General features: G+C 38.2%; 9 protein-coding genes and 1 long non-coding RNA gene across 11 annotated transcripts; 6 read left to right on the top strand and 4 right to left on the bottom strand.

The window, feature by feature from the left end:
• Positions 1–7958: 7958 nt before the first annotated feature.
• LOC131298659 (uncharacterized) lies at positions 7959–8558 on the bottom strand. The gene has a single exon (XM_058324135.1). The coding sequence runs from the start codon at positions 8556–8558 to the stop codon at positions 7959–7961; it is 600 nt and encodes a 199-aa protein (XP_058180118.1).
• Positions 8559–17445: 8887 nt separating this feature from the next.
• Positions 17446–17880, top strand: LOC131298658 (uncharacterized). The gene has a single exon (XM_058324134.1). The coding sequence runs from the start codon at positions 17446–17448 to the stop codon at positions 17878–17880; it is 435 nt and encodes a 144-aa protein (XP_058180117.1).
• A 4271-nt stretch (positions 17881–22151) lies between these two features.
• LOC131299148 (uncharacterized) lies at positions 22152–37322 on the top strand. The gene is made up of 3 exons (XM_058324744.1): positions 22152–22294; positions 36657–36716; positions 36798–37322. The coding sequence occupies exon 3, from the start codon at positions 36813–36815 to the stop codon at positions 37164–37166; it is 354 nt and encodes a 117-aa protein (XP_058180727.1). The 5' UTR covers positions 22152–22294; positions 36657–36716; positions 36798–36812; the 3' UTR covers positions 37167–37322.
• Positions 23715–25727, bottom strand: LOC131299147 (RNA pseudouridine synthase 2, chloroplastic-like). The gene is made up of 3 exons (XM_058324743.1): positions 24850–25727; positions 24146–24409; positions 23715–24039 (listed from the first exon to the last, which is right to left on the bottom strand). The coding sequence occupies exons 1-3, from the start codon at positions 24982–24984 to the stop codon at positions 24010–24012; spliced, it is 429 nt and encodes a 142-aa protein (XP_058180726.1). The 5' UTR covers positions 24985–25727; the 3' UTR covers positions 23715–24009.
• Positions 25891–32612, top strand: LOC131299149 (uncharacterized). Its single transcript, XR_009190638.1, has 3 exons — positions 25891–26400; positions 31052–31180; positions 31607–32612. It is a non-coding gene; the product is annotated as an uncharacterized LOC131299149 (long non-coding RNA).
• A 373-nt stretch (positions 37323–37695) lies between the features above and the next one.
• Positions 37696–39075, bottom strand: LOC131299146 (DNA (cytosine-5)-methyltransferase 1A-like). The gene is made up of 2 exons (XM_058324742.1): positions 38916–39075; positions 37696–38050 (listed from the first exon to the last, which is right to left on the bottom strand). The coding sequence occupies exons 1-2, from the start codon at positions 38999–39001 to the stop codon at positions 37837–37839; spliced, it is 300 nt and encodes a 99-aa protein (XP_058180725.1). The 5' UTR covers positions 39002–39075; the 3' UTR covers positions 37696–37836.
• A 26708-nt stretch (positions 39076–65783) lies between these two features.
• LOC131299145 (cytochrome P450 78A5-like) lies at positions 65784–68579 on the top strand. The gene is made up of 2 exons (XM_058324741.1): positions 65784–66855; positions 67654–68579. The coding sequence occupies exons 1-2, from the start codon at positions 65884–65886 to the stop codon at positions 68254–68256; spliced, it is 1575 nt and encodes a 524-aa protein (XP_058180724.1). The 5' UTR covers positions 65784–65883; the 3' UTR covers positions 68257–68579.
• Positions 68580–76068: 7489 nt separating this feature from the next.
• On the bottom strand, positions 76069–101633 carry LOC131299143 (cleavage stimulation factor subunit 50). The gene is made up of 14 exons (XM_058324737.1): positions 101288–101633; positions 100010–100093; positions 99787–99914; positions 98499–98571; positions 98312–98395; positions 98141–98227; positions 97254–97324; positions 97007–97058; positions 96850–96907; positions 93369–93469; positions 93120–93274; positions 78071–78179; positions 76639–76695; positions 76069–76546 (listed from the first exon to the last, which is right to left on the bottom strand). The coding sequence occupies exons 1-14, from the start codon at positions 101399–101401 to the stop codon at positions 76391–76393; spliced, it is 1329 nt and encodes a 442-aa protein (XP_058180720.1). The 5' UTR covers positions 101402–101633; the 3' UTR covers positions 76069–76390.
• Positions 101634–105249: 3616 nt separating this feature from the next.
• On the top strand, positions 105250–113875 carry LOC131298657 (uncharacterized). Its single transcript, XM_058324132.1, has 6 exons — positions 105250–105263; positions 105955–106040; positions 106634–106725; positions 109991–110069; positions 111573–112661; positions 112812–113875. Exons 1-6 carry the CDS (start codon positions 105250–105252, stop codon positions 113873–113875), a joined length of 2424 nt encoding a protein of 807 aa, XP_058180115.1.
• A 10850-nt stretch (positions 113876–124725) lies between these two features.
• On the top strand, positions 124726–126586 carry LOC131299144 (replication protein A 70 kDa DNA-binding subunit D-like). 2 transcript variants are annotated; one of them, XM_058324740.1, is made up of 6 exons: positions 124726–124942; positions 125048–125114; positions 125444–125742; positions 125825–125900; positions 126011–126140; positions 126218–126586. In XM_058324740.1, exons 3-6 carry the CDS (start codon positions 125619–125621, stop codon positions 126374–126376), a joined length of 489 nt encoding a protein of 162 aa, XP_058180723.1. In that variant the 5' UTR covers positions 124726–124942; positions 125048–125114; positions 125444–125618; the 3' UTR covers positions 126377–126586. The 2 variants fall into 2 exon arrangements, with proteins under 2 accessions (XP_058180723.1, XP_058180722.1); XM_058324739.1 differs by having other exon boundaries at positions 125048–125322.
• The last annotated feature ends 17593 nt before the right edge of the window (positions 126587–144179 follow it).

Genomic DNA, 144179 nt, shown 5'->3' with positions numbered 1-144179 from the left:
CCAAAGATTTGGGCCTCTCAACGCAAAATTACCAATCTTGAAAAAATAAAAGGTAAATTATAGGTAACCCCCTCAAGTTTTGCCTCGTGGATACTTTACCCCTCTAACTTTTTTTTGGCACTTAACCCCCTCTAAGTTCTAACTTATGGAAATACTACTTCCGTTTGCCATCTGTTACAAATTGAATGGAAAATGGTCATCCGCCCTGTCATTTGAAAACTAGAGATGTCATTGCCCTTCTTTGGTAGTGGTGGTGTGGCAGCCTTGGGACGGCCGATGTGCATCTTGGAGAAGAATCGAGTGGATCTTCGGCCGAAGAAATCGGAAGGAAGATCCGATTGAGAGGGAAGGGACAAAGAAGTGAAACCAAGTAGGAGATGGGGCGTGGGGGCAGCATCGTCGTTTGGTGGCATTCCGAGGTGCTGGAAGTCTAGATGGTCCTCTAGAAAGAGATAGATTGTGGGAGGAGGAGAGGGAATAGGGTTGGTGATGGGTTTAGCAGCGGTTTTGAAGGTGGTGGTGGTGGGTTTGTTCCCAACGGTCATCTCTCTCTCTCTCTACGAAAACCAATTCGATTCTGATCGATATGCTTGACGGATTCCTAGACCTAAAATAACGAGTTGCCCCAAGCGTAAGGTGGAGATCGACGTAGCACAATATCGGGTAAGACCGGAGTCGAATCCACAGAGACGGTGATGTGTGCTGACTTAAAAACTCGGGTTGTTAAAATTCAAACTGACTCTTAGGTAGCCCACCCATTGTAGTTTGATGCAAAAATTAACTAAAAATAAGAAATTGTTTATTTTTTTCAAATAATTAAAAAGAAGGTACGGTCGTAGGGTTCATAACACTCGCAACCGGCCCAAACCCATCTGCTCCAATCGGTGTTCTTTAAAACATTTGACTTTAGGCTAAAAAAGATACTCCGTAAGATGCGAACACTTATAGTCACCGTTTACTCATGCGCAGCGGAGAATGAGTTTTGGAACCCATTCCCCCGTTCACATGGGCTCCAACAATGCCCCGGTTCGTCTACAGGAAGTATTTTACCAATCTAAAATTATTTTTTTACATTTTTTATTTCAAAATAAGAGCATAATGCATCTGATCCAGCCACGGTATGCTAATCACCCTGCGACCCTACCCATCATTAAGCAATAAACAAAAGAAACCCTAGATTGAAACATGCTTTTATTGCTCGGATTAAAAGAAAAAACGAACGATACCAAGGTAACAAAAACCCACGAACAACTTTAATAAAGAGCAAAAATCCAAAACAGTTACTGTAATATGAGTACTTTAACAATCGTCAAAAACTTGAAGGAAAAAAAGCTCTGGAAAAAGAAACAACGTAAGTAAAAAATTGCTACGAAATTCGAACCCTAAAAACGGAGTTTTTCCGGGTATTTATACATGACCCCTCAAATCTGGAATTAAAAACGACAAAACTATATATTTTTCCTGTTGTGACCCTTGGTATCAATACAGCCCAGGCCTATATCGATACCCGTTTCTCTGTCCTGCCTTTGCTCCACTTTGTATCGATACAGCTGAGGGCTGTATCGATACCGCCTACCTTAGTGGTCAATTCTCGAGCGTTGCCCCAATGACGTCACCCGATGCCTCACGCCTCCGCTTTGACTCCCACGACGACATCCAACCCAACCTCAAGGCCTCGCATTCCAACCTTGGCGCAAAATCCACCTTATTACCTGCGAAAATAACAAAAACACAAAAACAAAGCAAAACATGGCATTAAGTGAAAAATGAAATAAAACGCGCCTCTAACGCACTAATCTGCCCTACTTAGGCGCTCACATCTCCGATATCACGCACCTATCACAATACAATACCCCAAAATTAGTATCCTAGATCTATACTCACGTGATTTCGGCCTTGGTTGTGAAGACGACAATGCCAAAACCCTAGCGAAGGATTTCCATAGCAGAGCCGTAGGGTTTGTTTCAACTTGGTGCTATTGTTGGGGAAGCACTACGTAAGGCATAGGGTTAATTTGTTTCAGCTTGTTATTAAGGGATGGTGATGCATTGCTCAGTTCTTCTTCCATGAGAGAGAAAGAGAGAGAGGTACCATGATGGCTGCTGCTGGAGCCACCAATCATGTATGCAGCTGAAGATTGGGTTTGTGCCTAGAAACTGGGTAAAAGTTTTTACAAAGAGGGCAAAATAGTAACTTCCATTCTCTCCGTTACGGAAGTCAGTGGGTTAAGCATTTTCATTAGTTAAAGGGGATTCAGTGCCAAAAAAATAGTTTGAGGGGATAAAGTGTCCACAAGGCATAGTTTGAGTGGGTTAACTATAATTTATCCAAAAATAAATGCTTTGTTTGATTTTCCTCTTCCTTTTTTTTTTTACAGTTTCGTCATTAGTATTTTTTTGATTTTTGTGATTTTTTACTTATTTTTGACTTATTGGATGTATAATAATACTTCTATTCAAAAAATGAAAGAATTTGTTAAAATGTTATAAAATTAACTAAAGACGAAAAATACGCAAATCTATAGAATTTTTTTATCTAAAAAACAATCAAACAAAGTGAAAATAACCACCGAGGATTAGTTCAAGCGGTGGAAACTCCGAACTTGATTGGATAAAGCCCAAGTTCGAGGAGTTTTTCTATGGTACACCAAAATGTTTTGGTGTATGATAAGTATTTTATATGGAGTGATAGAATACTTAACTAAAAAATTTACCACTTCATATGAATTTTACAACTCTATATGAAAATACTTACCATTGTAACTGAAATAGTTACCACAACTCACCTTTGGGATACCATACACCAAAAAATTGGTGTACCATAGTCTAACTCTCGAGTTCAAGTCTATATAGTTCATAATTGGGACTAAACATACTCTTAATTAAATTCACAAAGTGGGACCTTAATTTTTGCTTGCGACCTAATTGTGTGTCGTAATAAGAATGCCCCAAGCGTAGGGCTAGGTCAGTTGAAAACATAATACCCGGAAATTTGGGGTCGAATCCACAGGGAGAACACCCATAATTTGATTGAAAATTCGCTTTGTGTAGAGTTTTAGCGTTAGGACCGCTAACCAAAGTTCGGCGTTGAGGTGGCCAACTGAGAGATTTAGTTAAATGGCTACTTAACCTAACTACGACTTTTTAACTGGAGATTAAAACTAAAGGCTATGTTTAGGGATAATCAACACCCATAACACAAGGATAAACGTGATTCTTCTCTTTTTGACAAGGATGTTAAGCATGGTTAGGGTTTTGAGATATTTTGACAAACACTTGGAAGGACATAGCTCCAAGTATCATATGTGGCAAGTAGTCTAACCCTTGTCTACATATGATCAAAAAGGTTAACACCTCCGAGTTTTGATACATAAAAATAACTCAAACACAAGCTTAAACTAGAAAATGAAGATTAAAGAGAGAAGAACAAGAAATACCCTTGGTTACGGGATACTAACCATCCTACAACCTAACCTTACTAAACTACTCATACATATCAAAAGAAGACATAAAATGAGCAAGGGTAAAGACAAGATTAAAACTAAACATTGATAATATTCAAAATAAACACAAGATCCTCGAAGAGGAGAGAATTCCTTACAATTTTAATGAAGATGGAAAGCTTCAAAAGTAATTAGATCGTACATAAAATCCATCCTCAAGACATGAATGAGGAGAGAAATGAGAGCTCCTTTAATGGAGGTAGAGAGAAAAAGTGCAAGAGTAAAGATAACCTAACAAAACGAGGCTTAAAGGTATTTATAGCCCCTCAAAGTCGTGTTACAAAAGTCCTAAATGCCCGTGGAAAGTTGTAAAGTCGGGCAGAATTTCGCAGATTTTTTCCAAGATGTACCAGTACCGTAAAATCCCAGTACCAGTACAGGTCTTGTTTGTGGCAATTTTGGACAGGTGTACAGGTACAGCAAATCCTCAGTACTGGTACAGCTCTGGCAGACTGCTTCTGAAATGTTTTCTTCCTTCCAATAGCCCCTTTGACGTCCCGAGCACTCATCGACACTTCTTTACACGCTCCTTGGGACTCCGTGGCGGAATGCCATGTGGCCTTGGACACTTGGATACTTTCGGGAGTCATCCTTGCCGTTCAAAAATGCCTTATTTCCATGTTTTACCTGAAACTCACAAAAACACCTCTGTGCAAAATCATTCAAAATAAGTGAGTTACGCACATGAGTGTGACAAAATAGAAAGAAATAAGCTCCATTATTTACACTATTTAGGGCTTATCAATTTTGGTCCCAGCACAAGTGCGATGAGGTTCTTCGTAAAAGTGTGATAGGCAAAATAAAAATGCCAACCCAAAATGCAATTTTTGATGATTAGACTCTCATTTTAAAAGAATAACATTTGAGTCCTCAACTAAGGAATATTCTACAACCATATCTATTTTAGAGCATTCACATCAGTCTTTTAAAATTTTTGACCCAATTCGACCTTAAATGCCACCCTAGGGAAAATTTTACTATAACCATATCCATTCAGTTGTTTGGGTTGGTTCTGGAGAGACAGGGAAGGGTTTTTGAGCAGATTGACTGAATGGATGAAGTGGTGGTAGAGTGATTTTTGACTAATTCTTAGCCTTGTTTGAGAGACAATAGTCTCTGCATTGCGAGGGATTTCAACAGAATTGAAATGGTTATCTACGATCTTACATAGTCTCTCTCTCCCTAGTAGAAGAGACCATGACGATTACTTGTACATGGAAGATTGGTAGATTTGCTAAGAAATAGGCTCATGAACAGGGGAGTTAGTTTGGATGATCTGGAGGGATTCCAAAAAGGGGAATGTGGTTTTGCTTGTAACCAACTTTTATAAGCCATTCGACGTATCCCGAAATGACGCGTTGTGCTGGATGCACCCTTTTAATTCCCAAGGCCCTATTTGCTTAGGAGCTTAAATTCTAAGAGATTAGAAACATTTGAGCCAAAATTGCTATTGAATGGTATACTTTTTTTTTTACCTACTTTAATCCCACACCAATACTCTCTATTATTATAATGTTAATTTTTTAGACGGTTTATATATTAAAAAATATGATTAAAAAACTAAGTGGTTTAATTTTCAATCATTTTGAACCGGTGCAAAGATTTTATTTTTTTGATCATTTTATAAAGGGTCATAATTAATTTTTGTCTCCCAAGGGCTCTCATAATCAAGTTTCTATTCTTTGGGTCCCAATAAAGAGCAAATACTTAATTATGAGAGCACACAAATTAATTATGACCCTTTAGGATAAAATGATTAAAAAAAAGATTCACACCTATTCAAACCAAACCAAACCGAGCCTTCAGTCCCAATCACTTGGGGTCGGCTACATGAATCCTTTTTCCTCCATTGAGCTCTGTCAAAAGCCATTTGTTCACACAAACCTACTATACTCATATCGTTGTGTACTACAGCATCTAATGTCAATTTAGGTCTACTCCTCCCTGTAGCATTGCTACCCAAAGCTATCATATCTACTCTCTTAACTACTGCATCTCCTGGTCTACGGTAGACATGCCCAAACCATCTTAGCCTATTTTCCCTCAACTTCTCTTCTATGGGTGCTACACCTACTATCTCACGAACCGTTTCATTTCTAATCCTGTCTCTTCTAGTCTTACCATACATCCACCTCAACATTCTCATTTCTGCTATACTCATCTTGTTCACCTGTTGTTTCTTAATAGGCCAGCATTCTGTCCCGGAAAGCATCGCTGGTCTAATGGCAGTTCCATAGAATTTTCCCTTCAATTTTATGGGTACCCTCTTGTCACACAGTACTCCAGTAGCGCTCCTCCACTTGAGCCACCCCACTTGAATCCTATAGATCACATCATCGGCAATCTCTCCATCTCTACTAATGAGTGATCCTAAGTATCTAAAATGATCACTCTTAGGTATCTCCTGGTCTTGGATCATCACTCTTTCTTCGTGCGCACTGCTGGTACCACTAAACTTGCACACCATAGACTCAGTTTTACTCTTACTTATTCGAAAACTCTTTGACTCTAATGCTTCCCTCCAAATTTCTAGTCTTGTATTAACACATCTAGCAGTCTCATCTACGAGAACAATATCATCTGCAAACATCATACACCATGGGATATCCTTCTGAAATTGTCTAGTCAATTCATCCATAACTAAGGCAAAAAGATGCGGGCTCAGGGCTGACCCTTGATGCAATCCTACAGTGATTGGGAATTCACTCGTTTCCCCTACTGATGATCGAATGGTAGTGACGGCACCTTCGTACATGTCTCTAATCACTTCGATATACCATTTGGCCACTCCCTTTCTCTCCAGAACCCACCATATGATGTCTCTAGGCACCTTATCTTAAGCCTTTTCTAAGTCTATAAAAATCATATAGAGATCCTTCTTCTTTGCTCTATGTTTTTCTACCATTCTCCTTAATAAGTAGATAGCTTCCATGGTTGTTCTTCCAGGCATGAACCCAAACTGTTTCTCTGACACCGTAGTCACCATCCTCAAGCGATGCTCAATAACTCTTTCCCACAACTTCATCGTATGACTCATCAATTTAATACCTCTATAATTGTTGCAGCTTTGGATATCCCTTTTATTCTTATAGATAGGTACTATAGTGCTTCTTCTCCATTCGTCGGGCATCTTCCTCGTCATAATAATCTTGTTAAACAACTTCGTCAACCAAGTCACCCCCAAGTCACCTAGACTTTTTCACACTTCAATAGGAATACCATCTGGTCCTAAGGCCTTACCCGGTTTCATCATTTTCAAAGTTTTGGCCACTTCGAACTTTTGTATTCTCCGATAAAATTCATATTCTATATTCTCGCCAGGTACATACTCTTCCTCCCCACCAAAGCTTCCTTCATGTTTCTCATTTAACAACTTTTCGAAATACGACTTCCATCTATCCCTGATCCAACACCACCGAATCAATATCTTTTATACACTTAACTTGAGAAATGTCTTTAGCTCTCCTTTCACAACTTGGCAAATTTATAAATAACTTTTTCTTCATCTTTATTCTCGAGTCTAGCGTAGATATTCTCATAGGCACTTAACTTACCATCTCTAACAGCTTTCTTAGCTTCCTTGCTAGCTTGCTTATAACCCTGAAAATTTTTCTCATTCCGGTCCTTTTGCCACTTTTTAAAGCGCTCCTTCTTGGCTTTTACCTTGGTTTGAATCTCGTCATTCCACCACCATGTCTCCTTAGAAATTGGACATTTTCCCTTCGACTCCCCGAGAACTTCTCTCGATATTCTTCTAATACCGTCAGCTATGGTATTCCACATATTGTCACTATTTCCTTCCACTCCCCACTATACTTCTTGAGACATTCTTTCCTTGAATACCCCTAGTTTCTCCCCTCTTAGGCCCCACCATTTAGTTCGTGAGCATCTAGTTTCCTTCCTCCTTCTAATATTCCCCTTGAGACTAATACTCCCTCCGTCCCTAAATAAGTGTCCGGCGCGCAAAACTAGGCTTTACAAAACATGCATATTTTTCATTAAAAAAATTAATTTTTTTTCACAATATAATAGAACTCATTGCTATCTATTGATTTGTGAAAAAAAATTAATTTTTTTAACGAAACAAATGCTTTTTTTTGAAGGCCTAATTTTGCGCGCCGGACACTTATTTAGGGACGGAGGGAGTATCTAACACCAAAAGTCTATGCTGTGCCACTAGACACTTTCCGGGAATAACCTTACAATCCTTACATGTCAAGCGGTCCGTACCTCTAGCGAGAAAGTAGTCAATTTGGCTTCTATTGGCTCCGCTCTTAAAGGTAATTAAATGCTCTTCTCTCTTCCTATAGAGGGTATTTCCCACTATAAGGTCAAAAGCTACTGCAAAATCTAAAATCCTCCGACCACCTTCGTTAAGGTCACCAAAACCAAAGCCACCATACACCTTCTCATACCCTTGCTTATGCACTCCCCACATGGCCATTGAAATCGCCTCCTATAAATAGCTTCTCCCCAAAAGGTATATTTGAACCACGTCATCCATATGCTCCCAGAATTGCTCTTTAGTGAGATCATCCAAACCTACTTGGGGTGCATAAGCACTAATAATATTAACTATGCTCCCTCCGATCACAAGCTTAACTAAAATAATCCGATCTCCTTTCCTCGTGACTGTTACTACCGAATCTTTTAGGTGTTTATCTACTACGATACCTACTCCATTTCTATGTCTATTCTTACCCGTATAGTAGAGCTTATAACCTGTGTTCTCTATTTCCCTAGCTTTCTCCCCTACCCACTTAGTTTCCTGAAGACAAGCTATTCTAATCTTCCTCCTAAGCATGGTGTCAACTAGCTCCCTAGTCTTACCCGTTAATGTCCCTATATTCCAAGTTGCTAAATGAATCCTATAATCCTGGGCTAGCTTCTTTACCCGTGCTCGTTCAGGTACACACGGGAACCCTTGCTCACTTATCGCCACACCCGGACGCCAGTGTGGCACCCCTTGCACATTTTTCGAAGCACCCGAAGGCAGGCACAACGCTTCACTTAAAGGGAACACCCTAGCATGTTTCGTTATCATATTTGGATTCATGTCATAGAGATCTGACGGGTTTTTTTACATGCTGGCTGTCAGCTACCTAACGCACAACCCTCCTCCTTTATCTGGACTTAGGACTGCTTGGGAATAAAGATAAGGCTCTAAGCACAAACCAGGTGGAGTTTGATTCACACCTATTCAAATGGATTAAAAATTGGAGCACTTAATTTTTTTTAACCATATTTTTTGATATATAAACAGTCTAAAAAAATTAACATTATAACAATAGAGAGTATTGATGTGGGGTTGAAGTAGGTAAAATTGAAAAAATGTATTGTTCAATAAGCAATTTTTCTCAAAATGTTGCTAACCTGTAGTACATGCTCTTAGGATTTAAGCTCCCAAGCAAACAGGATCTTGGGGACTTAAAACTTAAAACTTAAAACTTAAAAGGGTGTATCCACCACAGGTCCACAGCCCAAAAAGGGCATTGTTTTGGGGCACAGCACACAGCCCAACACGGAAGGGCCAGCACGGCCCCCGGTCCCCCATGGGTCATGATTTGCACTAGGTTTTTCATAACTGCCATTAACAGCTAATTCCATTCAATGAATGGTTAGTTGGGTGGCTCAAGGAGGCGCCAAGCACGGACGTGATTTGGGATTCCATTCTTATTATGTGGACGATTTGGTGTACTAGAAATAATACTTTGTTTAGTAATGAGCCTCGTGATATAGCTAAAGCTTTAGCATCTTTTGCAGGACTCAAATGTACTTGCAGGAAAGGAGCGCTGTTGAAAATTCTGATGCTCAATCTCGCCCCGCGTTTGGTTGCGGTTCTGTTGTAGGCAAATGTGTTCCTATCAGGTCACTTTGTTCTCAATATTTCAGGAACGGGCGGTACACCGGAGTATTGGAGGCCTTGTGTTTTTGTTACGGATGGGACCTGGAGAAAGGAGCTGTGTTGTGGTGCGGCAGCGTGGGTACGTAATATTGGAAAGCAGTGCGAGTGCAGTCCCAATTAAGCAAGTAGAGGTGGTGGATGCATCTTCAGCAATCATGGTGGAGATTAAGGCTGGAATTCAAGTGCTCCTTCGGGCTATGCCGGCCAACAACGTCGCTGAAGTGTGTCTTCACATCGATGGTGAAGTTTTTGTGAAAGGCTAGGTCTTAAGGATCCTCATGTGTCTAGTATTTGTTTGCAAATTGCTCTGTTAGACTTTTGTCATTTATGATTAACTTTTAATCAGTCGGATTCAATCCGGGATCCCGGATTTTGTGTAAAATGCGGACTATTCTCGCCAATAGATCTTCCGCGAATCTGAACCATTCAAAACGCAATCTAACGGCTGAGATCATGGTCCACATTTTACACAAAATTGGAGATCCCGGAGATCTGCCGTGATCTTTTAATTATGTTAAGGTTGTAAAAGTAGCAAAAACTGAAGTGAGAGCTGCTCAAAAGTTGCTAGGGCGGCTCTTGCTTTACTGTAATATTGAGTTGCTAGGGCAGCTCTTGCTTTACTGTAATATTTATATTTTAATGAATGGGTTGTTTTGTTGGTAAAAAAACAACTAAGACCCCATTCCACTAATAAGTATTTTACTTTTAGAAAAAGTAGACGTTTTGTTTTTATCCAATTTTTTTCGTGTTTATTAATTTTGCACCAAACTTTTATGAATTATTTGATTCATCGAGACGAATCGGAAAAATAATTTATTTTGTTTTACCCAAATATTTTGGAAAATAACCACTTTCAAGTAAAAAAAAAAAAAGGGCGATTTTTTTTTTTACTTAAAAGTGGTTATATATTTAGGTAAAAGTAAATTTTTTTCACTTTTTCAAATCAATAATTCACAAAAATTTAGCACAAAACTAACAAACACGAAAAAAATTGAATAAGAACAAAACTCTCACTTTATTTAAATTTAAAAAATGTTAGTGGAATAGGGGAGCAGCTTAAGAAGGTGGAAAACAGATTTCAAGCCTTTGGCAATCACCTCTTCCCTATAAATACAAGTTCACAAGACTTAGAAAGGGTTTCAACACCATCAAAGTTCAACGCTTCTTATCATTTAACTTTTCAGCAAAGTTTATCTTATTTTTCCTGGCACATTTATATTTTCAAGTACCCCGTACTTTCCATTTTTCGTCCTTTTTTACATTCCTTGTTTATCTACCCACTTCGTTAAGTCGTTTAATGGTGTGAACTTATTTATTTTTGTTCTCTTCTCTCTCACACGGTTGAAAAATATTGAAATGCAATTAGTTGTGGCAAATCACGAACCACATTGTGATTTTTCCATTTTAGATCACGCACATTCATCCTTGTTAGAAGTTAGATAAATGCATTCAGTCCTACAATCATTAGACGCGACAAGTTCTAGCACGCCAACTCTTTCATTAATGCCTTAGAGATTTTTCACTCACGCCTACGTGGCACAAAGGGAGGAATCTCAGTCCCACTAAATATACCTTTAACACCATCCGTCCGTAGTGGGATCTTTAGTTTCGATCCTAGCTTAGGTGTGGTGGAGCACCCTATAGATAAAGGTGTGAACGAAGAATACTCCTAATGAAGGTGACAGGCAATACCCCAACCTCTGTAAGTAAATTTTGGAACAGATCCTCTCTAGTCCCTTTTAAGGATTGGACGGTCTTCTCTCTTGGTCGATTACGGGCCATTCTTGGGTCCGTTTTGATGATTGAAACCGCTGACATTTTAAAACTCAGCTTTTAAGGATTGGACGGTCCTCTCCAGTCCCTTTTAAGTATTCTAGCTTCGTCATCAGTCTTCGTAACATACTTGCCGAAGCAAATACAACACAACTAGAAAACGTAATGTAAAGTGAAGTGTAAGAAAATAATTTGAAGAAAAATCATTAAAAATTGCGGGGAGTATTCAGGCTTCGTCATCAGTCTTACGATTGTCATGTTAAGAGTCATTTCCCTCACTTCAAAGTATCCATTTCGTTCTTTTAAAAGGAATTGAATTCTTTCCGGTCGATTTGCAGCCTATCAATGACCGCAAGGTCTTGTTCAAGCCAATTTTTGGCCCTTGTTGGGCTCATCTTGATGATCATGACTGTTTATTTTTAAATTTTGTCGAGAACACCAACTATGTCAAAAACTACACAATCATGGTCCTTGTAGTGGAGCCAAGATTTGAGTTCGTGATAGTGAAAATTAAAATAAATTAACTACTTATTATTGCTATTTTTCTTGTAAACTTCATTGTGTTGTTCATTGTTGTCTGGACAAAAAACCTCACAAATTTGATTTAACATGCTCAACCTTTTCCCATTATGGAGTAATTTTACCTGCAAAATTTATTCTAAATGATTTTCAACATCTCTTATAAGTACGAACACAGAATAGTTAGTTCATCGAGTTTTAACAATTTTTTATGATTCTTCAAATTTGGTTACCAAAGCCAATCGAAACAAAAAGTCATTGGACAATTTTTTCAACATTATGAACTTGAAATTAATATTTAGATTCCCATTCAGCAGTGACAAAAAGAGGTTGAACAGTATATGACTATATAAGAAAATTTTAACAAAAAGCCGACTTAGAACATCTTTAATCCAATACTCTAATTTACCTCCATTTCTCAGTATCAAAATAATATAATATAAAAAAAGGTAATCTTGTTGAATATTCTATTCAAGCCAACTCCACCCCCAATAATCTAATTTTTCAAAAACGTACTCCATATTTCAGACATTAAAACTTTTCATGAATAATTCAAATTAAAGTACTTAACTAAATATATTCAATATTGGTCTCATATTAAAGGTATTGTGAATCATTTTTTAATGATACTAATTTTATTTATTATTAATAGGCAAATATTCATTTACTGAACAAAATAGAATTTGAGATGTTGATTATGAGTTGGAGGATATCCTCTATTATTGTTTCATACTCCATATTGAGACTATCGAATCCCTAACTCCAAAATGAAGGCAAAAATGGAGGGGAGTGGAGATTTGTTTTCCTCTAAAATATGGAGAAACAGAGGGGGCAAGCAAAACCAAATTTTTAACCATATTTAAAGAGCCATGTGAGCAAATGACTTTCCATGAGAAAAAAAATAACAAAATCGTTATACTATTTTGGTGTAGCTTTCCACTCTCAACTTTGAAGCGAGGGAAAAGATTCTTCAACGTAACAACTCATCAATAAAAACAAACAGAATATTTTAAATTTGCTAAAAATCTGGTCTCCAAAGTTCAAAAATCGAATTTGGGAGGCCTGTGGTGATGGAGGTCAGGGCTGTATGTAACGCCCCAATATTTTAAACGAATATCGGCAGCATAAATTATTATTTTTCGAAAAAGATTTCTTTAATCAACCAAATAAACACGGAAGTATCAACATAAGGATTTCAACTCAAATTGAAAATACAAAACTTTTATTCAAAGGTAAACATTGGTCTGACAAGCATTCAGCCGACTTATCATGGAAGATACTGACTCAAAAAAAAAAATTTATTTAACCTTAATAAAATCTGGCAATTTATTGAAATAACTTCAGAGCGACTCTAGTCTTGATACAGATCCCTAGCATACTCAGTCTCCGCCCCTAGTATTCTTCCTGTGTCAAACTGCTCCACCATTGAATCCTGCATACTTTGGCAAATTGATCACCGAAGCAACCGATTTACCAGGATACAAACGTATCCATGAGTGATAATTCACTCAGTAGAATAATCCTAACCCTACCAACCCCTTACTTTACAGCTAAGCAGCTTTATCACAATTCATATGAAAATTTCATAATAGAACGACAAGCATTAAATAAATAAATCCATTAGCAAGCCTTTAATTTAATTTCTTTTGAATCTCACATTTTATAATCATACCTGCACCATAGTATCCATCACTTTTTCAAACTCAAAATTCCGTTGAACATATTTCAAACGTTCTGCTACCTTCAATATCACAGGGTATTAGTAGACTATCCACACAATTCTTGGTCCATCAGGCTGCCCTCAAGGTCCTGCTAGGCTACCCTCAATACCTGAGGTCCTGTCAGGCTACCCCTGAGGTCCTGCTTGGCCACCCTCACAATTCTAGGTCCATCAGGCTGCCCTCAAGGTCCTGCTAGGCTACCCTCAATACCTGAGGTCCTGCCAGGCTACCCCTGAGGCCCTGCTTGTCCACCCTCACAATTCTAGGTCCATCAGGCTGCCCTCAAGGTCCTGCTAGGCTACCCTCAATACCTGAGGTCTTGTCAGGCTACCCCTAAGGTCCTGCTTGGCCACCCTAGCTACACCGGGTCTTTCAGGCTACCCTCAAGGTCCTGCCAGGCTACCCGCAATACCTGAGGTCCTGCTAGGCTACGTGTGTGTGTCTGATGGTCTCGAGTATTGTATGATATAAACTCATTTGCTTTTAATGGTGCTTCAATTCCTGGAATATGTGATCTGCTTTTTTTGTTTATGATATTGTGATATGTGGAAGAAAGTGAGGTGAGGTGATTTTAGTATATGCAAGCTATGAATGTAGCCCTTTAAAAAGCTAATAATGAAACTTTCATGATCCAAGCTTCAAACTTGCCCAATGCCCTTTTAGTGTAATTGTTGGTCCATGGTGTCAGTTGTAAGCTTGACTGGGGCTATTGAATTTTGTAGGGTTCGTTGATTGAGGTAATTATGGGGGTTGGGAAAATAGATAAGTTATTGTGTACGGTTGGAATTTGATTGATTCTTGTGTGAGAATGTGTATTTGGTATTTGTATGAAGATGGGCATAAACTTATTCTCCAGCAGTGGTTTAGAATCGATTAGGTTCCCTGAAAAATATGATTATAAGCCTGCCAACGATCGCTGCTTAATGGGTTTTCATTATGAAGAAAGAAGAAATCCCAATGAATTTTTTGTTTTGAACAAAAATAAATGCCAATGAATGATATATGTAGTTATAGCTGGTTTGAAGATGATTATCCCTAGGCCTCACAGTGAAGTCCAAGATGGCAACATGCTTGTCTCCAAGACCTCACTTGTATCTGATCTTGGAAGTGGTGCTTATTTGGCTGCCTTGCAAGTTATGGATGGGTCACAGGATTTACAAGTGGGGCTGCGTTAGGACAGTGACCTAATCTAGTAAGATAACTCTACTAAAGTTCAACATTTCTTCTACCTTCTCAAATTAGTGGAAGTCCCAAATATTAGTATGATAAGCAACTCTTGACGTTGTAGCTTGAGGACAACTAGATTAAAAGTATCTTGAAAGTTTCCCACACGAGTTGAAAGCTTGCACAAAGCACTGGTCTGTATGTTGCATAGAATAGAAAGAATTTTAGTTTAGAACTTCACTTGGTTTATTTGTTTATGTATCTCATGAACATTCATCAATTCCATTAATGTAATTTATATACAGTGTATTGTAGAATGGCCCCATTACCCTCTGATATTGAAATAAGTAGAATGTTATGTCACAATTATTGTTTCTTCTCTATAATTTACTTATTTTTTCTACGCCAATGTCATGAAATTGAGTCCACTACTAGTTCTAACCACAAACTTAATTTACTGGTGACATGGGTAGCTGGGAAGTGCTTGCGAAGTTCAATTGCTGTTCTTTCAGTGTTTTGCATGGTGCAGGACTGCTAATCAATGAAGTTCACCTGGTGATACAACAAGGAGGAGGGCACTTGGTGGTGCAATCTTCCTAGGAACAGATAGCAATCTCTCGATACCGGAAAACAATGTATCCACCAACCTTTGTATGCTCATTTTCTTTCAACATTTGTTAGATAGGGGACACACAATTTCAGAGAGAGAAAACTACGGTAGGAGGCTATGCTCGTATCCCTTGGGCATTCTCATTTTACGTTGAGGAATCCAACTTCCATTGTGAGCCAAAATATTGGCTGGTTTGATGGCTAGTTCAACTATGATCTAGCGTGTTTGGTTGCCAGAGGTTTGGTATCACTTTAGGTTTTTAATTTTTCCATGATAAGATTTCACACTTAATTTTCATTGTTGGAGGTACACAAGAGCTTGAAGTTGGTGTGGACGAACACGTGAACAGTTTTATATGCAGGGGTGTGTTAGAAAATGATGCAAACTTGATTGCATGTGCATACATGGATCAGCAGGAGAGACAAAGGGCAAAGTGGTAATAAGATTTTGGTGGATTTTTCTAGAATTGGAATTTTCTTGAAATCCTCTAAATCTTCATATATTTTCCATGATAAGAAGGAACTGATTTGCTAGTTTCTTTTATTTCCATGATAGGAAGGATTAGATTTGCTAGTATCTTTTAATTAGGAAGTTTCTTCTTTCTGGTAATTATTTTGTTTGGTTAGGAAGTATTACCTTTTAATTTCCTAATATTTTTAGGTTCTAGTAGCCTATAAATAAACACTGTAAGCCTTAGGGCAAATCAGTTGATTAATTCTAGCTTGCTTGAGAAGAGAGAGTATCTCTTGTTCTTTTGGATGTTCTTTATTGCGTGAGTTATTCTTCGCTTTTACGCTGCGTTGGTTGGTATCAAAGCGTAGGCTCACTTCCTAATGCATCACCAATGCTGCCAAAAGGAGGAGGTTGAGGTGCTGATGGTCGACATGGCGCTTTGAACGATGCGTATGAGTGTGATTATGCCGCGCTTGAAGCTCAACTAGAGGCCCGCTTAGCATAACTCTTTGACGACAGGTTCAACACTTTGACTGTTGCTAGAAGAGCACCTCAACAGCAGAATCCCCATTCACGTCGAGTGAATGCGAAGAGCGGTGACGATGTCGAGTATAAAGATGGCGACAACCTGTTTGATGTGCTCAGGCCACAAAGGAAAGAGAGCTTGCTGTGGTTCCGGATACATTCAGGTGTTGGGAGTCGGGCTTCAAACTTGACATACCAGAATTCAAGGGTTGCTCACAACCCGATGAGTTTCTGAATTAGGTTGCGATTGTGGAGGAAATTTTGGAGTTCAAAGAGATACCTTTGGACAAACGAGTTTTTTTGGTCACAACAAAATTTTGAGGGCGTGCCTCTGCATGGTGGCAGCAACTTAAACAAACCCGTGAGCGACAGCAACTTAAACATATACAGGCATCGTTCTTGCCCCATAACTACACAAGGTCACTGTACCAACAGTTGCAGAACTTGCAACAGGGTTCAAAGTCAGTGGATGATTATACCCAGGAGTTTTACCAACTCCTGGCCTATAATGACCTATCAGAATCGCAAGATCAGTTGGTTTCACGGTGTATTGGGAGCATGAGAGAACAGTTTTAGGATGCTTTGAATTTTTACGACCCCGTTTTCATTTCAGAAGCACATCAAAAGGCCTTGACATTGAAGAAGCAAGTTGGCCGAAAGAGCGGATTCCAGTTTGGCAACATTATCGGTAGCCGTCCCATCCCTCTTGTGAACAATCAGACCACTATTGGGAAGCCTCTTGCGGCTGGCCAAGCGAATCGTGCACCAATAAACAGTAACACAACACGTTGTTTTAAGTGTGGTGAACTGGGTCATAGGATGGCAGATTGCAAAAGAAACGAACGGTTCGGAAAGGGAATGTGTATGGATGCCGGAGATAATGAAATTGAGCAACCTAGCGAGGAACAAATAGCACAATACGATGAGGATGGGGTCGAAGAAGAGTTTGTGCAATGAGATTATGGGCTTTTACTGGTAATTCGAAGGGCATGTTTCACCCCTAGAAAGGCTGGTGAGGATGATTGGCTTCGAAATAACATCTTCCAATCAACTTGTACAATTGGCGGTAAGGTATGTCGCCTTGTCATCGATTCTAGAAGTTGTGAGAATGTGGTTTCGGAATAGGCTGTTCGCAAATTGGGGCTAGCAACGAAGAAGCAATAAATTGTCATGGCTTATGAAAGGGAATGAGGTAACTGTTTCTAAGCGTTGTTTAGTTTCCTTTTCAATTGGCTCCAAGTACAAAGATAATGCATGGTGTGATGTTATTGCAATGGATGCTTGTCACCTTTTATTGGGAAGGCCATGGCAATATGATAGGAATGCTTTGCACAAGGGAAAGAAGAACACATACAGCTTCATGTTTGGTAGTACAAAGATAGTCCTTGTTCCATGCAAAGAGGTTGATCCTAAACCTACTAAAAGGGGAGGGTTTCAACCTTTTGGCAGGAAGGTTATGGAAGATGCAGCAGATTCTAGACTTGTCTATGTTCTGATTGGCAAGGAGTTTGCAACAAATAGTCCGATTCCAGAATCAGTTAGACCGTTGGTTGAAAAGTTTCGGGATGTGTTTCCCGATGATTTGCCTGAAGAGTTGCCACCTCTGCGTGACATACAACATCAGATTGACTTGGTTTCGGGTTCAAATTTACCTAATTGGCCACATTATCGAATGAGTCCGAAGAAGCACGAGGAGCTTCCGCGATAAGTCAAAGCATTGTTATTAAAGGGCCATATCCGAAAGAGTCTCAGCCCGTGCGCAGTGCCTGCATTACTCACACCGAAGAAGGATTGTACATGGCGTGTGTGCGTGGACAGCATTGCAATCAACAAGATAATGGTGTGGTGCCGGTTTTCAATACCCCGACTCGATGATCTGTTGGATTGGCTTAGCAGGGTAAAGGTGTTTAGTAAGCTGGACCTCAAAAGCGGGTATCATCATATCCGAATTTGTCCAGGCGACGAGTGGAAGACAGCTTTTAAGACTCATGAGGGCTTATATGAGTGGTTGGTCATGCCATTCGGATTGTCCAACGCCCCCACCACTTTCATGAGGGTTATTAACTAGATTTTCTGGCCTTTGATTGGTCAGTTTGTCGTGGTCTATTTCGATGATATCCTTGTCTACAGCGCTAACATGGAAGAGCACCTACATCACTTGTGAGAGGTCTTTGCCATATTGCACCGAGATAAGTTTTTTGTTGCCATGCCTCAATGCTCTTTCATGATTGATAGTGTCTTATTTTTGGGGTATGTGGTGTCAAAAAGATGGGTTGTCCGTGGATGGGTCCAAAGTAGATGCAGTCAGGAATTGGCCCATCCTAACTAGTGTTCATGAAGTTCGGAGTTTTCATGGGCTTGTATCCTTTTACAACCGTTTTATTCGAAATTTCAGTATGATTATGGCACCGATAACTGACTGCATGAAATTGGAAGGTTCGAATGGACAGATGCAGCAATACTAGCCTTCGAAAGGATTAAGTAGAAATTGATTACAGCTCCAGTGCTTACTTTACCGGATTTCTCCCAACCATTCGAGTTGCATTGTGATGCATCTGAAGTGGGGATAGGAGTTGTTTTGAGCCAACATGGTAAACCGGTAGCTTACTTCAGCGAGCAGTTGGGTGACTCAAAGTTAAATTACAGCACATACGATATCGAGTTCTTCAACATTGTTCGAGCTCTTAAGCATTGGAGTTTATACTTGGCATACAATGAGTTCATCCTATATTCTGACCATTATGCTTTGAAGCATATTAATAGTTAGGAGAAGCTCTCTTCGAGGCATGCTACATGGGCCACATATATTCAGCAATTCACCTTTGTTATAAAACATAAGTCTGGTGCTTTAAACAAGGTAGCCAATGCTCTTAGTCAACAAACACATCTCTTGGTCACCATGCGAGCTAAGGTATTGGGTTTTGATTTGTTTTGTGAATTATTGCCTAGTGATCCTTATTTTAGGCAGATTATGAAAGATGTAGAGGCTGGAAATCAAGCAGATTATTAGATGCATGATGGATTTCCATTCAAAGGCAATCAGTTGTGTGTGCCGGGGAGTAGTTTATGCCTCTAAATCATAAAGAAGCTGCATGATGAGGGACACGTGGGGAGAGACAAGATGGTTCAGCTTGTAGGAGACTCTTACCATTGGCCTATAATGCGCAAAGAGATTATAAGGTTTGTTGAGGGTTGTTGGGTTTGTCAAGTTTCCAAGGGAACGGCGACCAATGCAGGCTTATACATGCCACTACCTATACCGAATTAGCCATGGGCCAACATTAGTATGGATTTTATCTTGGGATTGCCAAGAATGCAAAAATGGAATGATTCTATCTTTGTTGTGGTGGATCAGTTCTCAAAAATGGCACACTTTATTGCCTGCAAGAAGACTACAGATGCTGTTAATGTCGCCCAACTCTATTTCCGTGAGGTTTATCGTTTGCATGGGTTGTCCTAATCTATTGTCTACAATAGGTATACACGATTCCTTAGTCACTTGTGGCGCTGTCTATGGAAGTTGGCCAACACAAAACTTGATTTCAGCACTGCATATCATCCGCAAACTGACAGCCAGACCAAGGTGGTTAATCGCTCTGTGGGTAATCTACTTCGTAGCCTTGTGGGTGATCATCTCAAGTCTTGGGACCAACGGTTGTATCAAGCTATGTTCGCCTACAATCGCTTGGTCAATCGCAGCTCTGGGTTTAGTCCCTTCTTTGTTACATATGGGTTTAATCCTCGAGTGCCCCTTAACTTGGCTCCTGTTTCGGATTTGAATCATCCCAATGGTAAAGCGGAGGATCTGATTTCAGGTTTGCAAGCAGTACACAAGATGACTGTGCAACACTTGGAAGAATCTTTTGCAAAGTATAAGCAAGCTACCAATAAAAAGCGTCGTGCTGTGGAATTTGAAGTGGGTGACTTTATGTGGGCTGTTTTGACAAAGGATCGCTTCCCAGCTGGTGAGTACTACAAGCTTGCAGCTCGGAAGATTGAATCGTTGGAGATCCTTGAGAAAATTAACCCCAATGCATACAAGTTGAAGCTTCTCAGTCACATCCCGCATTTTTGCTACATTCAATGTCAAACATCTCATTCCATATCGAGGTGATAGTTCCGATGAGGAGTCTGCAAATTCGAGGGCAAATTCTCTCCAACCCAGGGAGGATGATGGGGACTTGATTGCATGTGGATCAGCATGAGAGACAAAGGGCAAAGTAGTAATAAGATTTCGGTGGATTTTTCTAGAATTGGAATATTCTTGAAATCCTCTAAATCTTCATATATTTTCCATGATAAAAAGAATCTGATTTGCTAGTATCTTTTAATTCCATGATGGGAAGGATTTAATTTGCCACTCCCTCCGTCCCTTATTTAGAGTCCAGTATTTCATTTTGGGTTGTCCCTTAATAAGTGTCCATTTTATAAAGTTAGCGGGTAGAAGTTGGTGCATTGTCTATTTTATCCCTAAAAGTAGATTCCATTTAAAAAGTTAGTGAGTAAAAGTGTAATGATGATGGATAAGGAGGGAAAGTGGAGGAAAAAGTTGATGTGAAACGTATAATGATGATATCTTTTTAATAAGTTGGAGTTACGTAGTAAGACACTTGAAAAGGAACGGAGGGAGTAGTGTCTTTTAATTAGGAAGTTTCTTGTGGTTTAGGAAGTTTCTTCTTTCTGGTAATTGTTTTGTTTGGTTAGGAAGTATTACCTTTTAATTTCCTAATATGTTTAGGTTCAAGTAGCCTATAAATAAACACCGTAAGCCTTAGGGCAAATCAGTTGATTAATAAAATTCTAGCTTTCTTGAGAAGAGAGAGCATCTCTTATTCTTTTGGTTGTTCTTTATTGCGTGAGTTATTCTTCGCTTTTACGCTGCGTCAAAAAAAGGAATAAACTAACAAAGTGAATCATGAATATGTGTTCTGCTCATTCTTTATTTGTCGGAACCAAACCAGGCTGTAACAAGCTAGTGATGGCGTGCCACACACTTATCGTGAAACATGAATTTTATGTGTTCTGACCAATTTTTGTGGTTGTTGGAGAACTCAAGTAATATGTTCTACTTTACTAGTCTCTGATTGCATTTTTTTTTTTTTGAACGGCAAAAAAATTTCATTAAGCTTGAAATTGGTATCTTGTTGCATTTTAAAGAGACCGAATGATAGTGTAAAGGCCATAGCGACTATTAGCAAGAACATGAAGCCTTCTAGCATGGCGCCTCACGTGTAGACGTGTATATTTCGTGATCCTTACTCAATTAAATAAAAACTCAAGAGAGATTGGATGAATGCTCAGTCATTTTGAGATTTTATACGACCTTTGTGCCACTGTGTTGAAGTATGAATATAGTTTCATCATAGTTTATTCTGTCGCTGTCAAACATCATCAAGTAGTTGGAGAACCGGATGCTTGATTTGAGGTGATGAGAAGAAAGGGACTTTTGGGTTAGTGCTATGCAGTGAGGTGCACAGTACCGTGCTGCACACCTCCGAGTCATCTGATCGGGCATTCGACGGCTTGGATTTCATATCGGCAACCAACAATCGAGAGCCGTTCATTGCCCATATGAGATCTGAGTCGTCGGATGCACGATCCAACGGCTGAGCGGTGCACAGCACCATGTTGCGCACACCACTGCACGGCACCATCCCCAATTCAGAGAAGAAAGAGGGCATAAGATGCATGATAGGGGAGACACATGAAAAGTACTGGCCGCTTCAGCCTAACTTTTTAGAAGCTTCAGTTTTTAGTGTTTTTTATTTATTATTTTTGCTAAATTAGGGTATAATTCTATACACTACCTGTTTTCACTACCTCACCCACTACCTCCCAAAACGACGTCGTTTTGGGAGGTCCCCCTCAAAAAAAAAAAAATATTGAAAATCCAAAATCCAAAATCAAATAAACGCACGCTCTCCCAATTCCCCAAATCAATCGACCTACAAAACGAGAGAAGAAGAAGAAGGGGAGGGGGAGGAGGGGGACACCACAGGCAACCCAACCCACCGCTGACCACCACGAGACCCTCCCTATCCACCTCTGGCAACCACCATTACCGGCAAGGAAAGGACCAGACTAATTCAAAATCTCGGATTTTCACGACCACCACCACCAAGGTCTCTCTCTCTCTCTCTCTCTCTCTCTCTCTCTCTCTCTCTCTCTCTCTCTCTCTCTCTCTCACGATGCTCGCTCTCTATCTTTCTCCCGCTATATTGGAGATTTTTTGAAAAAAAATTAGGGTTCTAAAACAGATTAAGTAAATGATATGCCCAGGCCTCTAAAACCGAATAACTAACGTATAATCAGTTTTTCTTTAAAGTTTGCTACTTGGAATAAGAGAAGCAAGAGGATTGTTCTTAAACAGAAAATGGTGAAAATTCTAGGATAGTCTTATTACTAATTTTTTGAATCGGATCATCTGGGCCTTATTTGTTCTCCATTTGGGTCTTCTTTGTAGCTAAGTTGCATAGAATTTCTCTGCTTTTCATCATTCAGTTTTATTTTTGGGCTGACAATGTGGCATGAAAATAATTAATCTTAATTAAATTTGCCATATAAAAAATTAATCAACCCATACTGTATATAGGAGTCCTATATACAGGCTTTGTATCTGTTTCGCTAATTATGTGGTACTTATTGAATTATTTTGGAGGCTTTTTGGAGATGCATAAATCTGTAAAGGAACTATTTTTTTTTTGTAGTTACCGGGTGTTCGAGTGAGTTTACTCGCTCATTGACTATTTATTTGTTTCCTTTGTTTCTGAACTACTAGATGATGTCATCAGAGTCTGTTCCATTGACACTGCCTCCAAACAAAGAGTGTGGAGAACAAGAGGTGTGGAGTGGAGATAGTGAACACGAAGAAGAGGTATGGTGTGGTCCTTCGAGTAAAGACTGTGATGAGATAAAAACTTTCGAGGATGGAAATGAGGAAATAGAAAATTGTGAAGATAAAGCTGAAGAACCGAAGGAGGAAATGACATTCGACACATTGGAGGCCGCTTATCTGTATTACTTAAAATATGCAAAAGAAAAGGGCTTGCTGTTGCGAAAAGATCATCGAGAAAGGGAAGAAATGGAAATTTGAGGCATGTAGGGTTTGAATGTTGCCTTGCTGGAAAGGCAAAGGTGAGAACAAGTAACCCGGTCACACTACAACAAAATTTACATTTTATAGCATTTGAAAAACGCTATTGAATGTTATAGATAGCGTTTTTAAGAACGCTGTATTAGCCGATGTTATTAAAAAGTCAGGACTTTTAATAGCGTTCATTGCGCGCTATGGTATACGACCTTTTAATAGCGTTTTTTGAACGCTGTCTTAGATAAACTTTCAATAGCGTTTTTTGAACGCTGTCTTAGAAGAACTTTCAATAGCATTTTTAGAATGCTATGTTTAGATTACTTTTATTAGATTTTTTGCATGCTAATTTTGAGATTTTTTTAATAGCGTATTTATTATTGCACCACTCATTTAATATTATTTTTTATTATATTCAACACCAATTGTAATCTAAAACTTCAATGTTGACAATGTAATTAAACAAATTCATTCAATGGGGCAAGTATTCATTACAACTTTGGAAACAACCCGAAAAACACAAATTACATGAAAGGGTTGCAAAAATTACAATGAATTCATATAGTACCAAGATGTCCATGTTTCCAAAGGTAGCCATGGACAAGCTAACCAGCATATTGAGTTCTTTACTTGAAAATTTCCTATACTGTAAGCTTGTTGAAATGTCATTCGAGCAATCCTGATAGTGGGGAGGGCACTCCACATGGTAGGCTGATGTATACTCGGTGGATTGTGTGTTGCTTGAATTGTTCAGCTAAGTGAGAATGAGAATTGCTCATCCTGCCATCAGCTTCCAAAGGGTTTCCAATTAATAAGCCATTTTATATCCCAAAAGTTCATTTTGGTGACCAAGGATAGTGGGCATTTAGCAGGGGGCAAAACTCACCTTTGCAACAAGAAGCAATCCACTGGCGCCTTTATCTAGTCTATGGACAATTCCTAGGCGAACTGATGCCGCAAATATGGCAGAACTTACATCTTCATCACCACTATGACCAGGGGAAAAGCAACTAAACCCATCGTCAGAAATTTCCTCCATCTCGATCGGACAGTACTTCTTGATTAGGAAACGCAAATGTGGAAAGACTGCAATGGTGAAGAATTCCTTAACAAGAGTTCCAGTTGCATTGCCAGGTGCTGTATGAACAACCTGCATAAAAAGATCGCTTAATGTGTTAAAATGAAGGATGAAAGGTCCAACAAGAAGGAAAAACAGTAACCACTTACTGTTGGTTTGTATATCAATATAAATGAACCACAAACACCTAATCAAGTCAAGCCCACAAATTAAAATTTAGCACTTGGTTACTGCATTTTCAGCGATCCTTGGCTAAGCCCAAGTGTTCTTAACCGTTGTGAGTGGTTAACAAGAATGAGGTTGCAGGTTTGAGCTGATGGATTAGTGTCGACCCTCCATATATAATAATCTAACTTACTAAAATCATGGCATTTCATTGCATGACAAACAAAAAACGATCTATGCTTTTAGATGTTATTTTGGTACTAATTTCCTTTCATAATGAAGAAAAATGAGTTGCAACAAATCATTGAACATTAACTATGGATATCAAACAGGATTAGACTCTTTACCATGTGTGCAGGTTTGTTAACAACTAGCACGTGCTCGTCTTCATGGACAATATCCAAAGGTATATCTTCTGGTTCAGCCTTTAGAGGTTGCAACTCTGATATAGTGCACTCAACTTCATCCCCATCTCTGACCATGTGTGAAACCTGCTAAATAAAAAGTCTATCAAGTCACGAGGAACGTGCTAAAACACCCAAAATCATTTCAAAAATAGAACTTTGTCATCAGTAAGTTAATATTGGCTTATTTGCCATCAATCTTCTAAATTCGCATTGACCCTGAATGAACACCTTTTAAACACAGAATTCAGATTTATAAACAATAACTGGTTGAGTCAAACACAGCTAGGAGTCAGTGAACTAGCTAGCTAGTGGAGGGAGCATGTGCCCACCGGGGGCATGTGACAAGGGACAAGGTTCTAATAGACAACACATATCTAAGTAGAGAGAGCATTACCTTGAACTCTACTGATGCAAAGATACGAGTTTTTACTTATGATCTACTTGCTGCAAATTAGAACGAGTGGGAAGAAGAAAAAGGATAAGTGTGGGTTGGGTACTGCAATAGGGGGAAACAACTCCCAAAATCTGCAGAGAGTAAATAGTGCCAAAAGCAAAAAAAAATTACAGTTGAAGTTCCCCAAAATCAACCCAAGTATGACGTCATTATGGTCACATTTGGCCTGTTACACATGCCTAAAGTTTTCAATTCTCTACAAAAGTGCCCTGTTACACAATTTTGGGTGTCTCTTACTTGAATGCAAAGACAGGAGGGCGAAGGGCAACATCCATCGGGAGCAGAAACTCTCCTGGTGGAATACTTCGGTGAAAGAGAAGAACCCACTTGATTCATGTGAGAGAGGACTAGATACTTTTTCCACTAACCCACTTACACAATCACCCCATAATGAAATCAAGAATTCCTTGGATGGAAACTGGTATAAGGTACCTAGCAGACTAGGGAAATACATAGTATCTACAAATAGATAAACCCATGTAATCTCTACGAATGTATCTGAACCCATGAATTATAAACCCCAAAATCTACCACACAAATCACAACTCTAGAACAAGAAATCATTTAAGATATAAACCAACTATGTTTCATACATGGCCCAAGAAAGAATGAACATTAAAAACCAACTGGCTTCTTCTAGCATGGATGCAAGATGAAAAAACTAGAACATTGAACAATCAAGATTAAAACTAATGGGGCACGATATACATACACAACTTAAACTACGAAAAATAGATCTAAAGTATTTTCTGGGGCCATGAATCACAAATCCACATTTCACCAACCAAATTGGAGTAAACCCTAGAACCGAAATCAAGAGTTATTGACCTATTTAACTTGAGACACGGGCACGGGCAAGCCATAGACTTTTAGAATATGAAATACTTTCACTTAAACTATAGTTGCATTTGGGTGGCTTAACCTATCTGATCTTGAGGTACTAAGTGATCATTATTCTGCCTCCTTGCAATGGTAACTCATATTCATCCAGTACTTCATATCTGGCCATGTCAATGCTAGAATTTGAAACTGGCAATGTTTTTGTAACGACTCTAAATTTTGGTCAATAAAAATTTCATTAAATATTTGAATTTTATTTGAATTACTTATTTTCTCTTGAGTGGTTATATGATTTCTTGTTAATTTTCATCGTAGTTAAAATTTTGGTCTCGACTAGAAACCCTACTTGACCAAGTAAGTTAGTTTCTAACCGACTACTTGGGGGAACCGAGCAACCGACTCACCTAGCTACTAGATGAACCTTTTGGACCTTTTGAAACTTTTACCTTTATCCATTGGTCCATAATGGTTAGGGTAATTTTTTGTACATTGGACAATAAAACATTTTATTATTTAAATCAAAGTACATGTATTCTTTCAAAATCCTATTTTAAAATAAAAGGTACTTGTACTCTTTTGCCCATTGGTTATTAACCGCAAGGGGAATTATTATCTATTGGGTAATAACCGCTAGGGAAGTTAGTAACCCTTGGGTAATAAAGTCTTTTGACCAAATAAAGTACCGATGTGACTAGAGAACCTTCCAATAAAGTTGATTTGACTAGTCAACCTTTTCAACCCTAGAAAATTACTTATTTAGTTCCTTTTATTAATTTGATTTTATTCTTTGTCCTTTGGACAATAAAAGTTAGGGGAACTATTAAAAGGGTTTTGAGCAAAAGTATTTGAATAGACTTTTATAATTGCTTTAAAGTACTTTTTGATTATTTTATTATAAAAAGTTCATTAGTTATTATTGTCCATTGGATAATAAAAGTTAGGGTATTTATTATCCATTGGGTAATAGAGTTATTCTTGTAGGGAGGTATTCCCGAGCAGATACATTTAGTTACCGAACACGTGATGTTTAGGAACACGTGGTAAATACGACTGGACTTATCGCCGAGCAGTTCGGTGAACAGCGATATGGACCAGTGATATGAGAAGTCATGGCTATAAATAGACTGTTCGGTTATGATACAGCCGAACAGATGATGTAAAGAACCTAGCACGTGATACGAGTGATCACGGGTTGAAAGCAATGCAATCGATATCCGAATAAATGGTACGTGGGACCATAGTTTGAATATAGACAGGACAGTCATCATGCTAAACAAGTGTTCGGCAATATGGACCAGTGACATGAGAAGTCAATGGTCCAGGAAGGTTGTACGGGCTCAAGGACCAGTTACATGTGAGGTAATTGGTCCAAGCCGTCTGTTCGGCTATGAGACGGCCGAACAAAGATGGAACTCCAATCGAGAGTAGGAGCAGAGAGAATACTCTGGAAGATTCCAGAATAGTCATGTCTCATATAGGGATAAAGATCCCAAGAATATAGGATCTGAGAAAGATACCCAACGAGTATGGGATGTTCGGCTCTTAATGGAAAAGAATCCTAAAAAGACTCTTTTCCATAAACTGTTAAAGGAAACAAGACTCCTTGATATCCTGGGTTTCCTATACGAGTTAGGATTCCTATGGCAACAAGGATGCTTGGACAGCAAGCATCCATAAATCTATTAATATGAGGTAAACCTAGAGGAAAAAGGTACGCAATACGTTGCATTATTATTGCTTTCCTACTGATAATTAGGGCTGAGTTTTCTAGTACGTGATACTAACAAAGGCATCGGAGGGCCTTTGCCACGAGAGGCAAAGGTGCACTCACCCCCTATCTATTTTGCAGATTAGGGTTCAGACGTCGAGCTAGGGTTCCGGTGAAGAGGCACGAATAAGCCGTTGCAATCCAGTTGATCCGAAGCGTCAATTGTTTTCATCCCCCTACAATTCTTTCAACTAGTCATTTTTCCTAAATTGCCCATGTGATAAAGTACACGTTATTTTATTATTAAAGTACTTAGTAGCCTTAGTAGCCTGTAAGGCCTAATATTCTCCTAAGTACTTTGTTATTATTTTATATTGGGGTTTTGTACCCAATTGGTTTAATTTATTGGGGAGTTGATCTTCCTAGAGTACTTTGTACACTAGTTTATTTATTTAAATCAACATGTGCCTAATTGGATTTTTGTTTATTGGTTTTTGGATTTGGAAAGATCTTGTACTTTGTATTTATTCTTTCTTGATTATATGCATATATATATATATATATATGTGTGTGTGTGTGTGTGTGTGTACTAGGGAGAGAGAGAGAGACAGAGAAAGAGAGAGAGAGGAGGAAGGAGAGAAGAAGATGGGATTGTACTTTCCTTGATCTTCCATAACTTCCTACATCTTTCAAGTCCATGGGTGAATCTTTCTCCTAACCAAACATAACTCCCCCATTGTACTTCTAGGATTGTTTAGTTCCCAAATCTTGTACCATTGTCCCCTTTCTTCCAACAAATCTCCCAAAGATCAAATCCAAGGACTAAACCTAGCCTTGCAAGCTACCTTATTAGGCCTAAGTCTATTTTGCCTAATGACAACCTATGATGGACCTTTATGACACAATCCTAGCCTTTATTAGCCTTAGACCTTGACTACAAGCTAAACCTAGATTATAATTACTTAGATTCACCTAAAAAGCCTAAGATCTTAGTTGATTACATAGCCTTGCACCTAAGATTTGGATTGGACAAGGCATGGCTTGACATGTGAAGTGATTTGATGACTTAATGGAGCAAATCCATGGAGGATTTAGAGAGAGAGAGGGCCGGCCATAGAGAGAGGGGGAGAGCCAAGATTTTTGCCTATAAATAGCACCCCATGTTTCTCATTCAACTCACACCTTCACCTAGCAACTTCTCTCTCTAGAAAAATTATGTTCTTTCTTTGTTCTTTCTTTTGTTCTTCATGTTCTTGAGTTCTTCTTGAGTTCTTCAAGAAACTCAACCTAAGCCGCCACTAAACCGCCACTCGACCACCCTTCGATCCATAAAGTAGAGTAGTGTTAGTCAAGTAGAAGTTTCGAGAGAAACCTTTCTCTTTCGAAGCTACCGGAGGCCTACCGTAGGAAGTTACTCCGCCCAACCACCGACGTACCTTCCGTAGCCGACTACCGCCAAGAAGTAAGGTAGAACCCCTTGCCCCTAACTCTACGTATAGAACCGTATGATAGAAAGTAGATTATCCTTAACGGATTCGAAAGATAGAACTTATCGTTTGTTTATAAGTATTTGTATTTTGATCTTTAAGATGATTAATGCATATATGAGTTGCTTGTATTAATTGTGGTGTGATAAAGCATAAGTGATTTCACTCCAAAGACGTCCGTACATGTGGCGTTGTGCTTTGAATAAAGCATAAGTGATACACTCCAAAGGCGTCCGTATATGTGGCGTTATGCTATAAGTAGTAATTGAGCGTGATAAGTAATATAGAATTGGATGATCTTGTTAGTATGTTTCTTGCTTACGTTTGTCCTACCGCGGAGTCTTCGTATGTAAACGAGACACGAGAACCGAGAAAGTAGAAACATGACACCTAGGGTGTGGTTAATAAAAGGAAATGTTTTCCGAGGAAGGAAATATTTTTGAAACTACATAATGACCGGTTTTGGGTGGCATTATGTGAGTTGTGTGCGTGTGTAAAAGACGTGTTTTCAAAATGTTTTCAATTTTCGAAAACCCGGAGCGGCGGAACCATTGTGGGATACTCGGGAACCCGGAGCGGCGGAACCGAGGGTTTTGAAATGTGTGCGTTCCCATGGGAACCCGGAGCGGCGGAACCATGGTGAGGTATAGCTTAGTTATCCGCGGTACAGAGCCAATGCAAATATTCTTGTGCCAATGGGAACCCGGCGCGGCGGAACCATTGTGAGGATACTTGGGAACCCGGCGCGGCGGAACCAAGGTTAGGTGTGTAGCTTGGTTATCCGCGGTACGGAGCCAATGCAAATATTTTTGTGTGCCAATGGGAACCCGGCGTGGCGGAACCATTGTGAGGATACTTGGGAACCCGGCGCGGCGGAACCAAGGTTGGGTGTGTAGCTTGGTTATCTGCGGTACGGAGCCAATGCAAATATTTTTGTGTGCCAATGGGAACCCGGCGCGGCGGAACCATTGTGAGGATACTTGGGAACCCGGCGCGGCGGAACCAAGGTTGGGTGTGTAGCTTGGTTATCCGCGGTACGGAGCCAATGCAAATGATTTTAAAAAGGTTGGGTGTGTAGCTTGGTTATCCGCGGTACGGAGCCAATGCAAATGTTTTTGTGTTAAACAAATGGTTTTTGAAAGGTTGATATTTGTAAATGAAATTGTTGACACAGTCTACGATGAGTCGCGTAGGAGAAACCAGGAAATCTTGGACACCAACGATAGATGATTAATGAATGTGGATGTGTCATTGATTAACTGTGTATATAATTATCATGTGGAAATTGATGTTGTATTATAGCTTTGTTTATAAGTTATGGGTTAGCGGGTATGGGATTACTCTGCTGAGCTTTGTAGCTCACGGTGTTGCCTTTTTGGTGACCCTGACATATTATATCAGTGGTGACGCTGGTATAATGTGTTAGATTTTGTAGATAATCAGGGTAAGCAGATCACCGTGGAGGCTTTTGAAGCTGAGGAGCTGGCAAGAATGGAGAAGAAGGAGGAGCTGTAGTTAGGAACCTTAGAACCCCCCTCCATTTGTGTAAATATTGAACTCTTATGGGAGTATTTGTTGTAATAAGAGCCAGACTCCATTTGATGTTATCAATAAAATGTCTTTTTAACGTACCCAAAATTCGGGGCGTTACAGTTTTTGTGGCAGGTGAAGAACGAAACCCATGCCCTATGGTCATGGTATCGGAATCAGGACATGTACAACATGGCTGGAGATCAGATCTACATTGTAAGGCAACCTGATAGGTGCCCAGTGGAATGAAAGGTAATCAGTAAATGTAAGTAGAAAACGGAAATGAAGCTTATTAGGCAAAAATGAAAGGAAAAATTCTTTCTAACTGTAAAACCCAACCATCAACAATAACATGAATAGTGTTTGATAACTAACAATATGCTGCTCTGAAATATGATATGCTGCTCTGGTTTTTCTTCATCCACACTTACGGTGAGTGTGGGTTGCCTTAACTTGTCTTTTCAATACATAGCTTATTCACGCATTTAGTGAACTTTTGACCAAAACTTCCACACACAAAAAAATATACAGAAAAGAGAACTGTAAAAGCAAGAAATTCACAGCAAAATCTTAAAAAAGTCTAGAAAACACAATAATAAATCATTTGGAATCATTAGGCCAACTTCAGCCTTAGTATGTATGCCTGCAATTGACCTACCCTTTTTGTGGGTTCATCAGGTTAATGAGTTCCAATAAGTTGCAAGCAAAATGCCTTGAAAGACAAACATTAGGGAATATTTTGTAGCACAGATGGTCAAGTATCAGAGGTGCATTTGGTTATTGTGGCCATTACCTTCCACTTTCTTGAATACATGGATTAGTACCATTGAGCAATTTGTAATAGAAATAACCAAAAAAACAAAGAAGTGCTTTAAAAGACTATTAAAGTTGAAAATAAAAATCCTCATTTTCAGCCTTTCCATGCTCATACAAGTCTTTTTTTGCCTTCCGTTTAAGCTGAAAATGGGTGGTTCAAGTAGGGGGAGGAGATGTTGGTGTTTCAGTTTGATAAATCGCAGAAGTAATGCGAATGGAGGGTAATGAATCTGTTGTTAATTCTTTTCAGCGTAAAAAGCATGTCACGCACGAATATGAAAATCAAAACCCTAGCCTTGTATTTGGGCAAAATCTTCCGATGAGGAGAAAATCAAATAAAAACCATAGCCTTGTATTTGGGCAAGAATTAAGGAAAAAATCAAATCAAACTTGGTGAGGACTCTCCAAAATAGTTGTTTTGCTTCAGCCAAAGCAATCTGTCCCAATATGACTCTGATTCTTCTCCGACTACGGAATGAGAAAGAAGAATGATCGATGAAAGACACGAGAAATACAGAACAAGGATCAAAACTGCAACTCAAGATTAACGCCCTGGAATAACTAGAGATCGATCCATGGCGGCCAACTGGTGTTTCGAACAAATACAGAAATCTATACCAGTTTGGACGAAGACATTTAAGAGAAATATGAGAAATCTAGCACCTACAACTTTGGCGGAGCCGATCAGAATTTTCAGCAATGGTTGGCGCCTATAATTTAGGGGTGGAACGCTGTTGAAGACATTAATGAAATGCTATGGTATTCTAGGCGCGAGCATTTCCTCCCTTCTTATCACAAAACATTATTATTGGTTCTCTATCACAGCATTCCTAAAAAAATGCTATTAATTAATGCTATGGAAAGTCATAATTATTCTAGGCGGGAGCGTTTCCTCCCTTTTCCATGACTAGCGACTGATCATTACGATATCCATAGTGTGCTTAAAAAATATTGAAAGTAACAATTCACGATAGTAATCCTTCTTGATCAGAGAATAGACCAGACACAACTTTTACCACTATAGGACACATAACTAGCCTCGGTTACTCAAGCGTATGCAACTACAATCGAGCAATGCTACATGCAGAGAAAGTGCATAGAGATCTGCACACAGATGTGTCCTGAACCGTCCAATGCACAAGTGACCGAGGCCAGTACTACTCATTAAACGTCCACATGTATCGGACGGTTAAGGAAACATACATGTCCATATTTGTGCGTGCGCAAACTAAACACAACATGAATCAAGAAGAAAATGTCATCATGACTGTTCGATCGATAATCAGCAGGCCTAACAGATGCTTCCATACTTTGTGAAACTTGTCAAACTTTTTCATGTCCCTTTCTGTTAAACTTCCATGTGCCTTCAGGTGAGAATACGTGACCTAGATGATGTATGTTGTTAATTAAGATCGTAAACTTCATCTTCTATTCTTGTGTGGATTGTGCTCAATGTAATAGTATTGTAATGGAACAAGGATTTTCCAAGAAAATGCGAAACTCACCAACCCTTTCTGATATGCTAGAATTACTTGACCACCTATGTTTTATCATCATCCAACTCTTATCCATTTCTTATGACCTATAAATAACTTAAAAGGTTGAACAAGTCAATGTTCACGATAGAGTAATGAAACATAGGCTATATACTATTTTTTTAATCTGAAACATGACTAATTCAATGTTATATGCCTTATATGCCTTTTACCTTAATAACTGTAGGGAGAAAGGTGTCAAGACACCCACCCATAAAACCAGTCCAAATTGAACTTTAATTTCATTCCATCCTAGTCCATTCAACCAACTAACGAGTAGGCTAATACATTCTACATTAAGCTGATGTGGAATGCTATGCTATGCTTGCTACAATCACCTTGTAATTTTATTTTTTTTCCCACATGATCTGTTTGGAAAAGCAAGAAACAATCTGATTTTTGAGGGGGTGGATACCAATTTGGGAAGAGCTAGTTAATTGGACAAAGTCCATAATGAGCCATGGCTGGAAACCCTTTGCACCATAAACACCCAAAAAAATCTCCAGAAAATGCAAACATTTGAACAATAAAAAAACTGTGGAATCAACAACACATGCAGCCCTTATGCAGTACCAGTAACTACCCGATTTCAACACCAGCAACTGCTAAAGCAAAATTAGTACTCAAAATTATCATATTCCGCATTCCTAAAATCAGATTAGTGCTCAAGACGGAACACGTATTCCGTGAGGCGCTGCAATGTGTTTGGCTACATCATATCCTCGTGATAAAAATTAGTCCCAGATCCAAACGTGCACAAGCTAGGTCTTAGATCAAATACAGAGAGAGAGAGAGAGAGAGAGAGAGAGAGAGCGAGAGAGGAACAAACCTGGTGTGCCCGATTGAAGCCCTAGGACAAGAGAAATTGATCCATTAAAGAGCAAAACCAGTTCGCAATGCTTGAGATATCAAGCTCCAGTTCGCACGAAGTGATTGGGAGATCTGGCACCTCTGATTTTGGCGGAGGCGATTGGAATTTTTGGTGACCTAGGGCGGCAAGGATTGGCGCCTAAAGATCTCGCGGAACGCTGTTCTCCTTTAATGAAACGCTAATAATTTTACAAGCGCGAGTTTCAGAGGGAGCGTTTCCCTGTTTTTGAATGGGGAACGCTATAATAACTCCTCTTTTATAGCATAGATGAAAAAACGCTATAACTTAATGCAATAAAAGCCCATATTTGTTGTAGTGTCAAACCATGGCCACAAATAAAAATTGAGTGTCCAACTCACGTTAATGTTGTGATACACCCGGATGGAAAGTGAAGGTTAAGTCATGTTGTTTTGGAGCACAATCATGAACAGAGCCTGGCAAAGGCAAGGTATTTCAAGTGAAACAGGGTACTAGATGAACATGTAAAAAGAAAACTTGAATTAAATGATCAAGCCGGGATCAGAGTATACAATACTTATGACTCACTTCAGATAGTGGCTGGAGGTTCTGATAAGCTTCCATATCTAAAGAAAGATTGCCGAAATCATTTGGACAAAGTTCAACGTTTACGACTTGTGGAAGGAGATGCTGAAGCGATGCATCATTATTTCATGAGAATGAAGGTCAACAATTCTGACTTCTTTTTTGCAATGGATTTGAATGAAAAGGGTCGACTAAGGAATGTATTTTGGGCTGATGCAAGGAGTAGGGCAGTTTGTAAGGAGTTTGGTGATGTTGTGACATTTGACACAACGTACTTGGTAAACAATTACCAAGTATAACATGCCTTTTGCTCCATTTGTAGGCGTGAACCATCATGGTCAGTCGATTTTATTGGGATGTGGACTCATTTCTCATGAAGACACAGAGTCATTTTCATGGTTATTTGAGACTTGGAGGATATGCATGTGGGGTTGTGCTCCGAAAGTAATGATTACTGACCAGTATATGGCCATGAAGAATGCTGTAGAAAATGTATTCCCTGACACCCGACATCGATGGTGCATATGGCATATTATGAAAAAGTTGCCCGAAAAGTTGAATGGGTACAATGACTATGAGAAAATTAGTTTGTGTATGTGCATGGCAATATGGAATACATTGACAGTACAACAATTTGAGGATGCTTGGAATAGGTTCATCACAAAGTATGAGCTTCAAACTAACACATTGTTACAGGGGTTGTATCTGGAGAAGAAACGATGGATTCCTGCTTATGTGAATGATTGTTTTTGGGCGGAAATGTCATTTACACAAAGAAGCGAGAGTATGAATTCATATTTTGATGGTTACATAAATTCAAAGAAGATCTTGAAACAATTTGTAGAGCAATATGAAAATGCATTGGCGAACAAAGTGGAGAGTGAAAAACAAGAAGATGTGAAAAGTTGGCAAACTCACATCCCGTTAATAACTCAAAGTGACTTAGAGAAGCAATTTCAAAGTGTTTACACAAATGACAAGGTTAGAGAGTTTCATGACGAATTTTTCGGCAGACTTGAGTGTTCTTGTAGTAAAATACAAGAAAGTGTGTCTGAATATGAGGTAAAAGAGTGGGTTACATATGGAGAAGAAGAAGGGAGAGAGAATTCAAGTGCTATTTATTGTTGATTTCAATGCTGAAACCAATGAAGCACATTGTAATTGTCGATTGTTTGAGTTCAAATGAATGGTTTGTAGGCATCAACTCATGGTGTGGAGTCAAATGAGAGTTGAAAGAGTGCCTAACATGTATGTCTTCAGAAGATGGTGCAAAAATATGAAAAGGGTCCACACTAAAATTCGGATCAGTTATGATAAGTCCTTAATGTCAATTGAAGCGCATCGGCATGACAACATGTGCAATCTCTTTAATGAGGTTGTCACTTTAGTAGAAGATTCTCAAGAGAAGTATAACATGGTGATGACAAGGTATGCAAGCTAAAACGAGAGTTGATGGAAGCTTCGGTCATTTGTGAAAGTAATGTGGTTTCACTTGGTGATGACACGGGTACTCGTATTAATTCCATTTCACTTGGAGATGGGGTTATACCTTCCAAACAGAGCACAAACATACTTGACCCGGAAGGTTTTCAACGAAAAGGGAGGCCACCGTGCAAAAGGAAGTGAAGTGCTGTAGAAAAAGCAGTGAAGAAGAAAAGAGAAACAAAAAAAAGACGTTATCCAATAAAAATGCCAAGATATAAATTCTTTATTATTTGTTACTTACTAGTTTTTTTTTTCCCAACAGCAACTTTCTAGTTAATATTGACATATAGATCTATTCGATGCATGTGTAATTCTAATATTATTGGCTAATTTTAGGAGGTTGAGAAGATTGCGGTTGGCTATAGGTTCGGTACACAAGAGAGTGTAGTAAATGTACATATTAGAAACTTTATTTTTAATTGCACAATCTCATTCTTCATGTAAAAGATATTGATAATCGTTCTTTATTGTAGGGCAGGGTAACCCAAGCCATATAGGGCATTGCCATGGGTTCGGGATACTAGAGAGTGTAATAAATGTACATATAAGGAACTTTATATTTAATTGCACAATCTTTTCATGTTAAAGATATTGATAATCGTTCTTTATTGTTGGGCAGGGTAACCCAAGCTATATGGGGCATTCAAGGTGGCCAAACATGATGCCCCATAATATGCAAGCACATATGACACAAGGCGGAATCATCTTTCCATTTTCGCCAACTTTTTGCCCAACCGGAACAAGCTTGAACCAATTTAGACTTTCTTTTCCAAGTTCACAAAGCTTATTCAATGGTCAAGTTTGGAGAGGTCAATCAACTATTGCGGGCAATCAAGTTTGGGGAGGAGGACAATCAAGTTTTTTGGAAGACCAAAGTCAATATTGGGGGGGACAAGAACCAAGTTTACTGCAAACTCAAGGGCATGGATGTGAAGGACGACAAAGTTTCACAGATATGTTGAATGTAACAAATAATGATGGGGAATAGTTCACTTGTTTGTTTAATGGAAATGATGAATATGTATTGTTATTTTTATTGGTCTTAACATTGATGAATCTGTATTAGTATTAGCATTACGACAACTTTTGTTGAACCTGTGAATGTTGCAAGGTTGCAATTTGTTATATTTGATGAATGCAATTTATGGTAATCAAACATGTCTTGTCGTGTCCATATCGTATCTTGAAAGATATGTCTCAGGGTATTTTCTGAAAAATTCGACAGAGTTTCCTTTGCTTTCGATCTAACCCGACATCACAGTATATCAATTAACTGTAGTCAGCAATAGCAACAGAAAAAAGAGCAAAACACTATGAATGTTGCAAGTTTGCAATGTGCTAGATTGTAATTTATAGTAGTCAAAAGTATCGTGTCGTGTCCATATCGTATCTTGAAAGACCTCAAGGTATTCTCTGAAAAATTTGACAGACTTTCCTTTGTTTCCGGTCTAGCCCGACGTCACAGTGTCTCAGTCAACAGTGGTCAGCAGTAGCAACAGAAAAAAGAGCCAGTTCAATTGTAATTGAAATTGAAGTTTTAAATCTAGCCGACATGAATACATAATGTTTTACAAAAGACGCATGAGCTGAACATCATCATCATCGTCTACCCTAAGTTATATTACAAGCAAAATGAAAAAGAAAAATCCTAAGTGTTGCTAGCATCTCTTCTTGGCTGGACGCTCCATCTCTTCAGGAAGTTCTCCAATTGTATCACATACAGTTTTTGCACAGAAAAGAGCACCATTCGAAGTACTTTGAACAGCTGCATATTGGGTATTTTCATTCAACGTAACTCTAAGCTCTGGACCAGCAAAAACATGCATACTGTCATGATACAATGTTTCATCTTCGCATACTGTCATGATAGCTCTGCATAACAAGCCATGAAAACTATGGTTAGCAACTTAGCATGAATAGAGATTTTACTGTTTAAAACTTTAAACAAATAAGTTTTAGGAACCGAATTCTGTTAAAACACAAACATTAAAAGAAACAACAAATAGATGATCCTATAAGTCTGTTTCTCAATTCTCAGATGATCATATAGTTTGATTAGTGATCCTCTAAGTTTGTGTCTCAATGATTTTTCTCTTAGCCAAAGTGATCATCTAAACAGAATGAGTAAAACATCAACTTTTTGTGTGAAACCCAAATTAGGATGAGTCCAAATTATGATCAAATGCAATGAGACAACAGGTTCAACGATAAGTATCAATTCAAGTCCAATGATAAAGGAAGCAGGAGTAGTGGAAATTATATACCACCTCTACTTTCTTGTAGTATGAGTATATATCATCAATGTACTCAACAACAGCTAGCAGATTCTTCTTATCATTGCTGTCTATGTCAACAACTGGTTCTTCACTTGTGTCTTCCATTTCAACCTCCTACCAAAAACAAAACGACAAGTGATGCCACCATGGAGGAAAAAAATAAATTCTACCATCTTTACCATATGGTTTTAAATATTACTAGTTGAAGGAATTTCAAATACCATCCAATCTATTTCATCTAGCAATGCCTCAATGTGCTGCACAAACATTAGCACAAGGAAGGCACTCGCTACCTTTTAATCATCCACATCTATGATGGCGCAATCTTTTGATTCAGCCAGAACTAGAACTAATTGGACCAATTTCTTTGTTTCCTATTGACAAGTACCATGGTATATGATTAACACAAATCCATTTGTACTCCAATGAAACAACTATTTAAGTTATAAGACTGAAAGTACCTTAGGTATTCGTGGCTTCTGTTTACCAGCCATTTGTGTAGCAAACTTCCTAAAGAAACAGCAAGAACCAAGTAGATCAATGTCATTGTAAAACTAGTGAAATTTAGGAACCAAAGACATCAATCAGGGATAGTTACTGACCTAGTAACTGGTTGATGTGCCGGGATGGGTAGGTCTTGGTGTTTTTGATACCCATTTGTTTATAGATCCCAACCTCATCCTCGTATGCGCAGTTAACATAGAACAATACCAACAACTCAATATGCGCTGTATAAGCAACTGGCCCTATAAGCAAGAGGCCGACGACGACACCTTACCATAGAAGAAGCTGGCTGACAAAGCGGAGGAAACGGAGCCAGAAGGTCTAATTGCGCTATGGATTCTCCTTTGACTCGATACCTTGTCTCGGTCAGTCTGTTCCACTGGACACTCTGCTAAATAGGTCTGCTTAAAAGCCAGCTACCAAATAAACAAGAACAAGATTTGCTACTTTCCCGAAAAGAAAGGAAAACGAGCCTTGACTGCTCACACATAATAAATGTTAAGGTGTTAATCACCATATTTTGGTTTTGGATTCTGTCTTAAGGATTAATAGTTGACCTGAGGGTGATTGTGTTACATGGTGGTGCTTGAGGGTTCGGGCTGTTACAAGTAGTTTAGACTTTTCCACCCAAATATGCTACCTTCATCTTTTCTATATTAGCAAAGCTTAGTTCAATAAATAAGTTAGCCCAGTAGAACGGGAACGAGTCAGCGCATTAAGTAGAACAACATCGTAAAGAACGAATCATTTGACATGCCATAATATCCTGGTAATTATGTCATAAAACAAGATTAAACTATTTTTACCTTCCTTTACAAGTGATAATGCAGCAGAAAGGTAATACGGCAAGAGCCTTGCTAACACTAGAAAGTTGGTTGAGGTATTTTATCAAACACATGACATGCCTACGTTAAATTTCTTAGTTTACTGTACACGTTGGTGAGATTGTTCAAGAGGAAAGTCTCTGGGTGGGAGACGGTTTTGAGTATAAGGCAGTGAAGCTTCTTTGCTTGGGTTTGGTTGTGGGTCAGAGTTTGAGTGACGAACAGTATACCAATATCTATGAACAATAGCAGTAGGTAGTGAATCCTAACTTTTTGTGCAAAAATCCCCAATATGTACAAATTGAAATTGCAACTCTAGTTCGATCGATACCAACGTTCTAGAGAGAGAGAGAGGCCTTTGTCGCCATACGGTGGCGGTGGTCTAGTCCTTCGTCGGCGTTTTAGATCGATACCAGTGATTGTGCTTCGAAGCTCATAAGCACACGACGATCGTGGAGGCGTTTTCTTCGTTGGAGTTGTCTGCACAGGCGGTGGTTAGCGGTGGATTGGGTTGTGTTGGGTTGGGTGTCGGCAGTCGTCGTCTTCTTCTCCTGTAACGAAGCGTAAGGAGGGAAACAAAGGCAGATTGGGTTTTTCTGAGATTTCATGTTTTAGATGGGAACTCCCCAAAACATAGTGGATGAGGTAGTGAAAACAGGTAGTGTACGTAGACTTTCTGAAATGATTATATTAAGAATCTGACGGAGTACCTCTTTAGGTCCCGTTCAGTTGTAAAGAAAGTACAGGAAACGATGAAAACATCAACTTTTTCATAACTTTTGTAGTATTTAGTTGCCATGAAAGTAATAGGAAACATGTTCTTAAGTATTCCTGCAAGATTTACTGTCTTGCAAAAGTGATCCGGCCAAAAGCATAGGATTTTGCGTCACGGGAAAGTTTTCTCCATTGTGGGGCCAAAATAATTGGCGGGTAAGAAAAAAAGCGAATGACGCCAATACTAAAAAAATACGAATTAAGTTCTTAGAAAGGCACTTTGGAATTTACGTGAGCAACAACAATTCGACTACTGTTGTGTTTTCTGAGATAATTGTTGTGGAAAAAATTAGTAATTGATTTTTTTTGAAAGTATTTATTTATCTTGTCATTAGTCTTTAATTTTGTTTTGTACTTACTAATCATCAGTTTATCAATGAGTTTTTGTATCAGCAACTAATCAAGCATAGTTGTTTAACATTTGTTTATTTAGTTGTCATCTACTTATTTTTTAAGCTTCATTTTTTAAGCTTTATGTTAAGGCTTTACATTAGATAAAATACATTTTCTGATATGTGTTAGCTCTCAAAGTTACTTTTAGCCATGAGAAATAAAAAAGTTTCAAAAGTGTATTTTCTCAACAAATGAACCACTAAACTTTAGTTTTCCTGCAAAAAAATTTTATCAAATGAACACTCACAGGAAAATAGATTTCTTTTTCCTTTACTTCACTTAACTTGACTTTTCCTGATAATAACTTTCCTGTACAGTATTTCTGACAACTGGACAAAGCCTTTAGGGATTTGGTTTATCAGCTCTGGAATTGAGAAGGATCTTCTTTGATTTGTTTTACAATCATTTTACTTACACACCCCCACTCACAATAGAGGTGGAGTCCGCATAGTGTGTGTGAACTCTACCCTCTATTGTGAGTGGGGGTCTGTAACCTGACACTGACTATTTTGAAAATTGGTCCTCCGAAAATTCTATTCCCATCTTCAGAGGTCAGTTTATTTCATTTGCTTGAGATAGTATTAGCTAGTATTTTATTTGTATTCATATTTTTGAAGTCGACTTATCTCTTTTTATAATTTTGCTCTTGAAAAGCATTATGATGTGACCCGATATATTTTTAATTTTTTTACAAGTATGTGACCCAATATATTTTTAATTTTTTTGACAAGTGATTCTAAGTTGTGAAGAAAAGTATATATTTTTGTCTCTTTATATATCTCCCGAGAATCCCGTTTTGACTAAGGATGCCTGTTAGATTGGATTCTAACAAATCTTTCGGTAAGTTGTAAAAAACGACTTCTTTATTAAATTAGAAGACAAGAACAAAAGAAGAAAAAAGACGAACGAAGAACAAAGAAAGTAGTGATGACATACATTATGTGAACTTTGAGAGAGAGAGAGAGGAGTTAGGATAAAAAGCAAGACCTCTTTCGTAAGCAAACTCATTAAACTATACTTTAAGATTTGTACTCTTCATGAAATTAACTGATACTGCCTATTTGTTTATAGATTCAAACATATGCTGTTTTTCCACCAAAGATTGTGAAATCTATATATATAACATATAATAGTGTATCCTTTCATTAAGAAATTAAGTGATAGATGATGCTTATCATCTGTACTTGGGGAGAATTTTATGCACAGTTAAGTGTTGTTTAATGACACTGCATATCATTTTATGTGTAATTTATTTAAAGTAACTTTTCAAAAAGCCCTGCAAGTTGCTTGGTAGTCAAGTGACATGAAATTGACTGCTTTGAGTTATATCATGTGTGCCATGTCACAATGAAACTTTTTTTAGAATTCCTCGTCAGACTGTTGGAGTGATTTTCGCACTTCTCTCCCACATTCAATTGCATTTCTTATGGCATTAATATTGTAAAATTAAAAAATTATTACTTCACATGTGCAAAGAAGAATCTTGTTAATAAAAACAAAGAAAATTGATTTTGGCACTCCAATTTTTGCTACTAACACTCCACTGTAGACACTAAAATTTCGGCATGACTTAATCACCGTCCGATCAATTGGGATAAATTGTCTTAATTAATTAAAGTCAAGATTGGTCAAAGCACTCGAATAAGTATTGGACCCAACAAATTTCTACGGCTCAATTCATTTGAGATACAGTGAAGACCAAAGTAAGTTGGGCTAATTTAATTAGCCTAACGGATTAAAGAGTTGGGCTAGCGTGATTGGCCAAATGGGTTAAGGTATACAAGCCCAAAAGTGCAGGCCCGCTTCAAATAAACCATAAAAGAAAAGAGTCAAATAATAAATATATTATTTCTCTTTTAAATTAAAATCATTCCTTAAAAAGAAGAATAAAATCTTCTTACATAGGAAATGAAACGGGATCAAGATCCAATCAAATCAAATCAAGTTAAGCCAATCAATCAAGCCAATCAAATCAAATCAAGCCAATCAAGATATTGCCATACTTAACTCTTCTCTCATGGAGCCTATAAATAGAGGCTCCTATAAGAGAGAGAACACTTTTTTTGCTTGGCATTCTTCAGAGCTCTCAAGCACTCTTCAAGAACTCAAGCATTCTTCAACATCCTGCAGAGAATCATCAAACACCAAAAACCGTGTCGATTTCTTTGCAAGTCCACCACACAAATCATTCAACAAACCAAAACTCTTGGAGATTTTAAAGATCAAACTCCAAAGTTCAAGTCATATTCAAACTTTGTTCTTCAGTTCATTCAACTTGAAGATTCAAAGAAAGTTATTGTTTCTGCGATTCAACAACAAGCATTCAAGCCGTTGGAACGCCACCAATTCCGGAGATCGAATCAGAGGATTTTTGTTCTTGTCTATATTTAAAGAGCATTTATTAGAGAATTGTAACCCTCTCAAAATCAATAAAAAGTATTATTTTGTGCATCTTTTTCGTCTTCTTTATTGCAGGACGCGAATTTGTGTGTTACATCCACTTTGTGTCTTAATCATGTGAGATTATAAAATAAAAAGTGAAGTGCCACTAGATAAAATAGAGTGCCAAAATTGCATCCCAAAAAGAAATAACAAAAATGCATTTATGTGACAAGGGAATGTTAAAAGTCAATTTTAATCAACTGCCTTTCATAATTAATTGATTGCCAAGAACAAAAGGTCTTATTGGGTGAGCGATTATTCAGTGTTCCTATAGCATTGTTCTACAGACGCTCAATATCACTTATATGCGTGTGGGTTCCACAAAGTAAGATCAATTACACTCTTACAAAATTAATCTAAAATTTGTTGAATCATTGTCTTCATCAACTTCATTTTCTTTCAGTTAACTTATTCAAAAAATGCTAGTTAAAATTTATAAAAAAAAAAAAATCAAGAATTAACATGGTTGTGTTTTATGCGCATCCATTTTCATTCATAAGGCAAAAGGTTTCCGTAACAAAACTCAAGTGATATTTTTCCGTACTACTCCGTGTTGTTTTGGATGAGGTGTTGGGAAAATGTCTAAAGAAATGATTCAATATACTATATATTGTCCAATTGAGCCTAGTCAAATACAGTATATGGACATAACAAAGAGGAACATAAAACCATGTACTCATCATGTAGCCTATGGCCGGTATCCTTGAGATTAGTCACTACCGAGAGAGCCTTCAAATTGTATTGAATATGAAGGTTCTCTTATTGCAGATTATAAGTGTATTTTTGCTCTTTTTTCGTGCTAATTTAAACTTCATATAGAGTATAAAAGTGGAAAGTATTCTATCCTTATTCCTATTTTTAAGGATATATATGCATGGCAAATTCCTCTCTTACTTTCAAATTATTCAACAGATTTTTCTTCTCTTGCTAAGACTCAACAAAGTCCATTTGAACCTCAGTTGGTTTTGAGTAGTAAAAACTGGTGTCTAAGTTAATAAAAGGCAACCTCAAAAGTGGAAGAGAAAAAATCGTCTAAGGTTTTGAGAGCTCTTAGGCGATTTTGAGAAGCCACAGCCGCCTAGCTTTTCTGCCGGACGGGGGAGGCGCCCCTCTCCCTCCTCCCCCGGCTCCTCCTCCTCCATTCTCCCTTCTCCGCTCTCCTCTTTCTTCCCCCTCTTCCCTATGATTTTTTTTCTTTTGCGTTTTCTCCTCCCTCAGATCTGACCCTATTTGTTCGGCAGGCTCCGCCGTCACCGGAGTCGTTTGTCCGCATGTAATCCGTCGCTGGAGCCCTTGTGGCAACAGCGGTGGAGGCAGTATGGGTTGCGATCTGTTCGGCAATTTTTGGGCTGTTGGATTTAAAGCAAGATCTAGGGGAGTCTTGTCTCTCCTTGTGAGAGTAATAAAGTTCGCCTTTGGGCAATTTGTTTACTGTTCAGACTCAAGAAGATTAGTATGCATCTATTGGTGATTTGCTAGAAATTCATTAGTGTGATCATTTTTGGCCAAAGTTCATCTTATCGTTTGGGTTCTTGTTGTCTTTTTTTTCTTGGCTAGCAATTAAAGGTGGCAAATTGAACCCAAACCCATTAAAAAATCCAAACCCACCTATTAAAAAATGAGTGGTGCTAGGGACACACCCACTCACACACCCAAACACACACCCACCACTCACATGAGTGGTGGGTCCCACACACACTACACACTTTAATGTGTGTATGGGGCCCACCACTCATGTGAGTGTGGGTGTGTGTTTGGGTGTGTGAGTGAGTGTGTCCCTAGAATTATTGTTAAAAAATAGACCCAACCCAACCCATTTATTGCTTGGGTTAGAATGGGTTCAAACCCATCAAACCGATTTATTATTGGGTCTTAATTGGGTCAACTTAAATTCCCAATGGGTCATAAACATTACCCATCAAAAAATGCATCAAACTAGAGCAAACTTCTGATCCCTGACAAAAAGTCCGTCCGTCGCGTCCAACAACAGCACAGTTGGCAACCCCTGAGCTATTCCGAATTTCCTATAAAATGGGTAGGCATCAGGTAGGACAAATACTCACACTCTCTCTCATCACTTTTTCCCCGCGAGGAATTCTTTTAGTTTTTTTTTCTTTATTCAACAAAAAATCCTACTCCGAATTTGTTAATTTTGCATCAAACTTTTATAACATATTGATTTGTCTCGGTGAGAGGAATTAAAAAAGTAAAAAAATTTGAACGAAACTAATAAATTTTTAAAAAAAGACAGATGAGTAAAAAAAGTTGTCATATTGACTTATTTTTATCTTTATTCAAAAAATTATGAGTTTCGATAAAAATCTGTACTTTTCTAATTTCTCTCGTTGAGACGAATTAATAAGTCACAAAAGTTTGATGTAAAACAAACAAATGCAAAAAAAAATTTGAATAAAAAAAAAATTAGTCACTCAATTTTTTCGTGTGCTTTATAAAATTATTATTGCTATATTTGAATTTTACATTTTTATCTAAGATAAACAATAAAGAACAAAAAAAAAAAAAAAAAGTAAAACTGTAATTGGGTTATTGGGCGGGTCGGGTTTGGTTTTAAATAAATGGGTCGGGTTGGATATGGGTAGTTGAACTCATAATTAATGGGTTTAAATGGGTCAATGACCCATTAAAGACCCAACTCACTTACAACTTACCTAATTTAACCCAAACCCCCCCATTTGACACATCCTACTAGCAATGTATCTCTTTTTGATATTGCTATTAATATATGAATTTTTCGCTTGGCAAAAAATGCGTCAGGCGATGCCTGGGATGAAAGACATCAATCGACTCGTTATGTATCAGTTAGATAATTAGTTTGGCTTTATCCAAGTTGTTTGTAATGAATTTCGTTATGTAAGTGCCGTTGAGCTTTATCAATATAGTACATCTCACTTTTGTAAAAAAAAAAAAGGTTAATAAAAGGATCAACAATAAAGTCCATTTCTTTAATACACAACATGCATCGAGAGAGAGAAGGGGAGGGAGCGTTGATGTTAAGAATAATTTTTTTAATTTAAGTTAAACTAGTAATTACATGTTGCTTTGGACAACTTTGTACAATTACTTTTTATAGGTCCAATAGTAATCAAACACAATTTCAAAGAAACTAGGAAAAAATCAATAAAATTATAAAACTATGGGTATATAAATGCATACCACTTGTGAGACTCATTTTGGAATCCCACACAAATGATCGGACCCGATCAATATATTTTTAAAATACTTTTTTAAGAATTCCTGTAAATAATCAGCTCAGTCGAATATCAGTAAGGGGTTGATCGATTCTTTGCTTAATTTAGCAAAGAATTGATTAAGCCCCTACTGATATCCGAATGAGATGAATTTTTACAAGAATTCTTCAAAAATTATTCTAAACATATTGAGCAGCTCCGATTATTTGTATAGAACCTCGTAATGGGTCCCTCATAACGTAGTGTATATATGATGTACCCATTGCATTGCTCGGAAATCGAGGAAAGAATCGATTAAGTCCATATCGATCATATCCAAGTGAGAGAATTTTTTTATAAGAATTCTTCAAAAAATATTATAAATATATTGAGAGGCTCCGATAATTTGTGCATGACCCTGAAATGGGTTCTTCATAGCGTGGTATGTATATGGGGGACACCTATAATAATGTACCCACTACACTATTGCAGGACTTATAAAAAATATGAATCCTGCTACTGGTACCGATGAGATTGATACCGATGAGATACTAACGAACACACAAAGCCTATTAATATCAATCTCATCAAGTACCCTTAGGATTTAAACTAAAATTATACAGTAAAAAATATGGACGAAACAGCCCAGTTGACTTGCGCGCCCGTTAAATTGACTTACCTAGCAGAAGGCAGTAGCATTGATTTTGGTAGTTACTTGCAAGCACAGATGAAATCTTTGTGTCCAGAAGAGGAAATCCTCATTAGTCAGTCATTCATACGCAGAATACCCATCATTGCTAGGCTCATAGCATAGCACAGCACAGAGAATCACAGACACACCTACATTAACGTCCGATGACAACTCGATCTCTCTCATCAATGTTTTTCTTCTTTTTACATTTTTTTTTTTTGATCCGATTTTTCTTCTTTTTACATGATGAGTACAATATTGAACCCGTTTAGAGCATCCCCAGCCTTCATTCATATTTTTTCTTAAATTTGAGTCAAATTTTAGATAAAAATTCATTTTGGATAGACATATCTCCAACCATCAAACCTAAATTTTACAGATCTCCTTCTTTCTCTCTCTCTCTCTAACTAGCCGTTAAAGAAATGGGTCAAGGCAAAATTTGTCTCAGATTTGGGCAAAAAAATGGGTAAAATCTAAAATGGGGAAGGGTTTGGGTGAAAGATTGGAAAGAGATTTTTGTGGTTTTTGCCCCATTTTTAAATTTGAGTCTTAAAATGGGTCAAGGCTGAAGATGCTCTTATTGGCACCAAAGATTAGGGCTGTACGCCTTAGGGCTTTGAGACCAGTTTTGGGTTTTTGTTGAAAAATGATTTGAGCAACTCATTTTATTTAAAATATGTTATTTAAGATCTCTTGCAAATATCAACAACACAAAAACGAATTAAGTTACACGCAATAAAAGCAATAGAAGACAAAGTTTTGAGTACATTCAAAAAATAAATAAAAAATAGAGTGCAAAGTTATTTCCTTTTGTAAACATCTAATATAAAATTGCGTGCAAAGTCCAAACAACATGGTACCATCGTACATGCTATGTAGATCTCCATATTAAGGGAACATTTTGTAACTTACTCTATATTTTCTTTAACTTTTTGTATTTTATGGAAAATTTTGGAGGGACTCGTCATCCTTTATAAAGATTTGGTCTCCAAAATAGAGATGAGATCTCCAATTTTGGAGACCCAAAAAATTAATTTGTAAATCAAATATCTAAAAAAGACGATGGATTCCTTAAAGATTCTCTCATCAAATACATGTAATAATTGCAATTTCAAAATTTTTGTCGTAGCGGCCGCCGCTATTGGACCCCTCGTTTCCATCTTTGCCTATATCACATAAAAATTTAGTGTAAAACTAACAAATACCAAAAAATTGAACAAGTTTGAACCAAAAAAATATTTTGTATAAATTAATCACTAACATAAACACTCTAAGGCTCCATTCCGGAACAAAAAAAAATTCTTATTTTTTAAGAAGGCAATTTCAAGCTAAAAAATTAGGTTTATTGAAATCTAAAAATATGCAATATGGATCTTGTTTGGAAGATCTCTATGAGATCTTTAATACGATGCAAAAAAAAAATAAAAATTATTTTTATTTATATTATTTTTAAATTTAAAAATATGAAGTAAATTATTTATTTTTTAAGGAAGTGTTTGGAATGGAACCTAAGCACTACATACGTGGTAGCAGTGAAAGACTGAAAGGGCAATGAGCATGACCTGCCAAACAGCCAAAAGTGCTGCGTTTGGTACGGTCACCTGCACACCTTTGAGCAAAAATAATTACATAAATAATCATACAGCACGTCTTTTATCCGCACAAGCAACTGAAGCAAGAGACTAGAGAGAGAGACTATTCAAGGAAGGAAGGATCTCTACAATCAATCCCTCATAACATCTCCAATCCATTTCTATTTCCTTCAAAATAGAGGATGGATATAACACATTGAGGAGAGATTTTGTAAGTTATTTCATTTTTTCTTCACTTTTTGTACTTTTTGGGAGAATCTTTGAGGGACCCATCGTCCTTTTTAGAGTTTGGAGGATTTTTGTACTCTAAATTTACTTTTGGTCCTCCATTTTTAGAAGATCAAATTTACTTTTGGAGGACCAAACTCTAAAAAGGACAGTGGGTCCCTCAAAATTTTTTCTAAAAAGTACAAAAAGTAAAGAAAAAAGAGCATAAATTATAAAATCTCTCCTTAATGTGTTACATCTATCCTCTATTTTGGGTGGATTGGAGATGCTCTTACAAGGAATTGAAGAAGAATCAGAAGTCAGAACAGAATACAGGAGTAGTATTTGGTTGGGTGCAAAGTCCAATAACGATGGAGTAGTTTGGAAAGGATAATCTTCATTGATTACGGCGTTGTCCGTTGATACTAATATTTGATTGTTGTTTATTGGGGATCCCATTAGCACCGAAAATGATACCTGACGGTTTTCATAGGGATACCGTACCGAAGAGAGCGCTGGGCTGTCTCCGGCCATCGAACAGTCGATCCAAGTCGTTCAAAAATTTAAAAAAAAAACCTAGGGGGTCTATGCGGAAATCAATGACATCCAATATGTGTATGATGATTGATCTAAACACTCTATTTTTGTGTATATATGTGTATATATGAAAAAAATGTTGTTTAAATTAAGCACTCTACACATATCAGATGCCATTGATTCTTGCAAGAGCCCCCTCGGTTATTTTTTTTAAAAATTTTGGACGACTCGGATCGGCCGTCCGGTGGTTGGAAACGGCTCGACACGGCCATCGGTACGATTTCCGTAGTTCATACGGAAACCGTCAATACTCATAACAGTACTCAGCACGGCCGAAGGTGCCGTGAGCCAAACGGTAACGTCTTTGGCTTGCGTAATTGCCAGACACATAATTTTGTACTCAACTTTCACGAAGGAGAAATTATTCGTTGCCCCAAAGGCAACACGTTATCTATGTCAGGTGGTACCTCCCACTGATCAAAACCTGTCTTATGGGATTTTCCGCTTGACAAAAAAAATAAATAAATACCTTATGGGTAAAATTTGGTGTCTGAAAGTCTATCACTGTTTGAGGCATTTAATACCCACTGAGAAACATTTTTCACACTCTCCTACACAGTCTTCTCTCTCTAAAATAGGTGTGTAAACAAAAAATTCTTTTTTTTTTAACTGCCCAAATTTTTGTAGACACAAAAAAACATAACACATTTATTACCTTGTTTCCATTAATAAAAAATTTAACGCATTTTACCAACTGGTTTCCAATAATAAAGAAGTTTTTACCAATTTAACAATTTTTTTCACTAAGTAAAAAAAACTCACTATCGCAAATAATAACTTGACATTTTTCAATGGGATTGATTTCGGTGTCCCCGGTCATTTTGGGGACACCGTAACTTTTGGCATGATAAAACCATTATGAGTATAACCAAAACTCATTACGAGCATAACAAAACCCTTGGTTGGTTTTGGTTATGCCTTGATTGATTTTTTGGATATTCCTTGGTTGTACCTTATTTGGGTTATGTTATGCTTATAATGAGTTTTAGTTTCCGTTCCAGAACACCTTCTTAAAAAATAAGTACTGGATCGGGCGATTAACTGAAAGAATGCAATAATATAAATGAAATTTTTTTTTCAATTTTTTTTCACCGTATAAATGATCTCAACGAGATCTATCAAACAAGATCCATATTAATAGAAAAATTATTTACGTAAATACTTAATTTTTGAGCTTGAAATTACCTTTTTAAAAAATAAGTAATTATTTCCATTTCCGGAACGGGGTCTTAGTTATACTCATAATGATGAAGTTATACCAAAAATTACGGTGTTCTCAAAATAATCGTGGACACCATAGCATCATCCTTTTTCAATAACTTATTCACTACCAAAAACACCTAAACAACTTTTCAACCATAATTAAAAATCTACAAAATTTTCACTAGCGAAAACACTCTCTAAGAATACCCGCCTTATTACGCTAAGATTTTTGAGCTTTTTCTTATTTTGTCTTTAGTAAAAAAGTTTTGTTTTTTTTTAATTTTGCAACAAACTTTTGTGAATTATTGATTCATCTCGACGAGAAGAACAAAAGAAAAAAATATGAATTTAATCCAAATATTTTTTAAAATATTCATCATAAAGCCCAAAAAGTCTACTTAAAGTAAAAATTATGACTTTTTTACCTTCAATATCCAAGATAAAGCCTCTCTGATATCACAACAAAAATATTAGGGTAAAAGTAAAAAATATAAGTTTTAGTTAGGTTTTTTTTTGTTTTTTTGTCTTTATTAAAAAATTTAAATTAATTTGTTCATTTGCAACAAAATGGTTGTTGTTACCCAGCAATTTTTTAGTTGTTACTCGATGTAACTCAACAACTTTTTAGCCGTTACCCAGCGTTACAAACGAGAGGATTCGAAAAAATGTTTTTCTTACTTTTATCATAATATATTTTTTTTAATATTCGAGAGACTTTATCTTAGATATTTACAAAATATTTGGGTAGAAGTCATAAATTTTATTTTTAGCCCACTTTTTGGGCTTTACAAATTTTCTTTGGTAAGAACAAAACACGAAAAAGCTCAAAAATCTTAGCGTAGAGAGCGGGTCTTCTTATGCTCCGTTCTGCTAAGATATTTATATTTTAAGTATTTATTTTCTACTTTATGAGAAATGTCATTTTCTCACCATATTACACATTTAATTTAAAAAATAAGTTTTTGGTCCTTTTTTTTTGGACACACAGAACTTGGTTTCAATTTGGCCCCGTTCCTGAATACCAAATAAGTACTTATTTTTTAAGAAGGCAATTTCAAGCTCAAAATGATGGGCTTATTGAAATATAAAAATATGCAATATGGATCTTATTTGAAAGATCTCATTGAGATCTTTAACACGGTGCAAAAAAATTGAAAAATTATTTTTCATTTACATTATTTTTGAATTTGAAAATGTAAAATAAATACTTATTTTTTAAGAAGGTGTTCTGGAATGGGCTTGATCTACCCACCTATTTTAGCACTCCAGGGGGCCTGTGGTGACACAGGGTTGTGGTGCCCCTATACGACACAGTTTTGGGACTGTAACGGGTTAAAAAAAGAAGCTGCAAGGCCTTGTTGGGTGGAAAGCCAAGGAAAAAAATTAAGTGTTCTAATTTTTAATTCGTTTGAATTGGTGCGAATATCTTATTTTTTTAATTATTTTATCCTAAATGGTCATAATTAATTTTTGACTGTAGAGCTCTCGTTAATTAGCCCTAAAAAAGTCGTAGAAACCAAATACCTCTTAGGGCTAACTAACGAGAGCCCTAGAGCCAAAAAAATTAATTATAACCCTTTAGGATAAAATGATCAAAGTAATAAGATTTTTGCACCGATTCAAACGGATTGAAAATTGGAGCACTTAATTTTTTAACCATATTTTTTATTATATAAACTACCTAAAGATGGTTCATAAATTAGTTGCTCTAATTTTCAATCCATTTGAATTGATGCGAAGATCTTATTTTTTTTTATCATTTTGTCTTTAAGGGTCATAACTAATTTTTGGTTATAGGGCTCTCGTTAGTTAGCTATAAGAGATATTTGATTCTACGACTCTCTTAGAGCTAACTAACGAAAGCCTTGAAATCAAAAATTAATTATGACACTATAAAATAAAATGATAAGAAAAATAAGATCTTTACATTGGTTCAAATGAATTAAAAATTGGAGCACTTAAATTTTTTCTCAGCTTTTCACCAAAGAGGGCCTTGCAGCCCTTTTTTTTAACCTCTTGCAACCCCAAAACTGTGCCGTTTAGGGGCACCACAGGCCCCTCGAGTCCCTATTTTAGAGAGAGAAGGCTATGTCTATAGAGAGAGAAGAATATGTGTCAGTGGGTACTAATGCCTCAAATGGTGGTAGACTTACGGACTGAAAATTTTACCCACAAGGCAGGTTTTGATTGGTAAGAGGCATCACCTGGCATAGATGACGTGTTGCCCTAGGGGCAACGAATAATTTCTCTTTACGAAGGGATTGCCGTTAAAAAAAAATAATTTATGAAGAGATTAAACATAAATAACCTTATTTCAAAATAGTGAGAAAGCATATCGAAATTTATTGTTTAGGGGTCCTAAACAATATATTTTGAACAAAATAAGCAGCTCGGATTATATTTGTAAAATCAAAGACGGATTCCAAAGGCATATGTCTGTACTGATATTCTTTTCGAGGGATTGGCATGATCAACCGACTAATAATCCAACTATCCAAAACCCAAAAATTACTCGATAGCCTTTAGGGCACCATTACGTTATACCCCAATATTTTTTGCATCACGCATTTTCATAGGACCTAGTAATAAATGCATGGGTCTCATTAAAAGTATGTGCCGGGGAATAATGGTAGATACTATTATGCGGTGGTGTTCCAAGATGATTAATGCTGTATTTGATTTTGAATTTAAAAAGTTTTTTGGAAAATAGTAAAAATAATAAATGGACAGAGATAGAGAGAGAAATATTGAAAATATGGAAAATCTAAGAAGAATTTTTTGAAAATTACGTTTTGAAAAGAAAAGAAAACACGGCATTAAGGGTGGGTTCCAGAACTCTAAAAAAGCCCTTATTTTTTAATAAGGCAATTTCAAACTCAAAAATTATGAGTTTGTTGAAATCTAAAAATATGTAATATAGATTTTGTTTGAAAGATCTTATCGATATCTTTTATATAATGCAAAAAAAATTAAAAAATTATTTTTTATTTATATTATTTTTGAGTTTGAAAATATAAAATAAACTGCTTATTTTTTAAGAAGGTTTCTGGAACGGAACCTAATAACTATGGCACAAAACCAAGGTAGTGGGCCCCAAGACGACACAGCTGACACATGCCAAAACCCTGATGTGAGAATTAACGGCGGCGCCGCAACAGGTGGCGCTTTGGGCGAGATCCCAGGCTTGTGTGATGTGATATGCTTCTGCCGCCATGGCTTGCGCCCCAATGCTGTCAATAAAAGCTGTCATCAAGACATCAATATCATTTCTTCGAAAAGTCTGAGGTTCCCGACGGGAAATCCCGACCGGATTACCGACGGCCCGCCGGGCCCATTTCAAGCACTGGACGGTTGATTTGAGCCGTTCAAAAATTCTAAAAAACAAAATCGAGTGGGCTTTCGTAAGAATCAACGGCATCCGACGTATGTAGGTGGCCGATCCAAGTACTCCATTTTTATGTGTATAACACTCAAATACACAAAAATAGAGTGATTAGATCGGTCATCTTCACAAGTTGGATACCATTGATTCTCATGGAAGCCCACTCGATTTTGTTTTTTAGAATTTTTGGACAGCTCAGATCGGATCAGCCATCCGGTGGCCGAAGTGGGCCCGACGGACAGTCGGAAATCCGATCGAGATTCCCCGTCGTGAACTGTAGCGCTGCTCTCATTTCTTCGACGCCCCTATATCTACACATACATACATTATACTGTATCGCTACGAGGCACGTGACAGGTACGACGCTGCTGTATTTTTTGCTCCATAGCACAAAGCAAGTGGAAGGGTTCCGGCAACTTCACACACTAAAAACAAAAAAGAAAGTGTGGTTAAAAAAAAAAGGAATGCAAAAATCACTCCCTTTTTTTTTAGTGTTTCAAAATAGGCATACCATAGTGTTTCTCAAAGCACACTAAAAAACAAATTTTAAACTACATTTATTAAAAAGTGAAGTAGTAAAAAAATTTCCCAAAGAAAATGTCAAAAAAAAAAAATCATTTAGGTCAAATTAATCTCACTTTGGGACTAACCGTTTGGGTAAGCGCATTCCAACCAAACCTATAAAGCCCTGTTTGGTGTGGGTGTTGAGGAAATTTTTTTAGAAGAATGAGTGGAGAGATAGATAGAGAAAATTTACTCATATATCTCTATTCAATAAAGTCGTGCACAGAGATCATGGACAAAGAGTTTCTGTCAGGTCCATCGTCCACTGTGAGTCTTACAAAGATGATCCATACTGCTCGTTTTACTTGAAATATTTTTTGAAGAGTTGTTATAAAAATCAGCTCAATCAAATATCGATAAAAAAAATTCATAATTCAAAGGGCTTTTTCGGATGTCCAATTGAACTTATTTGTTAAATATACCCTTATAAAAATATTTTGAAAAAATAAGTAGTTCAGATCATTTTTGTGAGGCCCGAGGCCCCACAAAAACTCTACATGCATTGATTTGTGTGACTCTGATCTCTATTTGGGAAAATCCACTTTAATCTATCCTCTCAATCCTCCTTTTGAGGGTATTGAATTTTGATCATTAATTTTTAGAGGATGAGTAAAGTGAGATTTACTTCTTTACAGCTGAGGTGTAAACATGAGTTTTACACCGCTATCATGTTTGGGCTCCATCGACGGTTTATCGTAATAATCTGAACCGTTTTATCTTGTAGAATCTGCAAAGCAATGTATATATGCAAAAAACTAGCTTGACCCAATATCAATAGATATATCAAAAATTAAATTTTGGTTTATAAAATCGACAATTTGTATCATTTTAACTTTAAAATATTAACGGAATCTAGATGGTCAATTTTATAAACCGAAATTCAATTTTTGATATATCTATTGATGTTGGGTCAAGCTAGTTTTTTGCAGAAGGACCAAATAACAAGCTTACAAAAGTTAAATACACCTAAACAAGAAAAGAACAAAAAATGCAGAAATATGGGATTTCATAGCAGACCCTTTACAAGCTTCAAGATTCCTACAAAGTCACAACCCATTACAATTGCTTCAAGTTCCAGCCAAAAACACAAAATTACAGTTCTTCAACAAGTTGTGATCCAACCAGAAAAAACATTTGAAAAGAAAAAGTAAAGAACTTAGAGCATTCACAGTGGAATAAGCAAAACAAAAAACGAAAATGATATACGTACCGACCGTGTGTAGGAAAATCGTACCGATCGGTCTTGCCGGGCTGTTTCCGGCTACCGGACATCCAATCCGAGCCGTCCAAAATTTTTAAAAAAAAAACCGATATACATAAACATGAAAAAATGGTGCTTAGATCAAGCACCATATACACATCGGATGCCATTGATTCCCGTAAGGGCCCCTTGTTTTTTTTTTAAATTTTTTTTTGTCATATACATAAACATGAAAAATGGTGTTTAGATCAAGTACCATCTATACATCGGATGCTGTTGATTCCCACGTGGGCCCATCGATTTTTCTTTTTCATTTTTCGACGGCTCGGATCGGCCGTCCGGTGGCCAGAGACGGCCCGGCGCGGCCGGTCGGTACGGTTTCCCTACAAATCTGTCGGTACACATAGCATGACTCAACAAAAAATTGTTAAAGTTAGCAATATTGGATAAAAAAAAGTACTCACATTGAAATAACCAAACCTAGCAACCTCTTAGCAACTGATCAAATTTTGGCTCTTCAATAATTAAAACAAACAATATTTTGTCAATAACCAAATTTTATCTCTCAATCAAACACATCAACACTACAAAAAACATTCTCTCTCTTTCAACAATGTTTTCAAAAAATAATTTTAAAAAACTGTAACTTTCATTTTTTTTTATTTTTTTAGAAACTTTTTTTTTTACAAAAAAAACATTCAAAATTTTTAAAATCTGTAATTAAATAAAGTGTGTTTTTCAAAAATACTATTTTTGAAATTTCAAAACCCTTTTATAGAAAACTGGTTTTTACACAAAATCTGTTTTTAAAAAATTGTATTTATAGTTTTTAAGTGAACAAAGTGTGTGTTTTTTGAAAAACTTTTTTTTTTTTGAACTATTTCTAACATATACTATTGTTCTTTTTCCTTCAAAAATCATTTTTTCAAAAAATATGTGTGAAATAAAGGGAAAAAATTTGGAGGGCCCATTGGTTTTAATTATAGACAAAAAAATAACCAATGTGAGATTTGACATTGTTAACTTTAGCAACCTCTAAATGGATAATTAAAATCTGATGTGGCATATTTTGATTATTCACATTTATTTATTCCACTGCTGATACTCTTAGGCCATCCACAGTGGTATAATCAAAAATGGATAACCAAAAGTTGACACATCAGCTTTTGATTATTCACTTAAGAGATTGCTAAGCTTAACAATGTTGAGGTTCACAATGGTCACTTCTAGTCCATAACCAAAATAAGGGGTCCACTATAATTTCACACAATCTCTCTCTCCTCTTTTGTTTCCCGCCGTTCACTTCCCTCCATTACGTTTTTTATTTGGGCACAAATATATCGAATATATGGTATTCTTCCTAGTATTATTTATCAAAACAACACCGATTTTTTTTCTTCCTATTCCTATAGCCTATATCATAAATCCACTACTCTCTTAATCTTTCAAAAAAAAAAATTAGATGTGTTCTTAAATTTGGAAAAGAATGCAAGGTTCTTCCTCTTTTTTTTTTTTTTGCAAGGTTCTTTGTTTACTCAACCATGGGGGGAGGAACAAAAAAATGAATAACCACTTTTTAGTCGAAAAAATCAATTTTTTTTGGCTAAAAAGTGATTATTTATCAAAATACTTGGGTAAAAGTAAAAAAAAAAAAAACACTTTTCCCAATTCCTCTCGTTGAGACGAATCAATAACCTATAAAAGTTTGGCGCAAAACTAAAAAATGCGAAAAAAATTCAAATAAAGATAATTTTCAGATTTAAGTTAAATTTAAGTTAAATTCATAAGAATGCAGCCTAAAATAGAAACGTAAAAGAAGAGTAAAATACCTTAATCCAGCAATGATGAGTTAAATTATAGATGATCAAGAAATATGAGCTTCACTTTTGGAGGAAAAGAAAGAGAAACAGTTTGTGGTTGAAATGAAGAAGATATAGAGCAAGTGAAGAAGAGAATAATAAAATAGTAGTTGAAATACATGAGTATATAAATTTTGGAATTAGTTAATTTATGTAGTGTGGAGTTCACAAATTTTGATTATTGAAAAAGGTTGCTAGTTTTGGTTATCCAAAGTCCAAAATTTGATTATTTCTAAGGATGTTGCTAAGTTTGATTATACCACTGTGAGCAATTTTTTGCATAAATATTATTAACTTTAACAACAATTGTCTTTTGATTATACCACTGTGGATGGCCTTAGAGCATCCACAATGGTATAATCAAAATTAAAATGTAGTTAAAGTTAGCAACATTTGCTCAAAAAAGAAGTATAATCAAAATTAAAATGTAGTTAAAGTTAGCAACATTTGCTCAAAAAAGAATTCACAGTGGAATAATAAACTTAACAACCTCTTAGCAACTCATCAATTTTTTTACCTTTGGATAATCAAAATTAGCAACTTTTTGTCAATAATCAAATTTAGTTGTCCCCACATTTTAGCCGTTTCGAGTGGTGGATGGTGCGATTTTGCTGGGTTGTTGGTGGCAATGCTGTGAGTGGATATGGTGTGTTGGGATTGGGCATGGCGGCAGTAGGGGCTGTCGTGATTCCTGTGGTTGGTGTGGTGGTTGTAGCAGCGGTGATGCGGTGGTTGTTTTGAGTGTTTCGGCAGGTTAGGGTTTTGATTTTGTGTTTCGTTTTTGTTTTGTCCGGACTCTTGTCTGGTTATATCCGGATGTTGAGGCCGGTTTCTGTCCGGATGTTGGTCCGGTTTTTGTCCCGGTGGGTCTTCCTGGGTGGTTTTGTTATGATCTGGTTTTTCCAGATCGGGTGACTGATTTCCACAGGTTTAATGTTATCTTTGATTCGGAGCTCCGCCATTCCGAGACGGTGGTGTCTGGGTACTAGCTCCACGTTAGCCGGCCATGTTGACGGTGTGAAGAAGTGAGCGTTTGGCTCTTGCATAGGCTCTAGACATTAATTTCGTCTCTTAATCTTTTTTTGTATTGTGTCTCTGTTTCTCTGTATTTTGGTGGAAATCTGTACTTGCCGTATGTCCTATTCTCTATTCGCAATTATCTGTAGATGCCGTATGGTTTGATTAATGAATTTGCTTCTTCCGTGGAAAAAAAAAAAAAAAAAAAAATCATAACACAAAAACCTTCTCTCTCTTTCATTTTCAACGTATTTCTAAGAAAAATACTTTTAAAAAAAGTTTCTATTTTTTTTTGCAAAAACTGTTTTTTTTTTTTTGCAAAAACTATTTTCTTATTAAAACTGTTTTTCCCAAAACTTTTTTTTTTTTTGCAAAAACAAATTTTTTTTTTCAAAAACTTCTCTTTTAAAAAAAAATTCAAAAACTATTTTTTTATTCCAAAACTGTTTTTTTTTTTTAACTATTTCCTGAAATTTTTTTTTAAATCAAAGTTTTCAAAAACTTTTTCTTTTTTTCTAATAACCTATTTTTATTAGTTTGAAACCTATTTTTTTAGAAAATTGTTTTCTCTGTTCACAATTTTTAGATTTTTATAAATTAAAAAGGTGATGCGGCAAGTTTTGGTTATTCAAATTTGATTGTACCATTGTGGACTTCTATATTGCTTTAGTTATTCCGCTGTGGATGCTCTTAGTCATCCAGTTTTGCTATTGTATGGGCAAAAACCCAAAATAAGAAATGGATCACTGAAATTGAAAAAATATTCACCTCACTATTGAAAGGTTGGAATCGCAAATGAATATCAAATCCGGCTTCAAAAGCCTCTTCGAGAAACTCGGCATCCGATTCATGCTTGTTGATTAGTTAGGTTCCTTTTCTGTATACGGGAGAGAGAAGATGGTTCCTAGTTCCAACAAAGAAGGCATATTTTGACGTTAGTGAGAGAAATCCTTGGAGAAAAAATAGGAACAAGAGGATTTTTAGGAAGCAAAGGTGAGAGAAATCTATTGGAGAAAAAATAGGAACAAGAGAGAAATTAGTTAAGTGAAGGACTTTTAGGAAGCAGAGTCACGTTGGTTTTTTTAATTAAGGAAAAAAAAGAAGGGGAGTGTAGTTTCTTATATTGGAGTGAGATATGGGAGAGAGATTTGAGGAGAAATTTTCTCCCTCTCAAATTCAAAATTTTAAACATGGTTTGAAAGGAAATGGAGCAAATGGCGGGCAAAAAATTGGATCAGGCCCCATCTCTTCAGACATGAGAGGAGAGTACTTTTGGATTTGATGGGTTCAAATATATTTTTTTTTAACAAAATTTTAGTACTCCAATATTTTCTAAAAGGGAAAATGGTAAAATGGATCCAAAGTCAATCTAATTATAATGTTTCCTTAAATTCTGTGCAAGTCAAAATAGGCGAAAGAAAGTGGGATGGATAGAGTAATAAATATTTATATTGATTGTAACTTTATGACAGTATCAAAATAAGATTTTTATTATTCATAAAATGGTTCTAGAGACAAAAAGAAAGAAATTTAGAGACAAAAATAGATGATTCCTGGATGGAGTGAACATTAATAAATACTTTCTCCGTCCTATTTTATTTGTTCATTGTTGCTACGCATATATACGGAAGGAATGTTCCAGTCGAACAAAGTATTCATTCCTTCTCACGAGATAGCCCCATGCACTGCAAAGGAATTATGGATTTAGTTGGAAATTTGGAGAATGAACTTGGGGAATTCGGAGGGTCTCTCGAGACAACCGAAGGGTACCGCGTTTGTTCATCAAATAGGGGAAAACTTATAGGTTGTCATGTTTTGAATTTGACTCGAAAGTGTCAACTATTAGTTTTTCCTGCTCATGTCATAATTGTTAGGCAGGTGAGTTTCTACTAACCAATGTGTGTTTTTAATTGAGTCCTGACATAGCTAGGTAGATTTAGTTTCGAACCATGCCTTCGGAAATGAAAATGTGTTTGCAATGGATATCAAACCCAACTAAAAGCATCAACTTTCATTTTCATCCCAATTTAGGGAGGTTTACTTGGAGTCCCATCGGGATGTCAACATTGAATCTCAAGAAATAAAAAAAAAAACATCTCTGTTGTGCATAGCACGAGTTTGTGCTTTATTTATACACATACTGTGAAAATTTTATGTTCATCTCAAAATTAATTGAAATTGCGTCGAGAGATCTCAGATGTTATTAAGTGATCACATATTTCACTCCCAAGCAATATGAGATTCATTTATTTAACATCCCCCCTCACGTGCAGCCACGTTTGAGGTCTATCACGTGTAGCCACTTTTTTGGTTCTATTATCGTGCAGCCTTTTTCACTGGTCTGTCATCGCGGAGTGTGGATTGTGAATTTTATAAAATGTGGGGTGGAACAGGCCCTGCTCTGATACCATGTGAAAACTTTAAGTCCATCTCAAAACTAATTGATAATGAATGGAGAGGTCCCAAATGTTATTAAGTGATCACCCATTCCAAATCCAAGCAATATTGGACTCTATTTTCTTAACATCTTTCCACACGTGCAGCCGCGTTTGAAGTCTGTCATATGTGGCCACTTTTGGATCCTATCATCATACAGCCTTTTTGCTGGACTGCTATCTCGAGGTGTGGTTTTGTACATGTGAATGATTAAATAATGATTGTGGTTAAACTAACTTAATTACATTTACAGAGTTTTATCTTTTCAAAAAAATGATCGATTTTTGACCTACTTGAAAAATATTTTTTCAGAGTGCCAACAAATGCAGAAAAAAAGGGAAAGCAATGATGCCAAAACTGTTTTTATTTGTAACAAAATTATTGTGTATAAAAGTCTAACACATGATACAAGTCTTTTATGCCCAACAATTTCGGCACTAAGAAAAACAATTTTAACATAGGCAACACCCTAAAAATATTCTTTTTAAAAATATCTATATTATAAAACAGGACGGGTATCTCACAGAATATTCTTTCTCAATGGTTCAGATTTATTCCTGTCCAAAATTTATCTATCCATACAAACAAATCCGACGGTTCAGATTCATCTTCATCCTTCCTTCTACAACATGGCATTTTAGTAAATATTGAAAACTTCAAGACCACAAAAGGAGCTCATTTGAATTGAAATATTCTAATCAATCATGGTAAATTTTTCTTTTTTTTGATAGGCTAATCAATCATGGTAATCTAATATTACCAAAATTTGAATCCTATTAGGAGTTACCCTAATCAATCATGATAATTTGTGACTAATATTCCGGAAATTTGAATCCTATTAGGAGTTATCCTAATCAAATCTCTAAATTTCTAAATTTCCTTAAAAATTTCCTTAATCTATATAATATGGGAGAGTGGTTTTCAAATCCGTATATTTTGGATCCTAGCATCGGTATATATTTTTTCAACGGCTGAGATCTATGGATAGTAAGGTTAGAGGCATGTTTGGAAATGATGCTTACTACTATATTAAATGTGCCTAAATAACATGGGGAAGATTTATATTCATTTATGGACTATTTAGACTTGATTGGGTGAACATATATAATTTCTCTGTTTTATACGGGAAGAATTTTGCCGTTGATTGGGCATTATCAAGACATGTTATAATGACATGCTACAAATCGGGTAAGAAAAATTAATTGCCGTTGATCGGGTAATAGAAATTAATTGCCGTTGATTGCCATGCTATAATGGAAAAGACAATTGACGTTGATTCTCATTTTCTGTTCTAGGTAATGAATTTTGGGTGAATGAATTTCTCTCTTTCTCCCTAATCGTTTTTCTTTCAGTTCTTTTTTCAGTTCTCTCTCCACAAGTATGGATCTTTTGTTCCCTTTTTTTTTGGTTCTCCATCCACGGTTTGTTCTCTCTCTCTCCTTTTTTTTTTCCCAGTTTTGCAGTTTTTTTTCCAGTTCGCGACGGTGTGGGAATTTTCTTTCCAGATCAATTATTTACGCTCGGTTCAAATTGGGGTGCGTATGTAAGTTTTCTTTCCAGATCAATCATTTGCATTTTCTTCTCCATCGTTTCTCTTAGACTTATTTAATTAACTCCATCAGACATTTAATTAAGCAAAATCTAACCATCTATGACCATGTGAGTTGATCCGTTTTTTTTTATTCCTTGGTCACAGGTTATCAAATTAGTATTTGTTTCATATGTCTTTCATTAAATTTTTTATTTTCTTATGCAGTTCAACGGAGACTTCGAGAAAACTGTAAGAGCAACTTACTCAATTTTTATTTGCATTCTTTCGTTGTTTTTTTTTTTTTTTTGTATGAAGGTTAAATAGCGTTATACTCTTTAGGTGTACTTTGTGAGTGGTCAAATAGCTGATAATAAGGATGTGGTCCCTTACAATGCATATTTTGCTAGACTATTCAATCCCCAAATCAATGTGAAAGTTTTTACTGGAATGAGATGTGTTAAATATATTTACAAGTACATATACAAAAGAAATGATAGTACTACAATAGTGTTCCGACGAATAGACGAGATCAATTATATTTTTATAGTGGATGATTTTGAATTGAACTGCTATCTCTATTTAGGGAGAACCACGTAAAAATCATTATGTCATGGTTTGCCGTTGTTTACTTCTTTTTTTGACAAATTGTGTGACATTAAAATTTCTTGCTCAATGATTGAAATGAAATATGAACTGAAGCACCATATATATTTGCTAATCAATAACTGATATTGAGTTAGTTGGAGTTTGAAGCTTGGAAAGTCTACAACTTTGTTATCAATGATTTAGTAGAAGCGGAATTACATTTTTATATTCAATTGAAGGGCTGATTATATTTTGTCTTTTCTTCTTGATTTTAGAAAACTTGATGAATAAAAACTAGATGTTGCTATATTATCATTAAGTTTAATTACTGATTTTGTATTCTTACACTCTGAAGCTTGATTTTTATAGGCACATAAAGTGAATTTTGTGATTACAGTTGAGTTTTGTCTGTTGTGATCCATAGTTTAAATGGCTGGCGATAAATGTCTTTAGGTACGGGCGCTACAACTATTAATTTGTTAGTTTGTAAGTTTAACTGATAAATATATTTGAGCTATTGTTTTCTATTTTTTGCATAGTTAGAATTTTATGAATGGGGCATTGGTCTTCATAATTGGATATGAATTGAATATTGATTTCAAGTCGTGCCTTCAGGCACGGGCATGCACTAGTCTTACACATAATATATCTATCTATCTATTGTTATACTTATTGCTTAACGTGGAAAGAAATCTAGCCCTAGAATAGATCTCGAAATTGTCGCTGTCGAAATATTGCTGAATATTTATGTGGAAACCAATTCGACCTTTTTTCCTCCAAACATATACTCCGTATGCAAGAAAGGCAGGAAATCGGGTAAAAATACTGTAGTAAGATCCTCCTATACAGAAACAAGGCACCGGCCAAATCCCCCTCGTACAAATCCCTCCAAAACTAGACATTATTTAGAGTATCGTCAAGTGATACTTCTAACCAAAGTTGTCAAATCCGTTCCGTACCGGCCGGTACGTACCGTACCGGTGCGTAAACGGAACGCAAAAAGTCATGTTCCGTTCCGGTTGAAATACCGGCCTGTTCCGGCCAATACCGGGTGTACCGGACAATACCGGCCTGTTCCGGACATATTCCGGTGTTCCGGCCGGTACAAAATTACCCTCTCTCTCTCTCTCTCTTTTTTTTTTTTTTTTTTTACATTTTATTTATGTTTATACTTAAAATATGGTAGATATATATTAAATATATATATAAAATATTAATTGCGGTAAATCCGGAACGATACCGGGATACAGCCCGGTACCGGTACGTACCATTCCAGTAGTGAAAACGGTACGCTGGCCGGTACGGTATTGACAACTTTGCTTCTAACCCGTTTCTCAATTTATATATTACGATGGAGTTCATACATTTTATCTTGAGGCTCATTACAATGTATGCGGTAAAAGTAGCTTGGGGTACCAAGAGTCAAAATCCTCTTATGCAATGATCTATCATGTCATGCTAAATGAGACTCATTATGGTCTCATTTCACGATTCTAATGTATTCCCTGGCCATATAAAAAATTAAGTTAATCGGAGATCAATAAAATATTGATTGAATCATATTTGCTTGGAGAGAAACAAATACTCACAAGTGAATCGTCTCTTTTTCTCGTGACAAGTATGGTTTCTATTCAAGTAAACATCGATGCCCGATGAACTTGGTTTTCGCAGTCACGGTAAACACATCAAGCTTTATAAAATGAATTCTTCAGATCGCCAGATCAACCCGCGCTCATTCTATTTAGCTGTAATATGATATGAAAACCACACGAAAAATCCTCAATCGAGATTATCTTTAACTCGGAGACCCCACATAAAAGACAAACCCTAAACATCCCAAGTTAATTAAGGGAGTGTTCGGATAAATAAGCAAAAATGACTTATTTTTTGTTCTTATTCAAATTTTTTTCGTATCACTTGGCTTATTGTCATTTTTTTGGGAATTATTGCATCCTCACGACAAGAGAAATCTAAAAAGTAAAAAATTTTGACCGAAATTCAAATTTTTTTGAATAAAAACGAAAGTAAATCAATAAGCCAATTTTTTCGTTTTTATTAAAAAAAAAATGGATTTCGATCAAATTTTTATACTTTTTAAATTCTTCTTGTCGTGAGGATACAATAATCTCTAAAAAAAATGACAATAAGCTAAGTGATGCGAAAAAAATTTAAATAAAAACAAAAAATAAGCCACTGTAGCTTATTCGTCCGAACGGACCCTAACCACGGTATAACAAACCGACTCCACTCTCACACCATTAATCACGGTAACTGAAAAGTCCTTTTTTTAAAAAAAAAACTCCTATTTAAACGCCCTTCTCACGCCCTTCCGCTCCTCACCGCTTCCACTTCTCTCTCTCTCTCTCTCTCTCTAAACTTCTGGTTCCATTTCCAAACCATCCCATAACCAGAAACAGTTCTCTCTCTCTCTGGCTCCAAATGTCGTCAGAATACTACTCTCTCTCTTTCCCCACCGCCTCCTCTCTCCCCCTCGACCTCTTCCTCGCCGCCCTCGCCTCCGCCGCCCTCCTCACCCTATGGCTCTCACCCGGCGGCCTCGCCTGGGCCCTCTCCAAAGCCTTCTGCAAAGCCCGACCCGACCCCGCCATCCCCGGTCCCACCGGCTTCCCCGTCCTCGGCCTGGTTTTCGTCTTCACTTCTTCCCTGACCCACCGAGCCCTGTCAACTCTCTCCAAAACATTCGACGCCGTTAAACTGATGGCGTTCTCCGTCGGGTTCACCCGGTTCGTCATCTCCAGCGACCCGGACACGGCCAAGGAGATTCTCAACAGCCCGGCCTTCGCGAACCGGCCCGTAAAAGAGTCGGCATACGAGCTCTTGTTCGACAGAGCGATGGGTTTCGCGCCGTACGGGGAGTACTGGAGGAACCTTAGGAGGATCTCGGCGACCCATTTGTTCAGCCCGAAGAGGATGTCCGGGTTTGGGCCGTTCCGGAGGGAGATCGGGTTGAACATGGTTGACAAGATTAAGGGTTTGATGGGGGGAAATGGTGTGGTGGAAGTGAAGAGAGTTTTGCATTTTGGGTCTTTGAATAATGTTATGATGAGTGTGTTTGGTAAGTGTTATGATTTTGGAGGTGAAAACAACAATAAGGATGGGTATGAGCTTGAGGGATTGGTGAGTGAAGGGTATGAGTTGCTCGGGATGTTTAACTGGAGTGACCATTTTCCTGTGTTGTGTTGGTTGGATTTGCAAGGGGTGAGGAGGAGGTGTAGGGAGCTGGTTGGGAGGGTGAATGTGTTTGTTAGGAGGATTATTGAGGAGCACAGGGTGAAGAGGGCTGAGAATGGAGGTGCTGGTGATGAAAGCTCTGGTGATTTTGTTGATGTCTTGCTTGATTTGGAGAGTGATAACAAGCTCAGTGACTCTGACATGATTGCTGTTCTCTGGGTAATTTTTTCTTGCATTTTCTTTTCGTATTTGTGTTTCATATGGCATTGTGGAGTGTTCTTTTCTTATTTTCTCATGTGGGTTTTTTTTTTCCCTCTTTTATTTGCCAGTTCTACAGTTACTATAGTCTATGAATGCATGATGGAATCAGTAGATCTGTGTTATTCTAAATGTTTTGGGGCTCAAAATATTGTGGAGGGGAATCTGAATATTTTGTCTTTCTATTTCACTGTTGGAAGGGAAGAGTATTTGCTTTGTTCTTTTTTCTTCTTTTGTTTCTTATGCTTTTTGCATATAATGCTGATGCTCCTTCATTTTCTTCCATCGGAGTTTATCCATTTTGTCTTGTGCTTTTTGCATATAGTGCATATCGAATATGTGAATGTGAAAAGGGTCGGAATCGAAAGGAAATTTAAATTTACGCCCTTCCGTTGGGGTTCTAATTTAACACTGGAAATAAAATTAAAAATAAATTATAGGATAAGGGATCTGCAAAGTTATTTTAGTTGGTGAAATTTTTTTTAGTTTCTTTTTCGTACGTTATACAGGGTTTAAAATATGAATAATGCTACTCATACATTAATCCAAACACAATAACTTACACAACCTCTCACATACAACATATGAGGAGGTTCCACACATAGTAGTGTGTAGCCCACATGTATTTAAAAGATTGTGTTTGGTGTTTGTGTGAGTATCATTTATGTTAAAATAGCATGTGAAATGAAATGTATGTTTAAATATATAACTCTCTCCCGAATAATGTTAATGATTTTATATGTGTCCTTTTGCACTCAGGAAATGATCTTTCGGGGAACTGATACGGTGGCTATTCTCTTGGAGTGGATTATTGCAAGAATGGTTCTACACCCGGATATCCAAGCTAAAGCCCAATTTGAAATTGACACTGTTGTTGGAACCACCCGACCCATATCCGATTCCGACCTGCCTAATCTCCCATACCTACAGGCCATAGTGAAAGAAACTCTCCGAATGCACCCTCCAGGCCCACTCCTCTCCTGGGCCCGCCTTGCTATACACGACACCCACGTCGGAGGCCACTTCATTCCGGCCGGGACCACAGCCATGGTTAACATGTGGGCCATAACTCATGACGAGCAGGTCTGGGCCGAGCCTAACGAGTTCAAGCCCGAGAGGTTCATGGAGGAGGATGTACCCATTATGGGGTCGGATCTCAGGTTGGCTCCGTTTGGGTCCGGGAGGAGGGTTTGCCCCGGTAAGGCCATGGGGTTAGCCACGGTTCAGCTGTGGTTAGCCCAGTTGGTTCAGAGCTTTAAGTGGGTGGCTGCTGATTCTGGTGTGGACTTGTCTGAGGTGCTCAAGCTGTCTATGGAAATGAAATATCCTTTGGTGTGCAAAGCTGTTCCTAGGGTTTCTTGAATGTCTGGTTTTGCGGATTGGTCTTCTGCTCATTTGATCTCACCCCATGATTTTGCAACCTTTATATGGGGGATCAAACAGCATAGTAGTATGACTATTATTATTAAGTACTAGTAATCTGAGCTGTTTCTGAAGCTAAACTAGGTTTTAGTAGTATTAGTAAGGGTTTGTCAAGACTTTGACTTGGGAAAGCTGTGGTGATTTTGTCTATTGCTAATCGTTTTTGGGTGTGGGTTTTCTTTCTTGTTTGAAATGTGGGGGCATGCATTGTACGCAGCCAGCTTCAGTTGGAAATATATCCAAAGCAGTGTTAGTTTTTTTAAGTTTGTTCTTGATGTGTTGTTTCTGTCCCAAAAATTCTTCTTCATGCATATTTGCTTTTCAAGGGGGGGCTCTCCTACCAGTTCAAATGGATTTCATTTTGGCTGCTTTGTGCTCAAATGTCATATTTTGATTCAATGTTTTGGAGAATTTGTTTTCGGCCATTGATATCGAGTTGTGATATATGGATATTATATATGAATGGGCATGAACGCCTGAAATGTACACTTTACTTTTAAAAGTTGCATCTGAGAATGGTGGGGATATATATAGGTGAATATTATATAGATGGTTGGTTTGAGTAATTTATAGAAGAACGGATATATTTATGTTTGGTTTGTTTTGGGGTGAATATGAGTAGGTAGATATAAAATTAAAAGAGGATGGTGACATTAAAGATTAGTAACAGATACTATAATATTTATGTTCTATATTAGAGCAAATCCACGGTGGAATAAGAAAAATCAAAAGATTGCTAAAGTTAACAATATTTACTCAAAAAAATGCTCACATTGATATAACCAAATTTAACAATCTCTCAATAACTCATCAAATTTTGGTTTTTGAATAATTAAAACTAGCAACCATCTGCTAATAATCAAATTTAGTGATTCTCATATTTTTTCAATCAAGTACATTCATTATTACATAAAAATCTTCTCTCACAAGAAGTTTTTCAAAAAATAATTTTAAGAAACTTTTTTTTTCAGAAACTTTATAAAAAAACTGTTTTTTTTACACAATTTTTTTTCATAACCTATTTTTTTTATACAACAGTTTTTAACTTAAACTGTTTTTTTTTTCATCCAAAAACTTTTTTCCAACTGTTTTTTTTCCCCTTCTATCCCCTTCTCTTTCTCCCCCTCTCATTTCTAGATGTACCTATTATCGAGTTTCTCATTAGTAATAGTTTTGTCGTTTCAAAAAAAAAAAAACTTTTTTTTTTCAAAAACTAGTTTTTCAAAATAATATATGTGAAATGAAGGGAAAAACTTTGGAGGAAACTCAGGGAAGGAACCAATGGGCCCATTGGTTTTGATTATGAGCAAAAAATAACCAGTGTGAGACTTGACATTGCTGACTTTAGTAACCTCTAAATAGATAATCAAAATATGATGTGGCATGTTTTGATTATTCATTTTTGCTTATTTCACCGTGGATACTCTAAATACGTACTTCAGATATAAACTTATCAGCCTGTCGGCAAGCGAGCCGTTAAAGACCGTTAATTTACAAGCACAACCATTTCGTTTCTTTTGTTTTTATGTTAAGAGACGGAAAGGGTTGGATGGAGTAATTGTAGAGTAGTTTACCTACAGGAGAGGGTTTTTTTTTTGTCACTCTATGGAGAGTTATGCTTTAAAAAAATATCTTACAAACATATTTTCATACTCCTGCATTGTGAGAAAATATATTGGAATGTCCAGTACAGTTACCGGAGAGGATCCCATCCCCAACAGAAAACGGGACAGAGAAAATGGGATTGATGGAGTAGTAGATAAGCGACACATTTCATTGTCAAATTTGGTTGGGAATTGATTTTGTTACTCATCTTTTTGTTAATACCACTCCCATTCTTTCACAAAACAAATCATCTAATAAAGACACAAAGAGAGTGACATTAACAAAAAGGGGAGTGACAAAATCACTCCCCATTTGTTCTCTTTCAAAACCAATAATCATGTGTTAAGATACGAAGTAAACAAATGACGCTCGTGGTAAAAACAATGGAATTTTATATTGGGGGTCCGGATGTGAATGAGAATCCTCTTAGTCCTCCTATATATTAACATTTGTTACTCTATTTATTTATCCCCACTCTTAATCTAATCCAATGATTAGCATCATAAGTACTTGTTAATTGAGCTTCTTTGTGCTTCTGTCCCTTTTATCTTTATTCTTACATGCTTTGGGCATCTTATCCCCCCTCCATAGAGGCTTTTGAATGTGAAAGAAATTGCTTAATATGTTTACTAAACCAAACAAAGATTCCCTAGCTTTGATCCAGAGGTAAGATCTTTTGCTTTTCCTATTCCCTTTTGTTATTTGATCCATACAGTGCATACATAAATAATTTCAAATGATTGAGGAATAAGAACCAGATGAGCTCACTCAATAATATGGCTCACTCACCCCTTTAATTTGTTGTGGATCCAAATCCTTGATTATCTTTTTGGAGGAAATGCTCAGGGAAAAGTTTTTCTTCTTTTTGATAGCTCAATTGTTCGAATGGATTGTGCGTATCTTCGGAGGCTAATCCCATCTTCACGATGCCCATTTATAACCAAAAGTTTTCTCCTTTTTTACCAACTCATAAAGAAAGATGCATTTTTGGGATTTGAATATCCAAATTAACCTTATGGATTGCTTCTTTATCCCTATCATTGCAAGTTGTTTCAGGCCTTTTTTCGCTGATTCTATACCACTCCCATCTCTATATATTCGTCTCTCTCTCTCTCTCTCTCTCTCTCTCTCTCTCTCTCACACACATGTTGAGGTAAATAGACATGTGAGAAATTCTGTGGTGCCCATGTCTTTTGGACAACAATTTGCGCTTGGATAACAGCATATCCGTACGAACATTTGTTTGCTAGCTGATAAATGCAATGGACATCAAATCCCGCATGGTAAGCCTGTGCGGGATCCCTCATTGGATATAAAGTGTGTGTGTGTGTGTGTGTGTGTCTATATATATATATATATATATATATATATATATATATATATATATATATAGAGAGAGAGAGAGAGAGAGAGAGAGAGAGAGAGAGAGAGAGAGAGAGAGAGTCTTGTAAGGTTGAGATTGTCGATGAATCTGAGTCTTTTCTGGTAGGCATTTGGTGCGAATTTGCGGAATCCTACAAAGCAAACTAAGGTTAAGTTCATTTAATTAAGGCTGGCTAAATGAATTAATTTTCTCCATTGAACTCATATTCATTAATGTATTCATGTCATAAGAATCTAACGGGACCTCTTACGTGGTAACTACTAATAATTTATGGACCTCAATGCTAAACTATAACCATCAAATTTGTGTAATGCATCCCATGTAGCCTATCTCTAGCTACCATCTCTTTTCAGCACCGTGTATACATCAGAGTTGTCCAATTGCTACAATATTTTTAGACTTCAAAATCTTATGGAAAAATAATAAGGGATCCCTTTCTTTGGAAAATACATCAAATATGTCTAATTGATATACAGTACTATTAGGCTTCACCTTCGTAAATTGAAGGGTTTCAGTATCACCTCAAGAAATGGGGGACCCTGCTATATTAAGGGACAAAATGGGTGTTGGTCCCATTCAAGCCGTCCATGTTTGGTAATAAACGGTTCAGATTTTATATTGACAGAACGGTTGAGATTTGTTCGGCTGAGATGAAATCTAAACCGTCCATTGCTGAGCATGAATGACCCGGATGGAGCCAACACCCATGCTGGCAATAGTTGCAAAAGAGATTAGTGATTATTAGGCTAATGAGAGTGGGTAGTAGTGAATGGGTTGCTATAAGGCAGGTAGTCTTATGAACGGATTGAATTTTTGGTTATAAATACGAGATACTATTATTTCCTCTGACCACCAATAAGATTTTTTCTGTTTGAGAATGTGCTTCTGATTCTAATCCTCTGACGTGGAATATTATCGGTCACATAAGTCCATGGAATCATTTCAACGATCACGTATTAATGATACTGTGCTGATTTGTTTATTTAGCTTTTCGTGAAATGCGTGAAGCGTAGGGGAACAAGAGAATGGGCCAGAAATTGATCTAAGGGTGAGTTTTTTTTTTACTATCAGAATTTAAGGGTGAGTTTGTGCTGTACTTTTTGTCTTCATACTAATGCCAAAATACTACGTGTTTCTACTAAAAGTACCAAAAATTCCTTTCAGTCCAGTTAGATAAGAAAAATGAATTGTCTTGAATAGTGGGCATTTTTGACTAACTACCGGAAATAATAAAAATATAGTTTTAGTCGATAGTATGAACTCACCTACATAGTGGCCCATACGTATTGAGTTTTCGTCAGCCGATAATGCTACAATTTTGATATGCCGTGCTACTTAAAATTCACATGTGTAATGACCGATTCCCGATACGTATCCCTCTGTATCCAATTCTTTGCCCACTTCACCATGATCGATACTTCACTGCTACGACCGCTTCAAGTGCTTTAGCACCGAAAGAAATTTTAAGAAATTCTTGAACTGATGAGTCGGTTTCCGGCACGATCGGTCTCGTGTACCTGCAAGAAAGAACTTGACATCGGTGTGGTGCCAACCAACACCCCTCCAATATCTAAGTACAGTATATTTTTGGAGAAAAGAGTATAAAGATCTAGCGAATTGTGGTACTAGAATTGTGTACCTGGTCCCCGTTTGATGGGGAACCAACATATTGGCGATTTAGGAGGTAGAGAGTGGTCCCTTTAGGACTGAACATTTGGATCGTTGGGTGTTGATAAGGATAACTTATGGCGAGTCCAGCGACCAGAGTCCTTCTATCCCGGGGGAAAGGGGGTTGCAGTTATCGTTACAAGAAGGCCGAGCAGGCATCAAACCGAGTCGAGCAGAGCTGGTCGGCTCATGCTCATCACGGACGCTAAACCCAGCTCCTGGTTATGTATTACTACACAATACTCGTGATACTCTTACCACTACCGTCACGGTTACGCGACCTGCTACCTATTTAAAATCTTGAATGCGCTATTGGGCTCAAGATTCTGCGAGATTGAAAGGGATAGAAGAAGAAAACATACTAGATTACAAGATAGTTGCTATGTACTACGATTTGTAGCTATCAGGTAGATATTGTTGTTCCATAGGGCAAAGAATTTGGTCTGATATCCCACTTAATTGATTGATAGAAACAGAAAACCAAATACAGGTGCTAAGAACTATTCCACAGAAAACAGATCAACACCAGATCACAAAATAAACATCTGGTACCGCAAAAACCAATCAAATCAATCATTTTCTGCCCTGATATATATATATTGCTTCCGAATGAAGATTATGGCAATTCATTCAGTTTTTAGAATGATACTCATACTCTCATCATTCATCAAGAATACTATATCTAAAAATGGATCTTTCATTGTCGTCTATTCTCATATGATTCAATATCTAAAGGGATTACCAATTATAGGGAACACAGCATCTACTTTTTTTTTTTTTGGGGGGGAGAGAATTTTTGAAGGTTTCAAATTGCTGTAGCGGACTGCGTAGCAATAGGGGTACTGTGTAGTGGTAGCGGGAGTATCGAATTCTGCCTCTGTCTATTTATTGTCTTTGCCGGTTGTTGCTCTCTTGGGTGAAAATATGATCTCATCCATGGACAATTGGAGAAGAGACAGAGACGAGCGAACAAGTTCTCCATTGGCTACCTAAAGCAAAATCCCTTTTTCGTACTAAAAAATAAAAACAGAATTATTAAAGGTGTTTGTGAAAATACCCAGAGAAATCTGATGCTAAAGCAGGAGCACAATGTTGCCCATGTTGTACCAATGATACTGACTATAGTAGGTGATTGAGGCCCGCATGATACTCATGCTTCCCAGGAGGAGGTTATGATTATGGTAGCCGAGCTACCATCAATAATGACGAACAAAAGCTAGTTTTCAATACAGTGTTACAGACACAGATGCAAATACAAATACGTCTGAAATCGTCCGACACGGTAGCCAAGCTACCATCAATAATGACGAACAAAAGCTAGTTTTCAAAACAGTGTTACAGACACAGATGCAAATACAAATACGTCTGAAATCGTCCGACACATATCTCTCTTTAGCAGTTGTAGTACGATTCTTTATAATTTATCTCCTGTCCTGCCCTTGTTAGAAGTAATCGCTATATATAATCTTGATATCATCGGCAATTGACTTTCTGAATTATAAAAAAGCAAGGCCATACCGTGAAATTATTGTAACTACTAGGTTTGAGGGCTCAAGAGAGCAAATCACGATGACCATGATCCAATGTCCTTGGCGGGTATTAATTATTAAAGCACGTCATTGGCCGTCATTTTTCCAATTCTATATCATCATTGAAAATCGCTACATCATTCTTAAAATCGACCCCTCATTAAAATACCTAGCGCCACCCCGTACTCGTAAGTCTATTAAGTCTAGGAATTGGAGGCCCATAAGATTCATATGAGCAAATCATGATCAATCATGAACCAAATATTGTAAAGATGGGGAAACTTGTTATTTATATCGTTCTAAAGATGTTCCAAGATCATTGCTCCTAACCTTTACATTCCAATTAGACTAGTGGTGGGTGATGATTTAGTTATCATGTGTGGAATCATTGTGGTATTCCCTTCTTGGATGCTTTTCCAACCTTAGACTATTTCAAGCAACCTTAAGAAGAAACAACAAAAATCAAGCCTCTAAGACATATAACTACAGAAACTAATTCGGAGAACTATTTTTTTTTTTTTTTATCGGCAAAGAAAAGTTCAATATCATAAAACATGGAGTAAATAAAAAACAAAACAAAATCTCGGACAAATATTATAACTTGTGTGCACTAATTTTAGTAAAATCTTTAGGTGGCGCACAAGTTTGAAGATGCAACTCTCTCTCTCTCTCTCTCTCTCTCTCTCTCTCTCTCTCTCTCTCTCTATATATATATATATATATATATATATATAGACACACACACACACAAGTGTATATAGTTATGTCGATTCTACACAGGCCAAAAAACCTGCGTCTGTGTATAGTCTACCAGCTTGTATATCCACTCAAGTAACTGAAGTAGGTTGGGTCATCTGCCCCACCATACAACTTAGTGCATGCGTTTATTAATCCAGAAACATGCTAAGTAGGTGTTCTGAATATAACAAGTCGCTAAGAATAATCGGCTTATGAAAAACATCATTGGAACAAAGATATTGCTGAGTGCAGCAAAGTAATCTATCAGTTCATTCTTATTGTCCCATGTGTAAGCTAGCTAGTGATGTCAATGTATAGGTTCGTTTTAATATAAAAAGAGTTGGCAGCTTTATCACAAGAACTAGTTTTTGAATCAATTAAAGAGATTGCTCGTGGAATTTGTTAATCAATTAAATCAAAGCTCCAGAAGATATCAGAGAGGGCATGCTTTCGAGACCCGATTCAATTTCTATGCTCATTACCATGCTTATAGTGAGCTAATTGATTTGAAATTCGAAATTCAAAACACAAGGGCAAAAGAGTAATGTCAATCAATTTTGGTCCTAGACTTCTTAAATTAAATAGTACTCCATGTAAATGAGATGTATATTTCCAGTATACTTTAGCAGCATTTCTCATATTAACATATACTCCACCAAGAGTGAAACATTTCTAATCCCATTCAAGATCCGTAGCCAGTGGAAATATACATCTCATTTACATACAATTTTGTATAGATTTCAGCATAAGTTTCGTATATGACCCACAACTATATGTACTTGTGTATATGTATTTACCTGATGCATAGCAATGCTAGACTTTCTCCAATGAGCCAACAAGCTTCACAATTTAAGAAATGGTACGTAAGTTCAATTTTCGTACTCCAGTGCATTCTGGTTGTTCCAACCAAAATTTACAAAATCCATCACAGATTACAAAAAATGAAACAAAATTTTCACCAGTCAATAAGTTACAGAGAACTGGAAATTATCCAAATATCTTCAGATTCTAATGCTTCCGGGTCTCCCCAATGACCCCGTTTTTTCAGTTTTACACTAACTTTAGCAAGGCACCCATTTGTGCCTAAAGTGTTTTTCTTTTTTGTATCTGCATGCGCAGAATGAGATGCCAACCTTTTTTCTGTGGGATTCTATGGAAGTTCCTTCCAGAATCGTACGGACCTGTCATTTCCACAGGAAACAAACGCAGCCTCTGTCGGTGAGTGCTCGAGCCAACGGGGTGCACCAATATGGTTGGAGGGCCACTTTGCGACTTTCTCTGCTGTTATTGCATCCCATATCACAATCTGTAAATCCAAATTGGTTAACGCTTTAGCTAGTCCAACAAATATCAAAATGACTCACAAATATCAAACTATTAACTCGAGAACATGAACACCTCATTGTTAGGTTCATCTATGGATAGTACGAATTCTTCCGTATCATTGAAGACAGCCTGCACAGAAACAGAAAAATTCACTAAATTATATGCCCGATGTGATCCATAAAAGTAGTTGAACCCAAACTAAATCTCAAAAACGTTATGGTGATGTGAGACTATAAATGCCATCAGAATAAATCTTTGGCATAAAAAACTTGTATTTAGTCTGATAGTAACATATTCATGTAAGTAATAATAAGACTATCCTCAGTGGGCATGGCTCATAAAATTGTTACTGAATCACCGATATTCAATATAACACTATTCTTTTGATTCAAATTAACTTGAAATCACTTCTAGAAGCAAGTCACACCAAAAACATTAATCAAATTTCATAGCTGTGTATAGCAACTTCAGTTTTCACACATTCGAGGCGTGTCCCAACTTATAGTCTAACTGAAACGGGTTCCTATAAGAAACCCTTTTCACGGACTTCCGCCAAAGAATAGGTGCTGGAATCAGGATTTTATCTAGCGGGGTCAAACAATGTGAGAACCCAATTTAGGAAATCAAGTCTCACATTGAGAGTTGCAGAAAACATGAAATGGTATATAAGGACTTTCGACCAGCTACTGTATAACTTGAGGTTAACCTTTAGGCGAATGGTTAGTAGATCAGCTCGCGCGGGCTGTGACAGTTGGTATCAGAGCTTGCACCAATCGAAAGTGTGGGGCGGGTTCCCCGAGGAGACGTGCTTGGGTGGGCCCGATAAGGGAGGAGCTTAAGGTGCTTGTCGTGCTTGGACAGGTCCCACATGAGACAAGCTTGAGGTGCTTAAGCAGGGACTTGTCCTACATCGCTTAGTGGGCGGAAGTGATGGATCTTGGGGCGCAACGGGGACGTTGCGATCTTAAGTGGGGGAGATTGTAGAGTCTCACATCGAGAATCTAAGGGAAAATGGAATGGTTTATAAGGATTTGCGAGCAGTTACTGTGTAACTTGAAGTTAACCTTGTGAGCCACGTGGTTAGGCGAATGGTTAGCAGGTCAGCTGGGGCGGGTCATTACAGTTTTATTGTAGAGTCCCACATTGGGAATCTAAGGGAAAATGGAATAGTTTATAAGGATTTGCGAGCAGCTACTATATAACTTGAGATTAACCTTTCAAGCCACGTGGTTAGGCGAATGGTTAGCAGGTCAGCTAGGGCGGGTCGTTACAAACAAAGTCTTATCTAGAGCTACACACCGATATATTTCCATAGAAAAATCTAGCAATTTAAATTGCTACAAATACTCATCGATAAGATGGCAATTCGATTTGCACAAGATATATTGCAAGCAATGCATGATATGTCATCCCGAATGCAGTTAAATTATATATTTTTCAACACGCAAGCAAGCACAGACATTTTGTTGACGTAGCTAGGTTGTGCAGGAGGCCAAGACCATACCTGGCATCGCAATTGTGTATGTGTAGCTCCCACGTACTGTTTAACCAATCTTCCAGTGCCAACTTCCCACAGCTTCACCAAAGAATCCTTTCCGCAGGAGAGAACAAACCTAGCAATTTGACAAGCCAGTCACCCACACAGCCACACCACACGAGGGCATAAAATGTAGTCAATGCATAGAAACACAAAAGTGACTTCTTGTCTACCGTAAACATTATGTATTTCCACAATTCGTGCTTTAATCAGTAAACACTTTATAAGGTTTAAAGCTGAAACTAGCCTTGTTTTCTATGTGGCTGGTTGTAGGGATATACAGAGAGCAGCTAATTCAGGCAAGCGGGAGGTGATAAAGGCAGTTATAACTTATAAGGCTGAGAACAATAACTTCGTAGATTTTGTAACAGATGAATAGGAGAATCAAGAAGAAGATAAGGATGAAGATCTAGGGATTCCACCAGAACATGGCACAAGCTTCTATATCTTTTCATAATTTCTCTGGATTCATGCCCTTTCACTTGAGAAAAACTTTCAGCCAGTTTTTCTGGAAGAAAAACTCTTGAATCTAACTAAAAGCTGTGGTGTATTGGATCTTTGACTCTGACTAACAAGAACATTCTAGAGTTGACCCTCAACTCCTAAAACAAGGAAAACATTATGTTAACATTCGAAAATGATATTGGTACCGAAGGGGTCGGTACCGAAATCGTAGGGATGGCCGCGCCGGGCCGTCTCCGGCCACCGGACGGCCGATCCGAGCCGTCCAAAAATTCTAAAAAAAACAAACAAGGGGGCCTGTGCGAGAATCAACAGCATCCTAGGTGTGTAGGGTGCTTGATCCGACAACCCTTTTTTGTGTATATATGTGTATATACATATATTCACAAAAAAAGGGTGCTCGGATCAAGCACCCTACACACCTCGGATGCCGTTGAATCTTGCGCAAGCCCCCTCGGTTTTTTTTTTTTGAATTTTTGGACGGCTCGGATCGGCCGTCCGGTGGCCGGAGACGGCCCGACGCGGCCGTCCCTACGATTTCGGTACCGACCCCGTCGGTACCTGTAGCACTACTCGTTAACATTATACCAATACCAGCAACAAATTTATTGGGACAACTGCCAACACAAATTTCTCTTGTCAAACCTAGCATACCTGGAGGCTTTACTCCAAGATGTGCACCAGTAAGAAGAATAGACTAGAGAGGGGTATAACAACGGAAACACAAAGACTAAAAGATAATGTAAAGGGAAAAAATCCGCTTTAGTTAGAACCACACTCTTTGAGATCAATGCATATGATAGCCTTGCCGGAACCCTAAAACCTGCAGCACAAAAACAATGAGCACACCTATGCCTCTCGTCGGCAAAGGGCCCCCCCCCCCCATGGCAAAATCAGTCTTATGTATCGAAACCCTAATTTCGTAAGGAAGACAATAATTAAAATTATAGCTCAAAGCGTACCGTTCTCATTAGGTTTACATTGTATTTATAGATTTCATGGCTTGCTTTTCAAGCACCCTCGTAGCCCTAAGCTTCCTATATCGTATAGGAAATCTTGCCTTTCCGGGATTCTCTCCTCTAATAAGCTGTGATCCCATTCTCGTTAGGAAACCTCTCTATATGGAATTCGTTCCATATAGTAACTCTATCTCTGCCTTTCACGGTAGAATGTATTATTCCCTTATTCGCGGGACCCGTCCTTGTTACGCAAGGAGCTCATTCCAGAACATTTTGGACCAATCCAGCCGCATATCTCGTTGGTCGGCTTAGCTCGGCTAATACTACGTGATCGTGCCCTTTGCTCGGCAATCATGTCGAGCACCTTTGCTCATTATCATCCGCTAATAACCTTGCTCGGCCTTATGCACCCTCATGTGGTGCTGACACGTATACTACCTCGGATGCCCCTCTCGTGGTGCTCCCATGTGGTCAACTATTATCCCATGTGGTGCACCCTTGCGTGGTATTTTGATCGGCACGTGCTTGAGTATGATTTCCCTACTATGGGAAAAACCCCATTAGAATTGCTCCCCAGCCAATGGCGGAACTAGCCATAGGCTGTAGCCCATGTCTACCACAAACTCAACCCCCCCCCATAAAAATGTATACACACACAAAACTTCAGGTAAGGGCGCTATTAACTTGTGAAGGACGTCCCCTTTCCCGACCAATTTGCGATAATCCAAGCCACTCAATATGTTCAAAACGTGATTTTAATGGTACCTATGAGAAATCAGCAAAAAAAAAAAAGGGAAGGGCTTGATCTGAGCAGTTTTTGTTTGTTTTTTATCGAACGGTTCAAATAAAAACTGCCCAAAGCAAGCCCTTCCCCGTCTTTTTTTTTGCTGATGTCTCGCAGGTACCCTTAAAGTCACATTCTGAACACATTGAACGGCTCGAATCATCGAAATTTGATCCGAAAAAGGGAGAAAAGGGGACATCCACATTTTATTTAAAATGAGGGCGCCCTTACCTGAAGCTTACTGTATATATATATATCTCTTCTCCAAAGGACCACCTTAACTTAATAAAATGAGGACCTTCCTTTCCGATAGAATTTTGATGATCCAAGCCGCTCAATGTGTTCAAAACGTGATTTTAAGGGTACCCGCGAGAAATCAGCAAAAAAAAAAATTACCGGAAAGGCTTCATCCGAGCAGTTTTTATTTGTTTTTTATCGAACAGTTCAAATAAAAACTGCTCGGATGAAGCCCTTCTCGGTCATTGTTTTTGCTGATTCCTCGCGGATACTCTTAAAATCATGCTCTGAACACATTGAGCGGCTCGAATCATCGAAATTCGAACGGGAAATTGGAGAAATGGAGAGGTCCTTATTTTTTATATATATATATATATAAATGATTTCAGCTGGCAATACCTCGAATTGCGAGGCTTCCAATCCTTAAGTATTTCCTTAGTATGCAGAGTACTAATGGGTGTGCTTAGATTTGTACTTATGATTGTTAAATGCAGAGCACTGGCTTGCGTGCTTGGATTTGTACTGGCTTGTGTGCAGAGCACTGGCTTGTGTGTACTTATGTAGAGCACTGACTGGTGTACTTAAATTGGTTTAAAATGTTGGTTCTTACAATCTTACTCTTTTAGGTTTAAAATATAATGGAATAGCAAAAAAAAAAATCTGGAACGTTTTTTGAGATTTGTTGATGTCTGAGGGTTTTTGCAGGAGTGTTTTTTCATATTCTGCATGTTAAACACACCATTGCATTAACTCTTAAGAAATAGATATCTGATGTTCTCACTCATTACAATCTAGACATTCACAATATGAAAGGTCAATGATATGATGGTGCTTGCAATATGTGCAGTATATGGAGTGGATTATAAGCCTTGTTTCTTAGAAATTGCCCTTATGCATATTATATACACTATTTTGCCCACTGAAATTTTTTTTGGGTTAGCCCAAGGCAGAATCAACTCCTGGCTCCGCCCTTGTCCCCAGCTTTGCTCATTTCTGCTGCTCGGCAGCGATCAACGGGTAAAGCTCTTCTACGGTTACGACTTTGGTCAAGCATGTTTTTAAATGCCTTTGCTTTTTCCAACTTCTGGACTCAATCATACACAGAGAGTCAGAAAAGACTCCCCCTAGTGCCACATGGCAAGTCATGCCTCCCTCGCATTAAATGCGAAGCGACGTTCCCTTTTTTGGTTTCTGCCCAAATGGCATCCATCGGGGTACGCACAAAATACGTCACCCTACTTTTTGAGGTTTTAATCATTTCAAACCAATTCTCAAGTTTTTCACTTTCTCTCCCCAGACGAAAAAAACTCTCCTTCTGTTATCGTTATTGTTTATCTTCTCTCCCACAGCAACTGCGATCAACCCTTCCAGAGTCCGATCATTCCATTCCTTCGTCGAAACACTTTCGTCAGACCCTGCTCTTTTCGTGTAAGTCATTCTCTTTCATTCTCGTCTCGTTCTTTTCAAGGTCTCGTACCTCCATTTTTAGGTCTCTCGTCCTAGTTGCACCCAAACCCCACATTCATGGTGATTAGGTCTGGCCGCTTCAGGAGGTTATGCCATACCCATGAGCAAATGTGACGATTCAGGGAACGCTACGGCGTTCCTGATGATATCCACTTAGAACTTACTCCAGTTGACACTGACAGGGACGGTCACGACGACCATGTCCTCCGTGTCTTGATTATGTCCATTGTCGAAGGGGGTGTTCGTCTTCCTTTCCATCCTTTACTCTCTCAAACCCTAAACACATACCGTCTCGATCCCCTCCAGTGCACAATCAATTTTTTTCGTCTTGTTATGGGCATCGTTGCCCTAAACAGAGTTCTAGGCACAAACCTAAGGTTTTGGGATATTCAACACCTGTACAGTATCGTCTGTACCCGAGACAAGGGCTCGTACTATCTTGAAGCTCGCAACAAGAATAGGAAGCTTATCACCCACACGCCTGATTTTGCCTGTGGTGACGACGATGATTTCCTCATCATCACCGGCAATTGGGAAGAGAGGGACAAGGAAGGCAAGCCTTCTGGGCTTCACGTACCCCACACCTTTGGCCGTCCCCGTGAGTCCCTCCTTCCCTCTTCTTATTAATCTCTTGTTAATTGCATATTGCTTTTCTTGCTCGGCTAATTACTTCTGCATGTTTGCCGTGCAGATCGTAACATAAATGACAACCACCGCACCATTAGCTCTTTGGTCCACCAGCTAGATATCCACCGTGCACTCGATTACGACGGTATCCCTAGCGTGATTGGTACTGGTCTTTGCTAAGCTGCCCACATCCTGCTCGACTATCATCCTACGTACGTAGGGGGCATCAGCCTTTGCCCCAAGGCCCATACTCAGCGCCCCTTTCTAGCCCTTGAACTCTACACCGAATAGTTGGCCAACCCCTCTTGTCCCAACAACCGAAAATGCAACCGCCTAACTCCTTCTGTCACGGTTGCTACTCAATAGGGCAAGATCGTCCTTCCTGAAGGCATCTCTTAGACGCAAATCCAGGACAGCGGTGCCTCCTCCTCTGGCCGTACTTTCTTTATCTTTCCTTCTGAGTCTTTTGCAGACCTAGACATGTCTCGTTGTCTGAATCTTGCTACTATGGTTGGCCATTCCGGATCTCATCCTGCTTCTGCCTTCCCAAGCTCCATGCCTGCTACACGTACTCCTGCCTCGGGTTTTTCCCCGAGAGGCCTCCTTGCCGATGCTCGGCGTAAGAGATCTAGACGGGATGCCTTCGGGGAGGGGGATGATGAGGACCAGCTATCCCTCAGCGAACTCCAAGCGCTCAATGCTGCCTCTGTTCAGGCCCCAATCCTTCCTCCGGTTTCCTCAATGGCTCCGAGCAGTTCTTCCTCTCCCACTATCTGGGCCCAGCATTCCTTCGAGGCGACCGCCCAATCAATGTTGAAGACTCTACGGGCTCTCTGGAGACGTCAATCGCTTTAGCCCAAAAGCCTTCTGCTCCCTCTCGATATGATCAAAGAAAAAGAGTCGTCCCTGGACAGGCTTGAGAGAACAACAGTCTCTCACGGGATAAGGGTAAGTCTCGCCTTCCCCACAATCTTTTCCTGTCCCCATCTCTCCACGATATATTTAACTTTTCTCTTTCTCCACGGGCCATCCAGAAGATGATCGAGGTTTGTGGGAGGGCCCATCATGGGGATGCCAAGGAGACCAGGCTCACGGCACGGCCGAGAATGCCAAACTACTGGGTGAAAATAACAGGCTGGGGGAGGAGAACTTTAAGTTGCGCGATGCTGCAACGCAGCTTGGTCAGCAACTGGAGACCGAGCGCGGGAAGGGGAAAGAGGCTAAGGCGAACTTTGCGAAAGCAATGGAAGAGCTTGGAAAGGCAGAAGAGAATGTGAGGATATTTGGAGAAAATATCTCGGAGACGTATGACAATGGTTTTGACGAAGCATCCAGGCAATTCGAAGATCAAGTGCCGGGAGCAATCAGAAAAATATGGGCAGAGTGCTGGGCGCATTGCCTGGGTCAGGTTGACGTGGCTCATAACTCTCCTCTTTGGGCCTAGGATTAGGTCCAGGAGGGTCTGGACCTTACCATCACCGAAACTGAGATCAGTGATGACGAGGCCGGCCTTCCAGCTCCTGTTGTGCTTCCCTCGACCAGTGTCATTCATGGCCAACAAGAGGCTGGTAGCAGCTCTGGTGCCATCGTAGTCGCCGACCTTCCTAGCCCAACGAATCTTCCTGCCCCAACTGACTCAGTGGCTCATGCCAACCCTGTTGCACCTGCCAATCCCACTGCACCTATGATTGACATGGACCAAGAGATGATTGCTCTAGCCGCCTGATCCGATAAGTTTTTAACCCATCTCTCTTTCATTCCTACCCTGCGTGGTAGATGGAACAAGTTCCTGGCCCTGTGTGGCCGTTTCAATACACCAATTATTCTGGTGCCCTTTGTGGCGTTTTGGGTGGCCCTTTTGTAGCCTTTAAGTAACATTCTGCCCTCTGTGGCTTTTAGCTCTCTGTTGGATTTACTTTTGCAACCCAAGGTTTAACCTGGCCCTGTACTTTAGCTGTTTTGATCGACGTTCTCTGAGTATTCATACCCAGTTCTACTTCACGCTATCATGGGTATGGTTTGTTCATGCCTGGCCTTTGTCTGTGCTCGGCACATATTATACCTAAGTTATTTCGTCCTTAGATCATTCGTTTGAGCTTTCCTCGTTGCTCAGATCTAAGCTTTGTTGTGTTTGGCCTTTAATCGTTTTGAGCATTCTTCGTTGCTCGGGCCTAAGCTTCTTTCGTTCTTTGGCCTTTAATCATTTTGAGCATTCTTCGTTGGTCAGGCCCAAGCTTCTTTGTGCTTTGGCCTTTAATCGTTTTGAGCATTCTTTGTTGCTCGGGCCTAATTGTTTCGGGCTTTTATCGTTGCCTGGGCATTAGCCCTTATCCGTGCTCGGTACATAGTAATTTTCAAATTTTTCGGTTTGATATATTCCCCATACTAACTGCTCCCCAGTATCGAGTCAAATAAATCATTGGGGTCCATACTCAAGTGTATTCATACTCAGACCAATACAAACATCCATTAATCCAATAATCATTGAAAAATGCAAGTCTTATTCATAACTTATGAAAACATAGCAGTTGCAACAAAGCAAAACGCCATAAATAGCTACTATTTACGATAGTACTAAGGCACAATGCCAAACTTTATTTGAAAGTAAAAGACATACACCATCCTACTGCGAAACTTACTCAAAAATGAAATCCTAAACGAAAATTTCAAAAAACAAGCTACTTAGCTTTGCTCAGACCCAGAATTTCTTCAGATTCTATGCATTTCATGGCCTAGGGACTGGATCTCCTTCCAAATCTGCCAAACGATAGGTCCCCACTCCAGCCACTTCTGTTACTTTGTACGGACCTTCCCAGTTTGGTCCAGGCTTTCCATTAGTCTTGACTTTGGTGTTCTTAAGCACCTTCCTTAAGATCAGATCTCTAACACCAAACTCTCTGGTTTCACCCTTTTGTTGTAGCTCCTCGTGGGTTCGATTCCCACAGACGGCGCCAATTGTAAAGGAAAAAAATCCACTTTGGTTAGAACCACACTCTTTGAGATCAACGCATGCTCCCTTTTTTCCTCAGAAAAATCCGCTTTAGCAAGGGCTCGATCGTTACCCCCACTCTCTACCAGAGTCGTTCGATTTGTCGGCAGCCCTATCTCAAGGGGTATCACTGTCTTGGTACCAAAAGTGAGGGAATACGGTGTTTCACCAGTAGAGCTCCTTTACGTAGTTCGGTACCCCCAGAGGACCACTGGCACCTCGTTGGGCCACTTGCCCTTTTTCTTTTTAAGTCTATTCTTGATCACTCCAAGGATCGTTTTATTCGACGCCTCTGCTTGCCCATTGCTCGGCCGGTAAGCCGGTGTGGAATAGTAATTCCTGATTTTATATTGGGCATAGAAAGCCCTAAACTTTTTCTGAAATTGAGACCTGTTATCCAATATGATAGAGAAGGGAACACCAAACCTTGTTGTATGGAGGTATTCTCGAATAGGCTCAAATGGAGCCCAAGCATGTGGTACGTGGGACCACAGAATAAATAAAATAAGATAAACCGCCGTGGAAGGAGGTGGTTGGCGATAAGGTCCGATGCAATGAGGAGTCATTGGACCAAGCAGTGTGTTCAGCAGATAAGGATCAAAGACATGAGAAGTCATTGGCCCAAGCAGTTTGTTCGGCAATGAGAAGGCTGAACAGTGCAAGGATTCTTAAGAAGGCAACCTCGGGTGCTAAAAGAAAAGGAGTATTCCAGAAGGATCCAGAACAATAGTATTCCGAAAGGAATAAGATCCCAAGAAAATAGGATCTAGGGAAGATACCCAACGGGAATGGGATGTTCGGCCAAGCATGGAAAGGAGTCCTAAAAGGACTAAGGCAATAAATAGATAAGGGAACGATAATCCAGAGGATCTTGGGTTTCCTATACGTGATAGGAAACCTAGGGCAACAAGGATGCTTGGGCAGTAAGCAAACGTATGCCTATATAAACAAAGTTAACCTAGAGGTAAAAGCTACGCAATACGTTGCAATCACATTATTTTCCTACTGATAATTAGGGTTTTCTTTGGTATATGATACTAACTTAGGCATCGGAGGGCCTTTGCCACAAAAGGTTCCGACGAGGAACTAGGGTTCCGGTCAAGAGGCACGAGTAGCTGTTACAATCTTGTGCTGTTCTAAGTACCATTTGTTTTTGTCCACCTACAATTGGCGCCGTCTGTGGGAAACGAAAGAGTTCTTTTTGAAAAACGACCATGGTGGGAGAAGATCCAAAGACACCGCTCGACCAAAAAAACTTGCTAAGTGGGGGAGGAAATAAATCCCCACCAGGTGCTCTGAGAAAGCCGAAGGCGGACATGGGCAAATTTGCTTGTTTGATCAGGAAACAAGAGCATGAGATTCGGGAGTTAGAACGGATCCAAGAGCACCCTGAGGATTCTGGACTTTCACGAAGAAATTCCAGAGGAGATAGGCGGGCCATGGTGGAATACAAGAAGGCTCTTTCCTGAAAAAGGAGGAGCCGGAGCAGGAGCCCCACTCTAGGGCAAAAGAAAGCTTCTCCACGAAAACGGAGGAGCAAAAGTCAAAGCAGAACACCAGAGCGGCGAAGGGCTTCTTCAAGAAAAATGAGCAGAAGCCAAAGTCCCACCCCCGAGGAGGTAGGGACTAGGAAGCACCATAGGGACAGGTACGAGAAGCCTGATTCCGATTGGGAAAAGAGTGGTCCCAACAAGACGAAGGGATGTGAGGACGGAATCATGACTACACGAGAAGCAGCACGGAAGGCCCTCAGCAATATAGCATCCTCCCCCTTTGTGAGGAAGTTGCAGGAAACAAGGTTGCCGAGCAGGGTAAAGCATGGCACGTTCATCCCATACGAGACAAGTACAGATCCCGTGGCACATATACAACATTACCAGCAGGCTATGTTCATGCATGACGGGGATGATGCAATTATGTGCAAGATGTTCCCATTGAGTTTGGGAAATGTAGCTCTGTCTTGGTTCCATAAGCTGGGTCCGCACTCCATACGAGGATGGAGGCAACTCGCCGAGGAATTCACTGCTCGGTTTTGACGAGCAGAAGGGCACCAAAAACTTTTGAAAGCCTCTCCGCCATGAAACTGGGAGAGAATGAGCCGATTAGGGACTACGTGAAGAAATACTGGGAAACTTTCAACGAAATTGAAAGTTGCAGCAAGGAGTATGCAATAGCCACGTTCAAGACAGGACTGCTTGTTCGGGGGGAACTGCGTCGGTCATTGAACATGAGTCCAGTAGGTACGCTGGCAAAATAAATGGAGCGGATTGAGCAACATGCAAGAATAGAGGATGACATACTCCAGGAGGATGGCAAGGTTGTGGTTGAGCAGGTCAAAAACCAGCAGACAAACTAAAGCCCAAGACTTATATGGAAAGAAAGGATTATCGACAGGCTAAAAAGGAGCCATACAAAGAGAGGCAAGCTCCGGACCCTAAGTCTTTCTTTTCAGTAACCACGGTTTGGAAAGAACCAATTTACAAGATTCTTTATCGAATAAAGAATCGTCCCTACTTCAAGTGGCCCCCGAGGATAGAAGGAGATAAAGACACTAAGCAAGCTACGAGCCAGCACTGTAGCTATCATAAAGACTGGGTCACATGACAGAGGATTGTGAGATGTTCAAAAAGCACCTTGATGATTTGGTGGCTCAGGGATACCTCAAGGAGTTTATCCAAGAGTGACCTAAGGAGAATGGGAGAGCAATGGAGTTGAATTACGAACAAAATCCAAGAGGTGTAATACATACGATACATGGATTGGCCACACCTTATATAAGAAATGAAGTGAGGTTGCTCCAGAGACAAATCAAGCATGACCAACATGTCATGCAATTGGGAAAGAAAAGAGGACGTGAAAGCGAAGTATGCGAAGTCTTCACAGATGAGGACCTGGGAGGAGTCTAGGTGCCACATAATGATGCATTGGTCATAACCCTACAAATTGGGGAATATGACATTGAAAGGATTCTGGTGGATTCAGGAAGTTGCACAGAAGTGCTATATTACGATGCATTTAAAAAGTTAGGATTGACATAGGCGGATTTGGTACAGTCAATAACCCCTCTGGTTGGATTCGGTGCAGGAGCAATTTGGCCATTAGGCAAAGTAACATTGCCTGTTCGGGCAGGAACAGTAGTGCTACGAATCGACTTCCTGGTGGTAGATGTTTTGTCTTCCTATAACGCGATTATTGGAAGAACGTGGTTGCACAAGATGAGGGCGGTTTCCTCCACCTACCACCAGATGGTAAAATTCCCTGGGTCTAATGGAGTTGAAAAGATCAGAGGAAACCAGAATGTTGCCCAACAGTGCCTGATTTCCATAATCAAGAAGGCACCAAAGGCAAAGTTGGTCTTGCCCGATAAGATCGGTCTCTAATAGCACTTGTGGGATTTGAAAATCATTTTATTGCCTAACTTTATTCACGTAAATAGTTTATATCACGTAAACAGTTTAACTGGCATGCTTTAGACAAAAACAATTAGAGAGATACTTGCATAACCATTTGATTGCAGAAAATAACTAAAATAGCATACTACTCCACGCAAAACTCCACCGCATGGTAGAGGTGTGTGCCGCACGGTACTCATTCTCGTGGTTAATATTGCACAAAGGACAGCTTTAGCATGTGAACAGGTTATATCGGAAACAAGTATTGGTAAGCATGCTTTGATTAAACACTTAACGGAAAGAAGTAAATAAAGAATCTTTTCCACAGCAAACACCACCGTACGGCACTGGTTCTCATGGTCCATAGCATCGAGTGAATTAACAGAGCATATAGAGACTTAAACAGGCATGAATGCTTATGTATTAAGTAAACTATACTCATGTCAGAACATGACAAACGACTGATTTATTTCATGAATTTAACTAGCATGGCATGTATTGCTTTAAACAGAACATGAAACAGCATAGTATATCATATTAAACCGAAGAAGGAAAGAAGTTGCAAATGAAACTGTTCCTCTAAGAAACACTCTACCGTGCGGCAGTCATGTGTGCGTATGGTAGAGATATGTGGGATACCAACTTTGATTTTTCATGCAGTATTTGAACCTTCAGACCCAAGGCTGGCACAAGGAACCAGTCTAGGCCATGTGGTTCCCCTCAGAATACAGAAACAAAAACTTATACCTTTGGAATGAAAACCTTTCCTTGGGGAGTTGTGATTGAAATGGTGGCCTTTGGTGTGAACTTGGGTGAGTAGGTGAGCTTTGATATACTGCAGTGACAAGATATGAGACTTGGTTTTGAGTTTGGGTTATTTTGAAGAGGTTTTGGACTTGGCTTTTAAGTGTTTTGGTGCTTGAGAGGGAGTATGAAAGTAAGTACTGAATTTTTAGGGCATTTGAGGCATGTTGAACTATTTTCTCTCTGTGTTTTTTTCGTATCCCTCTCTAAGAACACCCTTGGGTATTTATAGGAGAGTTTTTCAAAGGTCTTGCTTGGTCTTCAAGCTTATACCAACCTTATGGAGGGCTATGGCGGCCTAAGATGCTTTGGCCGCTAAGTTTGAAAAGGCGGCACAAGTACCCATGCACTACGGACCATGTACCGTACGGTGAACATATATCGATCGTACGGTAGAGGTTTTAACCGCCTTAACTTAAGTTGGTTGGGATGTACCGTACGGTGGACATATGTCTACCGCGCGGTAGAGTTGACTGCTCAACAGGCCGAACTTCGCAAGGCTGCCCCGGACACTCCCGGACTCGGTTTTTGGTGTTTTTCGAACCGTTGGAAGGCTTGTCAAGTCTACTTTCTAACCTAAGTGGTTTGGATCAAAATTATTTTGTACATCAAAAGATATGACGATTTTACCCTCAGATGGTCGAAAAAGAAGCCATTTAGGCAAAACCCTTGTATCTCCCTCATTTCAAATCGGATTAAGGCTTATCATATATCGATAAAGAGGGTTTTGAATGTAATAAAAGATGGTGGACTCAAACCATAAAAATAAGGAAGTTTAATTTATGAAAAATGGGCTGAAAGCAGACTAAACCGAAGACTGATGGTGCCACGATGGCCAAACACGTACTCACTCATTCTAAGTGTCACTTGGCACTCTCATACCTAGTTCTAAGGTGCTTCCTCACTCCTTTTAGTACAAAGAGCATTGTTTGAAGCTTTCAAGGCACGTTTTCATTATTGGGAGCTTATCGGCCGCTGGTCCACGAATTTCGAAGGTAGTGCTCCAAAAGGTTTAGATCAATCCAAAGGTTTAAATCATGCTTTGTTTATCATCATTGGGGACTTAAAAAGGTGTCCGGGATTTCCAAATTGGGGTGTCTACACATGCCAAAGCCCCCTTCCCCAAACTCAATAGGAACATCTTGCACATGATAGCTTCATCCTCATCGTGCATAAACATGCCCTGACGATAGTGCTGGATGTGAGCCACAGGGTCCGTGTTTGTCTCATATGGCACGAACGTGCTGTGTTTCACCCTACTGGAAAGCCTTGCGCCAAGATCAGAATCGATATGAGGGCAGCAAGCAAAGGAGATTAGATACACGGACTTTAAAGTATAAATGAAGAAGAAGGGGCCTGCAACCGCCTTGAGGGAGGAGAGGCCGTGAGCTTACTGAGGGCTTTGCGCGCCGCGTCACGTGCGGTCGTAGCCCTCTCGTGCCGCCCAAACCTAAGCTCTTCCTCTCTCTCCCAATTTGAGTCAAATCTCTTGTATCTGTCTCGATGATGCCTCCTTGATCGTTTTTCTTTCGGCGTTAGACTTCTTCCCTTCCCCTCATGGGAGGAGTCCCTTCTGCGCTTCCCTGGAGTTCGGTCCTTGCTCTGGTACTTACGTGTACTTCCTGACCTTTCCACATAGATCCTACGTTTCTTAAGTTCGCGTATCTCCCGTTCACATCTTTTCATGCGCCTGGCGTACTCCTCCAGTTCATGTTCCTTTCGTTCGAGACTATCATTACAGTCCCAAACGCTCACGGAACGCTTGTCAGATTTCTCACGCCTTCTCGAAAAGACGGAGATTTGTCTTTTGCCCTCTTGCTATCAATCGTCTTTTGGCTTCCCTCCCCACCTTCACAGGTTGGAAGCACAAATGGGGGTTTCTTCAGATTAGGTGTTTCTTTGTCCTTTCCCTGCCGCAGTTTTTTCGGAGCCGGCAGCGGGACTTTTTCCCCGCGGCCCTGCCTACACCCTGGTTTAATGGGGTCTGAGGATCTCATTCTGCCATAGCCTTTATCTCAAAGAGCTACCACGTTTCCCACAGACGGCGCCAATTGTAAAGGGAAAAAATCCGCTTTAGTTAGAACCACTCTTTGAGATCAATGCACGTGACAGCCTTGCCGGAACCCTAAAATTTGCAGCACAAAAACAATGAGCACACCTATGCCTCTCGTCGGCAAAGGCCCTCCGATGGCAAAGTCAGGCTTATGTATCGAAACCCTAATTTCGTAAGGAAGACAATAATTAAAATTATAACTCAAAGCGTACCATTCTCATTAGGTTTTACATTGTATTTACAGATTTCAAATGACTTGCTTTTCAAGCACCCTCGTAGCCCTAAGCTTCTTATATCATATAGGAAACCTCGCCTTTCCGGGATTCTCTCCCCTAATAAGTTGTGATCCTGTTCTCATTAGGAAACCCCTTTATCTTTGCCTTCCACGGCAAAATATATTATTCCCTTATTCACGGGAACCATCCTTATCACGCAAGGAGCTCATTCCAGAACATTCTGGACCAATCCAACCGCCCATCTCGTTGGTTGGCTTAACTCGGCTAATACAACGTGATCGTGCCCTTTGCTCAGCAATCATGTTGAGCACCTTTGCTCATTATTGTCCGCTAATAACCTTGCTCGGCCTTATGCACCCTCACGTGGTGCTGCCGTGTTGCCACGTATGCTACCCCGGATGCCCCTCTCGTGGTGCTCCCGTGCTTACTATGTGGTTGGCTATTATCCCCTATGGGGCACCCTACGTGGTATTTCGTTCCACACGTGCTTGAGTATGATTTCCCTACCACGGGAAAACCCCCACTACAGATAAGGTGCCCAAGCCGCCAGAAAAGGGGTGCAAGAACTTCTGAAAAAATCAAAGTTCCCATGGCCATTTTAGCAAAGCCGAATTTTTACTTTATTCCAAAACTAATTTTTACAAATAAAATACTAAAGAACTGCAAAGATAGCTGTTGGTAGACACTGCATGGATGATTTCCATCAAATAAAAAAATAAATAAATTAAGAGAGACTAGACTTATTAAATCTAAACTCTTCGTAGACACTGCTTTCATTAACCCCATTGATATGAGTATTGTTCAGCGGCTCCCCTATAAGCTTCACTTGCTGAGAAAGAGAGCTCGGTAGAATTAAGGGAAGTGGGGGCACTCTCCGTCTGTTAAGAACTTGAGATCTCGGGGTCGGGTCGGGCAACTGTAAAAAACTGACTCTTTACTACTAGAAAGAAAGAAGCACAAGAAGTTACATACAATCATGCATCACAGAGCCCATATATTGTTCTACCTTTGATCTTTTGTAAAATTTGCGCTGATGGCTTCTGTTGCACCATGTGCACCAAGTATAGAACGCACGCAAGAGGCTGTTACCCCATCCCATATACGAATAGCACCATCTTTAGATGCTGTCACATACATGCCACCAGTTGACGAGTACCGCACCTGCAATACCAAATGAATGGAACTAATTGCCTTGATGACCTTGGATTGATCTGTGAGGATAATCATCCCTAGGGGAAAAATTGTGCAGTCATACTTGATTTACGGATCCATCCACACCGATGTCTTGGATTTTTGCTGATAGATAACATTGGAAAGTATTGACATCATACAAGTGTGCAATGGGATGATCGGTGCCTGTGAACGTTTTTCACCCTTGTCATCCAGCAATTCCCAGAAGAAAAAAACACGCAACAAATAGTATCCCTAGAAAAATACTTGACTTTGCATTCAATTCACTTCCCTAAACAAAGGTCAAATTTGAGACAGCAGCAATGATGGAAATCAGAAAAAATAACTATTCAGCACAGTAAGCAAACAACAAGCTGTAGTATAATCCAAACTTATTATTAGGAATGTGGGACCGAACGGCATAAAAGCCACCTAACTGACATGAACTTCCACACGAAGCAAAAATAAAATCGTCAGGTGTGTCTCAAATTCTCAATGTTTCTAACTAAAGTCCAGCTGTTCCAATAGCTTGGACTATCAATTAGAGGAACTACATTGGCCTGCCACTTTGACCTGTTGACTCAGATGATCCATTGCGGGTTGTTCTCTTGAACTTGGCCATATTGTCCTTCATAAAAGACAAAGAATGCTTAAGACTTGAAGCTCTTCACTGTGTTGCAAAATGAAACCTACGAAACTTTCAATGCACTAGCCCCCCTGTGCTGAGAACTGATAGAACCGGGTTCCTCCTCCAACTCATTTAGTTCTAATTTTAGTACTCTTGATTTTTGAGGTATGCTTGAACTTCACAGAATACATACAACAATTCTATTTGTTAGTTCCTAGTGATAGTCGTTAGTTGAATAAATTTTTTTGACTTTTTCACATCAAATTCATTTGTAGTTCCTGGCCACAAAGATGATCAAAGCCATTCACTTTTTATATCTCATCGAGAACATAATCCAAGCCAAAAATCATGTAGATCGAGCATCAAAAGATAGTATTTCGGAATCCATTTTATCTAAATAGACATGATAAATGCAGGCAGGCCAGATCCTTATTCTCTTTATCTGTAACTTTAGCTATGATGTGATATCTGGAAATAACACAGATAGCACACGAAACTTGAAACTACCGTTATTTTCCCCTCAGTGGAATTTTGAAGTCTGCCACCTTTTTTATAACCAATTCTGTAGTTTACTATCAAATAAATAAATTTAACATTCATATCAAACAGACTAGGTTTTCCTACTGGAGACGTGAAACAGTAACGGCCTCCCTTCCCATTTGAACTTCAATATGCATCAATAAATAGAGGTTCACGCCAAAATGAGACAAGTAAAACGAACACCAAACCTTACTTATTGTACTCTGATCCACTGACCCCAACAAAGGTATATACTAAAGCTTCCTTGTAAGGTCTGTGTGGAACCACAAACAAATTTGCATATTTTCTGGTCCAGCCACCATCGTATAGAGGCCTAAGATTGTCAAATTTTCACATCGCCAATTGTCCATTGTTTAATTAAAGGATTGCTTAAACTATGTCAAAGTTGATGTAATAAGGGAAGTTTATGGTTTTCGTAACGATGGGAAGGATTAGGACTAGGGTATAACTAAATAGGGGAAACAGAACCAAATAGGGCTGCTCCGGGTGCTGTATAGAGTCAATACCCTTGAACAGTAACTAGGGTCTCTATGCAGAAAATGAAAAAATAAAGAAGAGAAGAAGAAGATAGATCTAGGAATCAATCCTAGAAGTATTAGGCATCACAGCTAGGGTTTGATTGCATCAAACTACCAATGAATGAGGCTTCAAAAGCTCTGCAATTCGCTAACTACAACTCTATTAAATTAGAAAACATTGCATGTATAGACTTGGGGACTTCTTAAACCAACTAAAACTATGAGCTTTAAGAAAAAGCAAACTCTCCCTCTGTTCCAAAATGAGTGACCTTTTTGGGAAAGCATGTCATTTTCAATTGCTTATATCTTTCAATATGAGTATTAAAAAATATGCAATATGGATCTTTTTTAATAGATTTTAATTAGTTCTATTAAACAAAGTTTTCAAAATCACATAAAACTTCATAAATCGAAAGATACAAGCATTTTAAAATGACACCGAGTCCCAAAAAGGTCACTCATTTTGGAACGGAGAGAGTAATTCTTTAGACTTCTAAAACCTATATGATTCTAAAAAAAAACTTGTACTTATAAACAATATAAATAAGTTGACACATAAAACAACCTGTGGGTGACCCCTACAACCAATGCACAGAAAACCTTAAAAACCACCAAAATAAACCTGACAGGAAAACTGACCGGCAACATTATTATTCAATGCCAAACAAAAATAAGACATTACTGCGGATATTTATTCCACCATGCATGCTTCCTTTACGTCACATTTTTAGATCATGCGTATTTCCATATATTGTTGCTTCCTTCAATTTACTTTTTCTTGATCCTCTCACAATCACCATAAAAAGTTTACCATTTGGCGAAGGAAGAGAAGAGAAGTTGCATACACCAGACATCTCTAATTGATATTACAAGGGACATCTAGGTGCCCTTTACACACACGTGTTCACCCACGCACACATAGAGTGTCGTGTCTACCAGCGCTCAGATTATTAAAGTGATAGAGAAGGCCTAAAAAACAAGTGCACACAAATGCTCATAGACAGACAAGAGTGAACTAATCACGCAACCAAGAATGTTGAATGAGTAACAGGTGACAACTGACAACTTGAAAGAAAGAGTTCTTACAGGTAAATGCACAGCAGAAAATAAGAGACAAGGATTTGCAGCATATATGAGAAATAACATTCTGTTCTTACCCAATTACAACTTCAGTAATGTGAAAAAAAATGCATGGTTTACTCAACTGTGGAGAGTATCTATACAAGAACCCCCTGGCCTACATAGACTGGGGCACACTTTTTTGGTGGAGGTATGCATCTAAGCATCAGGTTCATTGGATTCCTTAGTCCAAGGACACCAGAATATAGCAATCATTTCATAATTTTAGTATGCTGCATTTATTACCCAGGGTGTATAGCCTTATGTCTCCAAGAACACAAGGTTTCTTGCTTTCAATGTACTCTATTTGTTACCTGTGCGAATAGTGCTTTATGAATCATAGATTACTAATATAGGCATTTAACTCATTTTGAAGGAACTGCAGTGACTAGTGACATAGTACAGGAGTTTCCAGCACAATTACATAGAAACTCAACTACCAGATGCCTGCTATGCTGATGTCCAAATAGCTATGTCCTACAAATATACCAACATGGGTAGTGCACGGATTTAGAAGAGGCATATCACATCAATATCTATGTACAGCTATGATCAAATAAGCTTCATACCAAGTTAAAGTAAGAGAAAAACGTAACAATCAACAACATCCAAATGAAAAGTGTTCAGTGCTTTACAGAGTTGCCTATCCACAAACACCTCAACACGAACGAGAATGCTGGTTGGAAAAATAGACGAAAAGATATGCAGTGACCAAATTCAAACAGGTCAAAACGTGTTTCAGAATGGAAAATTTAAATTACCTGCTAAAACAAAATCTCCAGAGGGATGAAAAGCTACAGATCGCACATTATGAGTATCCTGAGGCACCACAAGGGGAAAAAAAAAAAAAAACGATAAACAAAGTGCCGTCACATCAGTACAAGTCACAAATGATGGAAATTATGACTCAAGCAAAACCTGGATAACTCTGAATGCTCTCTTTGCAACTGCTTTTGAAAAATCAAAGAACCTGAAAGTGCAATAAAAATTTTCTTATCTGAATATTAAGACTGTGTTAATGTTTAAAGGGATACTTGAATGTCCAAACGAGCATAAAAAAAATTGTATGAAACTTAAAGGCTAAGAGGCATGAACAAGAAGAGATTTAGGATCATACATAAAAGAGGTAAACAAATGCATTATATACTGAAAGATGTTTACATACTTTATTGTATGATCTTTGGCCCCAGTAATCATAACAGTATTCTGAGGATGAAAATCTATATCATTTATTGGCTGCAGATATATCAGCAAAGCATTAGACAAATTGCGGAAATGATATGTGATCCAACTGTCCCATACACAAACATACTGGCTAAAATCTTGTCATGCACATACCAAAAAGGAGACGTTTTTCTTTAGGTAGAAAAATAGAGGAGAAATGCAAAATGGGCAAAACAAACTGTTACCTAGAATAGAAGAGCACGGGAATGAGAAAGCATTTATTCCCAATATAGATGTACAACTGGAACTTATAAAACAACAAGATCTCCTCTTATCATATACTTTAATATAGGGCTGCAAACGAGCCGAGTCAAGCCGAGCTTTGGGCTGCTCAGGCTCGGCTCGTCCTAAATTTGGTGTGCTGGTGCTCAGCTCGAGCTCGAAGCAAACTGGGATTTTTTGGCTCGAGCTCGGCACGACCAAAATTGTTGCAACTCGAGCTCAGCTCGAGAAGCTCAACAATACAAGGTGTCAGCTGAGCGCAAGGGTAACTGGGGGTGGCTTCTTACCTTATAGGGGATCCACCAGTGGTGAGTTCCACACCTTGTTGATGTGGGACTGCCAAACTCAAAGCAATCCAATAAAACTATTGTTGAGTTTTGTCCCACATCAAAATATATTTTACATAGATATTTTTTTCCCAGCTCGCGAGCTCATTCGAGCCAAGCATCTTATGGCTTGAGCTCTGCTCGTTGAGAAAAGTGGCTCGAGCTCGTTCGTTTATCTAGCGAACCGAGTTCAAACAAGCTCTGCAACAAATGCTTTGTTCTAATTCACACTATGCAAAAACTTGTTGACTAGAACAACCAATGAACATAAAAGCTTTACTTGTAGATGGTCATAAAATGTCCGTACGACTGGTCGCACTGGACCATCCTTTGCATCTGGCAGCATCATTTGCTTGATTTTTATTACCTGCAGAGCAATATAATGATTACTGCATTAACACATAGTGTGAAGTTAAAACAAAATCAGTTCAAATTACCAATGGGGCAACACCTCAAAGAGCTTTATTGATGTGTCTGCACTCCCAGTTGCAAGAAACCTTCCATCAGGACTGAATCTTGCACATCTGGCAACATTCTACAGAAAATGATAAAAAAAAAAATCTAAGTTTGACAGAAAGCAAGCTAACCAACATTATCGTGGAACTATAGATACACTACCTATTACTACAGCGACACACCTTATGCTCTGAAACATGTCGGGTCTCATGCTTCGGAAAGCTCTTTGATGCACCTTTTATATCATGCACGGCACTGTTTTGAGAGATATATTGATTAGCTATCTTATGATTGGATAGAATAGGATAGCGCTACAGATCTTCCACTAAATGAAAGTCCCATGTGTGAGATGCACCCAAAATGTGCATGAATATAACAAGTTAGAGACCAAAAAAGTTCAGTTCAAAAAAGAAAGAAAGAGAGAGACCGAAAAAGTTAGAGCCGTGATGCAGCTGATTCAATGAATGTGACACAAGATGTCAAAAAAATGAAAATGATCACATGATCTGTGATTATTTGCAGAGACAGTAGGGAACTTGGGAGACCTACAAAAAGTAAGTTTGAAATGAAGTACAAAAAAGAGGTTTTAATAGATTTCAGATTCTAACAAATGTTTAAAAAATATATATAACACAAAAATCAAATTTTAGTCAGCCAGTGGACTGTTAAAAGGAACCCTTTTCAGATTAAATTAATCTGCATCAATCTTTAACAATTACAATAACTTCAACCAATCATTTACGAAATCAATTCTAGGCATGTGACCATTTTGTCAGGTCATTCTTCTCTCATTGTTTAACCCACAAAAGCAAGTGACATATTTATAAACCCATATCCTTGTGAAAATACGGTAGCACTTACCTATCGCGACTGTCACAAATGACAGAAGCCCTCCAAGTAGCAAAATATATAAAGTGCAAACTGCATAACTAAATAGGGGATCAGTGGTTGACTGATTACTTGGTTAGGTATGTAAATACGTATTTGATAGCATTGATAATAAGTATATTATAGATCAACTTTTTAAAATGAAAACTCGTAACAGCAATTGTTGTATTTTATGCAATTGCATTTTATTGGAACCCATTGAAATTTGAATATTACATTTTTGTTAGTATATTGCTATTGAATAAAAGAAAGGAACTTTCTTATGACTACCCTAACAAAACTTCTAAAGCTGCCATCCATATGCGTGATGTGCTTCACCGTCTTGATGCATTCGATTGATGACAAGCTAAAGCAAACACCAAGACAAATGAGATGACAGTTTTGCTAACCACCACTCATTGGGCAGTGGTTAAGGGATACAAAATGCCAACAAAATTAGACCTCAAATACAGTTTTCAAATATATGATAGACTTTCTAGGAATTTACATACTTTCTACATTTTCAACTAAACTTTTTGAACCTTAAGAAATAACAAAGCGTAAACAGAAATTGTAGGTAGATAATTTGGAGAAACATATTGCCTGAAATCAACAGCAACAACGCGAGGTTCGGGAATTGAACCGTATCGCGCAGGTATTGCTGCACCTGAATCAAACAACGGAGATGAAGAAACACCTCTTAACATCTCATCTTTCTCCACTGCAAGGCCCTGTAAACTTCTTCGACTTATAATTTAAACCCTTACCAAACAATGGAACATCTACTTAAAGTTACAAAGAGAAGCCTTAACAAAGATACACAAACCTTAGCAACCAGTTCAAGGAGCTTATTCGGAGGAGCTTCAACATTCAATGGGGTCATTGTAGCTGAAGCAACTGCACTTGCAGCCTAGAAAGCATAGCAGAGTGAAATTTACACAATGTCAAAGTTCAAGCTAGTAGATTCTAAGTTTAATTGCTGAGAAAATCCTGGAGGCAAAGAGATACAAGTCCAAAACTTACAAGATTCTGTATCTAGTATGACGAAGACGCACAAAAGTTCAGGACTTGATTGTAAACTAGTAGTTTAGTATGTATTTTAGAATAAAAATTGGAGCCACTTATGGTGCATTGAATTATTTCCGCATGGGCTATTTCATAATATAAGATAGTCTTTTTCAAAGGAAATTGAAATGTTGTGTCACAAACAAAACTTACCTTGAGTTATTGTTATTTCCACATGTGTTATTCAAAGGGAGAAATAGTAAATTCAACCTTTTTCAAAAAACAATGGCACAATTATCACACAAACAAAAATGCAGAACCCTACGACATAAATAGTCAAATGAGCTTAGGGCACATTAACTGTTTTTTTGGGCAACAATTTGAAGGGTAAAAGGTCTTCAACACCTGGATAACTTTGGCATTTTAGACCCTTTTAATCACGTGAAGGTTCAAATAGTTGCTCCAAGAGGATGTCTGCAGTATGCACACAAACTCCTAGTCCACTCTCACCTATGAACCCAAATCATGTGCCAGAACAGATATCCAAATAAACATACCAAGCAACACAAAAAGACCCTGCGTGTTCTCTATATTTTCTGACATCCCAAGCAACAGAAAAAGGACCCAAGTGTGTTCTTCATATTATCTTTTCACCCATATTTCTCAGCAACGAAACATGAAAAATGTAAGCAAGGCTGAATTCAACACCTGATTACTTTCTCGCCTTGATAGAATCATTTTATTTTCTCCTCATAGTTCAGAAATTAAGAACAAGCGCAGTCTTTTTATTTATATTCCCCCAATACATCCTCAGCAACCAAACATGAAGAAAGGTAAATAATGCTGAATTCAGCAACAAAAAAACGGTTTTTGTTTTCTTTGCCCCCTGCCAACCAACAACCTCATTACTTTCTCACCTTGGTATAATCATTTCTCAATTAAAATCACCTTAGGTCAAGGACAACTATATTCTTTTTCATTCATTTCATAAATAAAAAAAATGAAATAAAAAAATGCAAATGAAGCTGAATTCGATAACAAGCGGGGGGGGGGGTGTGGTGGGGTGGGGTGGGGGGTGTGTTGGGTTTGTTTTCCTTACCTGATTGAGATTGTTGTCGCGAAGATGGGCTACGATGAAAGCATTGACCTGACGATACAGATTTCCATCCTGCAATGTCTGCTCCAAGCTGCCATTATTATTGCTGCTTTCCATTCCTATAAGAATCCCTAAAACCACTTTGAAAAACTCCTACGAAATGCTTCTTCTTTTTTCGAATTCCAACCCAATTTTATTTTGGTTTGCCCATTCAAACTTGGCAGTGTCTGAACTGGGTTCGTTTAAGAACCCTAGTATCTTTGTAGGAAATCGATCTGCTACTAAAATCCAGCAGCTAGTGTTGCCGCCATTTTTGCGACGTCGAAAACGCTTGTTATTTAACCCCTCAGAAAATCTGCTTGCACAGCAAAGGCGGCACAGCAGCCGTGCACAGACCCGTTTTGCATCCGTCTCGGGTCTCGCAAAGATGATCGGAGCCGTTCATTTTGTTCAAAATACTTCGTTTATGGTCTCTGTAAAAAATTACCTCAATCCGATATCGGGAAGGGTTTTTACGAATCATCTAATTTTGCTTTAAAATTTAGCCTAATTTTTGAAGCAAAGTTAGATGATTCGTAAACACCCTTCCCGATATCGAATTGAGGTGATTTTTTACAGGGATCATAATCGAAGTATTTTGAACAAAATGAGCGGCTCCGATCATCTTTGCGAGACCCGAGACGGACGCAAAACGGGTCTGTGCACGGCTGCTGTGCAAGTAGCAGCGTTCTTAACCCCTCGGGATATAGAATTAAGCGAAAATTTCAAAATTACCCGTGAACTTTGCATCAAACGTCACAGAGATACATGAACTTAAGTTTATTTCAATTAAACACCTGTACTAATAAAATTCCCAAATTTAGACACTCGAACTTAAGAGGGTGTTCCACTTTCTTTTTAAAGTTTTTTTTTTTGAAAAAGAAGGTTTTTCAAATTCAAAAATCATATGTTTACGCAAATAATTTTTCTACCAATATGGATCTTTTTGGTAGATCTCATCAAGATCTTTTAAACAGTGTAAAAAAAATTAAAAAATTATTTTTCATTTTCATTAGGGAAATTTTTATAAATGGTCCCTCTAGTTTCCATGAATTTTCATTTTCGTCCCTCTAGTATCAATTGTGTTACTTTTAGTCCTATAATTTGCATTCTGTCTCAATTTCGTCCCTCTCACTTACGGCGTTAATGAAACAAACGGAATTGGAGGACAAAATTGTCATTTCTCCTCACAGAGGGACTAAATTGAGATTTCATGCAAACTAGAGGGACTATTTCTATAATTTTGTTTTTTACTTTTGTTTTTGTAAATAAATTTAAAATACATCATATATAATATATTTCTCATCTCATTTTATAGTGAATAATAAAATATATGTTGAAATTTTGTAAAGTTTTTATTATATACATCACAAAAAATATGAGAAAATTCAAAAAACAACCCTTATGTTAATTGTCTTGGTCTTGTATTTTTTTTTTCAATTGAATTTTCACTATCGTTATTTTTTTTGTCATATGATTAAAACGAAAAAGTTGTTCAGTAGTATTTAGAAATTTTGTAATTGTGTTTAATTAAGCAATGAAACACTATTAAATATTAAGAGATCAAATACATTAAAATATGGGTATAAGTGTATTTATTTTTGGACTTACTCATAAGATCACTCATATAACAAATAAACACGGATTTTAAACATTTTTTTATTGGGTGAAAAAATAAGAAGATTATAAGAACATGATACAAAGACATTAGCTAAGGCGTTGATTTGTGCATTTTCTAATATTTTTGTAATGTGTAATGAAATATAAATTTTTCAATATAGTTTGATTACCCAATAAAAAATAATTCAGTTGTCAAATACATTTCTTATGGTCTTTTTTAATTTATTTGCAAAAAACAAAAGTAAAATGTAAAATTTTAAAAATAATCCCTCTGGTTTGCATAAAATTTCAATTTGGTCCCTCTGTGAGAGAAAATGACAATTTTGCCCTTCAATTCCGTTTGTTTCATGGACGGCGTCAGGGAGAAGGACGAAATTGAGATGGAATGAAAACTATAGGGTTAAAAATGATACAATTAATAGTAGAGGGACGAAAATGAGAACTCGTGCAAACTAGAGGGACCATTTTTAAAAATTTCCCTTTTCATTATATTTGAGCTTGAAAAACCTTCTTTTTCTAAAAGTTCTTTTTACTGCACATCTGGAACACCCCCTAAGTTTATTTCAATTAAACACTTGTACTAGCAAAATCTCCAAATTTAGACCCCCATCGTTATACTCCGTCCCAAAAATTGCTGACATGGCATTTTCAACCCGTTTAAGTTGCCTCATTGCATATGTTTCTAACAATGGACGATGCACCCAAGCGAAACTCATAGGCAGACTTCAGGTCTAGGGTTGAAGTGAGGGAGATTGTGGAACAATAGGCAGACTTCTGGAGAGAGAAATGGAGGGAAATCAATTAGGTTAAGGTCATTTTCCTTCTAAATCATGTTTTTTTGTCCAAAACCAATTCTTCTTTCTGCTCGGCATACTTCTAATGATGGGTTTCGCTTGGGTGCATCGTCCCCTGTTGAAAACATGTGCAATGGGGCAACTTAAACGGGTTGGAGATGTCATATCAGTAATTTTTAGGACGAAGTATAACGGCAGGGGTCTAAATTTGAGGATTTTGTCAGTACATGTATTTAATTGAAATAAACTTAAGTTCAGGTGTCTAAATTTGAGGATTTTGTTAATACAGGTGTTTAATTGAAATAAATTAAATTCAAGTGTCTTTGTGACATTTGATACAAAATCCATGTGTCATTTTGAAATTTTCTCTAAAATTAACCAAGTGGTCCCACTTTTTCTTTTTTGGAAAAGATTAGTTTGGAGTATATGCAGATTACACTATTGAAATTTTCTTAAAGCACATAACCAATTAACCACTATGTCAAAGCATAGTATTAATACTTTTATTTTTTGGGTACAAAAGGAGAATATATAACACTAAGAAATCAAAGTTATGGGATACAACGTACCTAGGGGTTCAGTTCCAATCAAGTTTTTATAATGGTCCAGTTTTGGGTCATTGTGAGTCCATGTGGACCTTTCCCGAGCCCACAATAACTATTGGAACCGTTCATTTTATAGAGTTCGTCAAGTATGTCATCCAACCCAAAAATTAGCTTGATCGAACATCCATTGGTACATGAACGAAACATATTTGTATGACAAAGATGCGAAGACAAAAATTAAATTGAAACTAATAATTGCCCAAATTTTTTTCTTGTAAAAATATGTTTCATTCATGTATCAATTGATGTTTGATCAAGCTAATTTTTGGCGTGGATCACATACTCAACGATCTCTACAAAATGAATGGTTCCGATTGTTGTTGTGGACCCGGTCGGAGCCTACAACGGCCCAAAATTAGACCATACTAGACCATTATAAAACTGGATTGGAACTGAACCCGGTACCTAAATTATCATCAGTGTCATCCCTGATGTTTGGGTTGTTTAAGTATGTCTCCAAGCTTGGTTGTCCATTTACTGTTAAGTTATAGAAAATAAAAAGACATACTACAAGTAAAAAAAAAATGAAGGTTAATTCTGCGCTTTTAGCTTCAATTACATAAATTTTAAAATCAAAATGTAACCCGATTATATTGTTTTATGATTAGCAAGATCCATTTACTGTAATTAAGTTACCATACTTTAATTTAGGAAATTGACTTTTACACTCCCATTTTTATCACACACACTCCTTTTTTTTGTCCTTATTCATGTGAATTTACCTTTTTACCCTTTCATAAATTCACTTTTTCACACATTAAGGGGCAATAAAGTAAATTCAAACCAAATAAAGACAAAAAAAAGGAGTGTATGTGATAAAAAGGGGAGTGTAGAAGTCAATTTCCTTTAATTTATTCAAGTACTCACTTTCAATTAAGATTTTAATACACTTAATCTCTATTGTGAAATGGTAGTTCGAAGGTAAATTTTTATCAATTTCAACTTTAAAAACTCATCTCCGTTGAAGTAGTTGTAGCCCGTATGGTCACAAAATTCAATAAGATGAGCAACCCATACTATTTGGAAACAACCATCTATATAATATGACAGGGAAGTTTTCAAATCCCTTAAATTTTCTTCCATATTTTGGACCCTAGGATCGGTACACATTTTTTCTACGGCTGAGATCTATGGGCGGTAGGGTTAGAATATATATTTGGGAAGGAAATCTACAACTGTGATTTACGAGTGCTATTCCTTCGAATCATTCCTTATATAGATACTTTTTAGGAGTATCATTTATCATACCTCATTACATGAGACTTTTCGGTGAAATTATACCTTCTATGGCTTCTATTAATTCCTTGTATAAAAGTCTCCCATTTTATGCCAAATTCAATCATCGAAATCATACCTTCTATTCATTTTATCATAATAATTTCTTTTATTCATTTAGGTATCATAATTCCTCAATATTCATTCATTTTACCATTCATCTTCTTAACTTTCTCTACCTCTCTCACCACACCACCGAAATCACCAATAACTGCTTCGAAACTACGTCAAATTGAGGTGAGTTATTTTTCCGGTATACGTACAAACTTTGGTTTGAAGTGCAGTGTTGGCTGTTTTTGCTGTACACAAACTTTATTTTTCCTGTACACAATTTCAGAGATTTTCCTTTGCAATGGGTCTTTGAAACAAGATCCCAGGAAGGCTGCCCAAGGCCACAAATTAATCTCAGTCCACACTTGGGAGGTAAACACACAATCAATCAAAGAATATAATATGACAGGGAAGTTTTCAAATTTCCTAAATTTTCTTCTATATTTTGGACCCTAGGATCGGTACACATTTTTTCTACGGCTGAGATCTATGGGTGGTAGGGTTAGAATATATATTTGGGAAGGAAACCTACAACTGTGATTTACGGGTGCTATTCCTTCGAATCATTCCTTATATAGATACCTTTTAGGAGTATCATTTATCATACCTTATTACATGAGACTTTTCGGTGAAATTATACCTTCTATGGCTTCTATTAATTCCTTTTATAAAAGTCTCCCATTTTATGCCAAATTCAATCACCGAAATCATACCTTCTATTCATTTTATCATAATAATTTCTTCTATTCATTTAGGTATCATAATTCCTAAATATTCATTCCTTTTACCATTCATCTTCTTAACTTTCTCTACCTCTCTCACCACACCACCGAAATCACCAATAACTGCTTCGGAACTACGTCAAATTGAGGTGAGTTATTTTTTCGGTACATGTACAAACTTTGGTTTGAAATGCAGTGTTGCCTGTTTTTGCTGTACACAAACTTCGTTTTTCCTGTACACAGTTTCAGAGATTTTCCTTTGCAATGGATCTTTGAAACAAGATCCCAGGAAGGCTGCCCAAGGCCACAAATTAATCTCAGTCCACACTAGGGAGGTAAACACACAATCAAAGAATAGGTGATTATTAGTTTCCAAACCATAGAACACAACTTCTATCATTGAGATAAAACCCCATGCCAATTAGCCAACCGATCCTTAGTTAAGAGCCTTCCTAACATAGCAACCCACAAAATGAAATGACCCCAATCTGTTTTTCGTTTGTTCCTTTTTGGGGAAACCATGTAGATTGCTTGATCGGTGTGAAAGAAAATCGCCGGCGTGAGCCATTGATTGCAGCAAACACCTCTTTTTCAGTCGTATTATTCCCCCAAAACCTCTATTATTCTTGGTTTAGGCTTATTGGTATTTTTACTTTATGTTGATGGGCAACTTGAATTGTGTATTTTAATCCAAAGGTCAGATTGGGTCCCATTTGTTTGTTTCAGCAAATGATTTATCCCCAGTAAACTCTAGATCAATCACAACCTTTTTAACTTTATGTGAAAGATAGAGTAGAAGATGGGGGAAGGAGTGATTAATCCATCTGTTGGCGAAACTCATCCGCTGAAATCTTTGTGGATTGATCGTGAAAGGATATACAAGGGGGTTTTATAGTTGCGTGGATTTTCTGCAATTTAGTTAATAGTAAACGTATGGGTTGTTGCTGTTTAATTGGTTTTCATCTGCATTTGTTTGTTTGAATTTGAATGTGGCTGAAGGTTGTGGTTTTGATTAGAAAGTGTGGTTACTAAAAGAGAGCTCTTTTTTATATGCATAGCTCTTGAGCAACACTGCAAATCATTCCTAAGTGGTTTCATTTCTCATTTTCGCAGGTGTGATGGAGTTGCTCATTGTAATTCCTAAAAAAAAATGATAGACGCGTAGGAGAATCGAGAAAATTAGACTCGGGTATGACGGCGGCCATTACAGAGAGCCTTCTAAAATTGGTTTTACATCCCCGACAACAAAATAGGAGGTACTGTGGATTTCAAGTTTCATATTCAATTTCAACAAGGATGTAAGAGGTTTAGGTATAAGTGGCATATAAAACTAGATGCAAATTGGAATTAGAGGTGCCATGTAAAACTAGACACAAACTAGACACAATTTCAACAAGGATGTAAATACACTTGGAGTAGAGGTGGAAGCTAAGTTATTTAGTTTAGATCTCTGGATAACTACAGTACTTAACATAAACAATTGGAATTGGGTCAATCATTCTACAACCATACCCATTTTACACTCCCCACTACACACACTCACACACGCGTTCGGGCCCATTAGACTTTTGTTGTCTAAATTTGGTAAACTATCTTTTGTTGCCGAGCATATAGTGAACCCAATGGAAGATCGGATTAGGTCATAAAGGGAAAGTAGTTTGGTTTGAGATTTGCTGAGCATATTTGGATTAATGTACATGATTTACAGATTTATTTATTGGGATTTTTTTCTTTGTTAAGGTTGTGTAATCTTTATGTTAATTTGTTGCTCTTTAATTTCTTTAAGCTAGGATTCCAAAATTTCTGTTTGTTCTCGTTACATGTTTCCCATATCTCCTACAGCCCCGCTAAATTGATGTCTCTGTGCTGCAACTGCTTCAACCCATAATTCAGATTGGTGGTGATTTTTATTTCGGCTTTGAATGATTTTGATGTCCATAGTGGAAGCCTTAAAATTTTGTCTACTTCGATCTTTGCTTTTTACATTTAGTTTAACTTAAAAAAATGATGTGTTCAAGTTAAGCTTTTGACTAGAAAGCTAGGTTTTGGGTATTTATATGGGGTTGACAAATTATTTGTAAATGTACGCTATAAAATCTCTTTCGGATTAGGGGACTTTAAGTTCGAGTTGCCTGAGCAACGCTATAGTTCTTCCAGTTTTTTAACTATCTTCTTGATGAGTGTACAATAGCATAATGACAACCAACTGTAGATTGGGAAAATGAGTGGACAAGGAAGACATAACGCCACCTACGGTAGATTGGCTTATTTTTGTTTTATTTTCTTTATAGCACGTAAAAGGATCTGAACTTCTTTAGATTGTGTGTGTAGATTTATTAGGAGTAACTACCAAGCTTAAGAAGGTAACGTGCATAGGTTAGACCATTGCTTCTATGTATTTTGTTCTTCGTTAGATTTGACTAAACTAGGCTAAGGTAATTGTTTTCCCTTTTAAGAGTGCCAAATATATGAACATCGGGCTTGATGGTACAAATAAAAAGGGCTAGATTTGAAATTTTGTTCCTTTAATTTTTTTTTTTTCACGTTTGAAGGCCAAAGGAGTCTCTGTTAGTTGCGATTCACTGTCGCCTTTTCAGTCAATGGTTTCTCTCTGTCTCATTCGCTCCGTTTATGGAGAACCAATTTTGGCATTGATTCAATTTTAGTTTTATTCACCTGTGCACGCACTCTCGCAATGATCTCTTTGATAGTTCGAAATCGACTTCAACTTTGGTTTTTTTTTTATTTTTTATAAGTACTTCAACTTTGGTTTTGTTTCTAGATGTTAATTGTTTTAGGTATTATTTTGTGATGTGTAGTCGACATTTTTAGACTTCCTTTGCAAGTTGCTACAAGAGCTTACGGGAAGGAAGGGGATACACATCCAAACATGCAAGTTGCTATAAGATTATAGTCTCAAACTCTATTTTATAAGTAGTCTTTTTTTCGAAGTTCAATAATTAAGTTGGACGAATTTTGTGAAGCTTATTTGAAATGCAAGTTTGCGAGGTCTCGGAGTTGGATCAATGTGGCCTTTCATTCATGTTTGCTTCGTGCCTTCAGGCACAGGCATGGACCTTCGCTAATGAATGAAATCTACTAGAAAGTTGTTGGCTTACACGTTCATATTTTTTCATTAGTTGCTTCAATTATATTTGGTTCATAAATAGTTTATCAAATGCACTTACTGAGTTCCATTGTTGTGAAACTTTCTATTTTTAAAAAATTCAGTTCTAAATCTTGATTATATGAGCCCTATTTGAAGCTTCTTTCAAAAAATGTAAACATGAGGAGGTGAGATCATTGACGAAGGAAGGATCGAGGTGAGTTCATTGAGCCTTATTTGCTAGTCTATATAATATGACAGGGAAGTTTTTGAATCCCTAAATTTCCTCCTAAATTTTGGACCCTATGATCGGTACACATTTTTTCAGCGGCTGAGATTACATGGTAGAAAATCGAGGGATAAATTGAACTTTTTCCAAATCCTGATATATCCAGATTTGTTGTGAGGGTAAAAAAAAAAATTGATTGTAACGACTTAAATATCCATATTTGCCGATTGCTGATTGTAATGATTTCTGAAATTGCCAATTGTAGTTGATTGGTTGGACATTATTTAGTTATGGACTTAAAGATCCATATTTGCCGATTGTAATGATTTTCGAAATTACTGATTGTAGTTGATTTTGGGTGGACTTAAAGACTTGATTGTAAAGACTTGCCGTTGATTGGGTGAGTATTTCCAAAATACAAATGGGTGATTTCTGAATTTGCCGTTGATTGGGTGAGTGCTATAATGGAAATACAAATAGGGTAAGGCAATTTTGCCGTTGATTGAACTATACAAATTGGGTGAAACAAATTTATCTCCCTCTCCTCCCTAATCGTTTCTCTTTCTCTCTCTCTCTCTCTCCCTAAACGTTTTCTTTCCAGTTCTCTTTTCCGTCTCCCTGACTCTCGCCTCTCTCCAATTCTCTCACCACAGGTATGGCTCTTCACTTCGTTTTTTTCCAGTTCTTCACGTTTTTTTTTGGTCCAGTTCTATTTGTTAAGTTCAACTCCAAAAAATTTCGATTATGCTCGGTTCAAATTGGAGTGATTGTTGTCCTGAGTATAATGTTTGAATCTATTTTTTTGTGAACATACAAGGAGGGTGAGGATTTCAATCTGAACCATCCAAAAGTGCATTGGTAATGAAGAAGTTTTTTTTACCTTCACGACAAATCAGGATATCAGGATTTGGTAAAAGTTTAATCATGATTGCCCTTAAGTTCATTCTATAGGATCGAAATGAAGAAGGTTTTTTTTTTACCCTCACAACAAATCTGGATATCATTACAATCGGCAATGCAAATTGCAACGCAAATTGCACAAGAGGAAAAAAAGATAAAAAATTGGCCTAGGGTCCACTATAGCCTACTTCTAACCCATTAGGTCTACTGATCAAGTTTCTAACCCACTAAGTCCACTAATATGTATTTGATAAGGCATGAAGTCCACTACATTTTAAAAGGGAAATAGTGCCTTACAGATTTACCCTCCCATTCAAATCTCTTCCGTTTACCCCATTATCCTACGTTTGAAATCACTCACGCAAAGATCTCGGGAAATAACAGTTACGCTGAATAGAGCGACAGAGAGAAAGAGCAGTCTCGCAAAAATCGATTGATCTCCCATAAATTTCCTCCAGTGATCGTCTGTCGTCTCCCTATATTGATCCAAGCAGTCTCGCCTCCCTCCCTCTCGGGTATCTCTCTCACTCACTCTCTCTCTCTGTTGATGTTGTAGGCGCACTCTCTCTTGGGTATCTCTCTCATTCTCTCTATCGTCTCTCTCTCACTCTCTCTCTCTCTCTCTCTCTCTCTCTCTATCTCCAATGTTATATAAGTATAACAACAATATAACGTTGTTATACTTATATAACGTTATATGAGATTCTATATTATCCTTTTCAGATACTATGCATATAACGTTAGTGTTCTTATATAACGTTTTTGAAACTGATATAACGTTATTGCTATTATATAACGTTATATGACATTGTATATAGAGTTATGAGTTACATATGACATACGCAAATATATGACCATATATGTTTGAAACTTTGTCCTCTTTTTGATATATAACCTTATTTATCAGTTATTTGATTTTTTTTTGTTGTGTATTGTTATGTGTGCAGTTGTTATGGATTCAATAGTCATGTTTATTTGTAAGTATGGGTTGCAGATTTTTCCGGTGAGGTTATCGAGTGGTGGTAGGTTGAAGGATGTCTCAAGCAGCATTTGTAATAGGTGGAAGAATCTGTCGGTAGGGAGGTTTTCTGTTTCATATGCTTATGAGGATGGTTATTGTGCTCTTCAGAATGAATCTGATTTTGAGAACATGCTTTTCTTGCTTAGTAATTGTGATCGCATAAATGCCAAGGTTGATAAGAATGAACATAGTAGCCGGTTAATTGTTGGTAGTACTATTGATGAAGTGGATGATGTTGATGAAGTTGTTGATGATGAGGTAGAATATGTGGATAGAATGGACCCCGCGGAAAAGTATTGTAAACATACGGAGACTAGGTATTTGACGGAAGCTTGGGCTAATTTGATAGAGGGTGTTGGACAAGAATTTCCCTTAGGTGTGAAGGAGTTCAGGGCTGTGCTAGCTAAATATGCTATTGAGAATGGCTTTATGTACCGTTTCGTGAAAAATGATTTACTTAGGGTTACGGCTGTTTGTGTTATTACAGGGTGTGAATGGAACGTGCATGCTATTTTAAATAGAACCAATGGAGTATTTCATATTAAAAAGTGTCATAATGAGCATAATTGTGGGTCAACATACCGAACCAATAAGCATAAGCGCTTGTCATCCCGTCTGGTTGCGAATGAGATAACTGGGATTGTTGAGAAAAAACCCAAGACTTCTCCAATCGACATGCAGGATTGGTTTACGGACAAGTATGGTCTTGATTTGTGCTATCATAATGCTTGGTTAGGTGTGGAGAAGGCAAGGGGGGAATTGTATGGAGATTATGAAGGTTCATTCGATAGGCTTCAGTGGTACGTTGAAGCTGCAAGGGCTACGAATCCGGGGAGCGTATTGAGGCTAGAATCTGATCCTGTAACCAAAGAGTTTTCACGGCTATTTGTGTCGTTTGATGCTTGTATCAAGGGGTTCAATTACTGTCGGCCTTTTCTGTGTCTTAATGCCACCTATTTGAAAGGTAGATTCAAAGGAACACTCCTTGCCGCAACAGGGAAAGATGCAAATCAATGTATGTTTGTGTTCGTTGTTTATGTTATAACCTTATATATTAAATTTCATTTGTACAGTTTTGAATATATAACATTGTATGTTCTATTATGTGAAGCTACACATGATAGAAGTTCGCATATAACGTTATACGTTTATCATTCATGTGCAGGTTTATTCCCTATAGCTTATGCAATTTGTGACGCTGAAAATGATGCTAATTGGACTTGGTTTCTTGGCCTTTTGAGGAGTATATTGTCCACTCGTCCTATTACCTTTATTACTGATCGTAACGCAGGTCTTGTCAACAACATTCCTGTTATGTTCCCCGGTTGTCATCATGCATATTGTCTTTATCACCTACAGTTTAACTTGAAGGATCACTTTCCTGGTCGATTTAGGAAAGGTTTTCAGAACAGGCTCGTAGAATTGTTCAACAAATGTGCATATGCTTCATCGGTGTCGGTTTACAAAGCTGCGGAGGAAGATTTTTACCAATTTGGTGGAGATAAAGCTAGGACCTTTATTGCGAGTGTCCCTAAAGAGCATTGGAGTAACGCGTATTTTAAAGGTCAACGGTACGGCGAGATGAACTCTAGTGCCATGGAGTCGTTTAACAATTGGATTCTTAAAGCTCGGGAAATGCCTGTTTTTTATTTAGTTGATGAACTTCGTCGCAAAATTATGAAGCAAATGGCAGCTATGAGGGTAAAGTCGATGAAATGGAATTCAGTTATTTGTCAGAATATGGATAAGAAGTTAGCTCGCTTTATCAAGAAAGGAAGGTCGTGGAGGATCATTATGTCGAAGGGTGGTTTGTACGAGGTGCGCTGTCTTCCCCCGAAGGTAGTATCTGTTGAGGAAAGGACGTGCTCTTGTGGTCAGTGGCAGTCTACCGGTTTCATGTGTAGGCATGCTGCAACGGTTATTATAAAAGCTTGCGGAGGGGAAGGAACTTTGGTGGACCACATGGATCCGTTATACCTTGTCGATGCGTATCGGCGTGCATATAAAGAACCCATATATCCAGTTGTAGAGACTGACATTTCTGATTTTACAAAGGATGGTGACCGGGTTATAAACCCTCCACGGAATAGGCGGCCAACAGGTAGGCCCAAAGTTAAACGCATTCGTTCAAGGGGTGAAGAGTCATATACTAGGCCAAATAAATGTGAGAGGTGCCACAAGGCTTCAAAGCACAACCGAAGAACATGCAAAGAGCCAAGCGATATATGAAGCAAGGAGTCAAATATGAGAATAAATGAGAGATTATGATGAAGAATAGAATAAAGTTTGGGGTTTTTTTTCCCCTTATTCATGCTTAAATATTGAAGTTGTTTCGTTTGGATTATGGATAAATAAAGAGTTTAATATTTTGTATACATGAGTTTTGCACAGTTTGTTCTCCTGTTCAGGTACACTGTATATAACGTTATTATAGTTATATAACGTTATATAACATTACGTATGGCTGCTTTTTAGAGTTACGTATGTCATACTCAATTATATGACCATATATGTTCATAATGTTGTCCAGTTTTTGGATAACTAATTCATAACCAAGGTTTAAAGGGATGTTTCGTACATGAAAAGTTACGTTATTGACAATTCATTGCAAAAACTTGTGCTTGGTCTTTATCAGTTGTATGGAGATATATCTTTTTTTTGGATAAACCAGCTTGCAATAGAAAAAAAGATAGGTGAATATACAGCCTACAAGGGGCATACCCCAAGAGGAAAACAAAACAAAACAATTTACAACGCAAAACGAATATTTCAATCCCCTCTAGATACAGGAAAAAGAAACACATGACACAACCTAATATACATCGTAGCTAATACGCCACATGCCTTTACAAAATCAAATAACACATGAATAGGCCTTTACAAAAGCCAATTACACATTCGGTTAATAGCATAACAGCATGACTTGGACAACAGAACAGTAGAGCTTTACACATTCCGCTTTACACATTCTGTTACAAAAGCCTTTAGAACGTCAGATGTGGTTAAATTGGACAGCATAACAGCATCAAAATAGCTGCATAACAGGCAGCAAAACAGTAGCAACCTAACTTAAGAATACAGAGAAACTGCAGCAGATGAGATTGCAGCCATATAAAACACCATCTTTATTTTAAAAAAGTAGCTAATTGCGCCCATTCGGTAGTCATTGAAGTTTACCAAACGGCCGTCAAATTCAATTATTTATTTACCGGATTACAACTAAAGATTTGCATAGTATAGCGAGGAAGTCCGAGTCGATCCACAGGGAGTTCGAATATTGCTTGTTCGGATTGTAGAAATAAGGGTTTCCGGCGTTTAGACGGCCAACTTTTGGTTTTCCTTTGAAACGTGGAGAAACACTCTTATGGAAAAGACTAGAAATGAGTTTTAACTAAGAATTAAACGCGGCAAGGCAATGGAGTTTCTAACGCCCGTAACTTAAGCCATCTAACATTTCTCAACGAAAACATGGTTGAATCGCACGACATAGGCTATCAACCGGAAGATTTAGCTATGAAAATGGTTAGACTTGATATAGAGTTTGAACAACAAGCTTAACACAAGGCGTGACATAGCTCCCGGAACCATGTGAGCGAGCACATGATCACCGGAGATTAACAACGCCAAGACTTGCATTCAAACTAAATATCAAGGTCAAGAACTAGAAGCATGGTTTGGAAAGCGAGCAAGTTCTTTGGTTCTTTTGGCAAACACGAGGCGAGACATAGCTCACGGAACCATATGTGCCAGCATATGATCACCGGAGGTTAACATCGACAAGTTTTGTTACATAAAAGGCGAACCACGCACATTTACAAACCAAACCTCAAGTCTTAAGTTGAGAAGAGCAAAATTAACCCTAAGTCACGAGGCGTTAATCACCCCGATGCCAAGCCTAATCAACTACTCACACATAGCAAAAAGACTAGAAAAAGAGTTAAGCATAGAAAACATGATTCACCGATGAAAACGAAAATAACCTAGATTTATGAGAAGATCCAAGCCTTGCTACAACATTAATACTTGAGAATTAAACATACAACCAATACCTTGAAGTGTTCTTGAAGGAAATGACAAGAAAAGCTTGAACAAAGCTATGGAGAAACCTAGAGCAAAAACTAGAAAACTTTAGGCCTAAAAACTAACTAATGGCCATGCCTTCCATAAATGGCATACAATCCTATTTATAGGGCTTATAAAATCAACCTTACAATGGACCAAAATGTCCCCAAAATATCCCAAAAGCATGCCTAAAGTAGAAACTTTCCATAAATGGAAGGTTGAAATATTCAGCAAAAAGTGCTGGTCGAAGGGCATTGGTACCGGTACCTCAAAAATGAGGCATTGGTACCAACTCAACTGTCTTCTATTTCAGCGACATGGTACCGGTACCTCAAAAATGAGGTATTGATACCTCTGTGTGAAAACTGCAGAACTGGAACAGCTTGGCCCGCCATGGCTTGTAGTGCCCCGACGGCCTTCCAATACTTGATTTCTTGATCAACGGGACTTGACGGAGGTATGCCATGTGGCCTTGGTTCCACAGATGTCCTCGGAACCATCCTTGATGCGTTTGCCTTGTTTCATGAGCTTCGGCTCACTCCATGTTGTATTTGACCACCGGCCGTTCTCCAAGGCTTCTTATAGCACCGTTTAGGCTCCGATAGCGATGAAATGAGTGCCGTCAGGCACTTGAGCACTTGGTTACATCCCGGAACGTCCCTTGGCGTTCAAAATCGCCTTATTAGCACATTTTTTCTGAAACTCACACACAAATACCTTACGTGCAAAATGGGATAAAAACAACTACTTAAATGCATCAAAGCTACAAATTAGAGGATTTAAGCCCCAAGATTATACAATCTTGGGTGCTAATCAGTAGCCAAGACATAAGACTAGTAATAAACAGGAGCAGTAGCAGCTGTAACCCTTCTCAATTAGATTTTCAGTACCAAAACATCAGCAACAGCTGGACTAACAGAACTACAGCAGCAGCATTATTACAGCCCAATAAAGTTTGTTTGGAATGAACCATATAAGATAGGATTTTATTTACAAGTCAGTGGTCAAGTCAAACTTTGTTTGGAATGAACCCTCCAAGAGTTTAGTACCATGTAAGTTCAAGAAAAATCTTTTTGCTATCTTTACACAAAAATTAAAACCACATTTGTCCCGAGGACACCATTTCACTCCCCATATCACAAACAATCTCATCATCATCTCACTATCCATCTCTTGAATGGTCATTGCGACCCCTTCCCCATCCGTCTGGCTTCCTATTTCTTTATTGTCCAGCTTCTACCTTCATTGTTCAAAAATCAAGAGACTAAACTAGCTCTAAACTGATCAATTTCAATCTTCGGCAATGTTTTTGGGATTGGCTCAAGGTGCGCCACTAGTTCCATGAGCATGCATACGATAACCCCACAATCAACCCTGCATAGTTTCGAGGCAAATAAATATGATAAGTTTATTTGGAGTTCTTGACAAACTGCTGTATGTAGGAGTTTTGTGGTGGTTTAAAGCTTACGATGTATTTTGTTGTTGTGAAGCATTTTTAGGTGAGCAGATTGGAGCATCGAAATTCTGGTCTTCAAATAGAACTTCTGTATTGGTACTTTGGTTATTCAGCTCAGCATGCCTATCATTCATGTAATTCTCCATGTATTTTTTCTATATTTAGAAAGCACAACATTAGTGGTGTTGATATTGTTCGTGAATGAGATTATGAGTATTTGTGTATATGGTATTAGTAAGTGTACCACAACGGTAGCGTCTTTCAGAATTGGATCACTGCCGTCTCTCTTCTTTAATGAATTGTAGTGCATCCAGTTCTTTTTCCTAAGATCAAATAACAGAATGGTCCAATGGTACGGTGTAAATCTTAGCGGTTTGTCCCCGCTGCCATTCATAGGGAATACCAAGTACCGATAGTATTTAGACCCATGTTGCCGGACGTTTTCAAACACACGATGAAGCTTTACGTCGAGCAGAACTGTTCTCATGTCGCTTTTCTTGTTGTGCAGTATAGTCTGATGCATTGAAAAATCTTATAAGGACAGTAGATAGATAATCATATATGTAATTCAAAAAAAAAAAAATAGCAATAACTTACTTGAGTTAATATGAGTGTAATGCAAATATCATGTAATGCAATCTTTCCATATGAGGTTATATTAGTATATGATGTTATAGATTTTAACATTTTATAGCATTCTATAACCTCCTGTCATAACTTTATTTTAATTATATAACGTTATATAACATTATTGTAGGTAAACTGTATACAACGTTATTGAAGTTATATAACGTTATATAACATTACATTCATAACCTAAGTTTAAAGGGATGCTTCGTACATGAAAAGTTATGTTACTGACACGTCATTGCAAAACTTGTGCTTGGTCTTTATCAGTTGTATGGAGGTGATATATAACGTTAATGTACTTTATGATTAAGTAAGATTATGAAGTTCAACTGAGTTAAGATGTAGAAAACAATAGAACAGCTATGTGCAAAGAAAAACAAAACATTACATCTGATGCACACAACAGAACAACAGCAGCATCTTAATTCCAGCAACGTTTATATAACCATATATACGAAGAGAAACAGGTGACATTCTGATACAGAGCTGTACGAAATATCAGATTCCAGCTGTACAAGACACCATTTTTACTTAAAAATAGTAGCAAAGACAGAAAACTAGTAATAAATAGGAGCAGTCGCAGCTGCAACCCTTCTCAATTATATTTTACGTACCAAAACATCAGCAACAATTGGAATAATAGAATTGGACTAACAGAACTATAGCAGCAGTAGAATTACAGCCCAATATATTAGACAAATGATCATATATAACCTTAAATAAGTAGGCATTTACGAAGTAAAGTAGATGTTGCTTACCCAGATTGTACATGGGAAATATGCAACGTTACCATGGTTAAGGTTATCTTTATCCAGTTGGATTGTTAACATACGAGCGAGACCGTTGATCATCTGCATTAGTTTCCATATTTAAGTAAGAACATAATCGACCAAAGCCCAGTTTGATATGTATTTGCAGTATGATATAAGATAGGATTTCCATACCCAGTTTGAGACATCCCCTCCTTGCAAGAGTTTCATTATGTCTTCCAGAGGTACAACTTCTCTCGTCACATCATTGGTCCAGACAGTACAACTGTTATCACACATGTGTACCAAAAAAATATCAGCAAAAACGTACTTGAGATCATGTGATGCTCCAAAAAATATGTGTACCAAAAAAATTTCGTCTCATAGATCATGTTGAAATCAGCAACAAATATCATGTAATGCAATCTTTCCATATGAGGTTATATTAGTTTAGTATTTTTACTTAAGTGATATCTGCGTCAGAACAATCAACAATTTGTTGCAGTAGGTTCGCATCGGTATTCAGGAGCAAGTGCATCAACGGTGCTTCACTTGGATTCCACTTTTGTTTCGATATATTCTTTGCCCCCTTTTTCAAATCAACATAGACATAATCGTCTAACCGCTTCTCCACTCTGGTGAAAGTTTTTTTGACTCCTCTGGTCAGGGACGATGATTTCACTTTTATTTTGGTTCTTCCCCTCTTTCTTTTAGGTGTGTTGCATCCTAGTATACTCGTGTATGCCTCTACAGTCGTACTGTCCACTTTTGCATCTGGCACCATTATTTTCTCTGGCCCACCCTCATCCTGGACAATTTCAAACCCCCCCATCTCCTCCTCCTCCTTCTTCTTCGTCTTCGTCTTCTTCTTGTTCTTCTTCTTCTTCCAAATTTTCTATTTCATGTTTATCTCTCCCATCATCCACTTTTTTAGCATTGGACTCTTTCTTACCCACATTTTCAACTGTCTGTTTTCAAAAAACAATCGTCACTTATAATTGTTAACTTACTGCCTACATATATAACCATACATATACAACCTAAAATACAGGATTATAAAAAACCATACATATATAACCTAATATATATGAGGTACCTGGTACATTTGTGTAACAGTGTGTGTCACAAAATCATCAATGATATCTCCGGCGACTTTCAGTTTTTCTTCAACAATGTCTTTATCTATGATCATGCCACCAATCTCTGTCTGTAAAGTAATGTTTACATGTTCAAGGTGGTCTTTGTCAAACTGTGCGGAAATGCCTTCGAATCCTAAACCAGCTGTTGTGTTTTGTGGATGATTCGTAATCCTTCTCCTGAGTTCAGAAATTGTGGAATTTTTCTCCTCATTTTCCTTCTGAAGATCAGAAATTATCCGATCCTTTTCCACATTTTCTTCGGTCAACTTTCTGATTATACCTCGGAGGGTTACCACTTCATCCTGCTCATTATCCGTATCCTCATCACTTGTATCCTCCACGACCTCGTCGACCGACTTTTCAACTGCTGTCTTCAACTTACTGGCCTTGACATCAGCATCGTGTTCGGGTACTTAGGAAAACCGATACAACTCTTCCTCCTTGTCGTATGGCTGCAACTCTGAGGAGAATACCTTCAAAAAAATACAATAAACAATGATGTTTATAAATCACATGCAGCACCAAAACTGTTTTATAATTGATCATCTATGTTCCTTAAAAAACACATAACTCTATCTAATATTTACCGATTGCGGATCAAGAGAGTCCAAGTTGTTTGTACGTAATGCCTTGGTTAGGTCACCAAGCCTCCACTTGATGAACCTTGGTATGATTTGTGGATCTCCTTGTTTAATTATAGACACATGCTCACAGAGCCAATACTGTTTTCATAAGAAGGCACAAATTAGTTTAAAACATAACAAAAAATTGGAAAATCTATAAAAGTGGGAAGTTATTGTTACCATAAGCCCCATTATGCATCCTCCTACTTTTGTTGGTTTTGAAGAAGCCCTTTTGTTTAGTTCTTGGATGACATCTTCGGTGATGAATGTTGCCCAATCGTATGAGGTGCTATTATCCAAATATTCCACAAACTCCAAGTAACCCCAACTCACTCTCGCTTATGTATTTGCAAAAAATAATGTCCTTATTAACAAAAGGCATAGGACACGTGCCAAGTCCTTCGCATCCTGCAAAGTGTTGCCTTTAACAGCCTTGGTAAAGAATTCCCTTAGTACCGGAATTGTTAATATCCTTTGGCCTTTGGGACCTAGGCAAAGTCGATCAGCGAAGTTTGATTTCGGTACCCTTGGAGTTGGATTTAGTACAATCCTTGTAGGACCGGATTGTATTCCAAATATGAGTGTTACCTCTTTTGCCGTTATTCTCACAGACTTGCCACCCAATTTAAACCTCCCACTCGTCCCCTCATATTGCTTTATCAACTTTAAAACGTCGGTATCACTCTTCCGTACGTAGGCCTCATCCAGATTTGCTTCGACAATACCCAACAAAAGTTCCGCAAATGGTGTCTTCTTGATCTTCTGAACTTGAAGTGGTGTGAATTGCCCAGTAGGAATACTTCTTATCAGTTTTACCACAGTATTTAAAGTTGACCTGCATAAAATACAGAAATTGTTACAGAAGATCATATGCAACCATATATAATTCAAATTATAACATAATATATTTCAAGTTAGATTAAATATAACATTATATCAAGGTTAATATGCAACATATAACATTTGTATGCTGTTGCAAATACAATGAAATTGATACAAATTAACATATATAACCATATATATGACAGGTTATAACAATACATATAACTTTTCACTATTATGCACATCATATATAACATTATATCAATGTTAATATGGAACATCTAACAATTATATGATGGTGCAATATGATTAAAATGAAACAGAAAATCATATATAACCATATATATTACAGGTTATAAACATATATATCCTTACACATGTCGGTATAAAATATATGACATTATATCATTACGTTCATATACATATTATCATGTGTCCTTACGTGTACTGAATGGCCCTCTTGTGTTCCACTTTTTCCTGCTTTGGATGGCCTTTCGTGCCCTTCATTCTTTTTCTCTTCTGCCCTTTTTTTTCCTTTTTAATTTCTTTTTCATCTCCCTTGTCTTCATCCCATTCCTCTTCTTCTTGACCCCTCTTTACCTTTTGGTTAACATTTGGTTTTCTATTTAAACTTCCACTCTCGGAGACTTGATACTTTGGTTTTCTCCTAAACCATTTGTCCTCCCTTTCTTCTTTGTCCTTACTCCTTCGCATTTTCTTCAATGCCTCAGCAGACCGTGTGACTCTCTTTGTTGGGGTGTTCAGATCTATAACTTCTACATCTCCACTATTTGGCCTTTTCCTCTTTCTCTCATAAACCATTGCAGTGTCTGGCTTTTTTCCATGGTGTTTTCTATTGATTTGAATTGGGGTTGGGGAGGAACTTTGGATAGTTGCTTCTACGGCAGCTTCTTGTGATCCTTTACGTTTCCTTGCGGACACATTCTTCCGGGGGGAGGGGAATGAAGACTTGACTACCTCAGACTTATGTTTACTCTTTTCTATACTTATGACAGCAGGGTCTGCTGTTCGTTTCCTTGTTGTTTTCTTCTGCATCATCTCTTTTGGGGGGTCAATCATTGCTAACGGACGGGCTTCTGTAGCGTACGCCGCAGGTACTAACTCTTTCCCTGTTCTTTTAGGTTTCGTCATTGCTGCACATACAATGAATAAATTAAACCCATGGAAACATACAGCTTTGTATCTTAGCAAAAGGGATTCAAGATACTGATATTACAAATTATGTTCTAACATGGACCGGTCAAAATCACATGTAAATCATAGACGTAAAAAACAAAAATTGATACCTTAATTTAGTCAGTCAAGTTCAAATCTGTATATCCATCAGTCAAGGAAAAACACTGATAACTTAACCAAATATAACCATAAGCATTAGCATATCACTATATAACCATATTTAAAAATCAGGCCACACAAAACATCTATTCACACACAGTTTACATTAACCATCGTTTATATAACCATATATTCCATCAATGAAATCCCTAACTTAATTCAACAACACCCTTACTGATCAAATATTCATATAACCACATTTACTTTCAATCAAAACCCTAATTTAACTTAACCAACACTTTACCGATCAGAACCCTAGCTGAGCCAAATGATTCGTATAACCATATATACAGGGAGAAACATACCTGTAAACCAACGTTCAAACAACCAACATTTATATAACCATATATACCATCGATAAAATCCCTAACTTAATTCAACCATACCCTAACGGATCAAATATTGATATAACCACATATACTTGCAATCAAAACCCTATCTTAACTTAACCAATACTTAACCGATCAGAACCTTAACTTAGCCAACCCATTCATATAACCATATATACGAAGACAAACATACCTGGTAATCGATTCCGATGTAGGATTTGACGGCGTTTGATAAACGAAGGCGAACAACTGCGAAGAGCGAGACGGCGTCCGACTGGAACGAAGGAGAACAACGGCGAAGAACATCTACTACCACCCGACTATAATGGGCGAAGAACGGCGACTAGCACCCGACCAGAATGGGCGAAGGACGGCGACGAATGGAGAAGAACGTCCGTCTGAAACTATGGAGAAGAACGACGACTATCAACAGGCGAGACCGTTGGTGAACGAAGAAGGCCGACGACGAAATGGCAGGTGACCTAGTGCTTCTCACGAACCGTCTAGGGCTTTTCACGCTTTTCACGAACAAGGGTTCGTTCTGAAAAATGGGGGGGGGGGGGGGGGGGGGGGGGGTGAATTCCATTTGTACTGAATTGTGAGAGATTTTTGGGGTTCGAAAATTTCAAATCAATATTTTCGAAATTGATGGAAAAACGGGGCAAAAACTTTTTAAAAAACAGGGGTATTTTGGACTAGACAGGGTTATTATATCATTAATAATAGGTTAGTGGACTTAGTGGGTTTTGGAATTTAGAAGTGGATTTAGTGGGTTTGAAAAGTGCTATAGTGGACTTATGAAAAATTCTCCCAAAAAAAGAAGCATGAACCAAAGAGGAAAGATAACCAGTTACAAAGACATCAACTGAGAAGTACATAAATTAATCCTCTTGAGTTCTCTTTTTTTTTTTTTTAAACAGAAATTCAATGCATTTAAGAAACAGAAGCATCTTTACAAAGGATAGAAAGGAAAAAAGGATGTGGGTTTAAAACCCAATTACAAATTAAACTGCTTGGAGTGCCCAAAATTTGGAAGAGGCGTGACAAATATATAGGAGTGCCGTAGGCATGGGTATTGAGTCTGTTTTGACTTCTTTTTTTATAAATGACTTAGTTGAATTTCCTTTATGTGTAAGTATCTTCATTTTTTGATGTGGCTTGAGTTACAGGATGAGCACTGAGAACAAAATCAATACGCTTCCAAAGATTCAAGGAGTCGAGAATACGCTTCCAATGATTCAAGGAGTCGATGCGCCTGAGGATAATCAAATAATAGTTGTAGAGCAGAATATGGAACTTGGCCCACTAATTGGTAAGCATTCTAGCTACAAAAACTATTTGCACGACTTAAATATATGTGTAGACCATATTAACTGCAATTTTTTCAAATGAAGAGATACATGTGTCTCCCATGTCTGAAAGAGTTAACCTGCGTGATAATGCAATAGAAGCAAGTGATGAGCAAAATATTGAAATTGATCCATCAAATGGTATGTATTTATAGTAATAGAGAAAATATATATACTATTCAAAAATACTGCAATATTTTCAGATGAACATTTAAATGTGTGTCCCACATCTGAAAGAGTTAGTTTGCATGAGAATGCAGTAGAAGCAAGTGAAGAGCAAAATATTAAATTGACCCAATAAATGGTATGTATTTATAGAATCCAATACAAAAAAAAATGTTTGAAAATATATTCATTTTAACTTGAATTTTAAAAGATATATATTTCAAGACAATAAAATTAATCAAACCCAAATTGCTTTGCACATAGGTGTGGAAAATAATCTGCAGCTGCCACCCGAAATAGTTCATTTGCAAGGGGATGCTCAAAGATTAGGTGGAGTGTCAAGCTTAAATGATAGCTCATCAAATGGTAAGCACTGTATATTTTGTTATTAGCAATTTTGTTCTTTCATGTTTTGCAAATGTCACTTTGTTCATCTCTATATTTTGTTAAATGTTGATGGTGTGTAGGAGATATAATTGTACCTTATCCCCATTTTTCTGACTTTCATCCAAATGGAATTACATGGATAGTCAAAGCTCGGTTGGTAAGAATGATAGAAGTGTTTAATCAGCGTTTACCCCATGCAACACTGATGTTGGTTTTACTTGATGACCATGTAATATAACATCCTATTAAAGGCGATTAATGAGTAGTGATATCTTAATGTGTTTAAATTTTTATTATAATGTGCGTAATTTTTTTTAAAAAATTACTGCTATAGGGTGATGCTATGGAGGCAAGTGTCGGGCCCGAAGAAGTTTACTATTTCAGGGAGCATCTTTGCGACGGTAGGGTCTACATTTTTAAAGGAGTCAGAATTGTACCCGCTGATGAGAAGATCAATCTGGTACTGTACCACTACAAAATGTGTTTTACTGATGATACAAGAGTGGAACATGTATATATCACATGTAATAGGACACCCCCATCATTGGTCTTACAGTGTAAGATTACAAGATATCCATCATTTTGCCAAGAGCTGTGTGCAATTGATAGGTACGTTGTTCTATGGCTATATTACTTACATAGTACACCTAGAATACTGAGCAAATAAAAGTCCACCAATTTTTAATTCCAATAAGTTTTTTTTTTCTTGCCTATATGTGTTATTCTTCAGATGTGGTTGGGTTGGTTGTTACTGTCACTGAACATCGAAGTACTAGAAATGGGAAATCTATAGTGAGAGATGTGTTGTTGCTTGATAAAAGGAAATATAAATCATTTGTGCACATAAAATTTATTACAACAATTTGAATTTAATCTCTATTCTCTATTGACAAATTGATAACAATATGACGTTTGTTCGACTTACTTTGTGGAATGAATTTGCAATGAGAGATGGGATGAGTCTGCTTGAGACTATGCAACAAAATATTGTTTTGTTTGCTACAGGGTTGAAGGTCGATGATTTTCATGGTGATACTTCTCTGCACCCATGTGAATTTTTTTAATAATAATTTAAAAACTTGATTAATAATTTTAAAATTTTAACTTCTAGGTCCTTACCTTAGCACTTGCAAGAATAGAAAATTATACGTTAACCACTCAATTTGTACAGACGGGATTCTTGAATGGTAAGTTGGATATTAAGCGAATCAATTTGTATGTTTTTTAGTCTTTCACTATATGGAGATTAGTATTTTTTGTTCGATTAATTGTTCTAAAAAAAATCATGCTTAGCTAGGTTTGCAAAAGACAAAAATGCACAAAAGTCGGTAGCATGGAACCGCACACATGAATTTTCGCACCCACAGGCATTAATAATTTCAAATGCCAGGAGAATTCGAATAAACCAATTTGCGTTTCAGGCCAATGTAAGATTTTCCCCTACATGATTTCATGATTAATATTTTGGCATCATTATATACCTACACTTGGAATTTTATTGTAGGTAAACTATTATCGCGTTATTGGCTGCATTGAAAAAATATATGTTGAACACCTATGGATTGATTTATGCAATACGTGCTATAACCAAGTTGAAGATCAGTACGACAGGTTTATGTGTAATCATTGCAGACGAGAAGATGTCCAGACTGTAACCAGATAATCATTTTTATAATGAAATTCGCATTTTTTGTAGGTATAATATAAAGATTTCTAGACTGTAACACATCTAAAACGGTTGAAATTCACAGTTATCGTAGGTATAATATAAAGATGGTCGTGAAAGACTCCACTGGCGCAATGGAACTCTTGGTAAAGGATACAAAGGCAGAATTCATCTTACAATGTGTCCCCTCATATCTGAAGAAATTAATGTTAAAGTAAATACTAAAAAACTGTATAAAAATCACAATGTATAGAATTAAAATAATATAGTAATACCTTTATTTGTGATGTTGTGCCAGGATAATGGGGTGCAAATGCTCAAAGACTATATTTCTTAATTTTAAGAATGCCCATACGTGTTTATTATCCCTGCTCCAAAATTTGGATGTCTTTGACCATTGTGCCCCTGTGGTGACTTTTGTATTAAAAGTTGATTGGTCAGAAGAGTGTTAGCACATTTTCAAAGGTACTAAACGATTAAAATTATTGTAAGGGTGATAAGTTATCTTTTTGATTTCATTGTTAGTTCATATTTATTTGCGATGAATTTAATAATTCGATCTTACTCTTATTTATGTAGGAAAGTCAAGGACTGACAAGGAGACAATGGGGTCGTCATGATAAGAGTTTTGTTAAGACATTGAAAATTTCATAATGACATTTTATTTGTTAGGTTAAGTTTTACAAAAATATATTTGGTTTGACAGTAGTTAATTTTTATGGATTTTGAAAATTTGTGTAAAACTTGAATATTATTTGCACCTCGATTTGTCCTGCACATATACCAAAGTTGAGTTTGATCCTTCCTTTGCTCATTGTTCAACCAGTAGCTTTAGTTGTCTTCAAAATGTGTTGCGCCGTGCCTTCAGGCACGGGCATTCGCTAGTTTATCCATATAACAAGGAAACTGATATTGGCACTCAAAAAATTTATTGAAGCACTAAAAAATCAGTGTAATTTCAAAATCACTTTCCTTTATTTTTTTGGGTGCCTATGTCAATTTTTTGAATGTCAATACCATTTTCCATTTAATAATACAGAGTGGCTTCTAGAGAGAATATTCCATAATGTCCTATGTGGCACTTCCTCTCCCTCACACACGTTGTTGCACATGGCCCTGTTTGGGCAAGAAAAGCTTGAGTTTTATTATGGCTTATCTATTTTTTTGTCCCTACAAATATTTTTTGGTTCTAAAATTTTTGGTTTCAATTTTACCCTTATAGTTTCTAGCCGATTTCAATGTTACCTTTCCATCCAAAAATTGGATGAAAAATGCCTAAGTGGCAAACGGCTTGATGATGTGGCAAAATTTTCCACAGCAGGGCACTAGGCCCCACCTCGGCACCTCTTTTCCCCCAAAAAATCGTTTCCAGCTTTCCCAAAAATAAAACCCCCTAAATCCTTAACTCCCAAATATTTATTGATGTACTTTTTATTTTAGGTAAATAAAAATTAGAAAACAGAATGATAGGTCCAAAGTACCAGAATATGTATCAAAAAAATCTCAGAAAATTATAGCAGTGCTCGTTGGCTTCATTGCGTCGCGCTTCTTTTGTTTGTGTAATAGGGCAAAATACTACTTGGGCAAAGTTCCGCTAAGAGTTTTTTTGGAATTTTTAGATTTTTTTTTGTTTTATTCTTTTTTTTAAATTTTTTGGGTTCCTTAGTTTTGCGCCTAACTTTCTTGGATTATTTATTCATCTCATCAATATAAAAAGGTAAAAAATTATGCCATTTACCCAAACATTTTTTGAAATATCCAAGATAAAATCCAAAAGCCAAATTTTTGCCTTCGGTAGTTTTAGTTCATTCATATATATATATATATATATATATATATATATATATATATATATATATATATATATATATATATATATATATATATATATATATATATCGTGATGAAAACTTTTGCCATCGGATGTTGAAATGAAATGCTTGACTTGTTGACAAAAAATCGAGTAGAATTTTGTTTTCGAATACTGAATTCACTCTTGCAGCTTGTTTGGAAAATGATTCTGCTATTATTATTATTATTATTATTATTACTACAAATCAAGAAGAACTCCATGCAGCGACTTAGAAGAAAGCTTCCAATCAATTACTAGTACAGTATTTATTTACAGTACGTCAAGATGATTGGATATCAACATCAAATACTAGTCTTATTGATTATCAAAAAACAAGCAAACACCAACTGAAACAGAAAAGACTGCCAACACAAACAGAACAATGCCATGCCAACAGAAAGAAAACTTCACAGCTTCCAATTAAGAAGAACAGAAACCTACTCCAATTCCAGTCAATTCTCTACATCCAAAGACTTGTTTCGATCCATCTGCACTTGTTTTTATCTCCGAGACGAGAGATTTCACTTGGGCGATTTTGTCTTTGCTTCCTCCACCATTGCATCAACTTCACTTGTCAATGCTGCATCGATCACAAATTCCTCTGCAGCGCCATCATCAATCAATCCCTTCACCAAAAATATTTGGGGATTTTAGGATTTAGGGTTTTTACGATTTAGAGGTTTTATTATTATTATTAATTTTTGGGTTTGGGGGAGGGGGGGAAGACTGGGGACTAGTGCACTGCTGTGGAAAATTTTGCCACTCATTTGCCATTCAAACATTTTCCATCCAAGTTTTGGACGGAAGGATAACATTAAAATCGACTAGAAATTATATAAGGGTAAAATTAAAACAAAAAACTTTAGGAGGACGAAATTGAAACTGAAAGGCTAAAAAAGTATATAAGCCTTTTATTATTTTTCAGGCCCATTACGGATTCTGTAAAGATATTCAAATTGCAAGTCATTCTTAAAATATTTTTTATGGGTTTCTGAAAAAAATTAGCTCAATCCGATATCGGTAAGTACTGTTTCAGAATGTGTAAAGTATTTCAGAATTCATAGGTCATTCTATGAACTCTGAAACAGCTCTTACCGATATCGAATTAAGGTCATTTTTTTACCGATATTGAATTAAGGTAATTTTTTTGAGGAATCCAAAAAAATTATTTTTATAATAACTTGTTGAATCATCTTTATAAAATCCGTAATGGGCTCCGCAAAAATAAAAAATATTCATGACTAAAAATGGGTATCAAACAGGCATGGAGTATTGAGGAGTATTGATTTTTGCGGGGCCCCAATACTCCACGTCCGTTTGATACCATTTTTAGTGATGAATTATTATTTATTTTTTTTGCGGGGCTCATTACAGGTATTAAAAAGATGATTCAAACTGTAAGTTATTTTTAAAATATTTTTTATGAATTTCTGAAAAAAATTAGCTCAATCTAATATTAGGTAGGACTGTTTCAAAATTAGCTCAGTTTTGAGGACTATTTACATTTGACACTTCATTTTGACACTAAATTCGGTCGATGTCAGTTTCAACTTTCAAGGACTATTTACATTAGAATGTTGTGGAAGCACTGGACTCAGTTTCGAGGACTATTTACACTAAACAGAGGGATTGCGGAACAACAAAAAAGCAAAGAAAACAACGGACAAAGTGGAAACAAGATTTGTAAAAGTGGCCATGGCTGCATTACTTGATTTTGCTATGGAATGCTACACAAACCAAAGAACATTCATAAAAGAATTTGTAATATCAGCACGATAGGATAGTTGTGATAACCCACCATGGAAATGAAAGAGTCTCACATCGGTGGATGTGGGAAATGTTAAATGGTATATAACAACTTCCGATCAGTTACTGTTTAACCTGAGGTAAACCTTTTGAGCCACGCGGTTAGACCAATGATTAGCAAGTCAGCTGACGTGGGTTGTTACAGTTGGTATCATAGAATAACATTGATCTACATGGTGGGGGCCACCTCTAGAATCTTCTACGAGCGCACTGATTGTGCTGTACAAAATTAGAGGACATTGCATCATAAGGTGGGGAGTTAAGAACCCACCATGGAAATGAAAGAGTCCCACATCGGTGGATGTGAGAAATGTTAAATAGTACTAGTATATAACAACTTCCGACCAACTACTGTATAATTTGAGATTAACCTTTGAGTCACGTGGTTAAGTCACGTGGTTAAACGAATGATTAACAAGTTAGCTGGCACAGATTGTTACAATAGTGCACCTATGCAAACACCTCTTTTGTTATAATACAGTGACCATGGTCCAAACTTGAAATATTACTTACCAGTAGGAAGACTTCTCATACAAGATTTATGGTTTTATAGTCCCTGGTTTACATACGTGCAACCTTTTCTCTTCTTATTTATTTTTTACTAATCTTCGTATTTGCTCTTTTTCATTTGTGACGCATTTGAAAATGTGATTAATGCAATCTTTCAATTTTGTAGAGAGGGCTTTATCTGTTAATTGAAAGGGTCGTTTGGATGCGTTATTAGCCTAGGGGATTAACTTTCACCCCTTCTAACACCCTGGGCCCCTCTCTTTACCCTTGTTTGGGAAGCCAAAAGGGAGGGGTTTTCGTTTAGGGCTCTTCTTCGCTAAGACCGAAGAAGGGGTGAATCACCGGTATTATCCAAGGGTCGGGTTTGAGGTTTCCATAATTTATCCCCCCTAATACCCCTTGAAACTTGACGATTCCACCCCTTCTTATCCCCATTCTCTCACCCCCAACTTCCCATTTCTGCCACCCACCATTTTTTGTTTTGTTCGACGAGTAGAGACGATTTGGTGAGTGCAACCGATTTGAGATTCGATTAACTTAGGTATGAGGTTCGATTAACCGATAATATTTATGTGATTATTTTGTTGCTGATTTTCGAGTATATTGATGTGTGGGTTTTGACTGTACCAGAGATTTGTGTGTTAACTCCATGGATTTGTGTACTGTACCTACGATTTGTGTGTTAAACCCCCCTCTCTCTCTCTCTCTCGCTCCATTCTTCCGATTGAACCCAGAACCACAGGGTTGTGGCTGGGTAAAAAGAACAAATCGTATATTACCAGAAAACATGCAGGTTGTCCTTTTTTGGTGGCTGAGTAAAAAGAAAATATCCATGCCTCATTCAATCTCCTTCATACATGCAAATACATAGTAATTACCAGAGAGTAATACTAATTGCAAATACATGCAATTGGCCATTCAATCTCCTTGATGCTGTGTTGATAGATTTATTGATCAACATAGATATAATGGTTGTCATTGCCTAAGAAAAAAAGCTGTGGATTTGGTCTTAGACGACACGACCAAGATGGGTCTATATCAAAGAATATAGACCAGTTGTGTTCTAGAGTTCAAGGCATGTATTGATGTACAAATTTTATGTTGTTATGATGTTATAAGTTGTTAACATTGGTTGGATGGCGCAAATAAACCAACTAACATTATGGCATGTAATAATAGAAACTAAACAAGTACCTAATCTATGGGCCAAATAGACTGGCCCACATTTTAGTCTATAATCAACGATATTAGTGTAGGGAGGTATTCCCGAACAGGTGCAAAATGAGCCCGAGCATGGTCAACTGAGGGTCAACGCACTGTGGACCACTGATATGAGAAGTCAATAGTCCAGAGAGGTTGTACGATTCTCGGTACAATAACATGAGATGTTATTAGGACCAAATACAAGAAAAGTGACATGAGATGCCACTGTTCATAGAAACTTGATCGGCAAGAGAGAGCCGAACAGGAGGAAAGCTCCTTACAAAGGATATGGTTCAAATTATTTCCTCAGGACCAGTAACACGTGAGGTAATTGGTCCAGGCCATCTGTTCGGCCATGAGATGGCCGAACAGAGAGAGAAGTACTATTTGAGGGAACATTCTGGAAGGTTCCAGAGTAGTCATATCCCATAAAGGGATAAAGATCCCAAGAATATAGGATCTGAGAAAGATACCCAACGAATATGGGATGTTCGGCTCTTAAAGGAAAAGATTCCTAAAAGGACTCTTTTCCATAAACTGATAAAGGAAACGAGACTCCTTGATATCCTGGGTTTCCTATACGAGTTAGGAATCCTATGGCAACATGGATGCTTGGACAGCAAGCATCCATAAATCTATAAATATGAGGTAAACCTAGAGGTGAAAGGTACGCAATCCACTGCATTCTTATTGCTTTCCTACTGATAATTAGGGTTTGATCATTAGTACGAAATACTAACAAAGGCATCGGAGGGCCTTTGCCACGAGAGGCACAGGTGCGCTCACTCCTTGTCTGTTTTGCAGGATAAGGGTTTCTCTGACGAATTAGGGTTACGTTCAAGAGGCACGTGGAGCCGCTGCATTCCAGTGCTGTTCAAAGCACTACTTGAATTTATCCACCTACAATTGGCGCCGTCTGTGGGAAGCGAAAGAGTTCCCTTTGAAATACGACCATGGTGGAAGTAGAGCCAGCAACGCCACACGACCCGAAGGATGTGCTAATTGGAGGAGGGGATAAGTCTCCACCCGGGGCTCCGAGAAAGCCCGAAGGAGGACACAAAAAGACCACGAGTAAGGGCCACCCCCTTACTATCCATGGCAACTCCAGAAATAGAGATGGAGAGACGGCATCGAAGTCCACGAGAAGGACTAAATCCCATCGAGGGGATGAATCGATTGCACACTCCAGGAGTATATACCGTAGCGAAGACGTTCTTGATAAGAAGAGACAAGAAATCGAGGAATATGCTCGTTTGATCAAAAAACGAGAACATGAGATCAGAGAATTAGAGAGAATCAGAGAACATCCGGAAGACTCTGGACTATCTCGAAGAAATTCTAAAGACAGTGAATACGCTTTGGTACAGTACCAAAAGGCTCCTTCACGAGGAAGGAGGAGCAGAAGCAGAAGTCTGACCCCGAGGCGACGTAAAACTTCTCCACGAAAAGGGAGGAGCAGGATCCGAACACCCGAGCGAAGGAGGATATCTCCAAGAAAGAGGAGAAGCAGAGGTCGGAGTTCTACCCCCGAAGAAGAAGGGAGTAGAAAACATCATAGGGACAGGTACGAGAGGCCTGATTCCGATTGGGAACGAACAAGATCCAAGAAAGGACCAGAGGATGAAGCCATGACTGCACGGGAAGCAGCACGGAAAGCACTGCAGAATATAGCATCCTCCCCTTTTGCAAGAAAGTTACAGGAGGCTAGATTGCCGACCAGGGTAAAGCACGGGACATTCATCCTCTACGAGACAGACGCTGATCCCGTGGCCCATATACAGCATTACCAGCAAGCGATGTTTATGCATGAAGGGGATGATGCAATCATGTGCAAAATGTTCCCGTCGAGTTTGGGGAAGGTTGCTCTGTCCTGGTTCCACAAACTGGGCTCGCGCTCCATCCGGACATGGGTGCAATTGGCCGAGGAATTCACTGCACGGTTCTTGACGAGCAGGAAAGCTCCCAAAACCTTTGAGAGTCTTTCTTTTATGAAACAAGGAGAGGACGAGCCGATCAGAACTTATGCAAAGAAGTACTGGGAAACCTTCAACGAAATTGAAGGATGTAGTGAAGAATACGCTATAGCCACGTTCAAAACGGGCTTACCTGTTCGGGGGGAACTGCGTAAATCTCTAAACATGAGTCCCGTGCAGACATTGGCAAAATTAATGGAAAGGATTGAGCAGCACGCCAGGAACGAGGATGACATCCTACGAGAGGATGGAAAGTTGGCCGCCGAGCAAGCGAAGGGGCCTATAAAGAAAGTTGACAAGCCAGAGCCCAAAACTTATCGTGAAAGGAAAGACTATGGGCAGGCGAAGAAAGAGCAGTACAAGGATAAACAAGCTCCGGATCCCAAGTCATTCTTTTCAATAAACACGGTTTGGAAAGAACCCATTTACAGGATTCTTTATCGAATAAAGAATCAACCATACTTCAAATGGCCCCCAACTCTTGGTGGGAATAAAGATGCAAAACGTGCTACGAATCAGCACTGCAGTTACCATAAGGATTGGGGTCACATGACAGAGGACTGTGAGATGTTTAAACGACATCTTGATGATTTGGTCTCACGAGGTTACCTCAAAGAATTTATCCAAGAGGATTCCAAGGATAAAGACAAAGCAATGGAATTGGATTACGAACAAAATCCAAAAGGGGTAATCCATATGATACATGGATTAGCCGAACCTTATACGAGAAATGAGGTGAGATTGCTTCAGAGGCAAGTAAAACATAACCAACATGTGATGCAGTTGGGGAAGAAAAGAGGTCGCAACGAAGGGGCAAGCAACGAAGGCATAGTTTTTACTGATGAAGATCTGGGAGGAGTCCAGGTACCTCACAATGATGCTTTGGTCATAACCCTACGAGTTGGGGAATATGATATGGAGAGAATCCTGGTGGATTCAGGAAGTTGCACCGAAGTGCTATACTACGATGCGTTCAAGAAACTGGGGCTCACACAAGAAGATTTGGTACAATCAGTAACTCCATTGGTCGGATTTGGAGCAGGAGCAGTTTGGCCGTTAGGCAAAGTAACTCTGCCTGTTCGGGCTGGGACGGTGGTGCTGCGAACCGACTTCTTAGTGGTGGATGTACCGTCTTCCTATAACGTGATTATAGGAAGGACATGGTTGCACAAGATGAGGGCAGTCTCTTCAACTTTCCATCAGATGGTAAAGTTCCCAGGGTCTAATGGGATTGAGCACATCAAAGGTAACCAAAAGATAGCTCAACAATGTTTGGTTTCCATCATTAAAAGAGTCCATAATGCCCACCATGTTAATACCGTGGAAATTCCGGATCTGCCGACCATTGAGGATATTGGAAAAGACCCAACCGAGAGGGTAGTTGAGGATTTGAAGAAAACACTGATCAACGAGACTGATCCAGATAAGTATTTTCTAATTAGGGAATCGTTGCCAGAAAGGGAAGAAAATGAATTAATAAGTTTCTTGAAAACTTATGTCGATGTATTTGCTTGGACACCAGAGGAGATGCCTGGGGTAAATGCAGATGTTATTTGCCATCACTTGAATATAGATCCACAGCACAAACCGGTCATTCAAAAGAAACGAAGGGCAGCCGTACAGCACGTTGACGCTGTAATCGAAGAAGTGGATCACTTGTTGGAAGCCAAGGCAATAAGGGAAGTTTATTATCCAGAATGGCTATCGAATACTGTTGTCGTCAAGAAAAAGAACGGAAAATGGCGCGTATGTGTCGACTTCACAGATTTAAACAAGGCGTGTCCTAAAGACAGTTTTCCTCTTCCAAGGATTGACCAGTTGGTTGATGCAACGGCGGGATATGGACGGATGAGTTTTCTCGATGCATATCGAGGATACCATCAAATTGCAATGTTTGGGCCAGATCAGGAGAAGACGTCTTTCATTACACCACGAGGGTTGTACTGTTATAATGTCATGCCTTTTGGATTGAAGAATGCAGGGGCAACGTATCAGAGACTGGCGACCATCATGTTTAGAAAATTGCTCGGCAAAACTATGGAGGTTTACATAGATGACATGGTGGTAAAGAGTAAATCTGGGCAAGGCCATATAGCAGATTTGAGAGAAGCTTTCGAGATTTTGAGGAAATACAAGTTGAAACTCAACGCCTCGAAGTGTGCGTTTGGAGTCGGCTCTGGAAAGTTTTTGGGCCATCTTGTAACTCTAAGGGGAATAGAGGCAAATCCCGACCAGATAAAAGCCTTACAGAATCTGGAAAGCCCTCGGACAACGAAAGAAGTCCAACGATTAACAGGGATGGCAGCAGCTCTTAATCGATTTATTAGCCGATCAAGTGACAAGTGCAGACCTTTCTTTCAGTTATTGAAGAAAAGGGAAGGGTTCGAATGGGGAGCAGAATGTGAACAAGCCTTTCAGGATCTAAAGGGATATTTGGCCTCTCCTCCCCTTCTTTCGACTCCAGAAACAGGTGAGTCTCTGATTTTATACTTAGCTGTTTCTGAGCATGCTGTAAGTGCAGTACTTTTAAGAGATAAGGGATCCGAGCAAATCCCAGTTTATTATGTGAGCAAAACTTTGTTAGATGCCGAAACAAGGTATTTGCCCCTCGAGAAACTGGTCCTAGCACTAAAGACAGCAACTAGAAAATTGCCACATTATTTCCAGAGCCATAAAGTTGTGGTCTACACTGAGTTCCCATTAAAATCACTGCTCCGAAAGGCAGATTTCTCGGGAAGGATCTCAACTTGGTCCGTTGAGTTGAGCCAGTATGACATCGACTATCAGCCGCGCACAGCAATCAAAGGCCAGGTGTTGGCAGATTTTGTGGCAGAGTTCTCACCTGCGGTTGCACCTCTGCCTCCTACGAGAAAGGAGTGTGAAGCAAAGTCTCCTGTAACGAAGAAACAGGCATTAGCTGAACAAGATCCCCTGGAATGGAAGCTGTTTGTTGATGGATCAGCTTGCAACACCGGTTCAGGAATTGGAGTTGTGCTTTTGCCCCCTGAAGGGTCAATGTTAGAATTATCTGTTCGGCTAGGGTTCAGTGCGTCAAATAATGTGGCAGAGTATGAGGCACTCTTAGCTGGTTTGAGAAGTGCAAAAATCCTAAAAGCTAAACGAGTTAGGGTGTATTCTGACTCACAGCTCGTGGTCCATCAACTGTCCGGGCAATATGAAACCCGGAGCGAGAAGATGGCGGCATATGTACAGGTGACCAGAGATCTGCTCGATACCTTCGAAAGAGTGTATATTGAACAGATAAGTTCTGGAAAGAATGCTCATGCAGATTCATTGGCATGGTTAGCTGCAGCTGTGCCATCTGAGTTTAGAAGAAAAATAGCCGTGGAATATTTGGCTGAGCCGAGCATTGGCAGAAGTGTAGAGATGGTCTTGGACGTGAGCCAAGGACCAAGTTGGATGGACCCAATAGTGGAGTTTTTACGAGATGAAGTACTTCCTTTGGACAAAAAGGAGGCACATAAAATCAGGACCAAATCTGCTCGGTTCTGGTTATCCCCAGAGGGAAAACTATATAGGAAGTCTTTTACAGGACCCTACTTGCTTTGTGTGCATCCTGAGATGGTGCAAAAGTTCCTCCACGAAATTCACGAGGGGACTTGTGGAAGCCATGCTGGTGGTCGGTCCATAGCCCACCGAGCAATCACCCAAGGGTATTGGTGGCCGTACATGCAAGAAGATGCTAAGGTGTACGTAAAAATTTGTGAGAAGTGTCAGAAATTTTCACCAATGATTCGAACACCAGCCGAGGACCTGGTGCCACTGACAAGTCCTTGGCCGTTTGCTCAATGGGGAATGGACATAGTGGGTCCACTACACAAAGCAACTGGGAATCGAAAATTCCTATTAGTTGCAACAGATTACTTCACTAAATGGATTGAGGCTGAGCCGTTGGCCAAGATTACTGAACCTATGATAGAAAGGTTTGTGTGGAAAAGCATCATAACTCGCTTTGGGGTACCCTATTCGTTGATTACAGACAATGGATCGCAATTTCAGAGGAAATTCAAAACTTTCTGTGCCCAGTATGGGATAAGAAATTATTATTCAACTCCAGCTTACCCTCAGAGCAACGGACAAGCAGAGGCTTCGAACAAAACAATCCTTGATGGGATTAAGAAACGTTTGGATAAAGCAAAGGGGAAATGGCCCGATGAATTGCCATTGGTCCTATGGGCATACCGAACAACGCCTAGGCGGTCTACGGGAGAGACCCCCTATTCATTAGCATATGGAACAGAGGCTGTTATTCCATTAGAAATAGGTCTGCCGACCAACAGGACCACTTTGGTTGAAAGTGGAGGAAATGACAAAGCCTTGGAGATTGAGCTAGACTTTGCCGAGGAACGACGAGAACGGGCCTTGGTGCACTTGGCCTCATACCAAGAGCAGCTCATCAAAGGTTATAACAAGAATGTACACCCACGAGAGTTTGGTGTTGGAGACCTTGTGCTACGAAAAGTGCTCGGCAATACTAAAGTGGCTAATGAGGGAAAGCTGGGGGCAAATTGGGAAGGCCCATATCGAGTTACAGAAATCGCAGGCATTGGGGCTTATCGATTGGCAGACTTGGATGGGAACCCAGTGCCAAGACCTTGGAATGTCCATAATCTAAGAAAGTTTTTTATATAATTTTTCTTTATGCACATCGTGATTGTGTGGGAGTTACGAATAAAACTCTCTTGTGTTCTAGTTTTGTTATTTTTACAAGGGATACGAGTAACGCCCTCTTGGGTTTTACAGTTTATAAATGAAGTTACGTTTTTTTTTTGTCTAGACTGCTGTTTTCTTGGTATTTGTTTTGAATACGAAATCATGACATTGGTTTCCCTCATTCGTATTGGGGAGCAGGGTATAGGATATCCTTTTAAGTACGTGATACTTGAACACAAGTTCGAAACACTTGTGTGAACTTCAAACAAGTACGAAATACTTGAGAGATTGTTCTAAGTACGTGATACTTTAAAGTACGTGACACTTGAAAGAACGCAAGTACGAACAAGTACGAAATACTTGAGAGATTGTTCTAAGTACGTGACACTTAAAAGTTGCAACACAAGTTCGAAATACTTGTGTAAATTTCAAACATATAAGTACGTGAAACTTAAACGACATTGGTTTGTTAATATGATGGCATATGTTTTAAAAAATGCTTAAACTTTGCACAAAAGTTTAAATTTGGAGTTATGTATCTATAGTTGTAGTTCATATTCATATTTAATTGATGAAACTCTTGTTAGCGTTTTTTAGGATGCCAAGATTAAACAAAAAACAAATGAGGAGAAGAGAAGAGCAAGAGGCAGTCATGGCATTACATGCCTTTATTACTAATGCAATGGGTATGTTTCGCCTTTACTTCTTCATCATGTCCACGTCGCGGCAACAACCTTCTCGTCCCGAGTTGTCTCCGAATCCAAACTTTTACTGGACACATAAATAATATCAACAGACTTGTAAGGGGTAATGACGTTGACTACCACAACCAGTTGATGGTGAATATGCATACTTTTTTGAGATTGTGCTGTTTAGTCTGAGGTGTTGGGTTAGGGGACTCACGCAACATATGTCTGGAGGAGAGGGTAGCAATATTCGTGTGGATCTTTGGTCACCATACAAAGCAAAGGTGTATGAAATATGACTTTTGGAGATCTATAAAGACTGTAAGTAGACATTTCAATGATGTACTCCTAGCTGTCTTGCGCCTTTACAACATGCTCCTAGTAAGGCCTAAGCCTGTAGGAGACTCAGGCCTTACGCAACGTACGTCTGGAGAAGAGGGTAGCAATATTCTTGTGGGTCCTTGGTCACCATACAAAGCAGAGGTGTACGAAATATGACTTTTGGAGATCTATATAGACTGTAAGTAGGCATTTCAATGATGTACACCTAACTGTCTTGCGCCTTTACAATATGGTCCTAGTAAGGCCTGAGCCTGTACCTCCTAACTACGAAGACAGTAGATGTAGTTGGTTTCAAGTACACTCGTGCTTTTACATTCTTTGACTTCTTCCATTTTAAATATTTCCTCTAGTTGGCCATATTTACTTTTTTAATACTCTTCCCAACATTTGTTAGAATTGTCTTGGGGCATTGGATGAAACCTACGTGCCAGTTAGTCCTCCAGCTGTTGATAGGCCATGATATAGGTCAAGGAATGGTGAGATTGCTACAAATATTTTAGGTGTTTGTAGTATAGACCTTAAATTTGTCTATGTCTTGTCTGGTTGGAAAGGGTAGGCCACTGACTCTAGAATCCTTCAGAACGTCGTTTGTAGACACCCCAGTTTGGGCCTCAGAGGTTCTTTGGATGTCCCGATGATGAAATAAAGGAAACAATACCTTTGAGAGCTTGGGTAAAGGACTCCCTCAGCACAAAAGGCCTAGATAAACCGAAAGCCCGAACCAAAGACCCAAAAGCCTTGGACTGGACTTAGAACACCGCGCGGAACACTTCTACTGCATGGCGTAATAAAAATTATTACGCCGTACGAGGTCATGAGGTTAACCGCACAGCATTTCAAGTAAAGTTCCGGTTAAGCTCAGAAAGTTGTCGGCCACGCTCATTTCAGCCACAGCTACAAAATGACTTAACTGAAAAAGCACTTCTAGCCCGCCTAGAGAAGCACCTTTCCCATTTGAATTCAAAATCCTTGGCTCTTGCCTATAAATACACCCCTCCACTTAAGAGAAAAGGGTCCCAAAAAAAATCCTAAAATCCCCAATCTCTTTCTCTCTCATTACCCACCCACTCATTCTTTTCATTCCCAAGCCTTGAGAATGTTGCTCTAAAGACATTCTCTAGGTACTTTCTCCCACTAAATGCTCCATTTTTCTCCTCACCATCAAAGTTAGTCATTTACTCACTTTAAGATCTCATCCACCGAAACACCCAACAACTACTCACATACGCACTCATCTCTTCTCACGAATCTCACCCGATTTTGTCCACCTTCATCCATCATCATCCATCCTCACTCAAGCTCGAGATCAAAGGTAAATACCTAGTTTCCTTGGGCTAGGCTCCGTCCTAGCTCTAAGGGAACTTTTCTGTAGTCAGGTTTGACCCTTTTTGGTTAAATACTAGCTTAAAAACCATTTTCAAAAAAAAAAAAACAACAACAAAGACAGTCACTGTGCTGGATACACCACGCCGTGCAACGTTCTGATGCCTTGAACGACGTAGCTTGTTCAAGCGCGCGGCCTTTCATGAGTTTCCATTTATTCGACTAAGCTGTCTGGATCATGGTTATTCTTCATCAGGCCTCTTTGTGTTACTGAGATATTATCATCAGTATCTTCAGAACAATACCATATCTACAAGCCATGTTTTATTTCTTAAATAAGATTTTCTCTCTTATCTCAAGAGATCAAATGAGCCTAAACTTACTTTCTGTTCATGGCTTAAAGAAAAGGGTACTGCTCTACGATGGTCAGCAACTAGGTGCTTTCTGATATCTCTAAGGAGTTATGCACGGGATATCTAGAACACCGGGCGTTGCTATGGGTACTGATGTTAGTCTGATAACAGAACAAGTAAGCCGCATGGCATATCATAAAGCCCCACGCGGTCTTATGATAAGTCGTGTCGTGTGATTCTGATCCAGACAGCTTGTTGGTCAGTTATTTCATTTTGTATCATACCATCTGCTCATCATTTCTGTACAGATAGTACCATGCGCACGTCAACGTGACATATTTCCCATGTCCCTTCCCCTCTTACTTGTTTATTAAAAGAGTTTCATTTTCCAAAAGATATTTGAAGTTTTTCCCCTTTTAGAATGTTTAGTAAAAACTAGTTTTTTACCAAGCGAATGTGGTGCTTTTCAACAAAACCTTCCTCATTCATAATGTGGCTCCCGAACCCAAAGTCTCGACGTTTTCGCTAGACCAAAGGCCTTTTTCAAAAAGAGTTCTCGGTTTCTCGGATCATCCATCTCAAAAATACGGGTGGCGACTCTCACGAACGCGTGCCGGACGGGGAGCCCACAGTGGTGACTTCGTTGGGGAGGATTGCATTATTCGAAACTTTGGAAATTACTTTTTCAAAGAATCGAATAATTCCGAGAGCCAAGCTTGAGAGACATTTTCAAAGGGGATTTTCAACATCATTTGAAAAATAAAACTCTTTTATCTTGTACACTCTGCACCGCACAAGCCTCACCAGTGTGTTTCGGTAGTCTTGCCCGGTTTACCAGTGATAAGCTCTCCCGGAATGCCTTCCAACCCTCGACTATGATGAGCCATCGTACTGCTCGACCATTATTTTGCAATACACTTGACAACGAGAAGTACATCTTGGCTCTAGTTTGGGAAACCCTGTTGAGACCCAAACCAGCCTTTGCATTCATACATAACCATAGAACCATCCCAACTAAGACAGGAACCCGCGATTAAGACTTATGTGATATATCCTATTTATGTGCTTTTTCTTCTACATACATATCATTCATGCATCATTGCATTTTGCAAGCTATAGGATAGGATTTCCTTAGAACTCGATCAGTCTAGGAGACTCTAAATCCATGGAGTTTGAGATACCTCCGGTGTTTTTCGTGCCCGAACGGCTCCCTTGATCTAGGACTAACCTTAAGGATGTGCATATCTGGATTCCGGCAGTCATATTGCTCTACCTCAGATGGTTAAGGTAAAGAGATTGGGTCTGGTTCCGAAGCATTCAGAATTTAACCTACCTGATAGCACCTACCCGGATTGTCGAAAATGTTTTGTACAAACACCTTAAGTGAGATCCGGATCACGGTAGGTCCTAGGCTTAGTTTCTAGGAGGCATGAGGAAAAGTAGGGCAAGTATTCATGATGAGTTGAGAGTTTCCCTTTTCTGCTTTGTTGCCAGTTCTGAAACATTGGTCGTTCGTAAGAAGATGCTGTACCCAATTGGTTTCACCTGCTCCAAAGACTGGTTCGCATAGACACCCTGGAAGACACTCAGTTGTTTGAGGTTCAGGTAGTACAGGAAGGACAACTGTCAACAGAAACACCACAAGAACCCTCAACAGAGATACCACTTGAAAATCCCTTACCAATGGCCGACCAAGGAAATGGGGTAGAGGAGCTTAGGCAAAACATGGCCGCTTTAGATACTCAATTTAAACAGTCCATCGCCAATGTCGATGCACAACTCAAGGCTTCCGTTGCATCCATGAAGAATGACATGATCATGGCGATGGAGGCCATGCAAGAAATTAGTGATAAGTTTCAAACTAAACCTCTTTCACAACCTGAACAGCCCAAAGAAGAAACGCCAGCTACAGATACTAAGCTGGCCGCTTTTGTTGCTAAAATCAGCAAGCTATAGGAGTCCATCCAAGAAATCAAACGACTTGGGAAATGAGAAGTTGACATGAATAAGTTGTGCTTATTTCCGAACGCCAAGTTACCGAAAAAGTTCAAAGGCGTGGACTTTGCAAAGTTTGACGGCACTGGTGATCCAAAGGCGCACCTTCAGGGGTATATTGGATCTCTTACCATGTGAGGGATCGAAAAGGAAGCCATGGCACAACTATTCCATGAGTCTCTTTCCGGTTCGGCCTTGCAATGGTTTCTTACTCTCGAGCCATCCAAGAAAAGGACTTGGAAAGATATCGGGATAACTTTCATAGCCCAATACGACTTCAATGTCAATCTAAAAATGATCACGATGGAGCTAGAAAGTACTAAGATGGGTGAGAAAAAAAGCTTCGCTGATTTTGTGAAACGCTGGAAAGCCAAGGCTGCTCAAATGCAAAACAAGCTGGATCTTAAGGAACAGATATGAATCATAACAAAAAACTTGCCAAGTTCTTTTGCCCCATATGTGGTTCTTTCCCAAGCTGCATCAAACTTTGAAACTTTCTATGACTCTGGATTGGCTGTAGAAAAGCCTTACGAGATGGTACCTTAGAGAAGAAAGAAACTGGATCGAAGTCCAAAAGAGTGTACTCTGGCAACAGCAATGAGCAATGTTCTTTTCGGGAATACCAATCAGGTCGGAACTACATCAGCCAAGCCTGTAGAAGTTAACCAAATCTCTGAAAAATCAAAATCCTAAAATCGAGCCTTCACCCAATTCAGTACCCCTAGATCTGCATTACGTAAGAAACTCACAGAAGTCGGGGTGCTGAAACCTCTCTCGCCACCACAAACCATTCCACCAAACCTAAACCACAGTGTTTACTGTGAATTCCACCAGATGCCTAGCCATACCACCGACAACTGCATTCGCCTTCGTCATGAGATCCAAAATCTCATCGACAATAAGGTTATTGATACCCCTCCTCCAAATAAACCAAACACCATCTCAAACCCTCTACCTCAACATAACACCCATTTTCGTATCAACCAAATCACCCTAACCCCAGACCGAGCCACCCAAGATTTTAACCCAACCCTCTTCATTACCCCTGATACCGAACTTAAACCGGTTGTGGAAATTTTTAAG

The sequence above is a fragment of the Rhododendron vialii genome, chromosome 8a (assembly GCF_030253575.1).
Source record: "Rhododendron vialii isolate Sample 1 chromosome 8a, ASM3025357v1".
NCBI lineage: Eukaryota > Viridiplantae > Streptophyta > Magnoliopsida > Ericales > Ericaceae > Rhododendron > Rhododendron vialii.
This window is presented reverse-complemented; position numbering and strand designations above follow the sequence as displayed.

What these genes read in the sequence shown, in the direction of transcription:
- LOC131299146 (XM_058324742.1), bottom strand. Translation starts at nt 39,001, where the DNA reads ATGACATTGATCTACTTGGTTCTTGCTGTTTCTTTAGGAAGTTTGCTA. An exon ending in AGAAGCCACGAATACCTAAG is followed by an intron (nt 38,051 to 38,915) that starts GTACTTTCAGTC and finishes CTTGTTATGCAG; the next exon opens with AGCTATCATGACAGTATGCG.
- LOC131299144 (XM_058324740.1), top strand. Translation starts at nt 125,619, where the DNA reads ATGACGTTTGTTCGACTTACTTTGTGGAATGAATTTGCAATGAGAGAT. An exon ending in GAAGGTCGATGATTTTCATG is followed by an intron (nt 125,743 to 125,824) that starts GTGATACTTCTC and finishes TTTAACTTCTAG; the next exon opens with GTCCTTACCTTAGCACTTGC. An exon ending in AATTTGCGTTTCAGGCCAAT is followed by an intron (nt 126,141 to 126,217) that starts GTAAGATTTTCC and finishes ATTTTATTGTAG; the next exon opens with GTAAACTATTATCGCGTTAT.
- LOC131298657 (XM_058324132.1), top strand. An exon ending in TCTCAGTCCACACTTGGGAG is followed by an intron (nt 106,041 to 106,633) that starts GTAAACACACAA and finishes TCCTGTACACAG; the next exon opens with TTTCAGAGATTTTCCTTTGC. An exon ending in GATTTTCGAAATTACTGATT is followed by an intron (nt 110,070 to 111,572) that starts GTAGTTGATTTT and finishes TTATGTGTGCAG; the next exon opens with TTGTTATGGATTCAATAGTC.
- LOC131299148 (XM_058324744.1), top strand. Translation starts at nt 36,813, where the DNA reads ATGGGGCATTCAAGGTGGCCAAACATGATGCCCCATAATATGCAAGCA.
- LOC131299145 (XM_058324741.1), top strand. Translation starts at nt 65,884, where the DNA reads ATGTCGTCAGAATACTACTCTCTCTCTTTCCCCACCGCCTCCTCTCTC. An exon ending in ACATGATTGCTGTTCTCTGG is followed by an intron (nt 66,856 to 67,653) that starts GTAATTTTTTCT and finishes TTTTGCACTCAG; the next exon opens with GAAATGATCTTTCGGGGAAC.
- LOC131298658 (XM_058324134.1), top strand. Translation starts at nt 17,446, where the DNA reads ATGGATGCTTGTCACCTTTTATTGGGAAGGCCATGGCAATATGATAGG.
- LOC131298659 (XM_058324135.1), bottom strand. Translation starts at nt 8,558, where the DNA reads ATGAATCCAAATATGATAACGAAACATGCTAGGGTGTTCCCTTTAAGT.
- LOC131299143 (XM_058324737.1), bottom strand. Translation starts at nt 101,401, where the DNA reads ATGGAAAGCAGCAATAATAATGGCAGCTTGGAGCAGACATTGCAGGAT. An exon ending in GCCAAAGATCATACAATAAA is followed by an intron (nt 97,059 to 97,253) that starts GTATGTAAACAT and finishes TTGCACTTTCAG; the next exon opens with GTTCTTTGATTTTTCAAAAG. An exon ending in TAGATGAACCTAACAATGAG is followed by an intron (nt 76,547 to 76,638) that starts GTGTTCATGTTC and finishes TTGGATTTACAG; the next exon opens with ATTGTGATATGGGATGCAAT.
- LOC131299147 (XM_058324743.1), bottom strand. Translation starts at nt 24,984, where the DNA reads ATGGTCAGAGATGGGGATGAAGTTGAGTGCACTATATCAGAGTTGCAA. An exon ending in TTAACAAACCTGCACACATG is followed by an intron (nt 24,410 to 24,849) that starts GTAAAGAGTCTA and finishes CTTTTTATGCAG; the next exon opens with GTTGTTCATACAGCACCTGG. An exon ending in GATTGCTTCTTGTTGCAAAG is followed by an intron (nt 24,040 to 24,145) that starts GTGAGTTTTGCC and finishes AGCTGATGGCAG; the next exon opens with GATGAGCAATTCTCATTCTC.